Source organism: Bacillus rossius (genome assembly GCF_032445375.1).
Source record: "Bacillus rossius redtenbacheri isolate Brsri chromosome 9 unlocalized genomic scaffold, Brsri_v3 Brsri_v3_scf9_2, whole genome shotgun sequence".
NCBI classification, from domain to species: Eukaryota; Metazoa; Arthropoda; class Insecta; order Phasmatodea; family Bacillidae; genus Bacillus; species Bacillus rossius.
Window position 1 is genome coordinate 23656551 of NW_026962013.1, and position 112904 is coordinate 23769454.

The window sequence follows — 112904 nt, forward strand, 5'->3', positions numbered from 1 at the left end:
GCCCCCCGAGCTGTTATGGCCACTCGGGACGCCTGAAGAATAACACAAAGTTTAGTTGGTGAATTTAATACAGCACAGCCCTATACATGGTGCTGCCCGTTCTGGCCGTAACGGTTTGCCCGACGCGACTAGTCACACGCGTAGCTCACTTCCTCAGTGGCGGCTCACGATTTTATTGCGCGTGAGGGGCAGACTTGTACACGTGATGCGATAGTTACAAAATACACTCTGACATGGCACACAATATCTTGACGAACAATACACTACACTATTACCTAGCTCTTAATAAACTGGGCTAGCAGCACATAGGCCCGTGTCTCCGGCGACTCTACGTGATGTCTAGGTGTGTCCCAGGGACTGAATCGTTATTATGTTTGGCGGCGCAATGCCGTACGACGATGATACATAAACCCTGACGTGACAGATAACACTTGGACGAACAACTATTTCACTGATACATTACACTTAATAAACTGGGCTAGCGACACGTAGGCCCGTGTCTCCGGCGACTCTACGTGGTGTCTAGATGTGTCCCAGGGACTGAATCGTTATTATGTTCGATGGCACGCGTCGCCTGCTGGCTGCCCCGTGCGGGCCAAAACTAGGTAGCCGGTAGGCTAGGTTGGGGCGTGAAGCGCCGACGTAAATTCACAAACTCCCCACAGTACTTACGTATGACGTAGAACACTCATCTTGGAGCACTGATTTAATTAAGTTAAGTACCTCATGGTAAATTTAGGCCAACCGCGGAACTGTACGTAAAAAGGTTGAAAAGAAATTACACTATTGAAAACTACATGTCGGTGAAAGCAAAGGTTGAAGGTTCCGCGTTGCGCGCAGGCTGCCGGCCTGGTTGAGCTCTCGAAGGACACTGCCGGTGTCGCCGCGCGCGACCCCCCGCAGCCCTCCCGCAGAAACGTGTGAATTTCGCGGGAAACTGAAGCGGCCAGGTTCGGGACAAATCGCACAGTGAAATATGATTTTGCAAGGACTGAATTATTAATTAATGAAAAATAATGCTTAATAAAAACCTGTGGAAAACATAATTATAATAATTTGTTGTAGTGCGGCGGAAGGATATGCCACACCCGGCCGGATCCTTCCGCCGGCGCAGCACTCGTTGCATGGCGTTCGTCTCGTCGCACGCACTACCCTTTGCTGCGCGCACGGGCGCGTTCGGTGCACACGCTTTTGCGAGACGCGGATGAGGCATAGCGGTCTATGCGACAGAGGAGCATTGGCGGTCGGCGTCAGGGGGGTGTTAAGAAGCATGGCCTCCCCCGGAAAAATTTGGATTTTAAGGTGTAAAATAGTGCTATTTTAGCAGTTTTCGGTTCTTAAATTTAAATATTGTAATGGTAAAAATTGTATTAATTTTAATATGAAATTTGTTAAGTGATGAATAGGAAATTAATGAAATATTTGGTGCTATGGGTGGGGGGGGGGGGGATTAACCCCTAAACCCCCCCCCCCCCCTGGCATGGTCACTACATGACCCATTTCAAAGTCCCAAGTTGAATTAGTATATGTTGAGTGGTTCGCACATTCATTCAGCTTATTGCCAGCCCAGTGCAGGAAAAGTTCAAAGTCCTGCGGTTAATCCACGGTGACCGAGGAGGGGTCCACGAGGTGTGTCCCTTCAACAAGGTTATAATGTCCAGACTGCAAAAACGCCAAGAGACTTAGGTGAATTAAGTTACGTGGCTTAGGCTCTAACTCAAGCCGAATAGTGGCCGGCCGCGGAGCACAAAGCAAAAATGTTGATGATAAACTTACACTATTGTAGGTATTGTCGGTGGTGGCAAAGTGATTAGAGTTCCACTAACTTATGGGAAGCCTTTAAATTAATTAATGTCTCGTGGATGGAACAAAGGCGGGCCCGAAACTCAGTTGGTTTTAACTGAAAAAGCAAAATGTGCACATTTGGCCTAACCAGTGGCCCAGTGTTGAAGAAGCTGCAAAGTCCAGCGGACTAAAGTTCGTTACATGAGGTCTGTGTTGCCTTACTATTACAGAATACTTAAATTACTTCAACCATTTACATTTTTTTTGTTGCAAAAATAAAAACTGTATATCCAGCACACATTACTCTTTTTCCTTACACCAAAGCCCAGATTGGCTGAAGCTACTCATAGGAAAATGCATTGCTTTAGGCCTCCAAGAAAAGTATTCCTGGAATTTTGTTGTTACTCCTTGTAAGATCAAATAGTTTTTCTATCAGTAATTGGTACAGGAGCCTAATTTTACCATTCAATTAATTTTATATTCTACATTTTCCCCATAAATACTTATCATACTTGAAGCAAAAAAAAAAAACTTATGGGTGTGAACAGACGCAGAAAAATGTTACTTAAATTAGGTAAATGAAAATTAACCATATATTGAATGTATCAAAACATCTGACTAAAACACTATTGAAATTAATCTATCAACATTTGGTTCGAATATTTTTTTTTTCCTTTCACTCATTTATTGATCACTTCATATTTTTCTTGTACTATATAAATCACTTACCTGAGATACTTTGGTTTGTTTCAGGCATGTAAAGAAATTAACAGCCTCATATTAACTCCTTCGATGGCCCTTGTAAATTAGCAATGATTTAATGAATCCTTACTGTAACTACTTTTTTAATGCTGCGAGTCTTGTTTGATGTCTTGTAAAATCAGATACTAATTTTTTTTTAATATTTCAATGTCAATATTAACTTTCCTGATGCTTTCAGTGAGAAAACCTTATTACTACAAAAAGGCTTGAATGTTAGTTTAAAATTTTTATCATTGTGGTTTAGAATCAATACTTTTGCATTTTATTAAGATAGTTAACACATTATTAATTAATTAATGAACATGGAAACTAAACTAACAAGTGTAAAAATTGAGAGGCAGGAAGCAAAGCAACAAAGAAGATTTTGGGAGGGGAACATAAACTAAGAATGTGCATAAGGTATTTAACTATAACAGCATGTATTCAACTTTGAGTCAGATGAAACCAATTCTGAGTAGAACCTAAACACTTAACAGACAATGCTGGTAAAAAAAGAAATAATTTTTATCTTAGTGGATTTGGGTAATAAGGCTTAAATAAATAAATTATGAACATGATGCAAGATTTTTACTTCATCAGTTTTAGCATTATATATTTACTACTTTGTTCTAAAACAACATAATGGGTGAAAAATCATCATCACATAGTCATGAAAGTTGTAATTCTTTGATGCCAGGATTAAAATTTGGAATTTACTGTTGTAAATTCATATTGTCACAAAATGCCTGTTTTTACAATAAAAACATCTGTGCAAATTTTTTTCTCTCTTCTGAATGCAAGCTTAAATCCACATTCAAGCAATTTATATATTTCTCAGTTTGACAAAGTGTTAAATCTGTGACCTTTGCTTGATATATGGTTATATACTGATATCGTCCGGGCCTGCGGCCCCTTTCGAGTCCGATATGCCACCGCCCAAACACCACCCACCCTCCATTCAAATCTCCCGCTTGCGTGCGTGTGTGTTGGTCGCCCGGCAAGAGGGCGCTGTAGAGCCAGTGCGCCGCACCCCTAAATATAATTTAATTCATCATTGTAAATTGTTTCATTGTTTCCCGAGTGCGACATGACGGCAGATCGGCCGGGAGAGTTTTTATGTACTTTTATTTTGAATTGTGTAATTAATTATAAGGACATTTCCGGACATTCACGAAGCACACCGAAGTAAACTGAAGCCAGACAATATTTAAATATTTTCCTTAATAATTGTAATTTCTATTATCCTTTTTTTTTATATTCAGTAAATATCACGTAAATTTTTAAGAACCTTTTTCATGTTGCTTTAGTTCCCCGTGGCACGGAATCAAAAGTACCATTAACAGCAATTGTTTTGGCGGGAGGACGCCATGTTAGGCTAGCAGAGCCCTGAGTTCAGCCCAGTCTTCCGCCATCAACGACCGAGAGCAGACGCTTCAGCACTCCGGGGACCTCACCGCTTGTTCAGCACTGCTTAGTAATTCTGTTCATCTTTAATTCTTTTCAAATATTTTTTCGTTTAGTCCTCGGAGCTTCTCTCGGTCGGGGGACTGTTTTAATTATTACCATGTGACCATTATCAGTCTTTTCTCAAGTTCATACGTAAGTCGAGGTGTGACCACGTGGTTGGTCACTGCACTTAAACCAATTCGTGCCGCGAGCGTTTGTTACAGTTTAAATTGTGTGCGTGTGTAATCAAAGTTGGCCAAATAAATAAGGGTGTGTAAATTTAAATGAATTCTTTTATTTTTTAAATATGTGTGACCATGTTGAGTGTGACGGCGTGTGGGACGCCTAAGAGCCCACTGCGTAGGTGATAGCGTGCCCGACGCTGAGAGCGGGCAAGTATTTAGTACTAGGTTGGCTTCAGGGGGAAATTAAAATCACGTCTCACATGGGTGACGTCACGACCCTGGCAGAGTCTCTCATAGGTCCGTGCCCGTTGCAAGGTGGCGCCCTTAAAATCCGAGCATTCATCGAAAACCCCGCTTATTAAAGATCAGAGGCTACGGCCTCGTAACATTACATTGATTTTAAACTAGATTCTAACATATATTGAAATGCCTTCATTTTCTGTGAATAGTAGATTAAAAAGAAAAATTAAATGTTAGGTATCCTTTGAAAACAAATTTAACACGATACATTAATACTGAGTACTAAAATTAATGAACAAGTTTAATTTTTTACAATTGAGTATAGTGAATGCTTTACAACTAGATAATGAAATGATTTTGGAATAATACTTAGAGAAAAAATTCTTGTCAATAATTGCTCACAATTCCACCTGTTTCAACTGCCATATCAGAATAAATATTTTGTGGTTGGTGGCTTTCCTCGGAGGATTCCCCATTACCCCACCCATGCACTCCATCAATGCTTCAATTGATCTCATCGCCCATCATCTGATAGCCTAATGTTGACGAGTCGAACTCAATCCATTTCCATTAGCCACAGATACACACATGTCCAGTCAAGGAAATTGAGGAAGCAATCTGCCATGGAAAACAAAGCAGGATGAAGAGACCAGGATCCTTGATGCACGTTTTAACATTTTGCTTTTGCCCTGACATATCTTATAATTAGAGATGGTGATTTATAGCATTTAAAATAATGACATTTAGCATTTTGAATTTGAAATTTAGCATTTTGTAGCATTTAAAAAACACAATTTAGCCAATTCTCTCATTTTACATTACTGAAAAAAAGTATATTTTTAAAAAAGAAACTCTTGCCGTTTTACCGAGTTTTTTTCTTCAACCGACTTCTCTGTGAATCTTTTTTTTTTGCAGTCTGATGTCCCTCAGATTTAATGTGCTTTTCAAGTAAATCTTTTTTTTTTTCCATTCCAGATGGCGATTACATAAATTAAAATTGCGCATTAAAATATTCGTATCACTTTCCTATAACTGTTCACTTTTCTATTCATTTATGCGATTGCGAATGGAAATGACGTTTCGTCCCATTTTTACCACGAGAAATAACAGTATACAACACATTCACGAGTATGCACGTATTTGTAAACACGCAACATTCCACAGACTACACAAGAACGCGGCTTTCACGTGAAACACAGCCAGAAAATGGGACTTACAATTGTTAGCGCAACGAAGCAGAGATGTCGCAATATGGTGGCCTAAAAACATGTACTCTGCAAGATGACGAACAATCTTCCAGCTAGTTGTTCTTAGCTTTGTTTACAATCGCGAGGCACGGATGGCCATTCTACATTCAATATTTACGAACAATAGTAGTTGTGAATGACGTGACAATAAGATACTTGTGCTGAATACGCCATAAAATGATGGTTTCTTTTGATACTGAACTGAAACAAAATACAATTGGTAAATAAATTGTGTAGAGTGAAGACGAATCTACGTTTTTTACCTTGATTTCGCATTTATCTCGGAATAGTCAAGATTTAGCATTTTATAGCGGAAAAAATTTAATTTAGCATATTTTAGCATCTATTTAGCAAAAACTAAAAATCACCATCCCTAGGTAAGGAATAAAGAAAGCTAAATACCTACTAAATTCAAAGTTTTGCAATTTGTTAAACTCCACTTAATTTATCTACACATTTAACTTTTTTCCTATGCTGTTTTAATTGTAGTTTGAGTACACAAGCTTGATGAAACTAAGGGCCTAGGGGTATTTAATGTACAATTATTCAAATCCCACAATTTATAGTGCATAACTTGTTAGATTTAAAATGGATTTCTTTGCAATAATTGTATTTTTTGCCCTATAATTAGAGGCAAACAAAAAAAATTCTGAACTCAACCAGGCCTGGTGCCGGCTAGGTGCGGCAGAACATCTAATTCTAGGACATGAAAACTGCCTAATATAAAATCAAGCCTTTACTACACAGATATAATTAAAACAATCCTCTTCCTGATTTTTTTTATCACTAGCAAGGTTTATTCTCTTGCGTTTAACTTAAGATTCCTCATCTGTTATTTTGAAAATGTATTCTCGATTCCTACATATAAAAAGTTAGTTGTAGCTTCATTTTTATAACTGGAGATAAAAGACTTTTGCTCTTAAGCGATAAATTCTGAAATGGATCATGACTATGGGGTTATAAGCATACATTTATTAACAATTTCCTGCCTAGAAATGTAAAAAAATTGAATTTTGTAATTTTTATTTCATTTTTATATTTAAGTAGGCATAAAAGGAGACCATAATTTTTTCCATTTTTTTTTATTTATATTTAATATATTTTTTAATGATGGGACTTTAAGTCCTGACAGGCATTTATCATATGTCCAGCTCAACGAACAAAAAAAAGGGCGCTCCAGACTGGTGCAGCGCTGCCGTATTAGTGCTGCAACCTCTCGGCTGTCAATCGAACTTCTTCGACAACTGGCAGAGCGGAGCTATACAGGGACCCAGAGGTCCCGACAGGCAGCATGTGGTTTCAAACATGCACACACTATTTCTATGGGGCTTCAAACATTGTGGGACTCACAAGTACCGCCAGGCAGGAAAGGGTTAAAAAACAGTACTAAATAAGTGTTAAGATTATATCATTAATAGGGAAAAGATTTCATGGTTTGGTTGGTTGATTTTGTTTTTAGAAAAGGAGATTTCAGTGGTTTTGGTTTTAATTTTATACATTGTCTTTATTTCTGAAGATAGTGTATTATTTAACAACAATGAAAATCAACATTTCTCAATTCTTACTTCAACGTTTTTAATGCTACATGATGCACTTTTATAGTAAAATAATATGTAATAACAATAAGCATATCTGGGGCAAAAAAACTCAAAAAAATTATATAGGCAAATCTCTATGTATTTGAAAAATGTGCCAATGTCAATGTAAAAAGTGTTGCTAATAAGAAATGCAAGATCAAACAAAATAAATTGCATTAATTGAATTTACTATAGCAATAAATAATTATATTTTTGTAATTTGAGGCAATTTTTACAAATGTTTGGTTTTTTTGATGATTTGTCGCATTTTAGGGCCAAATGATGCATTAAAATGTTAAATCGACAATTTAAAAATAATCCACCATTTTCATAACGTTAGTCACAGGTTGTTCTTTTCTTGAGCAAAAAATAAATTGCTATTTCAATAAACTTTCATTTTATTTGTGAAAATTTCAGAGGCATGCAGCAAACAAGTTTATGAGACACTTGTATTCCCTCTATCCGACTTCAAAATACATATTAATATATGAGTTCTTACAAAAACAATAATAAAAAATCACAATAGTTTATTATGTAATATTTAGTAAGTTTGCTTCCACAATATACAGTAACAGAATATTAAATTTTACAATTATTTCCAAAAGTTTTCCTAGCTCCAATTTAATCTTAAGATAATAACTTTAAAAAACACACTTTGTTTTGTACAGTTATTTTATGAAATTCTTAAAACTAAACCAAACAAATACAACATATAAACAAGCCATAATAAACAGTAGACATTTGCTGAGCAACTACAACTTCAATTATGAAAGCCACCAAAGCCACCAGTAAACTTTTTTTTTTAAACATAACTATGCTGACCAAATACAAACTAGAAAACAAAATGGAAGGAATGTTTCATAGTGTTAATAGGCATCATATATGCTCATGTGCCTATCCATTAATTTGAGGGTAGCTCATTATTAAATACCAAATGTAATCTCATATGTCATAAAATGGCACTTTTATATTTCTATCGTGCTCAATACCACTCAGAGAGTTACGGGGCATTTTAAAGAACTTTTCTATTTGTATACCACAATAATTTAATTTTAAATACCATAAAGGATGCTGAAAATACATACTACACAGCCAACTTAAATTTTACACCAGAAAGTACATTTAAAGTATAAATGGAAGTAGGTATTTGCTTACAATTATTGTAACATTTTTAGACATTTTGTAGTGAGTTGAACTAAAATGAAACTAATCAGATAAATGCCATTGTCAGATTCAGCCAGGTGACTTTATAGTTTATTTTAGGTAAAACACAAAATTGTAATGAAAAACAATGTACAGCATTCCAAAACAAATAATGAAAAAACACAAATTTTACCAAACAAAAATTACTTTTGTCAATGCAACCAATGTTCTACAAACATAACTGTCTTACATTTTGTGTTTCTAATTTAGGCGAAAGGGACCTAACAACCAATTAGGGTTTTTGACTCATCTACAGACCGCAACAAGAACAAGAATTAAATTTGTTAATTTTAAAGAAAATGTTGTTTATAGTCTGAGTCAGTACGTAGTGAATGTGTTGTAAAAAAAAAAATGTTTCATGCAAAGGTAAAAACTAGGCTGGTGTGGTTTCTAGATTTTTGAACCAGCTTTACATTTTAACCCAAAATCAACTTTTGAAATCTTACATTCCAATTATAAAGACCAAAATGTATTAACAGTTAAAGTAAACATATATAAATGAGTGCTAAAAACCCTTCAATTATAAAATGAGACTGTATCAAAGTCTTCAGAATCTGGAAGTCAGCAGTGATTGATGAGGTTAGCATAAGCATAATCAAAAAAATACAAGTTTTAGGCTAGTGCAAAGGGTGTCATCATCTTTACTGTGTTTCACTAACCACTTAATAATCCAGCAAGAACGACTTCAACTCAACACTTAGAAACAGAGCTTATGTTGTATTTATAAGAAACAGAATTAGAACCGGGGTTCTTGACGTAAAACCAAACAGGAATCAAATTGACCATTAAAATCCAGTTCTAGTAAGAACTGGCAATAAAACTTAAAAGTGAACCAGTAGCAAAACTAGCTTAGACTTAAAACATAGTAGTAATAGTATAATTTGTTAACGATAAACAAAAAAGTTAGCAAATTTTGCAGACTGTAACATAAGAGTTTGTGAATCCTAATTTTATGTTTTTAATGAGAACGAATCAAGTGAGTGAGTGAGTGAGAATGTACACGCGTGCCTGCATGCACAAGCGTAACTCTGTTCAACTAAGTGGATTTATTAAGTTTTTTCATAATTTACCTGAGCAATCACAAATTTGGACAATCACAGGTCAAACAAAAAAAAAAGAAGACATAATTAATTCAATTCTGTAATGAGGCCAGAAAATGCAACAGATATTTGGCCCAAGTAAAAGTAATTAAGATAAGTATAAATTAAAATAATGCCAATGCCTTTGCTGTATTGATAATTAAGTGGGTTTCATAACAGAGTATTAGTATTGGTGCAAATGTTACAATAAGGTACATCTGGGCCTTATTAAAAATACGTAATTTAATACTTCTTTTTAAGCCAAAACAAAATCAAATTTATATAAAATGGGAAAAATCAAGTGTTTGAAGAGTGATTACATGTAGCAATTAACAGGAACATTTCATTGATTTGCTTTATTTTTGTGCTCGGTAATAAGTGTTTCAGTTGGTCCCCACCAACTCTATTTAATTGAAACTATTACTGTCTTAGTGCAAGTCCTTTCATTTATAAACAAGCATTTACTATTAAAAAATGCATTGCACTTGAGAAAGTTCTTGTAAACACATTTGAACAAGAAAACACTTATTACTATTAACAGAAAACTGAATACACAAACTTTGAAGAAAATGACTAACATTGATTCATAATGTAAACTATGTTTATGACCAAATCTAAAATAAGATATTTTCTCCACAAAATATGTTATACAGTAGCATTATATTAACATAATGGTATATAAGTTTAACATCCTTGATAGTTGGCTGAAATAAGAAATACTTTAAATGTTAAAAATATAAATATTTTTGGCTGATATCATTGCGCAGTGGAGTTATCACAATTTAGTACAAAAAAAATTTAAAGTATTTTTCATTACTCTAATGTCAGCAGTCATCCTTTTCATGCTTATAGGCTATTTAAAATTTTGTGCACACACTTGGGTAGCAAGATGTCTCTCAGTAGTTCTAAAACTGGCGAACAAACACTTCACTCAATGCCACCACATTTGTCCATCTTCACATAAGTTTTGCACACCATTTTTACTATAAAATCATTATTCAAACAACTAGAATGTCAGCAGGAAAACTACAAAATAGAAATTAAGTTCTTTGATATCTATATTTTTTAATTTACAATATATGTACAACTAATTCAGCACAACGTACATTAGGATGAAGTGTGTGAAAAATGCAATGATGAAAACAGAGCTAAGACCCTAGTCCAGCTAAATTTTACACGCACAAACTGATTGTGAAAAATTAAAAACTTTCTCTGCTGACTAAATGTCTTTACTATCTTCCATTTCATCAGAATAATACTGATTGTCATAGCTGGAAGCAACGGTGGCATGCTTCAACTTCATGTGCAGATTGAGCCTCTGTTTGAGCGTGAATGCCCTGGAGCAGAGACCACACTTGTAGGGTCGTTCGCCCGAGTGAAGGCGGATGTGGCCCAGGTAGTTGACGTGACCAGACAGGACCTTACCGCAGTGGGGGCAGGTGTACATGCCTCTGTGCACCATCTGGTGGGTGCGGAGGGACTCCACGGACGTGAACACTTTGAGGCACCGGTCACACTCCAGGACTTGCTCGTCGTTGTGCCGCAGCACGTGGACTATGAGGTGCTTCTCCGTCACAAACACTTTGCTGCACAGTTGGCACACGTGGGAGTTCACCTTCGTGTGGAGGCGGACGTGAGCGACCAGCGCCTGCTCGTTCACAAACACCTTGCCACAGTGCTCGCACCGACCAGACTGCTTCGCGGAGCCCAACAGCCTGATCATTTCCACGTACTTAGCCGGCAGATTGCTTTCATCTGGACCGTAATGACTCTTAGCATGTTTAACTATCCTGTCCAGCTCATCAATCTGCTTGTGACACACTTCGCAAGTGTGAAATTTCTCCGTGGTATTGGACTCTTTGAAACGTTTTGGACTCAAAACAGGTTCACTCTTAGAGTTGCACTTCCGGCATGTTTTTCTATGCAAATCGAGCATGTCATGGTCGTTGCGTTCTGAAGACAGACATTCCACGTAGTGACAGATAAATGTGTCTGCTCCGATCCGCTTCTTACAACCATCACAAGTGACCGCTTTGCAACTGGAGTGCATGGTGCTTACGTGGACTTCTAATTGATCCAGACTAGCATATGAGACTGAGCAATCAAAGCAGATGTATGCTTCTTTGGCAGTATTTTTGTTCACGTCCACAACGTGCTTGCAATCTGAGCCATTCTCGCACTGATTGCAGGCAACGTCATTTTCCTTCACGATGACTTCTTCCAAGTCATCGGGAGGAACGTGGTTTTGATTACTGGGATGAAGATTCCTGTGAGCAACAAACATGTCTTTGTCGCAAAACCTCATGTCGCACTCTGTGCACAGCAGGCTTGACGAGTCGTCTTGCAGGTTCGCGACATGCTGGTCCAACTCTTCACTAGTGGGAAACTGACCCCCACACAAGGAACACACAAAGTTGACGCACATTGCATTAGGCTGCGAATCGTCAACCACACTTGTGTCATGTGCCACGCTGTCAGCCGCTGAATTTGCAGGGAACATGTCATGCAGGGGGCCAGTATCTCCATCTTCACTGTATTTTCCTACTTCATTCCAAATATCTTTTGTGCTGCACATTACCTACGCAAAGTAACACAAATGTATCAATATTATGAACACACATGAAAATAAAATATCCCTTAACTAAAGAAAACTCCAAAGAGCTAAACATTTCTAACTTCCAAGAAAGAGCAGTTTCAATTGAAATATCTTATATTTGAAGTAGAAGTTAGCTTTGAACATTAGCTTGTTTTAAAATCAATATATGTATTTGACACAGTAATGTTAATCCTAATACACGTCTGCCGTTTTTAAGGATTGAATTCGTGTTCACGGATATTTGAAGAGTGAAACGGATTAGTGGAAAAACAGCAACATTCACGGATATTTACAATGGTTGGGCCAATATTTTCCCATGAAAATTGTATTCCTGTAAATGTTTACATTTTACTCCGCTATTAACACTCAGCACTCTGACAGTGAAAAACTACCATCACGTGTGGTGCCACAAAACTTCCAAGCTTTATATCAACAGACCAAAAACATTTACCAAAAGGTACTATTTTACAGAAATATATATTTTCGTGAGGTAAATGTTTTTGTTATGTTGACAGATTAGAAGAGTCATGGCAGTACTCTGTTCTTGAATAATTTGCAGTTTGAGTTTTTGACGTCATGTTGTTTAGATAAGTTAATATGGCTTTTAGATGTGTTATGATGGAGAAAAGACAGCCATCGCCAAATGAATCTTGTAGAAAATAAAGTAATCATAAAATTCTTAACAACCATTAAAATAGCAGATGCATGTAAAAAAAAAAGTTTAAACGTTTGTTTTCCTGAAATTCGAATATAATGTGACAGGGTGGGTTGAAAGATCTTCGGAAGCACGAAAGTATGTAAACATTGTTCATACGGCAATTGATAAGTTGTGTAGCAAAGTTAATCTTTGATATTTTTTGAGGCTTAAGACCAGACAGAAAAATGACTGATACATTAAACCTGTTACAGGATAACTTTTTGCATACATAAACAATAGAGGGACTTTCCAATACTGAATGCCCTTGAACATGTAGCAAATAATTTTAATAGTATATATTTATATTTAGTAAACAAGGAAAATACTGAGGTCACCTGGATTTGAAATAAAAATTTTATCTTGTATTTTATATTTGCACTTAAAGCATTTAACGAAACCTAATGGTTTATTAGGTGCAATTAGAGAATTTTTTTATGAAACTTTTTTTATAAAGTGCTATGTGTGTACCTTCTTGGGTAAATTTTGAAAGTTGCAGCTTATTGAAATTAAGTAAAAAATTAAGGAAATGTTTTGGCTTGTAAAAACAATACCAAGTTGTTTGCTGTACACTTAAACTATCACAAATGATTTTTACTTGTAAACGTTGTAGAGTTGCAGCTTCCAGGAAATAAGTCAAATAATTACTAGATAAAAGGTTAGCTAAGTTACATTTGCTACATTAATTTAAAGTCACTTTTGTTAAAATTGTAATTTACATATTATTATTGTAGCTTAACCTAACCAACCTTTCACTTTAGTTTCTATTCCCCTTCATTTCCATAAGTTGAAAATCAACAATCAAGAAAATTTAAAAAAATATTTTTAACACCAGTTTATCAAAAAATGTGGTATTACTTAAGCCTGAACATATGAACATTAGTTTATCTTAGTGTTTCAATAAGCCCTTACTTTCAACATGCACACCTATTATTTTACTTTGTACAATTAAATTACCACAAAACCTAAAGTGAATTTAGATTTTGAATATTACAAGATTTTTAAATGCTACATACAGGATTTCGAAACAGATCTCAGTGGCAGGCTTGCAGAATAAAGTTACTGATTTTTTTTTTTTTACTTAAACTTATTGGTGCTATATAAAGATTTGAATTTTTAAAGAACTGCTAATTGTATCGTTTCATACAACACTGCATTCTGTATTGATTGCAAGATTAACATTTAAACAATTAATTACTTTGATAAGTATTTACCACCTAATGGCTACATAAATTTGTCTATTTTATTTGGCTGACAGCATGCCACAAGCTAAGAAAAATAAATAAATAAAAACCAGTAGATTAAACACCTATTTCAAAACAACCACATTCTAAGCATGTGCTCCAAACTTCTTACTCAAGCAATTAATTTACAGTCTAAATGTTAAGATGATATAATAGAGAAATATTTGGGCAACAAAACAAACAATTAAGTTGCAAAGTACTCAGCATGATTTATTATCACTGATTACACAGTGTGCAAAAATTATGTGAAGATACATCAATACTACCAAAAATTTGTATGAGAATAATATGGTGTAACATGGATAAAACTATAATAAATCCTTTAAAAGATGTTCTTTATACAGAATTATTTTGGTAACTAAAGCTATAAATATGTACATAATCAACCAAAAGTTTTTCTGGTTAATATTCCAGATTTTTTTGTTCCTCCAAAAACTTAACAGCTTCAAGTTCTTACTACTCCAGACACCTTTTTTTTTTTTTTTTTTTAAATTTAAAGTATTACAAGATTTACTACAGTTTCAGAAGATGGTTCTCTTTCTTCTTCATAATCCTTAGGTCGCAAAACGACAACCTGTACATTAGTGTTTGATTCTTCATTGCCTATGACCGAAACATTTATACAACTCAGTTCATTGCAATGGACTGTCAGCTCTTGATCCGATTTGAAAACCGCATTACAATTGGGACAAGCAAGCAGATCATCTACAGTCAGTTTATGCACATCATCCACCAGACAGTCATCATTGAGCAGTAGATATTGATCGGGACCAACCAGCAAATCATCTCTCGGCAGCTGAAGACTGGTCAATTGCTCATCCATTGGCAGCTGATACTGGTCACCGGAAACAAGAACTTTATTTTTGGATCCTTTATGGAAAGAGTTAGATATTTGGCCCTTTTTACTAATTTTCTTGATTTTTGAAGTGTGTGCATTTGTAATGTGCCTCTTCCACGTCTGTTTATGAGAGAAAGATTTAGAGCAATGACTGCAGGAGAACGGCCGCTCTTTGGTATGAGAGCGGACGTGATATTTGAGGAAGTGCTTCCACGCAAACACTTTATTGCACTCCGAACAGGTGTAAGGCTTTACCTCGCTGTGAGAGCGTCTGTGTATGTAAAGGGCCGTAGGACCGGTATATGCCTTGCTGCAGAAAGGGCACTTGTACGGACGTTCACCAGAGTGACTGCGAATGTGGATTTCCAGCAAATTCTTAGTGTAGAATGCATTACTGCATAAACTGCATTTGAAAGGCCGTTGCCCTGTGTGACGCAGCACGTGCAACTTCAACAACGTACAGTTTTTGTAGAATTTGCCACAGTACTCACAAATCAAATCTTCTCGCTTCCGCCTACGATCTAGTCTGAATTTTTTTAGCCTTTGAAGGATCGGTTGGTAACTTTCTGGAAGAAGACCGTCCTCTTCGCCATAATGAGTCCTCGCATGTAAAATAATATTGCCAGTTTCACGAACAGTTTCGCCACATACCTCGCACGTGCGACTTTCTTTCGCGCTCGGATCGTGGAGACCACTATGCTTCCTTAAAGACCCTTTGCTGGCGAGAACCCTCAAACACACACCACACATAAGGGATTGGTGACGGTGGTCAGATATCTCACGTCTTCTCAAGCTACAGCAACCACAGTAATGACTCAAAAAAGTCCCAACAAGCACTTGCTTTCCACAAATATGACACAGTAAGAATGAGTTTGGGTCAGGGTGAAAGACTTTCAGGTGCTTTTGAAACATTTCTAGTTTGGCAAATGAGGCCAAACAGTTGATGCAATAGTAGTCTTTTACATAACGGTGATTTTTCTTGTGATTTGCCAAAACTTCTTTTTGATTAAAAGCCTTAATGCACCAGTTACACCGAAAGATTTTCTTGGTGCCACGTCTATGCTTTGTAATGCTGTCTGGGCCCGTCAGGACACCGTTGCTACCTTCACAAATACTAGCTTTAATTTGTCTGTGGTTGCCTTTGTGCCACAGCAAACTTGCAAACTTGTTTGAGCATTCATCACACTGCCTCAAGTGCGCCACATAATCAATCTTCTGAGTAAACTGCTCCAAACAAATTGGGCATGCAAAATATTCTTTTGATGATCCTCCCTCCATTTTTCTCGTCCTCCGACCAACCATCGCATCCTGCATGAAATAATATAACATGGTTGGTTCAAAAAAAGAAAACACAGAAGACAAACTGACCATGAAATTCATTAAAGAATATTAAGACAGCATCAATATGAAATAGGAGAAATCTCATCTCTTATTAAAAATTTAATATATAAAAAAAGCATTATTGTGCCCAAATTATTCAATTTTATAGCTATACTAAGCTAAACTCTACAACCAAATGAACTACCATACTCTCATTAAAATTATAACCTAAATAATTTTGGATGGGAACTAGGTATACTTGAAACATTAAGTAATTAGGAAACAAAAAAATTGCAAGAAAATTTCATTCCTCATTTAAAAAAAAAAATTTAACAACTGAAATCTAATGATACTTACATTGTTCAGTTTTTCTGAATCAAATAAATAAAGATACTAATGTTTTATCTTACTTATTCAGGTTTGCATATGGGCAGATTTAGCTACCTTCAGAAACTTTAACAAAACTTCACAGTAAAAACCTTTTTTTATCCCCTTTTAGAAATTTAGCCTCATTGTGTGGTACTTGATGTGACAATGAAATAAATGCTCTAGTTTTTATAATGCTAACACAATCTTACATCAAGCAATGCTAGGAAATGTCACCATTACTGGAAGTGTCACAAATACTACTTTACTATTAACCACAAATCTCAAAAAGGTTTTCAAAATATTGTTATGAGCATACTAGAGATGGGTTCACATGACAGACAGCCCATTGGGCCAGCAAGCCAACCAGCATTCCCATTAGCCCCCGGGTGGGGCGTGAACCATTAGCATGGCACATTCCCTGTCAGATTAGTGGCAGTCCTCAATACCCTCTCACTCCTGCTTACCCCTTCCTAAGCGCTTTGTCACTGAACCCTCAGTCCCTCAGGATGATTCTGAGGACTCCCGGACGAGTGAGTAGTTCAAGACAATGTGTCGGGACAGAATTGCTAGGTAAACAGTGTTGGGACAGAGATGCTAGGTAAACAGTGTGTTGCGACAAAGGTGCTAGGTAAACAGTGTGTTGGGACAGAGGTGCTAGGTAAACAGTGTGTTGGGACAGAGGTGTTAGGTTAAGAGGAACACAATAGGGAGAGTCACTGTTGAACCAAGTTCCAGAGAAGAGAGCAAAGGAGTGATTAGTTAGTGAACAGACATTTTAAATGTTGTAATTAAATTAATAGCATAAATAGTAGTTAATAATTAAAACTTTATTTAATGAATTGGGCTATCTATTTTTGAACCTGTTTTCACAATATTGTAACAATATGAATGTGTGTTAACCATCATCAGCATACAAGAAAACTGTTTTTGAAGTAAAGTACTTCATTAGGGTTCTTTAAATACTTAATATTAATCTGCAGATGTTGTAATAATCAATGTTGATCATTCTTAATGTACTTGCATAAGTCACATCTGCAAACAATGTAAAAAAAAAATACTGATAGTATAACTGAGGTTTGTCCTCACAATAGTGAACCATTAAAATTTAACCATTGCACTCACAAGAACTTTATTTTTTGATGCTACAATGCTATACTAGATATTAAATATTGGCACTGTCTTGACATTCTTAAACCATTTCATTTATTACTTGTCATGTGTTCATGTGTTTATGTATTGTCAAACACAAATTTCTAAACTGTGTTAAAAATTTATAGTGTATTTAACACTTTCTATTTAGTTGAATCAAGTAATATTTTCCTGAGAGCATACAGATAAGAAAATTATATCTTCCAGCAATTTTAAATATCTTCCAACTACATGCATGCATTGATAACCACACATCTCTGTTACCACGCTTTTTAATTTTTTTTAATTTTTAAGATTCCTTGTTTTGTAATGTGGGGATATACAAGTTCCAATTGTTTTGCTTGTTTGCTTGCTGTAATTTACACTGTTGTTGGCTATGCTATTACCTAAGGCTACAAAAGACAAGCATTTATTCACTTACCATTTTTTGAATTACACAGATGAAGATGCAAATGCACTATGTATAAAAAATACTTACATACCATGAAAACCCTTAGAATTCTTTTCAAAGGACACACAGAAAAAAGTATAAATTGGGAGAATATGTCTGTTACTGCTCCAAATCTTGCTGTGCATGCAACTTTAATTTTTTAATGCAAAAAATACACAATCCGACAACCGAACAGAAAAAAGTTGTAAAATTTGACACAAGTGTTTGAAAGAGAATTTACAAATGAGACAGCTTTGTATTTCTGTCAACTAAATAAGTAAATTGTATATACTAATGAATAAAAGATTTCAACTTTAGAAAAACCTCATTTTGTACGGCAAACAAATTTTTTTTTTAAATATCTTCTTACTCTAAAAAAAATAACGTATTTATGGAGAAAATTGTGGGACAGAAATATCTGACTATTAGAGGGGAAACGGTATTGTGTGGGAACGTCTTAAGTGAGTTTTACTGTATTTGCAATGTTTCATACCATTTAACGAACACATTAAAAAAAGCATGAAATTTATTTCCTACCATCATAAATAAAGACCTGAAAGTTACAACTTAATATTTTCCCCTTACATTAAAAAATTTAGACATCTGCATTTTTATTCATGCAAAACCATAAGAGAGACAAGATTTTTCATACCTCGAAAAATTATTTCCAGCCTTAAATTACAAAATTACTGTAATGCAAACAATTTGGTAGAAAGGTTGACTTAGTATTACAGTAGAACCTCGATGATACGTTCCCGTTTCATACATTTTCCCGTGTCATACGCCGATTAATTTTGGTCCCGCCGAAAGTACTGTATTTACAATGGTTTACTTTCCCGGAACATACACTTATATAATCATTAATTTCCAGTTTCATACATTTTTACGAAGCGGAAAAATCTTAAAATTAACTAATTTTTTTGTTATATTCCTCCTGATAAACTATGTTTTAATGCTTTTATTTTGAAAAACGTTCATTGTTTACCTTTGAACTTCTGTGCGTCTGTGCTGTTTGCGTGCTATTGCGAATGTAGCCCGGGCTTAAGGCCACTGTTTCTCATGTCGGCTTTACTTGATTATGGACTGTATTTTACATTTTTGGTGGTTTTATTATATGTATATACAATGATTAATTCATATCTTTCATTAATATAATGCAATTATTTAAACATTATGTATTTGAATTTAATCTGACATTGTGCTTGTATGCTAGATTGAAAAAAAAAAAAAAATTATTATTGCCATTCCCTTTTCATACACTTTCCCGCATCATACACCATTTTTGTGCCCTCCGTTGAAAAGTGTATGACAGGGGTTCTACTGTATTTGTCCAGTCATATCCATATTAAATAATTCAAAAGTTAAATGTTTAACATGGAGATGAATCCAGTCGCGGAACGCGACGGCAAAAAGCGTGCCAGGTCACAAACCTTGTCGGGCTGCTGCGACGCGTCGGCCAGCTGGTGGCTGACGGTGACCCTGTAGTGGCGGGACAGCTGCACCAGGGAGCTGAAGCCCTCGTCGCACTCCTCGCAGCCGACGGGGAAGCCCTTCACCCCGTAGTTGACCGGGGCGAGGTCAGGGTGGTGCGTCCGGCCGCTGCACTGGTCGCAGGACAGCACGCTGCCGCCGTGGCAGGCCTTGCGGTGGGCCACCAGGTTGCTCCACGACACGTACGAGTTGGAGCACAGCTGGCACGAGAACACCCGCTGCTCTCTGCGCAAGCGGCGTCCCATCACCGTCATCTCGCGCAGCACAGCTCAACTAGCATCATGTTGACAGTTGTGAATTAAATGTAACTAACTATCCAATGATAAAAAAAAAATTAATAAATAAGCACTTTCAAACGATGACTCATTATAACAGCTGTGGAGTAAGTGAATAATTAATTACAGCTGAGAGAGAGGGAGAGAGGGAGGGGGAGAGGGGGAAAGGGAGGGAGGTGGAGAGGGGGGAAGGGAGGGGGAGAGGGAGAGGGGGAAAGGGAGAGGGAGAGGGAAAGGGAGAGGGAGGGGGAAAGGGAGAGGGAGGGGAGAGAGTGTGGGAGGGGGAGAGAGGGGGAGAGAGAGGGGAGAGGGGGAGAGGGGGGGAGAGAGAGGGAATTAAGTACTGAGTAGATATGAAGAATTTTGCTTGTGAGAGAGCAAGTGTAAATATACACCCTGGATAAGTTCAAGTTAAACGATGCAGTAAGACCCGTACTTTCATATTTCAATAAATTTTGTCCTACTGTTTTCCAGCACTTTGAACACCAACTAATGGTCTAATAATTATTGATGCTACATCACAAAATATATAGGGTGGCACCACTGACTTAAATGGCTGAAGACCAACCTTACATATAAAGAATAATTTTTTTTAAAAGATGGACTGGAATATTTTTTGAGTCATGATAACTGTCTTAATGTGTTTTATCAACTGAAATGGAGAACCTCAACACATGCATGAAAATACACATAATTCATGGATAAACAAAAGTTTTAAGAACTACCATCAAAATGTAATAAATATGACAAGCCACAAACATTAACTGGACATAAAATTAATGCTTTGGATTAGGGTACAATACTAGCTCTACTATGACTACTTTATTCAAAATTTTAATAAATTAATATTGAGCAGAAACTTTGATGAACAAAAGTACATATTCATTTGCTTTCACTTAAGTTGTTTTAGAATGATTCTGTCTAATTACATTCTAAAAAAAATTGATTCAAGTTTTGACCTAACAAAGTAATTATCTAGCATGCTCAAAAAGCAACTACAGCAAGGGCATAACTGTACAGAAGAATGTTTATATAAAGAAAGAATCAAAAGTTCTGGCTATTAAAATTAATGGAAAAGTCAAGAAATTCCACTTGAGATCAACTAACAAGCCATCCCCAATAACTACAAAATTTTAGTAAAATTAGGAGACTGTACTTGTGGTTGGCAATGTGTGAATCAAACTCCTCCAGGTCGTCAAACATTTCTTCACAGAAGTCACATTGGATCGGAAGAGAGACACACATGCCATGCATTGCAAACAGCACATCTTCATCCAGAGTTGCAGGGTCGAACTCAGTATTGTTTGTACCTTGTTTGTCTGACATGTCACTGCCTTCAGGTTCATTTGAACTGTAAATTTAAAAAAAAAAAAAGTTGATAAATTTGGTTAGTTTCTGAAAAGTAAAAAGACTTAATTTTTCTAACACGTACCAAATGAAGTACTACTAAAATCTTAAGCGAAACTAGCTACTCAACCCAAACAACAAACTTTTTTTTTTAGTCACCAACCTGAAGAATCACAATCTACAAAAATTGCACATTGTTTAAGTTGTACATGCTGCGTCACACAAGGCAGCGGCCTTTCAAATGCGGTTTATGCAGAACTAGCATCTGCACGAAAGGGTCTATGCAACTACTACAAAACTCACAAACAATTGTTAATATTAAAACAGGGGTCTTCCTTGGCCACTGGCAGATTCGGGAGGGGGGGGGGGGAAGGCATAGCGGCATGGCCCCTCCCTGAACAATGTTCAGATTTTCTTCTAATTCCATATCAGTGATCATGTACAATATGATAAATCTGAAGAAAAATATGACATGCTATTAAAAAAAAAAAAAAAAAATTGCTAAAACTTCTAAAGGATGTTGCAAAGTTGGACTGACTAGCATTTTTCAGAAGGTCGCATCTAACAAGGTTACTTTCTGGAAGTGCCAAAGAGAATAAAGCACAAGTCAAGGAAGACTGTAATTACTAACTAAAGAGGTCTGCATAGTCCATGCTATTTTTTTTTATACTGGCTCTACTGGCAGCGACTAGGAACAAGGCAATGGAACCATATTTTCTTGGCACCTGTGCAGAGTGAATTCTACTGAGGCTACTCTGAAGAGGACAGGCAATCCCAGTAAATGCAAAAGATTATTTCAGTGACATTATTGTAGAACATAAAATATTGCTGGAGCTAACTTTGTGATTAGATGGGAAATATGTAAATTAATATAGTTTAATAAAATTATGGGCATAAGTTTAAAAAAATAAAATTTCCCTGTTAGTAATTCTAAATTTCTAAGCACTTGGAGAATATTTTGCAACAGTGATTAACTACAAGTTCTTAATTCCTTAAAATAAACTGTTACTCAACCAAGAAAGTGACACAAAGGAAAAATATTTTTTTGAGTTCTATATGAATCCGTAATTTTTTCCAGTTTCTCATTACAGTAGTACCCAATCCATTCATACACATTATCCTGAAAGCTTAAAACACTTACTCTTTGGACAACCTTAACTCAGATAGCTCTGCAAATTCCTTGGATAACCTTAATTCTGATGTTTTTGCCATTTCTGTGGACAGCCTTAATTCAGATTGTTTTGCAGGATCTATGGACAGCCTTGATTCAGGTGGTTCTTCAGTTGCTTTGTATATCCTCGATTTAGATGGTTCAAACGTCTGCGGTTTGACATCTGGTACTGTCCCTTCATCAGCAACACGTGCCTAAAACAAAACACTCTTAGTAACCACAAACTATTATTGAAACAATGTGGCTGTCCACTAAAACAAAGTTAATTGTCATGCAAATTATGCCCATACAATGTAAAAAAACCATCAACCCTATGATTAGGGCATTCTAGGTCTTGGGGAATACAGTACACAGACATCTAGACAACCATAACTTCTCAAACTGCAGATTTTGATTACCTATAGATTTTAACTTGTAAATTGTTCCTTTAACCAAGATACTGTTACGATCGCGCTTGGCTGCAGTGCTTGGCGTCGCCGCGCTCGTTCGGCCTGTCTGCGCCCCCTTCCACCCGCATCCTCTCCCTGGTATCTCGTGTCATACTATCTCGCGACATCCTGACCGCAGCGCGCACCTGCCTCAGATCGAGTTACTTAAAAGAGGCCGCACTGCGGCATAACAGGACTCAGACATGTTTATCGGCGCGTTTTGTGGGAACCCGATGCTTGTTGCGTTTATCGGCGTTCTTTGAGCAGCCGCCGCATCCTTCGACAGGACTCACGACGCGTTTCTGGACATTTCGACGGTGAAGGTCGCGCAATATCTCGGAGACATGCTCGACTGTTCTGGAATGGAACCCAAGGGCTATATAAGGAGGTTGGGCCGACCTTCGAGTCAGTCTGAGCAGAGAGTTCAGAGTGAAGTCGGGAGTTTTCCCGCGGCGGAATTTCCGGGCGATAGAGTGGCGAAGTCCCTGGACGAAGGTTCCAGGGCGAAGAGTTCAGTTCCGGGAAATAGTGTTGCGGGCGCGGCGAAGTTCCGAGCGAGGCGTCGAGTGGGATCTCGGCGAAGGGGAAGTGTGGCGGCGGCGGCGGAGTCCTGCGATGGAGGACCACGAGGGGTGCTGCGGTGAGAGTTGCGCCAGAGGTGCGGCCCAGCGAGGCGTGGTGAGTGTGAAAACGAGTGACTGGGGAATAGACATTTCTTTAAGTGTAGTTAATTATTTGCCATCTTAGAAGATTAATTGTAAGTGACATAAGTAGTGGAAATAAATAAAACTGTGTGTGATAAAAATCTTTAATTGGGCTATCCTTTACGAACCCACGGTAAATCGTAACAATACAAGCAATTATATTACCAACCGATTTATTTTAAAATTTATTTATTAAATGTTTGTTTCTTTTTCTGAAGTAAAAATTTATAATTGCTTTTAATAAACATTTTTACTTTCCAAACGCTGTTCAAGATAAGATGAAATTTTTTTTTACAAGTGACTACAAGGAACATTCAGACTTGTGAAGCAAGGAACAAAATAAACAAATTATTCATGTAGCACAAAACTAGCTCATAGAATTAAATAATTATTTTAAAAATTTTATACGCATATTAAGTAGTCAAGTCTCAAAAACTCCTATACAATACACATCAAAAAGTTCTTACCTTGAATAGTGTGAATTGACACATTTCCATGATACTTAAAAACTATGCACAACAAAGAAGCTACGAACAATTGTATTAGCATTAGCCACACAGAACAAATTTTTGTTATTGTGTAGAAGAAATCTTCACACAAGCATGTACATGTTATAATTGGAAAGGAATTACTGTAACTTAAGTCCACAGTTTGAAAAGTTAATTTTTTTTAAAACTAATTAATACACTGTACCTGTACACTTATATATTGTTAAGTATATTCATAATTATGTACGTATTATTTGAAGGAGAGCAAATATTTTTAACTAAACCTACATACCTCATCATCTTCTGACTCTGAATTGAGCACCTTCTCCAGAGAACTTTGGGTCTGTTTGAAAAATTCCATCATACTGTCACACATGTTGAGTTGCACCACACACTTGTCACAAACATGTTTGGGAAGTTTGTCATTTTTAGACACCTGCAAATATGAAATAGAAACTAATTCTCTACCAACACAAATCCCATTTAACAGTTTGCCTGCAAGTTACAGGAAATTAAAATATTCTGCAACCAACAAGTATAGGTAGAATTTGTACTAGTGAACTAACATTTAAGATATTATTTATTGGAAACTACTGCAAAGTTTTGTATACTTCAATGTGCTAAAGAACCTATTACATACTAAGGGGGCAGGCACCTAATCCAGTTATGGAATGATGTTCTAACTCAAAGAGTATAAACAGAATTCAAATTTTCCACAGTGTCTGGCTTGATCATTTGCCTAGTTATATTAGGTAACTGTTAAAATTGCTTTCAAAAAAGACCATGTTCTGTTTGTATTAATTTTATTATCAAATATGCATTTTGTGATTTAATTTAAAATAGGGCGAAACTTATCCATAAAAACACTCTGAAAAACAAGGTTCTGCTGTTAATTTTTAAAACTAAAGATTTCACCAAATTTCATTTTAATGAACTGAGCTAATTCAACTGTTTTATCAAGTAGATAAAGTAATTAATTGTAAATACATATTTCCAATCAATTAGAAAACTTCTATGCTAACCAAAACATTTATAATTGATAAAAGTCATGTTTCAAGGGGGGGAAAAAAACTTTATTGGCAACCAAACCATTTTTCAATTAAACAAAACTGTTTCTAATCAAACACAATTCTTACCAATCCAACAATATATTAAATTGGCTCAATAACCATAATCATTAACAATTTCTCGTGCAAATTCAGCTAATAGCTTCAATGTGCAGTCTCCACTGTCACAGGCCAAGTTGTAAATTCAAGAGTTGTCTAAATCTCGCTCATAACTTACACCTCTGCAGCTTGCGTGCAGAAAAAGTGTTAAAGTTAACACATTGAAGGAAACGTTTGCAAAGAAAAAATTGGAAGAGAGGTAAACGTGGCAGAACTGATCACCCAAAGCTCATTAATTGTGCAAAGGATGAAATTAGCAGTGCTTCAGTGCCCAAAGAGAAAAGCAACACCAGACACAAAATAAAATTCCTGGGATATTAAGGAATTTCAGTCCGACATTTCCTTAAAATCTTTCCTAATCGTGCCAAATTGCCACACACTATGTGGTTCTCACAATCTGCCGAAATACTGAAACTTCGTGAATTTTTTTAGGGCAAAGGAAAGGAAGGGGAACAACTTGGAACTTTCACATGAATTGTTTTTCTTCAAAAATTAGCTGCCAACAATTGGGTTCCTACAACATGAATGACAAGCAAGAGTAAAAGATGTACCTACCGTAATTCGCAGTAGATGTTCAAGTTTCTTGCAAAGTTGTAATCTGATTCCTTTAGCACTGAAAATGGGTGTTACATCATCCTTCAACTGCCCACACAATCGACACAGCTTTCCGACTGGCTGTTCACCCGCTTTTGCTTTCCCCATGTCTGCACTGAATACTTTATCCTCCGAGTCTGTAGTCAAACCTAAATCGTACGTTAACAAAAATCAAACAATTGAAGCATAATCACAAAAAAAATGTCCTAGTTTATGTACTTTGGCACACCCAACAAGTTCTTATGCAAGGCTAATTATTTATTTTCATTCAAAATAACTTTTAATGCAATATTTTCATTTATAGAGCTTCCTCTTTTAAGTATAAATAATTATCAGTAGGATCAGTAAACCCACATCAGTGATTTGGTTGCACTAAATGTAATCACAAAATTCTTGAGCAATAAAACATTTATATTGCAGCAATGTAAAATAATTCCTTTAGTAATACACTAGCACTCCTGAAAGAACAATGGCTACCTCAACAGATTGAGTATAGTCAATCTTATGTTACTGTATTTGTGTTGTTTATTTAAAGCTTTTTGTGATCAGAAATTTATAACATATGTCATGTGACATGAAAACTGTGTAATAAACACTGCAAATTCTCGACATTATCAGCAACCTTTTCAAACTAAAAAATATAAAAATAAAAAATTAACAAAACTTGCAAAAAATTCAACAAATTCAAAAACCACTTTTTATATATATAAATTCTATTAAATCTCTCAATATTCTCGATGATAAGTTAAATATGATACTAGAAACTAAACATCTAGTTTTTTTCTAACTTTTATGTTATTTTATTTTGGTTGAATGCAATGATAGCAAGTTGATGATAGAGAACGTGACTTGTGGCCATGATCTGGCCCATATCTCTCTCTTTCTGTTTTCCCTGTAATGGAAACATGACTATCTCTTTTCTTTTTTCCCCCCCACCCCATTTATAACCAATGAACAAAACCAGGATACTGAGAAATAAACACATGGTAACTGTCAAGAACACACTATGTTAAAAACAACAAAAAAAAAAGCAGGGGGGGGGAGGTAACTGAAAACACACATTTTTTGTACTTCCTGACAATTTTCCTAAACATACCGTATAGGGCATTGTGATATTCTAAGCAATTTATGAGTTTTTAGAGGTTACATTTTATCAGATAAGCTATATTTAAAATAATGGTTGGTTAGGTTAGGTCAGCAATACTTATTACATATCAAAAAAATTTAATTAATGTAGCTAACCTAACCCAGCTCACCTTTCACTTTTCAATAAATATTTAGCAATACATGTGGAAAAGTAACCTTTGGAAACATATATTCAAGAAATTAAACTTTTAACAATACACGGTTCGAAATACAGCAGATGTTCACAGCTCGACTTAAAAGCTTTTTTAAAGCAAGAAGAAACCATTTGCATTATATTAAAGTATAGAATACCATATGTTGATCATCTCATTTACATCACCAACCATTTATTGTAAATGTATAGCCCAATAATTATACATATTATTTAATGAACATTCTACTGGAAAATAATTCTGCCTCAGGTAATGAAATAATACAATACTTATTAGCCAAAATGTTAGGATATAAAAAATTCCTTTGCCTGGAGCGATTTTAGGAAAACATGGAAAACCAACATCAGGATGGCTGGACTAGGGGTTTGTAACAAGTCACAATCCTGCCCGGCAAAGACGACAATTGCTCCTTGCACATACAAACACACTTGACACCAGACATCATCTGAAGTTGCACGTAGTTAGGTGTAAAGTCAGTCTCTGAGTGTTAAATGACTCGAAACTTTTAACAATGATTATCAAATAAAAGAATCTGTAAATATGTAGTTTAGCGGTATTTGCGAAAAAAAATGTTAAAAATCCTAAAATACTTTTATTATATGCTCTTTAACTTTCTCTTTTCATTAAACCCGGCGGAGATAAGAAAATACAAATACTTTAGGATATAAAAAAAATTATTTTTCAATCACAATACCTGTGCAAACATGCGACTTTGACAATTGTTTCTTGTTTACGAGTATGAATTTTTTTTTTCCGCGACGTAGGTGAACGACTACATCATTTTCTACTAATGGCAAAGGAATTGTACCCGCCTCTAACTTAGGTGAGTTTTTAACGTTTCAAATTTTAATGTTTTATTTGTTATTTGGATATTGTTGCGCAAGTAATAAGTAAAAAAAAAAAAAAAAATTATGTGAGTTCCTACTGTTCATCCTTTGTCGCGGTTTGTTTGGTCAGGTCAGTTACATTATAAATACTTTAAACCTAAACAACCATTAAAATTAATTCACATTATTTTTAATGTCCACTTAGTATTTTGAAAATATTTATAATGTAACTGACCTGACCTAATAGACCATTTTAATTAATTAGGCATTCACGAACACACTGCAAAATAAAAAAATATAGTTTAAAAAACTAAAAAACATGCTTTTAAAGATTATCAAACTAAAAAGTAAAAAATAATTTTAAAATTAAATTTATGACAATAGTATATAAGCAATACTAGTATAAATGAGAAAAAAGCTTGAGGCGCTTTGTGCCATATTTTTTGAATATTAAGCGCCCCATGCTTTTTTCTCATTTATACTAGTATTGCTTATATACTATTGTCATAAATTTAATTTTAAAATTATTTTTTACTTTTTAGTTTGATAATCTTTAAAAGCATGTTTTTTAGTTTTTTAAACTATATTTATTTTTAACTTTTTAGTTTGATATTCTTTAAAAGCATGTTTTTTTAGTTTTTTAAACTATATTTATGTATAATTATCATAGGGAAATGAGTTACCGACACTACCTATTACCATCTGAGATAACTATTTGGAGTTGCAACGTCACAAAGAAATGGTAAAGTCTCTACGAATCATTTGCAGTTAGATGTATGGATATAATATTAGAATTTACCGGGGAAAAAAAAAAAAAATTTTTTTTCGGCGTGGCCGGGAGTAGAACCCACGATCGCTGAATCCGAAAGCTGACGTCACGGAAGTCGCGCGCCTTAGACCGCTCGGCTAACGAACGTAATGAAATGGGTGGGACATTTTACAGTGATGAGTCACTCACTCTTAGTCGAAAGAGTTACAGACGGACAGACAGAGTTACAGACGGACAGACAAACATACAGGTGAAGCTAATATAAAGCATGTAAAAATAGCGACGGTTGAATGATAGCACAAGTCTTGTATTGCAAAATAAGAACGGTGATATCTCCTTAAGTATTTGGAAATTCTTATCTCCGCCAGGTTTAATGAAAAGAGAAAGTGAAAGAGCATATAATAAAATTATTATCTGATTTTTAACATTTTTTTTCTCACAAATACTGCTAAACTACATATTTACCAAATAATCTAAATGAATTTAGATCTTTTATTCTTCTCAAAAATGAAAATACATATTGCTGACTTCTCCACCCAGCCCACAAACAACAACTAAACATAGAAAGCACAGCCTCTTTCACTTAAACAACTTTCCTACGTTCTAGAAATGTCATCGACACACTATGAAACACACATGTAAAATTATAATTATAAAAAGAACATTTAAATTAACAAAACTTTGAAAATCACACCCACATAAATAGTAACTTAGGCAACAAAGTGATAATCAGTAAACACACACTTAAGGGGTTTTATAAATAAACATAATAAAAATACCAAATTTGATTACAATACTCCAGAATGATAAAACATAAATACAAAACTAGGTCACTGGTTATAAAACCAGCTGATATACCTACTGAATGACAAAAACATAATATTTAGTCTATCAAAAAATACTCCGTACAGATGGGAACGGAAGGGGTCAGAAATGATACATGTTGAACCTGGAACCTTTGGAATAAGTGTGCAGTGTCTTACCACTGTGAAACCCGTCTACAAGAAGGGCCTTAAAGCCCGACTACAATTGCAATGACCTAAACTGTGTCCGACGGACACTGATCGCGCTGATTGGGCCACGTGACCCTCTGATGTCAAGCGTGGTGTGTGCGATAGTCCGAATCTCCCTGATCCAAATACTTTGGTCAACTTGAACTTTTGGTCCTCCTAATGTGTGTCCTTTGGTAGCATAGAACAACAAAACACTCACGATATTTGAGTTTCCGGTTCCCGTTTGAAAAGCATGCACGAGAACAACATACAAAAAAAATCCAATAACATTTACTGGGCTTTATTGACTACTTTAGAATTCGTGGAAGTTTCGGACACAGGACATCACAATTGTAGACAGAGCAGTTTTTCGTGCGACGATGTGACGTTCTTCACATTAGGATGAGGACACGGACCGCCCACATGTTCGGACTGTTGTGGACACTTTAGCCGCCACATGCAGACGACTTCGGCACTGACGAACCGAGTTTAACTTCAAAAACGACTCCGAGCAGTTAGCAACACCGTAACTGTTGCAACCAAACATTGCACAAACTTTTCCAGCCATAATAAATAAACAAAACCGCAGAAAACTTTGGAAAATACGTACATTTTAAATAGCCAAAATGCGTTAACGCCGCAGGATTAGGCGCTACAGCTAGAAAGCGCAGCAAACTTTTCTAACAACTTCCCTACGTTGTCCTACAACAATATATGATAAAATACTATCAGGTCACATACTTACGATTACAAACATACCCCCACCCAAAATATCAGGCTCATTTCAAAAGGTCAACATAACCAAAACACTTTCTTAAGGAACAAAATTACACACACATTTCTTAAACTACCACAATAAATTACCACTGTAAAACTACCACGTACTTACACGAGATCAACGGAAATACACTTTAATGAACAAGGAAAGCTTCACTTTAGAAAATAACACAATTAATAACTTAGACATGGCTGCGACGCCTAAGAAAAAAAATGGTGGGTAAATGTACCGAAATCAGAGAAACCAACTATAATGTTTGGTAAAGTTTGAAACATTAAAAAGCACATAATTATTAACAAAACTTTATCACACACGAATTGCAATCCATTTCAACACATAACATTCTCATTAAATAATTTGGAATATATGATTACACTCTTCGACTGTTTATAATTAATAAATCGAACACTTCTCGATACTGATATATCGATAGTACTTCTAAAACGGATACGATGCTGACGCCCAAGGTCATTAGATACCAGGTCGTCTCAACAGAAGAAAAACGAGTTTGGTCGTTCGGGTGTTTCCGTGATATGACGTATCCGCTAGACCTTCAAAGTAAACAAAACTGTAAAATTGCGTGCTTGTTTTGATTTTGTTTTCGTGCTGTGGTTTAGTAATGTAAAAATGCCTGCTGTTGAGAAGAAATTGGTTGCTTCATTTGTAAGAATATGGACTTTTTTAAGATTGAATGATTTCAATCGACAGCTAAGTAAAAAACGTGTTGGAAGAAGCAGCAATAAAGTGTGCAAGAAAAGGAAAAAAATTGTAACATAAATAGTAGGCTTGTAGATTTTTTGAAGGAAGTGTCATTTAATTTAGATTTAGCAAAAAAAATTGTGGGGTGTGTTTGGAGTGATAGTAATCTTTTGTATTTCATATGAAATAATTTACTTGTAAATTGCAGTCATGGATAATTTCAGAATGTGTGTTTGCTACAGAACTGTTTAACAAAAACTTATGACTTCGCAAGATAGAACTTCTAAAACTGTTGGACAGGACTAAATGTTATTGGATGTATTATGTTTGTAGGAAAACAATAAGGCTCCTGATATTTCTCATCGTTCATTGAATAAAAGCATGTTTGATGTGAACCACACCTAATGAACTTCATTTTCTGGTTTAATGAATTTGTCATTGCTTTGTTTATCTTTAAATAGCAAACATTCCATAGCTTGTCAGATCACTCATTCTTTCATTGTATTGTTTTCTTTCTCTAGTTTTTCACTAAATTGAAACCAAATAAATAACTCTGGACATATTGCAAAGAGTTGTCCCTTGTTACATTCACAAGTAATTGTCTATGTTCTTGTTATATTTACATATTTGTGCATTTTATAATTTTTAATATATTTTGTGGTCATAATTGGGCCACAGTGATTTAATGCAGTTTAACAAAATAAAAAACCTGAACCTAACCGCAGTTGTTTTCAACATGAATATAAAATATGTAGCATATCAAACTAAGGTAAATCTGTATTGTACGGATTAGCGCCAAAAAAAATCGTACAAATATGAAATAACTTTCATTATATGCTCTTTTATGTCCTCTTTTCAAAACCGCCTGCGGAGATTAAAAATTCCAATTACTTTTGGAGATATCGCCGTTCTTATTTTGCAATACAAGCCCTATGTAATCATTCAACAGGCGCCATTTTATATTTTGCCGTGTGTGCGTGAATGCATAAATAACAGAAATTTTCCATTAGGTAAGGTTAGTTACATGATAAATACTTCAAAATAAACGGAAATTAAAAATAATATCAATTAATTTTACTTGTATAGTTTTAAGTATTTATAATGTAACTGACCTGACCTAACTAAACGGGACAAAGGTAGATTAGGTCAGGTCAGCTACAGTATAAATACTTTGAAACTGAACGGACATTAAAAATAATAAAAATTAATTTTAATGGTTGTTTAGTTTTAAAGTATTTATAATGTAGCTGACCTGACCTAACAAACCGGGAAAAAGGATGAACAGTAGGAACTCACGTAATTTTCTTTTTACGTGATGTAGTCGTTCAACTACGTCGCGAAAAAAAAAAATATCATACTTGTAAACAAGCAACAATGGGAACGCGGGAAGCCTACGATTCACTCATCCTTCTGGACATACCCGAATACTCACGTTGGCAAGCCTTCTTTCAACAGACGAGAGGCGAACGCCCGATCGTGCATCTTCGTTTTTTTTTTTTGTTTATTGTAAATAAATATGCAACTCATGAAAACTAATGGTCAATTAGGTATTGTTAGCTATATTATAAATACTTGAAAACATTGTGGATGGTTGATTTGGTTAGGATAGCTACATTAAAAATACTGTGAAATCATGTTAACGGTTTCCTAGCGCTGGATAGCTACATATTAAAAAGTTATTTGCTAAGCAACCATAAAATGATTTTACAGTTATTTTAATGTAGCTATACTTACCTAATATAACCAACCATCCACAGTGTTTTAAAGTATTTTTAATTACTTCTTGCTAATTTTAAGAAAAGAAGTCTTGCCAACGTGAGTATTCGGGTATGTCCAGAAGGATGTGTGAATCGTAGGCTTCCCGCTGAACTCCGCATCAGTGCACATCACGAAAATTAAAAAATTCCATATCTCCTAAAGTATTTGGAATTTCTGATCTCCGCCGGGTTTAATGAAAAGAGGAAGTTAAAGAGCACAGAATAAAGGTATTTTCGGATTTTTTAAAAAATTTTTTAAAAAAATCGCCAAAAAATGAATATTAAAAAATTCGATATCTCCAAAAGTAATTGGAATTTTTAATCTCCGCAGGCGGTTCTGAAAAGAGGACGTAAGATAGCATACAATGAAAGTTATTTCATATTTTTACGATTTTTTTTGGCGCTAATCCGTACAATACAGATTTACCCAAACTAAGTAATTCAGATGCATGAAAAAGTTACAAATGTGTTTGTATACTTATGTAACAAGCAAGTGCACCCATGTGATATTTTGAAGGGGGGGGGGGGGGGAAGTGAGATCTGGAGGTATATGGTGTTTTAAATATTTTGGAAGACAAATGGTGATTTGTAAGTAGTAGGTACCTACATATATTTTAAATCTACGTGAAAATATTTCAGTGTTGGACGACTTACAAACTAACTTACTAACTACATTTTTGTCTTTCTCTGCCAAGGGGGGGGGGGGGGGTGCTTTGCCCCAGGTATGAGTGCCCATGGTAACAAGTAATAATCTAGTGATGTAAAATATGTCTTGTTAGCTCCAAATGAAGTATTTAGGGAGTCATGCTTAGTTTTACCTCAATTTATAACATGTATTTGTCTACCACACCAAAATTTATACTAAGCCTTATCATCATCATCATCATCATCATCATCATCATCATCCACTGTTTCCAGCCTGTGGCTGGGTCAGCCAAGTGGGTCTTGTGACTTTGTCCATTTAACAATCACATTAAAGTGTGATGACATTGAAAGCCTTGCAGTTTATATTTTATTCGTACAAATATATAGTTATGTATGTGTGTGTGTGTATGTGTATATATATATATATATATATATACATACATACACACACATACATACATACATACATGCATATGCCATATAAATTTTTAGAGATAAAGAAAATATGGTATTAATTTTCATGGCTAGCTGCCACACTAATTCTTTTTATCCAGGATTTTGTGCAAAATGACTTTTATAAAAAAAAAAACTAATGGCAACATATAATAAATAAATTTAACATTTAATAGAGGTGGTATTAACCAAAATGTAAATAATGTTATATCATTTACATAAATATCTTGGTAACAAAATTTATTTATGTACATATTTCATTAAGGAGACTTAACGCTAAACCATTTGAAACTTCGCAAATATGTAAAATTACAGAAAAAATATTAAATTACTTTTTATGTAAATGAATGTAATGAATGATCAGCTACAAGTTGGGAAAACAATTCCTACACATTTGCATTGGAAAAAGCAATTAAAGCAAAATAGTATTGAGATAATGCCTGTAGTAAAAAATAAAGTTTTGTGTATTTTTTGTCAGCTTTTTATTTATCTTTCAAATATGTGTTCATTATAAAACATACTTGAAGTGCCTATTTATGTTGATGAAATATTTAGAGAAAAAAATCATGTCAATTGATGTAGTTTGTATGACAGAACATAGTGACTAATTGTATTTGTTTTATAGCTTCTTACTCACCACAATTTATAATAGGCATAAGTAAATGTAGATTATTATGAATTACCTATATATATAGTTAAATAATGAATTTTGATGTAATGAATTATGTTCTGGGATCAGATTTGGAGTGTTGAAATATTTCTGATGAATTATTTGAGAAAAATTACCTTGTTACTGTTCCTAGCAGTAAAGAATTATGATGAGAGTATACAGACTGCATCTAATAAAATGAAAACATTTTAAGATATGGAGAAATGTGTTATGTGCATGAAAAATAATGAATATCTGATAAATTAATGGTGACTTCGAAATGCAAATCATCAATATAATCACGAGTACATTTAGTAATAAATTTAATAGTCACAAAAATAAATATTGCAAGTTTTAAAAGATGTTACACTCCTAGGATATAAACACTTACCTACAATGAAATATTTTTCACAGTAAATTATTATGTTTATTTGGCTCAGTGGTTTGTACGTAGTTATGGATTACAAGTTTCCAGGTTTAAATCCTGTCACTTAAGAATTATTATAAGTAGGTACATAAATTTTTACTACATTTTAACACACCAGAGTTATAGAGGATTATATTATTGATGGTTATTTGTTCACCTAATTGTTGTAATTACTATTATAGCTTGGTCATTTTTCACTAGGTGGTCTTACAACATTTATATATTTTTTACTAGTAACAAAAAAATAATCTTACAAACACAATCAAGGAGATTAATTACGAACATGTAAATAAACATTTATATTCACACAAATTAAGTGTAAGTTATATGTTTGTTTGCATGCTGGTTTTATATATATATATATATATATATATATATATATATATATATATACACATACACACACACACACACAAATGTACAATTTTATTCTACACAAATAAAGTTTTGCACATTTAACCTTTGAAACTAGAGGAATGTCACTGTCTACACATTTAAAAAACCTGCCTCTTTTTCTACCTCTTACAGCAGAAGTTTGGCATTTTGTGGTGAAATTTTTTGTAACTAACAGTTCAAAATATGATTACTACTGTGAACATCTGATTACAAAATAAAAAAAACTATTCTCATGCTCCATCTGCTACCAGTAGTTTAATTTTCTGGCAAATTAAAAAAATATATATTTTTTTATTCTAGTTACTCTCGTTCAAAAAAAAATTATGTTTGTCTAAACTGCAAATGATGTTTATGTGATACTGTTTCTCATTACCGGCTTAGTACAATTTTACGTTCCAATGTTAAGAGATGAAATAAAATTACCCAGCGATGTATCATGTAATAAAGACTTTGAACAATGGTCTGTGATATTTGTGTTTTAAGCCACATTACATATTTGCGGACCACTTGTTGGAAAGTATCACAAGGTAGGAATAAAGTGTTGCAGTGTTTTAGGCATGTTTTCTTCCATAAGAAGTGTTCAGGTAAATCAGAAACTGAGTATGCCTTACTGCCTGCACTATGGTGCGTAAGTAGTGGCCGTAGTGGAATACCAGCTTGGAAACATGTACCTGCCAAGAATGCCAAAATACCAAAATATTTTTATCATGGTAAATTATCTGGGAGTTTGTTTTGTAATTTTAATTTGAGATTTTATATCAAAATATAATAGTATATGTGGTAATTTTGGAGACTATTAGTTTTTGGTAAATAAGTTGGGTAAGGATTAAAATGAAAGATTAAATTAAAGAATTAATTACTTTAAAAAAATAATTGTGGTATTATTTTACACTAATAAATCTTTCACTTAGAGCTACCATTTTTCAGAATTACAGATCCTAGTTAACCTAGCAAACCTTTCACATAGTGATCATTTACCATGTTACTCAGGAGTTACCATTCTTAAGAATTACAGCTGATGGAAAGGGACATGGTTAATGGTAGGCCAGACAGCTTTAGAGTGCAGTTTAAATTTTTTACTTAAATTAATAATTATAAATGACAGGTCTGTAAGAAAATTTTCTATGCAAAATTACTAGCTCACTTAATATGAAATTAATGGTAGGAAGAGGGAGTGGTGACATGGAGTATGTACCACAGGGGAGTGCCATGGGGCCCTTGCTGTTCATAATGAAAGATGTCTGGGAAAGCATGATGAGTAGATTAAGATTGTTCGTAGGTGACTGTGATATACAAAACCTTGGGAGGAGTGGCACATCTATAAGATGAAATTAGAGTGTTGGTCAAGGAATAATGGAATGGGGATAAATGTAAACAAAAAATAGATGGTTAGAATCACAAGAAATAGAAACATAGACAAGCAAGTATATTACTGGAATATATTGCAGGAGATTCTGTAAGCAATAGATGATTACAAGTATCTGGGATTAACACTACAGAGAGACCTAGACTGGAAAGAAAAAAAAAAGCGGACGGTGAAGAAGGGAGTAGGGGTCTGGGGTTAACTGCTATGACACTAAAGGAGAGATATAAAAGTCAATGAAAAGGCATCTTCCATGCTGGTGATAACCAGATATGGAATACACCACAGGAATTTGGAACTCGTACCTAGCGATGGACATTTAAGAGTTGACGTTGTCTGGCCGACGACCACCCCAGAGCCCGACCTGCACCCGCCAGTATACGCTCCCGCTAACGGAACACACCCCTGGCCATGGCCCACCCGAGTCAGGCGACCCGAACAGCAATTAAAGACAAAGCCGCGGAAACCTGAGTAGACAAGAGAAGAACCGTACCCATTCCTCCTGAAACATTAAATGAGGATTTTAGCGACAATAAAATCTCTTCCAGAGACACCCGTTTGGAGTCTAGCGTAATGAGGTCACGCCTGGCGCGAGAGAGGCCGAGCCTCCCTCGGACGCCATGCCAGTTCGGCAGTTCAGCGCAGCTCATGGACCGGGGCGGACCTACGTCCCACGGAGAGGCAACATCCTTTGTCTACATTGAAAGTAACGTCCGGTAAATATAGTCACTAATTAACCAAACCCCTTTTATTACTTAACCTCTCCGTGAGTACCCGGTCCCTTTTTTCGGTCCAGGACCTAATCCGGCCGCATCAACTTAAGGACACCCCGCACCACACTTGATCAGCGGGGCTGCTCTTCAGCATACGGCACGGGCCGTCTCCCGCAACGTACAGAACTTTATTTAAGGTCACGCGCACGGCGCTGACCACAAACCCGCAAGGGAACTTGGACAAACTTAATTGCGGTGCGTGTTTCACCACAGTGGGCACAACACCCGCGCCGAGACATTTGCATACGGGATTGGCCGTCTCCAATCGCGCACCCCCTTCATTCAGTGTATTTTTGTATCCCGTGTTTTGTATTGCTAACTTACGTTACCCGAGTAACGAGTGCCACGGAACTTGTGCGCACCCCCTTAATTCAGTGTAATTTTGTATCCCGTATTGTGTATTGCTAACTTACGTTACCCGAGTAACGAGTGCCACGTAACCTGCACGCGCCCCTTAATTCAGTGTATTTTGTGTCCCGCCTTTGTGTTACGAAATTACGTTACCTGCGTACCCAGTGAGACGTCTGAGACATAACAGCATCCGAGGCCACGTAACGCGGAACACAAACAATACGGCGCCACGGAATAACAAGTAAAACCCCCCCGGGGACCTCTGTAGAGTGTTGTATTGTGTACGACTCGCTCCTCTGAATAAAAGGTACGACACCGCCACCTCAACTCCACGTCTCTTATTTAAAATCATCTCACGCAACACCGCCGCCGGCCCTAGTGGGCCACGCAGGGGCACATACATCCACGACCCCAAATTCATGACTAGAAACGAGCTAGTCTGGCGCCCACCCGGACAACACAGATCAAGAACTGCCTTTTCCCACTAGGAGCCACACCGGGACTCGAGCCCGAGACCCCGGACGACGGCAGAGTTATAAAGGTACAATGCAAGGTAGTGAGATAAGTGACAAATATCGTAGGAGAAACGATGACGGAAGAAGGAAGATGCATAGACCATCAGTGATGATGATGGAGCTTGTGTGGGACACACTGTAAAGGAGGAGAAAGAAAGAATGGTGAAATAGTTTAAGGTAATTAAAGGGAGGGGATTTTGGAAAGCTGAGAGTTAAAGGGCAGAGGGATCACATGTGGAAGATCCACAGGTTAGAATGCAATGGATTAGACAAAATCATATTACTGCACACAAATATGAAATTTGGTAGTTAAAGGGCCATTAAATATTCTTAAAATATTTTTTGGAGGATAGTCATTACCATAAAACTTGTTATATTGTATGATACTCTTAATACACTTACAAAGTTTGTTTACTAATGCAAATGAACATAACATGTTGACACTTAAACATCTAGCAAGGAAGCTAAATGTAATATTGAATATAATTACTTATCAATGGTAACAAGCATAAACAAATTAGCATTAAATAACACAATGTTGTGAATATTGCAAGAACAGCACGCATCACAATGTTTACCAACAACACCAGTTTAGATTTTAAAATACACATTTGAGTCTAATTTACAATTAAATAACTGACAACATAACAAAGATTAAATATATTACTAGCGGAAACACGTGATACATTTAACCTATACATAAATTACATCAGTCTATGTGAATCGGAAAATTTAAGAAAGTGCCATTTAGACACGTGATTAATTTGAATTCCCGCGGCAATATGGTCTAGCATGTACGTCAGACGCGATTGACCAATAACAGTAAAATAGCGGGATGAGATGACCTGGTATCTATTGACCTTGGCTGACGCCTTTAGATTTTCATTTACACACGTTTCAAAATCAAAATATAAAACCACAAACCTAAACACACACACGAATAGTTTCTAAAAACAAAAAACCAAAAAGACACGACAGATAATTCCTCTAATTTTTTAAACTATATTAAACACACCGTAACATCGATTTTTTGTAAGATTTTATAAAAAAAAAAATCAGAAATACCTAATGAATAAATTAAGAGGAGATAATACGATGAAAAAGGACTAACGAAGTTTCTTGATTTGATAGATAAAATATGTTGTCACGACACTAGTGAAATTAAGTACAACATTAATAAAAATAAAATATCAATGAAATCTTTGACAAAGAAAATGATCAAAATTTAAAACCATAAGAGCTTGACTATGAATAATTGACATTTTATGCCCCTTTGACATTGGTTGATAATATGATGTGTCGTTGAAAAGTATTGATGGGATAAAATGGGAAGGGGGAATGAAATAACATGAGAAAAGCCACTGACACACATTCTGCCACATTTCCCACTTACCTAAAATCCGAGTTGCAACCCTGCCGCCAATCAAATTCGGGATACCATAGTGGGATTAGTGATGCAACTATTCAACCACTATGCCCCCATGATATATTTGTAGAAATATTATATAATCAACAGAAATTAATACCTTTAACATGCTATTTATTTTTTTAACAAATTGATCCTACAAAACATTTGCTGGTGAGTGGTACCAGAAACTGTACTACTTCTCTGATGGGATCAGAAATGAGAAAAATATCTAACTAATAATTTTATTCATTAATTTTATTTTTTTAAGCAACTCACCATTGTACATACTCATGGTCCTCCTTGCAGTTTGTTGTGCAACTGTTGCTGCATGGTAGTTCTTCCCATTAACCCTGGTTTTGGAAACATTTTTTTTGGACTTTACCTGTAATGACAATAATAAGCAATGGGGTCTTACATGTTTTCATTATAACAAGTATTATATACTGCTAGCAGCCTATTATGCATGGCAGTCAGTAAGGAATCTACTTTTTGAGGGGACATAAAATCTCTCTTCTGAAACTTTTGTAACGTTAACATGGAAAGACAAATGGGTTGTTTAGCGTTTTACATTCCCTCCAGATGATAACATGTTGATTATCAGGTTCCAAATGGAACACGACTCAAGAGATCTCAACGAATCTCCATTCAACGTGCCCCAATCCGTGATGTTTCTCCCCCAGTTTGTATGAGCTGTACGGAGCTCTCTTTTTAATGGAACACACACCATGTGGCTACACGCATGGAGGCCACCTGCATGAAGACAATTACATACTGTTTGAGATGACACACTGGGTCCTGTTGCAGTAGATTTGTATCCGGATCCCTGTTCTGACGGGCTGTCAATTAAAGAGATATCAGTCCTCCCTCATGGTTGTTGCTTGTGGATGACCTTGACCTTACCTTCCTCAAACACTTCCTGTTGTTTGGCAACTAGTCCATAGTCTGTAAATCAAACTATGCAACACCCCAATGGCATGTGCTACCTCAGTTGTGTCTTCCCAGCTTCAATCCTTATAGCTCTCCAAGACAAAGATTGTGATTTCATGTTGTCGCAGCTTTGAGTTCTCCAACTTAACAAAATCACTACCCACAGACAACTACCCCCCCCCCCCCCTTCCACGTGCACATACATACGTACAGACACACACACACATGCAGGCACACACATAAGCATACAGACACCCACATTATATACTGCTTGTGACTCATACTGCTGCTGAAAACACATTTTGGTTGATCCCCTAAAAATTTTGATAAGTTTAGATAATATCAAGGGGTAGAGATAAGATCAAAAAAAATCTTGGTTTCATTTTTTTGCCATAAAAAATGTATATTATTTGATTTTAAATATTCAGTATATAATTTACTGGAATGCTCTAAAAGTTAATACTAACTAGCTCTACAAATAGTTAAGTTGTCAAGGCATTGGTGTTTTAATATTGAAATAATTTTTGGAAATGACTACAAGTGTAATAATATAATCAATAGACACTATGTTAAACTTTTGTAAAACTCTTAATGTGTGATCTCTGCTTAAATGAAAGAAAATCTTCAATGTAAACAATAAAAATATTATTGTGATGTAAGGGTACATAACTGTAATATACATGTACACCTTTGCATAAAAATAAAACTTTATTTACTGTACAGTCCCTGTCGCCGAGAGGCCATTTTGGAGCCCAAAGTTGCTTTGTTACTTCGTGAAAAATATTTTTTTTTGAAATGCTAATTTTGTCTTGAAAACATTACTAAATCTGTTTTTAAATATTTAAAAGCCATTTTCACATTTATATAACCTCGTGTTATGTAAAACTACGAACAGGCAACGGTATTGTTTGAAATTTTGAATTGCAGCATATGATTGGTCACCATCTAGGCAGACGGCGTTTCAAATATTTGTTCAAATATTTGGAGCGCCGCAGCCCGATGCATGCTGGGAATTTGGAACGTCAAAAAGGTTTCGTTTTTGATCCGTTGACACAATCAGCATCTCCCATATCAGGGAAGGTTTCATTTTGAACAAATAACATGTGAAAAGTGTTTTGTGATGCCAAAATACAATAAAATATTGCGAAATAAGTGAAATTTAACTGTGCAATTGAATGCAGGAAATTCCACGAGTTGGCAACGTTAATCTATATAAATATATCCTGCAGTAGCTAAGGTAGGCCCGATTGCATTTCAGTTAGGCCACTAACAATGCACATACTAAAGATGCTTTGCTGTTTTAACTAACTAATACACACTGATAATTGCTGGTGAACTGGCTAAGCACCAAATGAATGTAAAGTTAAAAACTTAGTTGACGTAACTGACGGAACACAAACATAAGAAGTCCCGATTTAGTTTTGACTGCTGCACCGAATTTGAACTAGTTCGGCAGACTATTTGAAAACCCTAAAATTTTTTGAAAATATTCAAATTTTATTGCAATTTGGATTCTAAACTCACCTAATTTTCATCTGACAGAACTTTTATGTAGTGTGCTCATCATACTGGCCACGCTAGATAGTATACTATGTCATTTGGTTTTTCTTTGTGATATTGGAGTAATCATTATCTTGGTTAAGTATCTTTAATACATGTTATACAATATTTTTTTAAGGAGTTGTTGATTGAGTCGACCAGAACAGCTCTCGCAGGAACAATCCAGTTATCAATAATTCTAAATATTTTCTAAAATATTATTTATATATTAAAGAGAAGTTTTCTTGATTTTTATATTCACATATTTTAAAGGAAGGGATGTTAAAATTTTGCTATAGCCATACTGAGTAAGAGTAAACATACAGTGAGTGGCATCACAAGTAGGGCCATTTCAATCTTAACTGTTTGTGCAGCTCAATAGTGGCAAAAAAATATTTAAAAAATTGAAACCTACATGGTATCTTGCTGTTCTATTCCCCCCCCCCACCCATTTCAAATATCTCATACATATTATGAAAACAATATTATTATATTAATTCAAATATGAAAGAAAAAAAAGCTACAATATTTATGGACTTTTGTAAATAATTTTTATACCTTTTCTGGATTTCGTGTAAAAATGGTAGGCATTGCTCCTTCACGGAGCCTTTCAGTTTGACCAGTACGATCAAAATATTTCTCCTCAAAGTGGTTTGAGCACAGAACAGATTGTTGGTCAGGATTCCATTGTGGTCCATGTGTAGCATCAGCCCAAGCTCTCCTCAGTATTTTATCTCTAGGAAACCTGCAAAGAGTAACATCACATCTGTTAATAATTACTTGTCATTTTTTTATTTGGTTGAACCCACAGATATGGTTAAAACTTAGATTCCTGCACGTATTTTAACTTTATAAGACATTTTCCATTAATTTAATGTCAACTTAGATGTATGTAATCATTACAAAAGTAAAGTTTGGATTCCCTAGGCTACACATATAAATCCTGCCTGCTGTGTGCCCCGCTATTGTAGTGCGCGTGCCGGCATTACCGCAGCTGTCAGTGTGTAATTCATCATTTAGAAACAGTACATTTAAAAAAAATGGGTAGCGTAGCATGTGCCGAGGGTATAATGTCTCCTTTTTCAGGTAATGCTGAGACAGACTTGTGATTTTTTTTAATGTAGTCATAATGTGTGATATCACTTCCAGCTGCGCGCATGGAAGTGGCGTATCTGGGGACCAGCTTCAGTCCAGGTCGAGCCACTGTCGGGGACGAATGCTATCTCGTGGAGCCCCACAACATTTTGCCGTATAAATATTTCAAAATCTTATAATTAACATTTCATTTCTTTTGGAACTCAACGCGTGCCCTAATGTTTTTGCATGGGTACCAAATCTCCCCTCCGTAATTACGAAACTTAACGCAGCGTAGCACATGACAAGCCACTACTTTTGGAACCGGCCGATTCTGGAAGCTCGTTTTTGTCAAACACATCTGCGCATTGGCTACTGCTTCTGGACTGGAGCTTTTAGGCCAAGTAATTCCATCAAAATTTCTAATGCTAATTGTTGGCATCTACATGTAGTAGAATTATCAGTGCAATCCAACATCAATCAAAAGACATGGACTACTGATCTGCGAGTATCTTTCCGACATAGATAGCTTTTCTGTATAAACAGGGAGACGGTCAGTGTTGATATGTCATCCAGAATAGGGGCGTGCTCGCGGGCCTGAACATGTGAGCCAGCTAGCTTTTTTTTCACTCTCCAGGAGACTACAAGGGCAAAACAGTTCACGTACCCACCTCCACACCCTATCCAACAGCAGACCTGCCAACATTCAAATTAAAAAAATCATGAGGTCCTCGATGAAAATGTTCAGGCCCATAAATACAGGTTAGATATAAAAAACAACAAATGAGAATCTTTAAATTTAAGTGACATACCTGTACATATGTTACATGGTCTGTGCTTCAAAATTTATTTCAACAAATTATAGGTTGCAGATTTAATTTAGTTGAACATAATTTAGCGCTGTCATGTAGTGATCATGCAGGGCTGCAACTAAAAAAGATGTAAAATAACATTCTGCTCGTGTAACACTATCACTGTTCACAGCAAAATTAATTTTTTTATTGGTAGCAATACACTTCACGTGTTTGTTGTGTTTGTTGTGTTTTTTTGTAGCGACATGTTTCACAATGTCTCCTCTTCCACTATGCGAGATAGAAAAATCAGCACGGCACACACTACAAAACGCAAAATTTCTTCCTTTACATGACGAGTATTGATGGAAACTTGTTACTGTAAGCTTTCGTAAAACTTGTTTTGTAACTTTTACAAACAAAATCTTGGGGCCCCGAAAAATCGTGAGGAAACACTATTTTGGCGTGAGGGCGTGAGATGGACCTTAAAATCGTGAGCCTCACACCAAAATCGTGAGAGTTGGCAGGTCTGCAACAGGATTTCACAGTATTTTTTAATGTAGCTGACTGAACCTAACTAAGTATTCTCATGATTTGAAACAATTTATATTTCTGAATTTAAGGACTTTTTAAGCCTAAAGGATTATTAAAAAGTGCGGCTTAAAGGATGTCAGCCATTCTTGTTGTCATTTTGAACAGTTGCAAGGCTCCTTACAGAATCACTGATCCAGCCTTTCTTGAAAGGCCGAGTTGTTAGTGTCCTTACATGCACTTTTGTGGCCTTTAGAGGTTTATGAAGCCATCTTTTGGTTAAAATTTAATGATAGTTTGTTCCTTAGGGGATGGATATTATACAAATACTTTTACTCTAGCACAGCCTGTTAAAAGTTGGTCGTACTAATGTGCATGTAGCCATTTTGAGTCATGATTTTTACAAATATTCAGCAAAACCAAATAATAACCCACTAAAGAAAATAATGTAGCATAAATGTTATTGGTCAAATTAAATTATTTTTGTTATCTAAAAATATTAAAAATACTTATAATGAGCATTAACTACCCCTCGGTTCACCTTTCAATAATTTTATTTAAGTTTCTATTTGTCTCTAGTTAAGTTATCATTTAGACTTATGATTTTTTTAAACAAATCTTTGCCAAAAATAAGAAGTAATATTTAAAAGAAATGATTCTGTAGCTAAAGAATGTAGGGGGCACACCAGTGGGTACGAGTGTCACATCTCTAGAAATCTCTATTTTAATGGGTGCAAATAGGGATACATCAGCTTCTCTTATGAGAATTTTGAAGCAATGCAAGATGGTCATGTCCACTACGATGCACATTTAACAGATCCCTTAGCTAAGAGATCCATTGGGTTGGTATTCTGGTGGAGCTAAAGAACATTCTACATCATCACTTGAGAACTTTATTTTGGTAATAAATAGGTAAGAAAATGTGTTGAATATATTATGCCAAAAATTAATTTAGTTTGATTATGTTTGCATGATGGAGTTAAGCTATAAACATCACTGTCCCAATTCTGGAGAAAAACATTTTTTTTTCTGCATTTAATTTTGGAATTTCTATGCTAACAAGGATTATATTCTGTTAATAGATCTTTTTAATTACACTAAATCAAATTTTTGAAGACTAAAACAATAAAAATAATCAAAGGAATGGGATTTATTAATTAGTAAATAAAAGAACATTAAATTTGCGAGGTCTAAAACCACCAACATATCCAAAGGAATGGGGTTAAGTTTATGTTCATCGTAGCCAGGCCGTTCTGATAGTTGTTTTGTGAAAGTACTTATTGCTGTTAACTAACAATTAGTTAATATTTGTTGATTATGGCCTGGGCCTTCAGGTGTGTGTGTATATATATATATATATATATATATATATATATATATATATATATGTGTGTGTGCTTCAGGTGTTGGTCTTTTACTACACTAATGCCAAAATAGTAAGCATTTAAAAGCGAACTCTTGCAGGAGCACTGATATGTAACATTTCTATACCATATTTCATATTATTTACACGACGTTAACACCACAATAATGGTACTGTTTTACGTAATTCGTAAAAATGAACCTGGTTAAAATTCATTGTTAAAAATTATACAACATGGTGGCATAGGAATTTCAAATAACTCTTATTTACTACAGCTATTTGTTCATCGCGAACTGCTGAAGACTCATTGTTAACGAGCCTCTTATTTTATTTCATAAGGCAACACAGTACTACAAACAACACCCAAGGCATAAACAATACTGAATGAGATTCGAATCTAACTTCACCTCAGTATAAACAATCCGTTTTTAGCGGCCAGCGAGCTAAGCAATCAAAAATTTAGTTTACTCTACATACCTACCTGTGTAAAGAAACATATTTTTCTAATGAACCACTGTTATTCCCGCAACTGGCAGCAGCACACCGAACCATACTTCAACCGCTCTTTACTGTACATCGACTATTTCAATATGTAATTCTACTCGACACGATGACATCGAAACGTGTATGGCGCACAAGGTTTAACCAAATAACATGATCAGTTATATGAATACCAAAAAGGGTGAAATTACTTATATAAAAGTAGAATTGCGTGACAATATTTATTTGCAGATAAAATGTAAAACTATTTTTTGTTATAATTATTCTATAAACCTGATAAGGAAGAAAAATAATTACTGCAATACTTATCTTACAAGCTAAATAAATTAATTTAGGCACTAGCGATGAACATTAAATATGATGACAAATAAAAACAACTAAATAAAAAACACATATCTGTTACTTTTGGTTAAATTTAATTTCTCATTTCACCTATAAAATGACAAGGGAGGGAGAGAAAATGTTGACGGCCATAGAAGAAAGAGGATATAGACGGGTATTACACGCTCAGTCTAGCGCTCGTTGGTCTGGCGTCAGTTTAGAAGCCCTATTCTTGACGCTGCCGGAATAATTCCGGTAGCGGAATGATCCGCAAGTTTCAACCCGCTAGACAGCTAAATGTCTATTCTTGAAACTGATACTGCTACTACCGGAATCAACATTGTCGGGTTTATGAAATGTCTTTATGGAAGTGTGGCAACGTTCAATATTGTGTTGACGTCACTGGTAGAAGGCCAATCACAACGAGGGAAGGACCATTTATTATTAAAAGTTAAATGTTTTCATTATACTCGTATCTTTTCTCTAGTTGATGGACGTGGAGGTTATGTAATATGTATAATAAATATAAAACTAATAATTAAAAATGAATGGTATGGCTTATATTAAAAAAAATCGGGGAAATATAACTGAGCTGAACTTAGCTCTATCCTGCGTCTCTATCCGGCCGCCCGGGACTGAGAGCTTGGAACAACAACAGCCTAAGTCATTCCACGCAAATACGGCAATTACCATCCAAGTTTTAATTTTTTTCCGAGAGAATGAGCAGTCATAACGTTGAAACACTTACAAGGTGACATAAATACATCTGTTTACTATAAATAAAAATTAAATTTACTGTGTAAACCAACGTACAGGTTGTCCCAAGTACTCTGAAAGCCACCAAAGTGTTGTTTTATGTTGCGTATTTCACAAATGAAGGTGACCCAAAATCCTCCAAGATATATACCTTTGAATATTCAAAGATATATACAGACCAAAATAATACATAGGGGTGTTCCTACAGGTGTCCTTAATAAATAAAAAATAAATTTGGATAGAATTACAATGTATCCGTTGCAACAGAGCCTCTTAGGGTGTCCAAAGTGTGCTTTTTAAGGTATTTAACAGAAAACTTTATTTTTTTTCGAAACTTTGGCCTAAACGTAACGCCACGGCAGGTACATAGGACCTTTCCTCTATGATCCTTCTAACAAAAAATATTAATTTTCAGAGGTAAGCCTCGTACGAGACTCTCCAGGGCCTCCTAGGGCCTCCAAAGTGTGGTTTTTAACGAACTTATCACAAACATTAATTTTTTACATCACTTTTTGCCGCTGGAAGTGACAGACATGGCATATAGGGGTGTTCCTACAGGTGTCCTTAAAAAATAAAAAATAAATTTGGAAAGAATTACAACGTATCCGTTGCACAAGGCCCTCTTAGGGTGTCCAAAGTGTGGTTTTTAAAATATTTAACAGAAAACTTTATTTTTTTTCGTAACTTTGGCCTACACGTAACGCCACGGCAGGTACATAGGACCTTTCCTCTATGATACTTCTTACAAAAAAATATTAATTTCCAGAGGTAAGCCCCGTACGAGACTCTCCAGGGCCTCCTAGGGCCTCCAAAGTGTGGTTTTTAACGAACTTATCACAAACATTATTTTTTAACATCAACTCGTAAAAAACCACACTTTGGAGGCCCTAGGAGAATCTCGTACGGGGGTTACCTCTGGAAATTAATATTTTTTTGTTAGAAGGATCATAGAGGAAAGGTCCTATGTACCTGCCGTGGCGTTACGTGTAGGCCAAAGTTTCGAAAAAAAATAAAGTTTTCTGTTAAATCCCTTAAAAACCACACTTTGGACACCCTAAGAGGGCCTTGTACAACGGATACGATGTAATTCTTTCCAAATTTATTTTTTATTTATTAAGAACACCTGCAGGAACACCCCGATATACTATTTCTATCACTTCCAGTGGAAGAAGTTGATGTAAAAAAATTATGTTTGTGATAAGTTCGTAAAAAACCACACTTTGGAGGCCCTAGGAGGCCCTGGAGAATCTCGTACGGGGGTTACCTCTGTAAATTAATATTTTTTTGTAAGAAGGATCATAGAGGAAAGGTCCTATGTACCTGCCGTTGCGTTACGTGTAGGCCAAAGTTTCGAAAAAAAATAAAGTTTTCTGTTAAATACCTTAAAAACAACACTTTGGACACCCTACGAGGGCCTTGTGCAACGGATACGTTGTAAATCCTTCCAAATTTATTTTTTATTTATTAAGGACACCTGTATGAACATCCCTATATATTATTTTGGTCTGTATATCTCTTGGAGGAGTTTGGGTCATCTTCATTTTTGAAATACGCAACATAAAACAACCTTTTGGTTGCGCTCAGAGTCCTTGGGACAACCTGTACGTTGGTTTACACAGTAAATTTAATTTTTATTAATAGTAAACAAATGTATTTATGTCATCTTGTAACTGCTTCAACGTTATGACTGCTCATTCTCTTGGAAAACAATTAAACCTTGGATGGTAATTGCCGTATTTGCGTGGAATGACTTAGGCTGTTGTTGTTCCAAGCTCTCAGTTCCGGGCGGCCGGATAGAGCCGCAGGATAGAGCTAAGTTCAGCTCAGTGAAATATATTGTGTTATGAAATGAACAACTTTATTTAATGTTAGAAAAAGTACTACAATCATACAAGTATTTGCGAAAATATTTACAAATTCATGTGGGTTTTTTTTTATTAAAATTTACAATTATTATCCCTTAAAAGTACTCGTTTTTTAGTTTATTGTTTCTGCTTATTTGATAGAATTTAAAATTCTTATCACTTAAAAGTAATCGTTTCTTAGTTTGTTTCTGCTTACTTTGCCGCAACTTTTTATGTTAGTGTAAAATTTGAGGTGAAAATAAATTTTATGCAGTGTTTCTTGATTCAGCAAACAATTGTGAATGTGCACATTAAGATTTTTATAACTGCAAGTCAATACAAAATTATAAAAATTTATGAACATCATCTGGCAATTATCTCATGGTGCGGGGGGAAATGGGTAAAAGTTCCGTATTGCGTATCCAAATTAACCTGTGATCCTGTTGGCATGATCCTGTACACCTGATCCTGTGGTACATGATGCTTATTTTTTTAGCAGTGGGCAGGCGCGTAGCACTGACGCATTTCGCGCGACAGCGCGAAATGTGAAGTTATTTATCATATATGTAATTTATTTTTTACATCAGGTTTCGCCTTGTCGCGCGAAACAAGTCGGGGCTACACGCCTTCCCACTGATAAAGATAAGCATCATATAACACAGGATCAGGTGTACAGGATTATGCCATTAGAATCAAAGGTATATCTGGATTCACCTGGATAAGCAATACAGAACTTTTACCAAAGTTTGTTATTTTTTGGTGTAGGGGCTTCTTGAAAACAATCTTGTGAATTTATCAACAAAATCTGTCAACTATATCTTCTTTCATCATTTATTTAATAATACTTGTGTGGGTTTTCATCGGTGTGTGTTGTTTTCAATAATATTATTTGCGGGGTAGGAATGTTGGCTCTGTTTGCAAGATAGGGAAGGGTGAATAGAATAACCTTTATTTTCACAATCACTTATCACTGTGGGAAATTCATATATAAATGGACTCATTTTGAGTCCTTTTCAATTCCGGGATGGATGTACTTTTAACGAATACATGTGCATAATCTAACTTCCACTATAGTTTTGTTCCATCAAAACATGACACACGATTGCAATTTTTGGTTTCAAAAACGAATTACGTGATATGGAAACTATGTTACCGGTATTGTATTTATCACAATATACGTCAAATAAGCCACAAATTCATACACGGCAAAAATTTCAATGTTATTACTTATTAACCTGCAATTGGGCTTTCACCCGGTGGCAAGAACTCCCACTCACTCCCCTCTCCCCCCCCCCCTCCATCAGCTTTCTCCTCAGCTCCCTCCCATCCCTGACCTCCACCATTTCCTCCCCCAGCCCATTCCACTCCCTCCCCGTCCTCACCAGGAAGGTGTTCCGCCCTCTCTCTGTCCGCCTCCACACCCTCTGGAGCTTACATCTGTGGTCTCTTCGTCCTCTGTACTCCCCTCTATGTACTTTGCTTCCCAATTGCCCCCATCCCCCTTCAGCACCTTGAACATCCTGACCAACCTTTCCACTCTTCTTCTCCTCTGTAACGTTTCCCACCCCAACTCCTTAATCATTTCCGTTGGGCTATGCAGTTTCCCATCCTGCCCCTCCCTCCTTCTCCACATTCCCATCACCCACCTAGCCGCTCTGCGCTGCACCCCTTCCAGCTCCTTCACCTCAGTCACCAGGTAGGGGTCCCAGACCGCCGCCGCATACTCCAACATTGGCCTGACCAATGTGGAGTATGCCTTCTCCTTTGTCCTCCTCCCAGCTCCCTGCAGGGTCCTACCAAGCAACCCCAGCGCCTGCCTTCCCCTCCTGACCACCCCCTCTATGTGCTCCGCCCATCCTAGGTCATTTTTCAGTGTCACCCCCAGGTACTTATATCCTGCTGCCTCTCTTATCTCCTGCCCCTTCCAGTAATATACATTTCGTGTGACTTTCCTCCTCTTTGTAAATCTGACAACTTTTGTCTTACCAACATTCAAGGACATTCCATTTTTCTCCGTCCATTGCTCCAACCTTATCAAGTCCTCTGCTAAACATCCCCCTTCCCCCACAACCTCATACACTACACAGTCATCTGCAAATAGCCTCCATCTGGCTTTCATGCCCTCCCCCAGATCGTTTATCATAATTGTGAACAACAGAGGCCCCAGCACACTCCCCTGTGGCACCCCCGACGTCACTTCCCCCTCCTCGGAGCTTTCCTCACCCACTCTCACTCTTTGTCTTCTATTCCTCAGGAAATCACCCACCCAGTTTACCACCCTTCCATCCCTCACCAGCAACTCAACCTTTTCCATTAACCTCCTATGGGGGACCTTATCAAACACCTTTTCAAAATCTATAAAGATTGCATCTATCTGCTTCCCCCCGTCCACCGCTTCCACCAGGTCTTCCAACAGCCCAGCCATCTGGGTCTCGCATGAAAACCCCATCCTGAATCCATGCTGCCTGTTATCCACCCACCCCAGATCTTCCATTTCCCCCTTTACGTACCTTCCTACCAACCTCTCCATCACTTTTCCTACACAGGACGTCAAACTGACCGGCCTGTAACTTCCTGGCTCCGCCTTATCATTTCCCCCCTTGTAGATGGGAACTACCACTGCCTCCTTCCATTCCATTGGTAGTTTCCCCTCCTCCAGAGACTGCTTGAAAACCTCCAACAGGTACTTCCCAATCTCCCTATCACCCAACTTCAAATGACTATTCCCTATACCATCTGGCCCAGCTGCCTTTCTCCCTTTCAACCTCCTGATCACCTTAATTACATCTGTCAGTCGCAGCTCAAAGGCCTTCCTGCCCATTAAACTGTCGTCCTCTTTACCCTCCCATGCCTCCCCCTTTGTAAATACTGCCAGATATTGCTCCTGCAGTAAGTCTGCCTTTTCCCTGTCCTCTGTATATTCCTGCCCCCCTCCTCCTCTGAGAACCCCTATTCCCTCCTCACCCTTCACTCTTCTTATGTATCTGTAGAGCTCCGTCCCATTTACCGTCCCCCCTTCCCCCATCAGCTGTTCCATGTAAGCATCCCTTGCTTCCCGCGATTTCCTCCCTAGTTCCTTCCCAAGCGCCTTCATTTCCGCCTCTATCTCCTCTCCCCCAAGCTTCCTTGCCCTCGCATGCAGCCTCCTACATTTCCTTTTCAACACTTTCAACTCCCTTCCATAGTAGGGAGGGTCACCTCCTTGGCCTACCCTCCTCTGAGGTACAAAACGTGTAGCCATCTGCAGCAGAATATTTCTTAAGGCAGCCCATCTACCTTCGAGGTCCTCTATATCTACCCATCTACTGTATTCCCCCTTCAGGAATGCCTCTGCCCCCACTCTATCAGCCTTACCCCAACAGTTTACCACGTTTCCCCTCCTTACCCTTTTCTCCCTCCAGCCCACGTCTAACTCCACTACTGGGATCCTGTGGTCACTGATGCCCTACATTACCACACTTCCCCTGACCGCCTCCATTGGTCTCACAAGTACCACATCCAACAGGTTCCCGTCATCCTGCTCTCCTCTCCTGGCACCTTTTCTGGTGCTTTCAGTCACCACCTGCTCCAGTCCTCTGTTTGCCAGTTGAGATGCCCATCTCTGTTCCCTTGACCCCATCCCCTCCGGCCCCTTTTCCCATGCCACCCCTGGCATGTTCAGATCCCCCGCCACTATCACCCACTTGCCTTCCCCTAGCATGTCCAACCTGTCCTGCACCTCCCGTATGGCTTCATCCCCTTGCCCTGGTGGCCGGTACACCGCAATCAGCCGTACATTTTTCTCTCCTACCTGGAACTGCATCTCCAATAACTCCGCTCTCCCCCCAACCCATACAACCCTACCACAGAGTCCCTATCGCATGCACACCATTACCCCTCCTCCATTCCTGTTTCTGTCCCTTCTAAATATTTCAAAGTGTGCTCTCTTCAGTTCCCCATCTCTAATTTCCTCGTCCAACCATGTCTCCACCGCTACAATGATATCCGCCCCATAGGCTTCCACCCTGCCCCAGAACTCCTCCACCTTCTTATATATACTTCTACAGTTTATAACTGCGACTTTTACATATTGGCATTTTCCCCCTTGCGCCTCTGTCCCTTCCGCCCTGATACGAGTGCCCCTTCCCCTTAGAACCCCGATTTCCAGCACTCTTGCAGCCCTATCCAACTCCACCCCCCTCTTTCCTCCTTCCTCGCTCCCCGTCCAACCAATCTGAGTTTTGTTGACTTTAGCTGTCACCTCCTCCCTAGCATTGCTATCAGCACTATATTCACAATCACCCCCCTTCTCTCCACCTTCCTCACTATCTAGTTGCTATCTTCTTCCCTGCTGCTCAAACCTTGCCCTTTCCAAATGGCCAGAAGTCTCCCTTCCTAGCAGGTCTCCTAGCATCCATTTTCCCCTCTCTGTTAGGTGAACCTGATCCCTGCCCACACAGTCCTGCCCCACCCATTTCCTGCTATCTACCAACATGGCTCCCAAGTCCCTACACACCCTCTCATACACCTCGCTGACCGCCGCAGCCTTGACATAGTTTATACCCCTCCTTACTAGTACCCCACTGACCACAACTCTGGCTACAGGGAACTTCTCCTTCACCTTGCCCACTAGCCCCCTCATATCCTCCTCTACTTCCCTCCCCACCACTCTACCAGCCACATCATTTCCCCCTACATGAACAACCACCACCTTAACTTTACTGCTTCCTTTCATGCAGCCTACCCTCTCCCCCAAGTTCCTAATCTTTGCACCCCCAAACGCAGCTTTATATATACTTCCTTTCCCCACCCCCTGCAATTCTACCCCCTTCACAATAGAGCTGCCCAGGAAAATCACTTCGGGCTCCTGTCTAACTATTGTACCCCTTTTCGTATCCCTGCCCTCTTCATGCCTGTTCACATCTACGTTGCTTGTACCCACAGCCTTACTGCCGGCCTCCTCCCGCACCCTCCTTGCTACCCCTTCATTCTGCAACCTGACACCTGTTTCCTGAACTTCCCCAGTACATGCCTCTGCATATGTGGCCTTAACAGCTTGAGTCCTTACTTTCTCCCTCCCTTCCAGCTCCTCCACCCTCCTGCGCAGCCTATCTACCTCCACATCTGCCTCCTTTCTCATCTGCCTTTCCTTCTCAACTTCCTCCTTTGTCCTCTTCAGCTCGCACTCCAGCCTTTCGACCCTTACTAACACACTTCTCAACCCATCCTCCCTTTTTACTTCTTCCTCTACCCTCTCTAATCTATGTTTTATTTCCATCTCCTTCCTGTACAACACCTCACCTAATCCTTCTTCCAAATCGACTTCCCTCCTTGTCCCACTCAGACCCTCAACAATCTTTCCTCCCAGAATATCACCAATGAAATTGAGTGCCCAGTCCTTACCCACATCTACATTCCCTCCTTCCCTCTGAGTTCCTGACACCCCACCTACCAGCTCCTGGCTACCACTGCTTCTTGCCATTGCCACTACACTTCCTGAACCCTTGTTATCCTTGTCACAATCCTTACACATCCACTCCTGCCCCAGACTACCCAGCTCCCCCTCCTCTAGTCCTGCACACTCCGTATGGACCCAGCCTTCACATTTGTCACACCGTACACCACTCTCTCCATCTTTCCACACCTTTTTACAACCCACACATTTAAGCTTCGACTTACATCTCACCCTACCCATTTTGTCACAATTCACTATTCTACACTAACCTATTACCCAAATAACTTAAATAATATATAATCCTGCTGTAATAACCAACAGATAATCCTACACCTTAGATCTTATTTCTACTCTAATTAAACGGCCACGTGGCGACCGCAAATCAACACAACACTACTACCTCCTTATGCAAAAGATTAAACACTAAAACCCTTAATTCTTATCTACATTGATACAAAATATATAATGTTACGCTGTTATCTTAGTATACTCCCTTCTCAACTCCTTTGTACTCCTATAATTCCACCATTTCCGCAGAGCTCAATTCCACATCACATTACTTGCCCGCCATCTTTTTAATACTAAGTAGGTACCATATTAAGTACTTAATGGAAGATGGTAAATATAACTTTCGTAACGTAATATTTAAATACCTGCCATTGCAAATCACACAAACAAATGTAATAATACTTAAAACATTAAATATTAGTTAAATTGTTACAAAAATTTTCTCGCCACGCACACAGGAATTTTAAGTTTGAAAGCATCACATGGCGTATTTTTATCTGAATAATCACATAACATAATGAGGTGAATAAGTTATTTCTGGTTTTAAATGAAGTAATCTAATATAAGTATATAAACACACGCATTATTAAACGAGATATGTAGGTAACCTAAACTAACCAAACATACAAACGATTTAAATATTTTTCAGAACCATAACAGAGACTCCATTTTGGACAAATCATGGTTTCAAAGAACAAAAAACGCTCAAATCTCTACCGGAATTGTGATTCCGCCAGCTCACGCGGTGGCGGAATTAATCCCGTAGATTGTGACGTAATTCCGATACAAAATTCCGCTAGCGAGTGTTCAAGAATAGGGTTTAGCAAATTTCTGGTGGAATCAAGTAATTCCGCTAGAGGAATTCTTCCAGCAGCGTCAAGAATAGGGCCCCAGCATGGAGGAGGGTACATTAACACAGCCGGCAGCGCCTGCTACTACGCAGATAGAACCAGAAAAAGAATTTATTCTTTCTTTTGAGTCATTGCCAATTCTGTGGGATAAAACTCATCCACATTACGTCAACAAATATAAAAGAAATGATGCTTTGCAAAAGCTACTAGTTATTTACAAACAACTGAAACCTCTGGCTTCAATAGAAGATGTGAAGAAAAAGATCAATACATGAAGATCGAATTATCGTAGAGAATTCAAAAAAATTGTACAATCTGGAAGAGCAGGAGGTGATGAAGTTTAATATACTATGAAGAGTTGGACTTTAGAATTGCTTAGTTTTTTTGGACAAATGTGAAAAGTCACAGGTAAGAATCATTTGTTACACACTCTTACAGTTCAAGTTTTTGATTTGATTGATTTTTTATTGCATTCAATAGACCATACTTCATAATGGTATAGAATATGTCAAAAAAAAATACAAATAAACATAAATACAAACACAAACAGGTACAAGAACAGTATTATAAGCATTACAAAATTAAAATAATATAATATAACAACTGCACTTCCATGAATAAGCACCTATTTAGATAATATTATATAAAAGAAAAGTAATGCATAGTTACAGTAAACAAAATTATCAACATTAGAACACAATCTAACCTATATCACATAGTTCAGTGTATTTATTATACCTATATTATTTACATTGAAAACCTATCAGTAATAACCTGTTGATACATTATTAGGTACATTGATTCTCGAAGGAACATAGTACATGTGTGCTAATTATTTATTTTGAGAAACGTACAATTTACCCTCATTGTTGTAATAGTAGCAAAATTTGTCTCTTACCATTTTCGCATCGACTTGTACATTTCGAGTGCTAGTGGGCTCCAAGTCAAACACTGTATCTCCATTCATTGTTCTGTTTGGTCTTACGATTCTTCAGTTTGAAGCCAAATGCGTTTGTGGTTGTGTTTTAACTTTAAGCAAATAGTTGTGTAAATAACAGCAGGTCGCTACAACAATTGCCGCTTTTTTGGGATTTAAACATATTGGTTTTCGGAAAACTCTAAACTTTGTTCTTAAAAGCCCAAATGCACCTTCAATTACTGATCTAGCTCGTGACAGGCGGTAGTTAAATGTCTGGCGATTAATATCACATTCACTTTGTGGGTATGGCTTCATTAGATTTATTTTTAGTGCAAACGCTTCGTCTGACACGAACACATACGGTAATGCTTCATCTGTGAATGGCAATGGAGTTGGTTCTGGTATATTTAATTTTCCTGTTTCATAAAGTTCCCAGAATTTAGTGTAGAATAAAACACCCGTCAGAAATACGTCCATTTGCACCAACATCTATCATTATGAATTCCTTGTTAGAATTTGCTAAAGCCATTAGAACGATGCTGTAATGACCTTTGTAATTATAGTACAATGCCCCTGAACGTGCAGGTTTTTGAATTGCACAATGTGTGCCATCTAGTGCTACTAAGCAATTCCAGAACTGATATCTTTCCCCAAATTCTGAGGCAATATTTCTCCATTCTTTGTTTGTTGATGGTATCTAAAAAAAAAATTAATATACACTGTAATTTTTCTTACAGGCTCTTGATTGCGATAATGACGAAGAAAGCAACTGTTCGACTGGAGGTATAGCAGACCAACAAGGAACAGAACAATTAGATCATCATGAAGGCACAAGAAGCGGTACATCTATTTCGTCTGCAAATCCAGTCCCACTACCGATGCCACGCCAATCTAAATTTAAGAAAGGTGTAATCGCCAAACAAAACGAGTTGTTAGATCGGGCGTGTGCATACTTATCCGAACCTAAGACAAGGAGCAACCCAATTGCTTTTGAGTGGGCCGAAACTCTTCATAGACTGGACCCTATGCAACAATTAGGTATATGCAAAGAAGGCAATTAACGACATATTGTTTGAACTGAGATTCATCACTAGTAAACGTACTTTTGATGCAGACCGTAACACTATTATCAGAGTTAATCCTTTTCCTATCTCCCCAGAGGTCTGAGAAAATAAAAAAAGATATCAAATCTACCCTGAGCTAAGCTAAATGAAAACAATTTAGGTTAATCAAAAATTTAACGTAAATTTCACATTTTCTGTACTATTTTTTTTTTCTTTTCAAGCTGATAGAACTGTCCCTCATGTGCATAAATAACATCACAAACTTTTTCAATCCATTATTTGTTGTGATAATCAGATACAGAACATTTGCAGTTAAATCTGCGCACGCCGTAAATTTCCGGCCGAGTATCAAGTTAAGGCTGAACACAGTTTTGCTGGATACAAATTTGTATTTTATTTTTAAATACAATTATTATTTTCTTCTTCTTCGATGTTTGTATTTTTAAATAGTATTAGTTATACTGTCAATCAATGCAGGTGTTATTAAATTCCACACGTTTAAGGTATGAAATCTGTGAGTTTGTTTAAAAAAAATTGATAATAGTAAACTGTATCTAAGATACCTGGCGCCCTGGCAATATTAGAGAGAGAGAGAGACTGTTAGGTTATGTATACAGGACACTATTAAACATACTACAAATCAGTCATGGAGTTAGTAATGTAAGCATATGTATAGTAGTATATAACAGTCGCGGCAACATGCAAAGTTAGGATCTCAGACTTGTGTCTCCCCCGGGTATCCTAGTTAAAAATCAAATATTTCAATTAAATTAGGTAAAAAAAAAGTATAAATTCCATAGAGGCAACTAAAACAACATAATAAAAATCTGTACAAAATTTTATTAACATCCCCAAAAATATTTTTAACTAGCCCTCACTCTTAAACAGCATTCCGGAGGCCCACAGCTGGAAAGTAATATGGTCTAACTGCTTCTCCTGAGCGCAGAACTGGCTTCCAACAATCACGCAGATTTTACACTGCCAAATTCAGTGACATCCTCGCATCCAAACTTGATAAAAATAAGTACTGATTCATAAGGCAAGTTTGTAGACTTTTGTCTTACCTTACAACACTAGTTTTCTGCTGTCTCTTGCAAGATGGCTTTCTTTTTTTTCTGTTTGAGAGTGATTGAATGGGAAGATTAAAAATGGTTGGTACTGCATCTGGCTTCAGTCTTCTTCCAAGGCCAAATGCTTCATCGTCAAAACAATCTGGATGAAAATGCTTAGAGCACAGAATTGTATTTTTAGTAGGTATGAAATTTTTTCTATGCATTGCCCATATCCATTTGTTTCTTTTTTCTCTATCAGTTGGTAAACTGAAAAAAAAAAAATATATTTTATTTGATTAAAAGCAATTAATTTAATTCAACAATAAAGTCTTATTGATTACTACTACTATTCCTACTATCACCACCAGCACAAGTACTTATCATTCCCTATGATATTAAAAACTGCTTTCTTTTATATGGACCATTCCACTTTTATTAACGTATGATGTTGCTTTCCAATGAAACTGCAAAGAAATATTATGGAAAATATTCAGTTTACATACAAGGTAGGATCAATTCCACACTCATAGGGTGGCATGGCAAATATGGAAATTAGGATGCCAGTGTGCCATATCAACAGCATAAAGAAAATAAGAAAAGACAGTTTAAAGACAGAATAGAACACAAATGTAATTGCAAGGCAACGGAATCATCGCATGTTGATGTTGAAAATTAAAAGTGAAAAAGTACTATCATCTTTCAGAAAAAGCTGAGTTCATGAATATTGACACACTTGAGATTTTTTACAGTGTCATTTATTGATAGCATTGAACGGCACTATAGAAGAAAAATGTTTTTAAAGTATTATGAAAACCTATGGAAGGTATAAGCCATACTGCCCTGATAAATTAATAAAATGCTCCAAGTCCAACTTATTTCAAAATAATTTTTTATACCATTCCCGAAACAGTCTAAAAAAATACATATTTTTATGACGTTATAAAGCCCTTAATCTATTACTGAGTGTTATTGATAATTATATTGGCCCTTAACACCAATTTGAGGTACCTAGTTTTCAATATTTTTTCCTTATTTCCTGTAAATTTTGTTCTTCGGAGATACTGCTTTCTATGTTATGAGGGCAGCATACTCAATATTTATAAAGACCATTGGTAAACTTTCTATAGAAACTTTTAACACAATTTATTTATAAATTTATTTGTAATATGCTTACCCACAGTTTGAGAACTTACCACATAAAATGTATGTGAGACCCAATTTTTTTGTTTTATCTCTCTGAGAAGAGTTAAGAGCTGAATAGTGTAAGTATTTGGGATAAAGTGATTACATATAAAAGAGACAGTGAACAGGTGAAGTGACGATAGGATCGTGTTAAGAGTAGTGAGTATGGACAGTAATCCTCACAAGTAAGCAAGCATTGAGGTACTTAGTACATCCGAGTACCTTGTGCAACATAAAAAAAACACCAATGAATATGAAGTTGAGGAATTATATTTCAGAAACATTTAGTTTATTTCAGCAGATTTTAGTTGAATAATTTGTGAGGTTTATCCGAAGTAATTTGCTGTAAAATTGTAATCTATCACAATAAAAGTCTGAATTCATTTTGTATTAGATACAACAGTTGTATAAATCAAACTAAGCAATTATTTTTTTTAACAATTGCAATTTGTTACATTATCATATCTATATTACAAATCTTCTTTTGGTGTAAATTTTCATCGTATAAATAAAATAGTATATAAAACTTAGGAAAATATATAAAAACATTAATACTTAATTATCGAGACATCAATTATGTACAATCTCTGTAAAACCTAAAAGCCTCAGCTTGAAATAAATAGTTTAGTGCAAAAACCCGTTAAAAGCCAAATTGGGCGAAATTGAGTTAAGACCATGTCTTTGTTATTAGTAAGTAAACAAATCGTGGTGCAGTAACCTGTCATGTTTCACTCTCACAATGCTACTATACTACAGGTTGAAATCTGTGTTTAGTGCGAAAACCCGTCATGTTCAGGTCTTAGCGGGTTTCTGCACTAAATAGTAGGGAATTTTTTTTCCTCTTCTGAAGATTGGCAGCAATGATGGTTGTTTACAACTGTTGATTGTTTCTACATGCTGTTGGTTGTGTATTTTGTGTCTAGTCACTCGGTGTGTGCTTTGTAAAGAACTGTCCGAACGTTGAATAAATATTGTGAGGTGGGTTTGTTTTACTTGTGATTGGTGTCTAGTTCTGAAGAAGATGAACCTGTGAGAAAAAGACACTGTGGTGTTATCAATGTGGACAACTGGAAACGTATTAAGACACGCAATGCAAGGGTCAAAGTTGAATCGTATATTGATTCAAAAGGCAGAGTTGTGCCTGAAAAAATTAAACCTGAAATAATCAACTGTAATGTAATAAAAAATGCTACAGAAATATTACTAAGGATGTTATTGATACAGTATGGAACAACTTTTATTCGTTAGAAAATAACATGCAGGATACATATTTACAGGCTATTATTGAGGCTAAGCAATGTGTTCGTAGACGAAAAAAAAAGAAACCAAGTACCGTTACAGAATGTAGATGAACAAATTGATTTTAGCTGAAAACCCAGACCTGATTGGTAAAGTAAAATACAATTTTTATTATTGTTATTACAGAGAGAACTTTAACTACTGCTTCGGCAGACCACAAGTTGACGTATGTGGCGAATGTGAAAGTCTTAAATCAAAACTGAAGGATAAACAGTTGAATGATTCCGCCAAGAGAGTTGTAGCGGCAGAGCTACTAGTACACAAAAGGAAAGCTAAAAAATTTTTATACCAGTATGAAAGAAGCATCTAACAATAAAGATAATGATACTGCTGTTCTGTGTTTTGATTATATGCAAAACTTGCCCTTGCCAAATATCCCAGTGCAAGAAATCTTTTATATGCGGCAACTGTGGGTTAATGTATTTAGCATACATAACATGAAAACAAGAAAATCAAAAATATAGCTATATCATGAAGGCATTGCCAAAAAATCACCAGACGAAGTGTGTACCTACCTTTTTATTAGACTACATAAACAATGAGCTGCCAGATACAATCAAACATTTAATCTTGTTCAGTGACGGCCTTCTGGCCAAAATAAAAATCATACCGTTGTATGATTTCTCCAGAACCTACAAGTTTTTAACAATAACTCACAACTTTCCCGTTGGTGGCCATTCATTCTCACCTTGCGACCGTGATTTTGGATCTATTAAACGTTTAGTGAGGAGGATTGATCGCATATACACCCCAGAGGAGTACATGGAACTAATCTTGAAAGCTAGTAACACTAACCGTTTTATAGTTTTCCTAGTGAGCACAGAAGACATTCTGAGTTTTAAGACTTGGTGGCAAGATTCATACAAAAAACAGCCTGTATCGGATGAGACCAGAGGAAGAATGGTTCGTAAAGAAGACAAGGTGCAGTTTCAAGTTTCAAAATACATGCAGTTTTGTTACCGACATGACGCAAACAGACTAGGAAAATTAACTGCAAAAAAAACAATCAATGGCCTACAACTATCAACATTCACCTTGCTTAGAGCTGACATCCCACCAGAGTTACCCACAAGGACGGCTTATCCAGCTGGGAAGGTATGTTTCCTTAATATTTTTTTATAATAAAGCGTGTGACAGGGATAGTGGGATTATGCTAACTAAGCACTAGTTAGAAAGTTAACTTTCTATTTTATTAAATAAAAGAAGATTCACTTTTAAATTTTCACATAGTGAATCTTCTTTTGTATGAAAAATATTATTTTTTGATACAACAATGTGTTCGATTTTAGGTACCGATCAACATCAAGAAGATGAATGACCTAATAAAACTTAGGCCATACTTGGTGGGCTATGAGGAATTCTACGATATGATATCATGGCCAACAACTGACAGGGAACTGGAAAACGAGCCCAGTAATGATGAGGATTAATCATCATTCATAATAATATTGACTGATTGTTTAATCATTGTTTTTAGAATACCGTTTGATTGTTTTATTAATAAATAACCACTTGTTTTAACCAGTATTTTCATTTGATTTTATAAATCCTTTATTTTATTTATTTACTGCCTTAATATAAGTGAATACTGATGGTTTAGTGCAAAAACCCATCATGTAAAAAAATTTCAAAAATTTCTTATTATAAAAATATTTATTTCGCTATAACAAACATTCATTTAATGGTTACCTAATTCCAGCAACCAAATTGTATAAAACATTGAAATAAATTTATAGTTACAACAATGTTTTTTTTTTATTATCTCAAAACTACATTTTTAGTTTTTAACTGGTGTTTGCACTAAACGATTCAAATATGTTCAACTGATTGACTGATTGATTTATTGATTGATATACTTGTGATTGGGCTTCAGGATCTTTAACATTCACCTTATATATGTATATGGGATACATTATAGCAATCAGGATCTACCCCTCCTAATATTTTAAACAATTTTATCACTGATTTATTATTTTTTTTATAATCAGACACAATATTTGATTACCTAGGTTTCTAGATGCCATGTATAGGCCTATAACAGTTGGATTTATGTTAACAGGTAGTATTTGTATGATTTTTTTTTAATGCTGATTTGACATTTCGGTTAGGTTTTTTTTAGTTTTTTTTTTTTAATAGTATTTCTGATACTGTGCTTCATGATTCAAAAAGCTATTTAGTAAAGGTTATATTTTAATGTTTTTTTTACTTAGTTATTTGTCATGTTTTTTCACAAATTTTTTAGGAATTGTTTTCTATATTTCTTTTATTAACTAATACCTGACTACAGATATTGCTAGAAACTTTAAAACATTTAGATGAAATCAAGAGTATGGAAACAGGAAATTTGTAATGGGGCTTGTAGATAAAGACAAAGGATCATGGTCCAGTTTCATATTTCTCAGTATTTTAAATGAATCAAACTTAACCACTTGTTAAAACATTAAACTACTTTAAACTATTTTTTTTACAGAAAAAATTATTTCTGTAACAAATATTCGATCTGTGATAATTGTCAATGAGAGAAACGTTCCGGATAAAAAAATAAAAGAAAACAAACAAATTATTTTTGCATATAATTTTTTTTAATATTATTTAAAGGGGCACTGAAATATTTTGAATAGTTTATAAAAGGTGACTTAAGTAACATGAACCTATCAAAAATACTGTAAAATCAAGTATATGGTTAGTTAGTTTAGGAAAGCTACATTTACAATAATGTAAAATAGTGTGGACAGTTGATAAATTTTTGTTAGAAGGATTTAAAACAGGCCTACCATAAAACAGTGTGGATGGTTGATTAGGTTAAGTAAGCTACATATAAAATAGTGCAACCATTTTGTTAAGAATTACCTATTTTAATTTTAATTAACCTAACATACCCAACCATCCTAGCCATTTCACAGTATTCAAAATTTATCTAACTAACCTAACCAACCTTTAACACAATTCTATAGTATTTTAAATCTAACCTCCCTTAATCAACCATTCTTACCATTTTACAATATTTTTAATGAAGCTTATCTAACCAACTGTTATAAGTGGTAAAGGTAAATATGTATAGTAGCGGTACTTGCAAAAAAAAAATGCTAAAAATCTGAAATTACTTTTATTAAATGCTCTTTCACTTCCTCTTTTAATTAAAACCAGTGGAGATAAGAAATTCCAAATACTTTAGGAGATATCGAATTTTTTAATTTTGCAGTACTATACCTGTGCAATCATACGACCGTTGAATTTTTTGTTATTTTGCAGTGTGTTTGTGAATGCGTAATTAATTAAAATGGTCGATTAGGTCAGGTCAGTTACATTATAAATACTTTCAAACTAAGCGGACATTAAAAATAATGTGAATTAATTTTAATGGCTGTTTAGTTTTAAAATATTTATAATGTAACTGACCTGACCTGACTAAACAAACCGGAACAAAGGATGAACATTACAAACTAAAATGGTTGATTAGGTCAGGTCAGTTACATTATAAATACTTTCAAACTAAGTGGACATTAAAAATAATGTGAATTAATTTAAATGGTTGTTTAGTTTTGAAGTATTTATAATGTAACTGACCTGACCAAACAAACCGGGACAAAGGAAGAACAGTAGGAACTCACGTAATTGTTTTTTTTACTTATTACTTGCGCTACAATAAATGAATAAATAATCACGTATTGGTTCATTTGAATACTGGCCAATCACGGAACTGTCAGGTGACAAAATTCTCCCAAAAAAAAAAATTAATAGATACTCGTAAACAAGAAACAATTGAAGGCGCCGCATGAATACACAGGTATTGTGATGAAAATTAAAATATTCAGTATCTCCTAAATTATTTGGTATTTCTTATCTCCGCCGGTTTTAATGAAAAAAGGAAGTGAAAGAGCATATAATAAAAGTAATTTAGAATGTTTAGCATTTTTTCGCAAATACCGCTACTCTACATAATTACCGAAAAAAATATTTTTCTCTAAATTTTACTGATATGCCCCTCTCAGTTAAAATTACATTTCTCAATAAACATGTTAATATGTACAATGAAAATTAGTTTACTAGTATTTCAGCTAGCATCTACTTGTGTGTTCAATCGAATATAACCTACAAATCGAGGTAATTGTACCGTATCACAAATCTAAGTTTATTGCTTGATCCTAATAGCATCATCCTGTATTACTTATCATGTGGTAAATAATGCTTGCTGTTTCAATTTAATACGTCAAAAGATAATAGACGTAACAAAAATATGACAATAGAAACAATATTAGGAAGTTTAAAAAAAATCATTTCCGGACTTTAATTTGATTTGAAAATGTTAACATGATTTATTGTTATATTCAGGATCATTTGATGGACTAAATTAAAACAGTAGGCATCATGTACCACAAGATCAATGTATTTGAAGATCATGGTATTATGATCAAAGGATTGGCTTCGATACGCGAGACAACAATTTCACCCAAGAGTACTCTTAAGTTAACAATGTTGAATCACAATCTTACTGGTGAAATGAAATACCGCTTCCTTTTTCAAATTTCACGGAACACCCATAAGCAGCACACGAATTCACCATTATTAACTGCAATAACACGAGACGGGTATTAACAGCATTTCAAACTAGTAAACATGCCCGTGATCAGCTGATCTACAACAAAATAATTAGCTGGAATTTTGAACCCTCAGGCATCAGAGCATTTTATAGTCTTTGGCATAGTATTTTCGTCCTCGTGACCCCTGTATGTTCTATGCTCGCGACAGCCGAAAGCGTGGGAAGCCTACAACTCACGTCGTTTCTGTTCCCTACCACGTTCGTGCAACTTCGGATTTCTCTCAAAAATTGAAATTTAAAAAATCGAAGGGTTAGGTTAAGTTAGGTCAGTCACAACATGCTTGTTTTCATTGTAAACTTATGATTTAGCGGCTGAAGTGGCGTTAATAACAAAACGCAAAACTTCGGTAATCTTCAGGAATTCTTGCAGGGAACCGAAACTACATGAGTTGTAGGCTTCCCCCGAAAGCGTACGCACCGCAGATTTTACTGATTTGAAGACCCGAAATTTCAAAAAGAACGATAAACACAGAAATAAGATAGACACTCAAAAAAATTTTAAAATACGGTAATTCAAAAAAAAAAAATCAAAAAAGTGGACACCACCCGTTGGTGCTCCTCTCATCGCACAGGCCGTTATGCATCAGCACATTCCCAAAGCATGTGCGACGAACACACAAACGCGCCCGTGCGCGCGGTGTTGTGCAGATGTGAGCAGTGCGCTAATGCTACAAAGATAGCGCCGCTATCGACCACGTTGACAATATCACCCCGCCGGGTGTGGCAAGATGCTTCCGCCATACTAGACAAAAGGCTTTATGTATTTGATAGGGAAGTTTAAGTATGTATTATTAAGTGGTGTAACGCCCCTCGTGCCTCAAAATTATGTTAGTTTAATTTAATAAAAAAAAAACCTTGGAAACTGCTGGGCAAAATATTAAGAAAATTTAAAGTTAATTACCAGAGGGGGCACGAGGCGGTGAACAAGACAAAATTTACACTCCCTGCACACTAGTAACTTGAGAGTTCGTGGATCGTTAAAATGAAGAAGGTATATGATAAATAAATACACTACATCGGTAGCTTGGTCTATAGGTTTTCCTGTGTTATTATGAAGAGGTTTTGTTTTCGCATTATTTCGACATGATAATAAAGATCTTAGTAAGTGACAAAGTTAAGGGGGCGCCCCGAAATTATTTAAAACAATACATATTACACCTTAACAAACAAATGATTACATAAACAAAAATTTGAAGTATTACACCAAAATTGTATTCGCCCAATGATTACATAGATTATTACTTTCCTTGATTCTACATGTTCTTAAGGCACTGCTCGCTGGTATATTTTTAATGTATTTAGTTCATTCTATGCAAGTGGAAAATATATTGCTCAAATCACCTGGGTCTTCCCAGGATGACGTCGGACCGGGAGCAAAACTCTTCTTAAGGGGAAAATCAGCTGGAGGTCCCGAAGATCATGCGGGGAGCAATTTGATTCCCCAGAAACTTGGACCCTGCCTAAAACACAAGTAAAATTCAAAACGAATTAGACCTGCGTCCAGACAGTCATACACAGTCGGCGCGAAAGGCCAACAAACGGGAATTTGGGGAGGAGAAAAAAAAGGCCGGATTACTCACCAAACAGGGTGTAGATTTCGGGGCTCATGAGATGTCTCGCACCGACATCAGGATGACGCGCACTGAGAAATCGCGGATGTGCGAAAGAAACCAAATTTTTAGGAAAATAAAAAAATAATAAAATTTAACTAAACATGACTTTTTCTAAATACTACATCTGACTGGCTACTGTACCACTGGGATCACATCCCTAAAGCAAGCTGACTACATTCTAGTGCACACGATTTCGTCGTTGCCGCGAAAAGCTTCTTAGCACAGAGGACGCCGAGAAGACGTGGTAAGTAGACGAGGTCAGAGAACTAAGTGCCGGCGATGGCGGTCAAAGCTTCTAATTAAATCGGGCGGTCAGCCCTAGGAAAAAGGAGGGGGAAGGTAGGGCTAAGGGCCGAAAACATGCGAAGGAATCCGAGGCGGTCGTGACAAGAACATGACATGCGCGCTCTCTACCGGTCAGAACAGAAGGCAACAAACAATCGTCTTCTACAGGCCGCGAGAAGAAAGCTTAGTGCCTTATGGCGCCGCGGCGCTGCCTTCTAGTGGCGTAAAGGGGAACTAACTGAGGCGGTGAGCTGACATGCCACCAGATGTCACGAGGGTGTGCTCTGCACGCTGGCGACCAGGCCAGCGGTTACTTTTGCTGCCGTTAGATGTCGTAAACGTCTCTGTAGGACCAGGGAGAATGTCCTTGAAGTAGGCCATCGTCTTGGCTAAGTTCACATCAGGTCACTGCTCCTGGCTTGATTTCTCAGAACTAAGAGGGGGGGGGGGAGAGGGGAAGGTGGACAGAAGAAGCCACTAAGCTGGGAACAGGTGTCCACTGGAGACCCGTTTGTGACGAGACTCGCTATTCTCAGCAGGCCTGTAAGAAGTAGCAGCTTGCAGCCCACAAGCTACTCTATGCAATTTTGGTCATGCAGGAAAATAATATTACAAACCCGGGACGTGACTGGAGGCGAGAGAAATTTCAACCGGGCTTCCCACGTCCACATTAGACTAGCAAAATATCAGATAGGCCCCTGAGAAAGGGGCTTCGGTCCACTGGCACAAAGTTTAAATACGTGGCGTACACAGGCCTAACAAAGAGTAAATCACCCCCTTAAAAACCAAATAAATTTAAAAAAATAAAATTTTCAAAATTAATTTAAAAGTATAGAAAAATTTTAAAAAGGTGTCGAAATGCCTAATTTACGTCACAGTGGAATAGTCTAAGCAAGTGACGAAATATCTTCCATTTTACTCTAGCAGCCATTATTATTCGTAACATAAATAATCATGTAAATCATGTTAATTAATGCAGTTTGTGTCGCGGGATAACGTTCAGTATTGCCACTTCGATCGAGTAGTTCAGTTTCGTGAGTAACTAAGCGAGAGCCTTGGTTGGCTCCCAACCATTTCACAGTAAGAGATCAACCTTTCCTGGTTACAGTTCAACCGACGAGTGACCCTCCCATGCGTGGTTCGCTTTCTTACGGCATTGGCCTACTTCCGTCCAAGATCTGCGGGTAATTGTGTCACGCACACACCTACCGATTACACTATCATTCTTAACAGCTATTGGTGTATATACCGTCAGCCGGGGTCTCGTGCTCGATTCCTGCGGCGAGTCTAAGGGGCTGGTTGTGGATTGACGTCGTCCAGCTGAAGGCCACCTAAAGCCCGACCTGCACCTGCCAGTTCCGGCCCTGCTAACGGAACGCACCCCTAGCCATGGCCCACCCGAGTCAGGCGAGCCTCCGATACCAAGGTAGAACCAAGGGCCGTGTCTAATTAATTAAACACCTCGACCACCGTTCATTAACAATCTAACGTAAATTTAGGGTAACTTCAATATTAATTAAAATCCCCGCCCAGGGAAAGTGCGATGCAGGAGTGCCCGAGTCACTCACGTGTGAACTTGCCATAATAAGTTTGTGAGTGTCTACTTTGCGGCCTTCAGCCTTAATTAATTATAGTGTGGTGTTAACGGAATTATTACCTCCCCGTTTTTTTATGTGTAACTAGCCACTGGAGCGGTCAGCAAGCGACGAACAGTCTCTGGTGTGACTCTGAACATTGTAACTTAATTTTTACAAATTAACTAACTGTAATTATTAAAGACAGTCTGCCAATCAGATTAACTAAGAATAATTAATATATGAATTTAGATCTGCTCTGAGCTTATTATTATTTTAAAAAAATTCCGAATAACGGAACTTTAGAAACTTTGGCCCGAGAGAATGCCGAGACCTTCCCCCGCGCCAAGGCCAAACACCAGTACCGAGCAACTCACGGACCGGGGCGGACGTGTGTTCCACAGGGAACCATCATCCTTTGTTCTACACTGAGCAGTATTTCTGGTAAACCTGTTTTATTCTTTTTACGTAAACTCCCTGTGCATCCCCGGTTCTTTTACGGTGTAGGGCCTAACCCAGCCGCTTAACTTTAAGTTCCCCGCATGAGCCATTATGCGGGGTAGTTCACCTTACGGCATGGGATGACTCCCGCTATCAACGAACTTTTACTAAATGTCGAGTGCACAGGCGCCGACGACAACTACGTGTAAAAAACTTTTCATCTAATTTAACTGCGGACCGCGACTCACACAAGTGAACACAGACACCGCCAAATTAGCAACTTTCGGGATTGGCCATGTACAATAACCCCCCCCCCCCCCCCCCCCCCCCCCGCGTAACCATGGCTGGCGTGAGGGCTTAGACTACAGACAGTGCGTCAGAGCACTATTTTTAACAAAGTGTATTTTTTTGTAGGGTAATTCCTTGTGTGCCGTGCAAGTGTAATGTAAGTGTAATTGTGACTGTAACTATATACCTGATTGAACGACCACTCCGCACACTCCGTGCGCGACGTGTCATCGCAAGAATAAATCTCGAGTTCGTGTTTGTTATTGTATGGAGTCTCACTATACCAGCTAGGAACCAGTGTATTATGCTGCATAGGGCCTGTGATGTGAAACCAACTAGGGACCCCTCCAGCCACGAACTTTGCCGACGGTCCTAGCGGGCCACACAGGGGCAATGCACCCACGAAACCCAAATTTTGTTAGACGCCGAGCTAGACTGGCTCCCTCCCGGAACACAATTTCAATAAGAGCCAGTTTCCCGCTAGGATACATGCCCGGTCTCGAACACGAGAACCCGGACGGTGGCAAGATTATGGTTTGATTTTCCGGGAGGGCGCCAGGCTAGCTCGTGCGTCTAACCATTTGTGTGGGTCGATCGGCCCCAGTGTGCTTCCCTAGACACGGTGGCTTGGATTTAATAGTGTAATCTAACTGCTAATGAAACATGATGGCACTCCCTATTCAGCATAGATGGCTGGTGCCTAACTACGCAACAGGAACACTCAATTGCACTCATGAACGTGGTTTACATGTATTTATTGACGAACATGGATTGTACACGGCACTAGACTTGATTAGTTCTTTGGACAGAAATGGATCCACGAAAATTACACGACACTATAGTCTTGATTGTGTTACGAATATCTCTCCCTAGGGTAGTTCGTCGTAGGGGAGGTTTAGTGGTCACTTGGAGTCGGCCACGTCTGTATATTAAAGATAACAGGCGGTAAGCCTAATTCGGGTGTGCGAATTATTCACATTAAATTAATCCCGAGGGGATGTGGTTGAGGCCGGCAGACGTTTGCTCGGCTGCGTTAACTAAAGCTCTGTCTCCTGGAGCCGGCCAGGTCCGGGTAATGGCTGTCCTTAAGGGGCCCGCCTACCTGGTCACACAGACGGTGCGCAGAGCTTCAGGAAAAACAACGCGATTTCAAAACTACTCAAGATATCCTAGTGGGGTATGTTTACGAAAAGCATTTAAGAGTTCGCTGAGGCCCGAAAAGTACTTTTAATTTTAGATCATGTTTTTAAACTGTATTTCTAGAAGAGTTAAAATGGCTAAAACGCGTGTTTTCAGAGTAATTTCTAGGCGTAAAACAACCAGTATAGATTATTAAAAGCACTTAAGGGACTTGCATTACACCTTTATCTTCATTTATCCGCCATATAATGTTACGGTCACCGCTCAAATTTCACAGTTATCCTGTGACGACGAGAAGACTGTGCGCCAATTCAGAGACTTGCGTGTAGAGGCGATACCGCGCTATAAATACCATCGAGCGTCGCGCTTATCATCCCGCCTCACTAACACACATACACCCCTGAAGAGGCGGGCCCCTTAAAGCGGCCCTGTGGCCCGTGGCCTTAAGGCTGAAATTTACGACGGCCGGGTTAATCCCTGCACTGTAAAAACCGACACGGAGTTGCGTGGGAAGTTGACGTTAAAGAAGGTTTGAGAAATGACTATACTTACCAGTGTGAAGAATCAGAGAATTGCAAGTTGAAGGCTCCCCATGGAACGAACACTTTGTCGTCGGCTGGTTGACTAGTCCCTGAAATGATACTATTTTTCCGGCTACTCAGGGTTCGGTAGAGGGGGGTTCGGGCCGCGTGGCCGAGGGACTTAGTCTCCAGAATTAAAATTAGCACAACTTGATTAAAGTTTCCTGGTTCTTTATGCACAGTAAGATGAACACTTTACATGGGGTGCCGCGTTTCCGCCTGTGATTATTTCTATAGGGCGAAGCCCGGTTCCGCGCACTTATATTGTACTGAAAATTACGGGACGTCCCGCCCGTGACGAGTATTACCCATGAAGCAAAGACTTGAATTCGCTATGACTCGCGTGCATTAAGATGGCTGTCTGACTGTACACCATAATGACTGGGAAGAAACGTAAAACACAGTACAAACTACGGCGAACGTCCAATTTACACAAATACTCTGCGACTCGCAAAATTTAAGAGAAGAACACATGTAAGAAAAAAGACAAGATGGAAAACGCGACTGAATGATAAGGTGACAAACTCGAATGAATGACAAGGCGACTGCAAAAACTGAAAACACTTCTGCTCAGCAAAGTCTGGAATACAGCAAATACCGCGCCCGTTCCAATCTCACCATCCCGGAGCGACGTCGCAAACACGTCCGTTGCCTCTCGTGCCGGGTCCACGACTCACTTCCCACGAGTGCGGAGCGGCCCGCTTCCGTGACCTCTGTCTCTCGCGTCTGGCTGACGACTGCCCTTCCCCGCCTGGCGCGCCCGAGCGCCCGCGTCTCTCCCCTCTCCACGAGCCCGCAGAACGAGCTGATTGGTCACAGGCGGAAGCCACGGCCTTGGCGCCCGGTGAACAAATAAAAGCATATAATACATAAAACTTAAAATTGAGAAATATTTAAAATAAAGTTAAAACAAAATACTTACAATAATTTTAAAAACAAAACATATATAATAAAATTAGATGTCAAATCCTGTCAAGAAACAAAACGTCGCACAGCACAATCAGCACACACGCAACACAGGGCAGGAGAAGGCGTTGGCGTAGCATAACGGGCTGTGAGAGCTGGATCGACGCTTGGGACGACGTCAACTTTCGCCCCGGGCCGCGACCTGATCAGTACTGTCGGAGGGGGCTGGCGTGCTTGGCCCTGGGGAGGGGGGAGGGGGTGGAACAGTTCCGGAGCGCGCAAAGTCAAGAAAGAGATTACCGTTATTCTGTTTAATATTTGATAACTTACTCACTAAATGTACATGACCCTCGTGTGATTAATTATTCAGGTGATAATTTCATTTCTAAACATTGACTAAAGTTGTAATTGCTAACATTGAAACTTTATTATTTGAAAAAATGAGTCAAAGGAAAGTCTTGCAATAAAATTTTAAAAACCACTGGTTCTGTTTATGTTTGTGGTTTGTTCTCTATGTCGCTTCAGCACTTTACCTTACACTTAATTTAAGCCCTTGGGCCGTGATGAAACTTAAGGGCGTTCGTTAATTTCTGTGCCCTGAGGGGGCTTGCACTTGTGTGCTACGACGCACTTTTCTAATTACGTGTTGATTAAATTGAATTTTTTACAAGTTTGTTCAACGATTAATTGACGGTTGTCCGTGCTAGGTAGAGTTCTGTGGCAAAATTGTAACACTGGGAGTACTTGCGTCACAGCTCCGCGCTTGACCTGGGTTGGGTTTGCTAGGGGTGCGTTCCACCAGTGGGAGGCAATACTGGATGACTGAGACCGGGCTCGGATGGCCTCCGGCGGTACGACGTCATATAGAACTCACTTCACAGGACTGGCCCGTTAATGGTATCTCGCGCAATGTCCGTGGGACGTGTGGTTAGAGAGACTGCTACAAAATCAGGTTACAAGTATTACAGGACATTGTTTTATAATGTGTGATGTGCCAATGTGGCTGTATAGCATACCGACAATGTGTGTGATTAAAGTTCATTGTCCAAACAGTTTTAATTATTTGTAGTGTTTACGCCTGTCCATGCTAGTAAGGCATTACATCTTAAGCTGAGCAGAGAAGTGTAGGAATAATGATTATAATAGGTCCCGAACTATCGCAGACTATCGGAGACTAGCCTGGCGCTCTTCACGGAAATTTGCATCCACCACACTGAGTTCACCCCAAGGTTTTGGACACAGGGCCGTGGGTGGTGGCAAAATGATTACTAAAAAATGCTAAGATCTTATCACGAGGGCATGGCCATGTCTGCATGATTAAATTATAATTTTGAATTTGTTTTTCTAAATTATATATTTTTTTGCGCCATGTTGGTTGGTCGCCCAAAACATTGACAATGTGTTTGCATTGTAGAAACATTTTTAAATTACGTTTTCAAAATGAAATTAACTATGTTTTTTTTTAAGTTGCAGATTCTAATTTATCCTTACTAAAGGCCGTGTCACATTTTCAAATTTTAGCTTCCAACACCTCTGAATTAGAATGTGTTGACATCGACCCAAGTGTCTCCCCGGCTCCTTCAGGCCGTTTTGCCTCGTCAGCATCCTCTATCGCATTAAGTGAAGTGTAGTGTGGTGGTTACGATCAGGGACACACCCGCGTGCGCCCTGGAACGTCCTTAAACGAATATGTGTACGTAAATAATTCCTTCTATCTTGTAATTATTGTGTCAGTGTATTTCCTGTTGTCAAATACGTTTTGTATTGACGTCGTCTGGCTGACGACCACCCCAGAGCCCGACCTGCAGCCGCCAGTATACGCTCCCGCTAACGGAACACACCCCTGGCCATGGCCCACCCGAGTCAGGCGACCCGAACAGCAATTAAAGACAAAGCTGCGGAAACCTGAGTAGACAAGAGAAGAACCGTACCCATTCCTCCTGAAACATTAAATTAGGATTTTAGCGACAATAAAATCTCTTCCAGACACACCCGTTTGGAGTCTAGCGTAATGAGGTCACGCCTGGCGCGAGAGAGGCCGAGCCTCCCTCGGAAGCCATGCCAGTTCGGCAGTTCAGCGCAGCTCATGGACCGGGGCGGACCTACGTCCCACGGAGAGGCAACATCCTTTGTCTACATTGAAAGTAACGTCCGGTAAATATAGTCACTAACTAACCAAACCCCTTTTATTACTTAACCTCTCCGTGACTACCCGGTCCCTTTTTTCGGTCCAGGACCTAATCCGGCCGCATCAACTTAAGGACATCCCGCACCACACTTGGTCAGCGGGGCTGCTCTTCAGCATACGGCACGGGCCGTCTCCCGCAACGTACAGAACTTTATTTAAGGTCACGCGCACGGCGCTGACCACAAACCCGCAAGGGAACTTGGACAAACTTAATTGCGGTGCGTGTTTCACCACAGTGGGCACAACACCCGCGCCGAGACATTTGCATACGGGATTGGCCGTCTCCAATCGCCCGCCCCCTAAATTCAGTGTATTTTTGTATCCCGTATTTTGTACTGCTAACTTACATTACCCAAGTAACGAGTGCCACGTAACTTGTGCGCGCCCCCTTAATCCAGTGTTTTTTTGTATCCCGTGTTTTGTATTGCTAACTTACGTTACCCGAGTAACGAGTGCCACGTAACTTGTGCGCACCCCCTTAATTCAGTGTAATTTTGTATCCCGTATTTTGTATTGCTAACTTACGTTACCCGAGTAACGAGTGCCACGTAACCTGTACGTGCCCCCTTAATTCAGTGTATTTTGTGTCCCGCCTTTGTGTTACGAAATTACGTTACCTGCGTACCCAGTGAGACGTCTGAGACATAACAGCATCCGAGGCCACGTAACGCGGAACACAAACAATACGGCGCCACGGAATAACAAGTAAAAACCCCCCGGGGACCTCTGTAGAGTGTTGTATTGTGTACGACTCGCTCCCCTGAATAAAAGGTACGACACCACCACCTCAACTCCACGTCTCTTATTTAAAATCATCTCACGCAACACCGCCGCCGGCCCTAGTGGGCCACGCAGGGGCACATACATCCACGACCCCAAATTCACGACTAGAAACGAGCTAGTCTGGCGCCCACCCGGACAACACAGATCAAGAACCGCCTTTTCCCACTAGGAGCCACACCGGGACTCGAGCCCGAGACCCCGGACGACGGCAGTATAATACTTTGTAATGTTGTCATAGTTATTTACTTGTGTTTACGTCTTTTAAAGTAATATATAATGTTTCGTAATTCTTAAATAATTTGCATTTAAATATTTTTGTATATATTTTTCAGTGCCTTTGTTATCATGTAGAACCGCAAGCCTGGCCCGCCGCGCGAGTCGTGTCTCTCCCACGCCGGCCCGCTTCCCCATCATCCCCTCCGCAGCCCGAGCGGGCGGGCAGCGGAGTGTCAGTTGCTATCAGGCTGCCGCACGGAGCATACCTGCTTCGCTCCGCTCCGCGAGAAGTAGCACGTTACGGAGTCCGGGTCGCAGCGTGGATGAACCGTCCGTCACCCGACGTTGTCGTCCAGGCTGTGACAGGCTTTCCAGTGATAATAATCGTCAACAAGATCGCGTCTTCTTCACTTTGCAATTCGCTCCGCTCGAGACGCACGATTTGCATGTCTGAACCTTCGTAACCAGTACATTTAGTCACGGGACTGCCTCCGCAGTCACGTCGAGTCGCGTTCCAGTTGTTACCAGTGTATTTCCGGGAGTCCGGGTCTCGGCGAGGGAGGACGCTCGTCCCGCAACGTGTCGGCCAGGCTGCGATAGGGCTTCGACGGAATAAAGTAACTCGTGAAAACGGACAGCAATGACTTCTCCTTGCAACCTTCTACATTTCCTTCTACCTATGCTAATTTCCCTCCCGGTCCTATGTTTCATGGTCCCGGCCACGTTGGCCTGAACTCCACCTTCTCTCCGACTGGAGCTACGCGGGCAAATCAGGGCGAGTCTCAGGACAATTCGCAACAGGGACTTAGGGACCGCAGGCCGAGGGACGTCAGTGTCAATTAAAGTTGGAGGGTTGTGACATAACCGAAAACCTTACTAGCACAGCAATTTTGTTTGACTTAAGTTTCCATTACACCGGGTGTGGCATATCCCTCTGCTGAACTACAACAAATGTTTATGTATTTTTCCACAGGAACATATTAGACTTTATTTTCATTGTTTAAAATTTTATTTATTTCAAAATTATGTTTCACCGTGCGCCTTGTCCCGAACCTGGCCGGTTCAGTTTCCCGCGAAAATCACATGTTTCCGCGGGAGGTCTGGTGGGGGAGGGGGGTCGCGCGCGGTGAGAGTGGGAGTATCCTTCCGGAGCTCACAGAGGCCGGCAGCCTCCGCGCAACACTGGACCAGCATTTCTTATTTTTCACTGATATGTAGTTTTCAAAAATTGTATAATTCCGTAAACCTTTTCTTCAGTTCCGTGGTCGGCCTCGACTTACCGAGTGGTATGTAACCTAATTATCCAGTGCTCCAAGACGAGCGTTCCTGTGATACGTAAGTAGTATGTGCGAACTGCGAGATGGTACGTCGGCGCTTCACGCGATATCCTAGCCAATCGGCTAATTAGTTTCAGCCCGCACAGGGCAGCCAGTAGGCAACACGTAACAAACAATCTTACTAACACGTCAATTTCTGGGACAGTCCTAAGATTCATGTAGCATCGCTGGAGTTACGGGCCTACGCGTTCTTAGCCCAGTGTACTACGTAATTATAATTGTGAAGTGCAATTTTGCTCAGGATTCTAGTGTATAGTGCTGTTCTATAATAAATAAATAAGAAATCAGCCGGTATTTCCTTGTTCTTTTCAGGTGTCCCGAGTGGCCTAAACAGCTCGGGGGGCCGTACTGTGTCGAACCACTGCCTTTAGCCACAAGGCCGAACCTACCCTGAGATTCCGAACAATACTAGGTCACTTAAATTTGCCATCACCCGACCTCTGTGAAAGGTCCGGGGGGTACCTGACGGGCGCTACGGGCGTCGCGATGCTCTTGTTGTCTGGAGGGGCGCCAGGCTAGCGGGCTGCTAGGCCGTTGATGTTGGGTCGTGGGTACTCTGCCCCCGCGTGCCCCGCCAGGTACACGGATTGAATGTAACCTGAATGGCTCTCCCTTGACTGTGAAGGCCGCTCGGCCGTGTGGAGGACGGGGGATTACGGAAAATGATATACGAGTTGGCGAGAATACATTTAATTTGGGAGTTTCACCGGGGGTCCATGTGGGTACACGGTACACTCTACAAGTCCGCTCCGCGGTTCAGTCCCGCTACAAAAATTTTCACCAACACTTAACAAAACACTACGTGACAATGGTTACCGCTGCAGTCTCGAGGAACGTGGGTCGATGCTCGCTGGAGACGGCCAGCGCCGAACGTTAACGGGTGCAGGGGGGGCTCTATGAGCGGTCTCCTAAATTCGGCGAAACACTTACGTGTGTGCAGCCTGCAGGCATATGCACGGCGTCCTTAAGTATAAACACTTCGCTGGAGTCGGCCAGTACCGTACGTTCTGTGATACGATACGTAGCGCGGTATCACACTGAAGACGGTCGGGATAGGCCCGGCTCTGTAAAATACGCGCCGAGTCGACGTGTGCAGCGGTGAATTAATAAAAGGTTTTAAATTTAAGGATTTAGTACAGAATAAAATAATCAAAGAAAGAAAACTTGGATGCTGCCCACGGACACACGTCTGTTCCCGGCGCGGGGTGGTTGGAGACTGCCGAACATGGCCGTCTCGCAAGGAAGAGAAACTTTCTCTTCTTTGTGAGTCGGCGTCAAAAAACTTATATTAATTGAATTTACTCTATTACCAGTTAAAACATGTTCCAGGTGCCCAATTAAAATGTAGCACCTGGTAATTGGGTGCTTAAGACTTAACAATGGTTTTAATGTATTTAATTATTTAAATTGTGACATCAAGTTGGCGACTGTAAATTTACTAATATATTGTCCCACTGTGAATTGTTTTAAAGGGATTTCTCCTATTCTGACTTGATCATAGTCACTGGCATTTTAATTAAGGCCAGTGGCTGCGGTGACTGTTAATGAGTTTTGTTGTCTGCTCCGTGCGTGGTGTACTCGCCTGGAGTGGCTACGACGCACTTATTACATGTCGGGTAATTAGTAATTTCGTACTAATGGCTTTTCCCTTAATTGAATTATGGGTTCGAACCTCCGGGGTTCCGTACCTTTAAATTTCATTATGTCTATTGGGGTCACGCCCGAGGCGCTCGCCTGACTCAATCTGGCTGGGCAAAGGGCGCGCTCCGAAAACGGGATACGGTACTGGCGGTGCGGAGCACGGGCTTAACGGCCATGGTCGGTAGGACGTCAAATTTACATAGAGGTAGCGGGGTTCGCATCATTCCTTATGTAAGGAATATCAGTGTCAATTAAATATTTTAAAACATTAAAAAATTAAAAATACACAAATAGCATAACTAATTAAAAAAAATCCATTAAGCTCTGTGATTTATTATTTAATTTCAAAATTGATATTAAAATTGAAAAGTTTGAGATAGCTGAAACAGAAATAAACCTTAATATTTTGATATATTTTAAAACATATTTGTGATTATCTGGTCATATTTATTTCATGGAAAAATATGAAAGCCATTCTCTAATAAATTGCAGGCAAATTTCTGATAGTGTAGCTGGGCAATAACAATCATTAGACGTTATCAACCACCATTTACGCAACTTTTTCGGCGAAAGAATATGACGATAGTGAGGTTAAAAAGTTACTTCAAATACATTACAGCATGCTATCTAATGAGAATTGGAGAATTCCTAACTCCATGCTGAGCACATAAAGTTTTGTTTTACTTGAAGTGTCTTTTTGACCTCAACTCTCGGGGTGCCCTTGCGCATTTTACTTGGCGGATAAAGGTATGATGGATAGCCATTTCACTAGAGGGCGTAAGATGCTATAAGGTGACTCCAATCATCTCGATGATCGTCCTCTCGAGAAAAAGATGTGAGGGAAAGTCATCTGCTGGTTATTTCGGTATATTCATTTACTTCTTTGTTGTTCGTAATGTTGATTATCTTATGTATAAACACGGACAACGTTTTTTTTTTCAAATAAGGACTTATTATTCGGGGGCAAAATATTATGTATTGCTTAAGCAGTTTCACCTTCAGAAGACTGTTACTTCACATTTGAATTTTCCAAGCGAACGCGTTTGTGCAATGTACCCCCCCCCCCCCCCTTTTTTTTTTAATTTTTCAAATACAGACGTTTTCTTCGCATGTTTGAGTTACCAACACATTTGACCTAAGTTGATTTCCTCCTAAGGTCCTAATTCTTACAACTCTTTGATAACAAAAGAGACTGCAAGTAAAACAGACCTATTTATTATGATTATATATCGGGCCACGAATAAATTTGCACTAGGGATGCGAAATACTGCTTGCTTATTCAAATTAAATTCATTTAGAATTTTTGTGCAGTTTACGAAGAAACATGATTAGATACACAAATAATATACAATACAGAGTGAATACATGTTTGATGGTTACTACAACAATTCCTAATTCCATGGTTACTACTTCCCACAAGTACTTCCCACCACTCACTGCTGACATGGACTTGTAATAACGTTTTTAATGCATTTTATTTAATAGTTAATAACTGATTAGGAAGTTTTGATAAACTCCGCGTAACATTCCATGAATACAGCATATATGCATCGAGGCAATAAACTGAAATGAACGACAATAAGGGCGCGGTTACATGGGAGTCTGAACTACTTCAGGTGAACATGTTCAGCTGTTGAGTGCGGTTACACACAGTCTGAACATGTTTCGTTCGAGGCAATTTCCCATTTAACTTAAACAGGTTGGCAAAGTAGTTCAGATCGACATATCTTCTACATTAGCCTCTGATTGGCTGTTTAGAATATAAACAGTCTTTTGCAGAAATTCAAGATGGAAAGTGTTTCTGGCACAAGTTCGAGTAATATTTTACCATATGCAACAAAAAAAAAATCAACATATAATTATATATATATATATATATATATATAATATATATATATATATATATATATATATATAATTGATCCTGACCTTAATTTTCTTAAAACTGAGATTCTCGCTCAAAAAATAATAAAAAAAAAAGTTTAAAAATTTTACTGTGCATGTTGTTTGAATTCCCGATTTGTAAAAAAAATATTGAGCAATATGTAAACACATTCCATTTCTGCTGATAATGTTGTATAAACAAGTGAGAAAATCCCGCGTTTTCTGGATACAATTACAAAATAGAGATCAACAATACAGTCATTCGTTGACAGTAGACAATCGGTTTTAGAGCTAAACACACTTTTCAGCAACTACCGTGCAACCGTACACTTTCGCGTTTGTAAACGTGTTTACTTAAACATGTTCACCTGAAGTAGTTCAGGGTCCCGTGTAACCGCGCCCTAATAGATATTATCTATATCTACATGCATAGAACTTAAAACAAAATAGTAGGTGTTGTGTTCATTGGTTCAGTACTTTATTTACTCTATGATTGGTTCATTGGTTGTCCGATGTTAAAAAACTTGTAAACATGGATGGTTAAATTTGCTTATATTAAATGCTGTATTGTAAATGAAAAAAAAAAAAAAAATTCTCGCAAAAGTATGTTTTGTTAATGTAAAAGTTGTAAGTATGCATAACAAATCAAGCAATTTTGTTTCTGGCATATATCGTTCGAAAGACTTGATTAAAAATTTGAAAATCAGGTGAGTATAATATACGTAGTTGTAATGCTTTATTTTGTTGTTGTCCCCCCCCCCCCCCCCGCCATGTTTTATAACTTTTATAGAATTCTTTAGACAGTAGACATGTGAACGAATTATGTTAAGATTTTCATTTGCAATTTGGCTTTCACCCAGCAGCACGGAGTCCTCCCCTTTCTCACTTCGGTAAATATTTACTTGGGCGGTATTTCCGAAAAAAAATGTTAAAAATCCGAAAATACCTTTATTTAATGCTCTTCAACTTCCTCTTTTCATTAAAAGCGGCGGAGATTAGAAATTCCAAATACTTTAGAGATATAGAATTTTTAAATTTCTTCATATGTAGTTGAGCGGTATTTGCGAAAAAAAAATTAAAAATCCGAAAATACCTTTATTATATGCTCTTCAACTTCCTCTTTTCATTAAAAGCGGCGGAGATTAGAAATTCCAAATACTTTAGGAGATATCGAATTTTTAAATTTCAGCACAAAACCAGCGCATTCCTGTGGCGTGCGTGCACCATTGTTTCTTGTTTACGTACAAGTATCTATTTTTTTATTGGATAATGATGTCACGTGATTGTTCGTGATAGGCCAGAATTCAAATGAACTAATACGTGATTATTTAGTTCAATTATTGTTTAAAACGGTGTTTAATTACCGCCTCCAACTTAGGTGAGTTTTTAACGTTTCTAATTTTAAAGTCTTATTTGTTATTTTGATATTGTTGCGCAAGTAATAAGTAACAAAAAAATTTATGTGAGTTGTTACTGTACATCCTTTGATACGGGTTTGTTAGGTAAGGTCAGTTACATTATAAATAATTTAAAACTAAAGAATAATTAAAATTAATTCACATTATTTTTAATATCACCTTAGTTTGAAAGTATTTATAATGTAACTGACCTGACCTAATCGACCATTTTAGTTTACTGTTCACCCTCTGTCCTGGTTTGTTTGGTCAGGTCAGTTACATTATAAATATTTTAAAACTAAACAGCCATTAAAATTAATTCACAAAATAATTTTTAATGTCGGCTTAGTTTGAAAGTATTAATAATGTAACTGACCTGACCTAATCAACCATTTTATTAATTACGCATTCACGATTCACGTATTCACGAACACACGGCAAAATAACAAAAATGGCGCCGCTCGAATGGTTCCACAGGTCTTGTATTGCAAAATTAAAAAATTCGATATCTCCTAAAGTATTTGGAATTTCTTATCTCCGCCGCTTCTAATGAAAAGAGGAAGTTGAAGAGCATATGATAAAGGTATTTTCGGATTTTTAACATTTTTTTTTGCAAATACTGCTCATCTACATATGATGAAATTTAAAAATTCGATATCTCCTAAAGTATTTGGAATTTCATACCTCCGTCACTTTTAATGAAAAGAGGAAGTTGAAGAGCATAAAATAAAGGTATTTTCGGATTTTTAACATTTTTTTTCGGAAATACCGCCCAAGTAAATATTTACCCTCACTTCTTCCCCACACCACCTTTTTAGTCTTTTTTTCAGGTCCCTTACATATCTCTCCTCTAGCATTCCTTTTTCTTATTCATTCCACTCCCTCCCTGTCCTCACTCGGAAAGAGTGCCTTTCTCTTTCCGTTCGCCCCCCATACCCTCCGGAGCTCTCACCTAATAATATTTGCACCCCCTTTACTTACATTTGTGCACTCTATTTTCCAGTTGCCCTTTATCACCTTAAACAACCTGACCAACCTTTTCACTCTACTTCTCCCCTATAATGCTTCCCACCACAACTTACTAATCATCTCAAGCAGACTATGCATTTCCTCCTCTTACCCTTCTCTTCTTCACCACATACTCCATCACCCACCTCGCTGCTCTATGCTGCACCTTATCCAGCACATTTACCTTAGTAACTATGTAAGGATTCCTGATCATAGCTGCATGCTGTTATCAGCCTGACCAACATGAATTCTGCTATGCCTTTTCCCTTACTCTCCTCTTCAAAGTTGTTGTGTTATACTAAATCATTGTCACCATAAATATTTTGAGGTGGGAACCCCAGTTAGTTGGCCTATATGAGGTATTTTAGGAATCTCTTGATGTATTTCTTCTATATGCAGGGATATCATATTTATAAAATGCTTGGGAAACTATACATATTATAATATTATAGTTTTGATAGAATGGCAAGCATCATTGGAATGATTTTATAAACAAGGCAAGAATCATTATTATAGAAGCTGGAGTTATTGTAGTTTTATGGAGTGGATTTTGAGGAAATATCGTTATTATAAAATAGTGCATTTAGGACTAATGTTTAAAATGCCAGGCCTAGAATGAAAGTTGTTAGTAAAGCTAATGTTTAGAGCTAAAGTTGCAGCACTTTTGTTGATTAGATAATCCTAACCAACTGTTCAAACAATTTTATAGTAATTTTTGGTAAATATTTACAATCGCGGTAGATGCCAAAAAAAATGCTAAAAATCTGAAAATACTTTTATTCTGTGCCCCTTCACTTCCTCTTTTCAAAACAACCGGCGGAGGTAAGAAATTTTAAATACTTTAGGAGATATCGAATTTTTTAATTTCATCATATGTAGAGTCGCGGTATATGCCAAAAAAAATGCTAAACATCTGAAAATACCTTTATTATATGCTCTTCAACTTCCTATTTTCATTAAAAGCGGCGGAGATTAGAAATTTCAAATACTTTAGGAGATATCGAATTTTTAAATTTCAGCACAAAACCAGCGCATTCCTGTGGCGTGCGTGCACCATTGTTTCTTGTTTACGTACGAGTATCTATTTTTTTTATTGGATAATGATGTCACGTGATTGTTCGTGATAGGCCAGAATTCAAATGAACTAATACGTGATTATTTAGTTCAATTATTGTTTAAAACGGTGTTTAAATTACCGCCTCCAACTTACGTGAGTTTTTAACGTTTCTAATTTTAAAGCCTTATTTGTTATTTTGATATTGTTGCGCAAGTAATAAGTAACAAAAAAATTTACGTGAGTTGTTACTGTACATCCTTTGTTACGGGTTTTGTTAGGTAAGGTCAGTTACATTATAAATAATTTAAAACTAAAGAATAATTAAAATTAATTCACATTATTTTTAATATCACCTTAGTTTGAAAGTATTTGTAATGTAACTGACCTGACCTAATCGACCATTTTAGTTTACTGTTCACCCTCTGTCCAAGTTTGTTTGGTCAGGTCAGTTACATTATAAATATTTTAAAACTAAACATCCATTAAAATTAATTCACAAAATAATTTTTAATGTCGGCTTAGTTTGAAAGTATTAATAATGTAACTGACCTGACCTAATCAACCATTTTATTAATTACGCATTCACGATTCACGTATTCACGAACACACGGCAAAATAACAAAAATGGCGCCGCTCAAATGGTTCCACAGGTCTTGTATTGCAAAATTAAAAAAATTCGATATCTCCTAAAGTATTTGGAATTTCTTATCTCCGCCGCTTTTAATGAAAAGAGGAAGTTGAAGAGCATATGATAAAGGTATTTTAGGATTTTTTAAATTTTTTTTGGCATCTACCGCGACTCTACATATCATGAAATTAAAAAATTCGATATCTCCTAAAATATTTGGAATTTCTTATCTCCGCCGGTTGATTTGAAAAGAGGAAGTGAAAGAGAATAGAATAAAAGTATTTTCGGATTTTTAGCATTTTTTTTTGGCATCTACCGCGATTGTAAATATTTACCGTAATTTTAATGTATGTAACCTAACCGACTGTCCACACTATTTTAAAGAACCTTAAATGCAGCTAACCAAATTTTATTCATTTGACCACACCATTTTTAAATGTTGTTAATGTGGGAATTACAGGTCTAGAAAGAATAGCTGAATTATTAAACTACAGTTTTTATTGACAAACATCTGCACTATTAGTTTTTTTTTTATTCAATTCCTGTTTTCCTCATGAGAAATAGGAAATTAACAAGCATCTCCTTTTGGTCCTGTTTACAGCCTTTATATCTCCCGGTTCGACCCATGGAAAGGTCTTGTAGTTTTCCAAAGTGTCCGATCATCAAAGTCTGACTTAACATTCAAAGCTACAAGAACAAGGGCATCCTAGTTATGCCATGACAGCAAGGCACCCCAGTCTCTGCGGGACAGAAAGAGGTCCGCTAATGGAGGGTAGTGGTAGGGAGAGGGACAGGCACTACCTGTGTGGTGCTTGCTCAGGGAGGAGGCAGGGTTTTCCCCTAGGAATTGCACCGGGCTTTACGCCTGCCTGGTTAGCAAGCTCTTGGCTCTAGCAGCCTCGTAACAGTATTATTAATGTTAAAAAATATAACCCAGCTGACTATTCTCACAATATCACTATTTGTAGAGTAGGTAACCCAACCAACTATGCTATATTAAATTATTTTATTTGTGCTTAATTTAATCTTACCCACCGTTTACACTTATTTAAAGTATAGTATTTTATGTACAATTAACCTAACCACTCATTAATAAGGTAAACTATTGTTAAACTACTTGTAAGATCACCATGTCATTTTAGAAAAGAAGTGGGTAAACCCATTTTGGATTTTTTTTTTTGGGGGGGGGGGGGTTGAGGAGGGTAAAGTATGCTCTCCTCAAAAATTATCATAAAAAGAGAATCATGGTAATTGTTAATAGTTTTTCTTGGAAAATAATTTCTAGAGTAGTTCCCCTTCAGCCATCTGAAGAAAATAAAATGAAAATTCTGAAAAGGTTATTTATTGAGTTCCTCTAATACTATTTGATGATTCTGTTAAACATCGTTGTGATATTTACATGTATTTTACTGTTTTTAACAGTTTGTTAGATTATTTTAGCTACATTAAAAATACTGTAAATTGGTGTAAACATTTGGTTACGTCAAGTGAGCAACTTTAAAAATACTTAATTTGCACTTTTTGGACAAGTTTTACTCAAATATAGAGATTTTTTTTTAATTTGTGAAAATAAAAAAAAATTTCACTAAGAAAATACGAAGAATTATTTTATTTAAGTTTATAAATAATTAAATATATTTACAGGCATTGATATAGGTGATTGGTTTCTTCCTCAACCTGCAATTAATCTTCCACCCAGTAGTAAAGGTGTCCTTTCCATTACTTACTATCCCACATGTTTCCTTAGCTCCCTCGCTCCTTTCACTTCCAATACCCTTCCCTCAATGACATTTCACTCCCACACTGTCCTCATAAAAAACAAGTTCTTCTCTTTTCTTTTCTCCTCCACACCTTTCATATCTTCCACTCATGGTCTATCTTTATCTTTGACTCCCGTCATATAACATTTTTCCCAGCCTCCCTCTCCCTTGACCACTTTGAACAGCCTAGCCATCTTTTCTACCCACCTCCTTCACTTGAAAGTTACCAACTCCACATCCCTGACCATTACGTTACATTCCCCTTCCCTTCTTCATTACATACCCAGGACCCAACTCTTTGTCCCACACTGTACCTTCTCTAACTCTCGTACCACCATCATCAGTTATGGGTTCCATACTGCCACTGCGTACTTCATCATCGTTCTGACCAACAAGGGGTAAGCCTCCTTCCGGTTCCCGTCATTGTTTTGCCAAGTAGGCCCAGCTACCTCGTCTCCTCCTTCTGCCCCTTCTAACGATAAACTTACTTTAAGGGCCGCACTTATCCGGGCACATATGGTGTGTAGAACTTCAGAAAAAAACTATGCAATGTAAAATCTAATCAAGCTATCATAGTCTTGTCTGTTTACGTAAAGCTTTTAATTATACGCTAAGGGCAAATGAGTAGTTCTGTTTCTGTATTTATTTTTAGACGAGTGAAAATAACTAAAATGCGTGTTTTATGAGTAATTATTAGGCATTAAACATGTGGTGCAAATTCTTGAAAGCACTAAACGGACTTGCATTACACCTTTATCTTCATTTCTATGCCTAATGATGTTATTTTTACCACTCAAATCTCATGGTAGCCTTACGTACTGCAAGAAGTCTGTGTATCAGTCTACATTCTTGCGCTTAGAGGCAATACCGTGCTAGAAGCACCAGCGAGCGTCACATTTATCGTTCTGCCTCAATAACACAACTACACCCTTGACTAGGCGAGCCCCTCAATGGCTTCTATTGCCGCATGAAACCTAACCACTTTTCCATCTTGTTTAAATTTAGCTCCATACCATTTGTCAAATGTGTCCATGTATGGTAGTCTTATATTTTGTGTTCTAATCTGGGTTGTGATTTTGGATGTTCACATATGTTACACTGTATTTTGCAGTCAGCATTGTCAAGGCAATAATTAAAAATTATGACTCATATTGTTACCCTGATGATGTTGACTTTGAGGTTCAGTGAAAAGACCTGAAAGATGCTTGTTAATGAAAGTGACTTTACTGAAAAAAAATAAATTCCAAAAGTGGTAATTTTTAGTTTCAATAATGTTGCTTGATCATTCCTCAAAAGTGTCCTCTGCACTCACTCTGGTCACACATCAGGGAGATAAACGGTGCAGATGGTTGAAAACAGACAAAAACTACTCCATTAGAAGATAATGAAATAATAGCTATTATGCAGTACAGCATTACTAATATAAACTATGTATATTATAGTAAATGGAACTAAGCAACACCATTAAAAAAAATTAATAAAATACTTTGAGTAATACTAATGTTTTTTTGATTGTCCTGTAAAGATGTGTTTTTTAATCCTGACAGGAATCAAAGAAATTCAGTAGTGAGTAAGACTAGGGAAATTGTGGAATGAAAAGCATTCAAAACAAGAGAGAAAACTAAAAAGTGCTTAAAATTATTATGGAAACGAGAACAGTGCACAAATTGTTTCATAATTTCATGAATATTTTCTTTATCATTGAATTAATTACAAGCAGGACTGTATTTTCCAGGTTAGCATTAGCAGTTAGTTAGCATGATCCTTGATATTTATTTATTTATTTATTTAATACCTTCCTTACTTATGATGTTGAATTCCTGATAGACAAGTTAGAAGTTTTGTTTTGTAAATATGCTGTTAATTGAGCTACCTACATACTAATTTAATTTTCACAATGCCTGTCTCCCAAAATGCTTCAATTAGGATCTTATTATAAAATTCACTAAAAAGTAATTTGAGGAAAACATACATTTAAAATTGTAGTTGCAATATTATAGTGTGAATATATCAGGCAATATGCTTACATAAAAATATTTTTATATGTTTTTTTAGTAGTTCTATCTGTGTGCATCATTCAGTCATCGGCTTCTTGCCGATGGAATCACCGCCTGTTTCCGTGCAGGGTACGGCTGGAGAAGGAGAAACTGTCACTGGTGGCCGTTCATCGCGAGGCGTCTGACGAAGATGGACGCGTCGGGGTCGAGGAGAGGGAGTTCTCTTGGCAGGAAAAGGTTTTCAGCCCGTCCGAGGTGTCGTACTACAAGTTTGCCGGGAACTGCCACTCCCCGTTGGAGGAGAAGTACCACGAGGACGTGGCCCGCCTGTGGGAGGCTGGGATGCCCACGAACAGGCTGTTCACCTACACGGATGTGGACAAGTACACGGGCGATGAGGAGGTGTGTGTCTCTGGGTGGTTGCTTGTTTGTTGCGACACCTTACGCACCTGGGCCACTTTGATATACCCACTTGGTGCTCATAAATTTGTTCTTTGAATGATTCCTGGAACGTGTAAGAGTATGTAATTTGCTATTTGGCACTGTATTGTCATAAAGAAAACTCACAGAACAGGCAAAGAAAGATGAAACAGAAAATAAGCCAAAATCAGCCTGTGTAAAATGTTAAAATTAAAGACTGCCCAGATTTCCATTGAAGGAATTGGTCAGAACAGTATCACAGCAGATAAACACTGTGAGTTGACAACAAGACAGTTGCAACAAAAAAAGTAAATAAGACAGATAACAGAGGAACAAAACCATTTTTGTCTTGTTAAGCGTACTGTATTTGTCTGTTCTGTTGTCGACATGGTGTTAGAGTACCTGTTTAATTTCATCGCTGGGTTCTCATATGCATCGCTGTATTGTTAATGTGTTATCCGGATTATCTGTTTAGTATCATTGTTGGGTTCCTCTGACTGTCACTGTGTTGTCCAAATTTCTTGTATATAATTTAAATTTACATCCCATAGTTATAGATGTTTTATATTTAATACATATAAAATTAAAATATGTACTTAATTTTCTCTTCTTTTACAGTACCTTGTGACTTTGTTTTTTTCCACCTTTTTTGGCAGAGTTCTTATTTGTGTTGACACTTAAACACTGAGCTATGTGCAAAATATTAAGTTACCCTGAAAGTAATACTAATACAATGATTACACGTTCAGTAAAATCTCGATCAATTTTGTTCTTAGTTTTATAAGGTATAAAATTTAAAGTTATATATTTTGCCACTATCCAAAAAGTTCCATTTTTTTCACTTCCAATTTCATTACTAGTTATTTCTAGAATCATTGCTAACAAACAAAGTAAGGCAAATAACTTTGCAAATTGGTTGACTGAATATAAGTAAGTCAAACATGCTGGAGGAACATAAGGTGTTAATGTTTAGCATTGCAGAGTCCTCACCCTATTCTTGCGGTTAGGCCCAGGGCACTTTTGGTGTGTTGCCGTTTGTTGTTAAGACGTCTAGCTTTATTAGATATGTGCATAATTTTTTTTTGCAAAGTCGTTGTACAAATGTAAGTCTGGTCGATTCAGATGCATGGTCGAGTGGTGGCGCATGCACGACCATCGTCCTCCCCGGACGATGCCCTGAAGCAGTCCGCCGTGCGGGGTCGCAGGCGGCAGGGGCGAGAGCTGCACCAGAGGCACAACATACTCGACTACTTCCCGAGCGACGACGCGCTGAGGAGGAACCACACGCTGCAGAACGCTTGCCAGACGTTCCGCATCTTGGCAGACTTGAGCTCTGCCGACATGTGAGGTGCTTTCAGACTCGTTCACTTCTGTCAGCTCCTAACCCCGAGTCGTGTGATGAATAACTGGAGCACGTGAAACAAGTGCGTTAATTGGTTCCCTACTACAGAATGCAGCTGCAACATGTGCTTGTACGGTTATAATTAATTTAGTCCGATGACTTCTACTGTAAATGGTAAATAGGGCTGTGAGTGGCGAGTGGTGAATACAATATGTGCATGGTAGAATGAGAGCAGGGGCATAGCCAGGGGGGGGGGGGGGGTTAGGGGTTCAAACCCCCCTCCTAGCACCAAAGCTTTAATTAATTTCTTATTCATCACTCAAATTTCATATTAAAATTAATAACATTTTTACCATTACAATATTTAAATTTAAGTACCGAAAACTGCTAAAATAGCACTATTTTACACCTTAAAATACAAATTTTCCTGGACCCCCCCCCCCCTGCCGCATTAATACGGGGGGGGGGGGGGGGCATGCTTCTTAACACCCCCCATACACAAATCCTGGCTACGCCACTGAATGAGAGAGTTGGTTACTCAGATGTTGAATGGTGCCCAAGTATATTAAAATATATTAGGAAAATTATTTTTAATGAAAAAAAAAAAAAACTTTTTAATTAATGTTTTTTTTTGTTTTGTTTGTTATAAGTAATATTATTAACTTTTTGTAATAATTATAAAAAGTAATTTAAGCACTAAGTTTTGTAATATTTAGAAACTATGCCATCAAAATTAATATAAAAAGTATAATTTATAGCATTAAAATGTTTCTGGAACATACTTCTAAGCAGAAAAATGTTTATTTATGACACTCTTAAAATGAAACTGATGTATTATGTTTTTTTGCAATACGTCTGACCCCTGTTAGTTGCTGGACTTATGTATCGCCGGCAAGCATAGCTGATGTTGTATGACGTTATTGCAGCACAGAAGAAGTGGACTGGGTGGGGAGGTCGGAGTACGTTTTGTGCACGATACGTTGGGACAGCGTAAACGGTGTCCTTCAGGTCACACCGGACTTCTCCCCGGATCCTTACCTTGTGGAAGTGGACGAAGACTGCAGGAGTTTGTACAGCTACTGGGTCACCCATGCATCCAGTGACATCTCGCAGGAAGAGCGCGACTGTGAAAGAGAGCTTATGGACAAGGTGTGATACTGTCAAGGTTATGATTACTGTCTCAGCGTGGAACTGTCTTGAGGCTTTGTCCCACATGTCAATTTGGTTGTTAAGTTTTTTTGCTATTACCATTAATCAAGAGAATTTCCTGTTTATTTATTCAGTTTATTCAGATAGCTTTCTTGCATTCGTTGATGGACTACAAATATTCTCAGTAGATATTTTCTAAACGGTGTTTTCAAACTGTAAAAGGTCACACAAATTATAATACACCTACCCCACGAAGTAATGCCGTAATTCATTCCAAGAACACTTGTGCACTAGTTGAATCAGGTTTTTATCCCCCATAATTAGGGCCTGGAAAATTTCGGTGTTTTCAGTATGCAAAAAGCGGTACTTTCAAATTAGAAAAGCGGTGGTTTAATGTCGGTATTTTCGTTATGCGATGGAAATTTTACCGGTATTTTAAATGTTGACTAAATTGTGCAGTTATTGAATTAAATAGTTTACATATTGAATAAACAATCCATGTATACTAGGAATAGACTAATATGCATAATAACAGCCAATTAAATCCAAAACAGTTACACAAAACAGACACATTGCTATAATGTTTGCAACTACAAATTTTCTTTTTTTTTTGGCTGCGGATGCCACATGCTTAGCCGAATTTAGGTGTTTGTCAATGGAATTTTTTGGGTTAAATAATACTTTAACCTTACGTGAGTATTAGTGATCTGCAAATACGTAGAATCCCGCGAGAATTCGGGCCAATTCCCTCCCCCCTCCCCCCCTCCCAAATATATCCAAATACATAAAAAATCGCCTTTGTTCGCATAGATTTCATTATCAAATAGTCTATGGAGTAAAAAAGACAACTTTTTAAAATTCATATTACACCTCGGACTCGCATACCCTGAACAATGGGTTCCGATAAATACTCGCGCTAAGTGAATTCGCGTCACCTGAGTTTGGCTATGCTAGCCGGCTGGTGGTTATTTTCGTTCAAAACATGGCGAAGGAACTTGTGTGGATCAGGTAGAAAACATTCGGCTATAAACGAAATATATAAGAACAATGCTATCCTGAAATGCTGTGACATGTTTTTGGAGTAGATAATCACAGCGACAGACTGACAGGATGCGCGCCCGCCCTTGCCGTCAGCGATGCTTATTTTGACAGCTCAAGCAATTATCTTGTCCACCTCCCTTCACAGCGTAAAAAAAAAAGAAAAAAAAACACGTTGGAATGCAGACGGAAAAGTAACTACAGTATGCAGTAAAATAAATACATTTACGGCCCTGCTAAATTTTTCTATTCAATAAAATTCGAGGTATTAGTGATTTTTCAGCAGAAACTGCTGTGTGACTAATAAACAAATTGTTTCATAATAACTTAAACTTATAAAGTATTTTTTAACGGCGAAGGACAGTCATATAAGCCCATAAAAATATTTATTTTACCGAGAATGGACAACCTGGCTTTTGGCGCACGCGGTGTGGGAGGGGAGGAGGATGCTGACAGTTTTTCGCAGAAGGTTGAAATAAGGGAGGGAATGTGTTGAAATGTTAGATGGAAAAAAAAAGGGGGGGGGGGGTGTTTTTACATGGTTTGTGGCTCTGGGAGGGATGAGCCTTGAGGAATTAGCAGGGGATGGGAGAGGTAAGCGTCGCGTCGCGTCGCGTCACGTGACGTCAAGCCGCCGCTACCGCCAGCCTGGCCGGACGAGTTTCTTACGCTCTCGCAGAAGCTACCACAGTGGCTTTTCGTGCGGGCGGGTAAGATAACATGACAGCTGAGACGGCTTTTCGTGCGATAGTGGATGCGCTGAGCTCGGCTAGACACTGCCGCGTGGACAGTCTAGAGGGGTGGTATCTATTTTGAGCTGTCTTTTGTATGCCTGCCTGCTTACAGTACAGCTCTCACCAGTATAAACGTGAACACATAGTGCCCAACAAAGTGTAACAGACTTGTTTTTCAGCCGATTTTACTAAAATTTTCGACTTTCTCTGCTCAAATTTTTCACGGTTTCTCAAAAAACGGTCGTATAAACGGAATGGACGCATCAGAGGGGGGGTCGCATCAGCGGGATTCTACTGTAATGGTACTTTTCGGGGATATATTCGCAGTGTAATATATAAATGTTGTGGTTTTCGCGAATGTACTTACTTTTCGCGTTTTCATGCGAAATTCGCGCAAATTTTCGCAAAATTCGTGATCGCGAATAATTCCAGGCCCTACCCATAATGAGTGTATTTTAATAAAAATAAATTATATTTCAACGACGGTAGAGTGTTAAATAAAGGTTTGAATTGCATTTTGAGAATAAACATCCTGAAGTTAAATTAAACTGTAAAACAAATCAGGTCTTGGACATAACCTTTCCGTACTATGTAAGTGCTAACAACATTTCTTAGTTACAAAATAATGATATTAGTATGATATGTTTCAATACTAATAAGATTTAAGTAGTAATAACTTAATGGTTTATATAAATAAGAATACTATTTAACCTGTTACTGTATCTAATTCCGAACTCGTTTGTTTTATAAATGTGTGTCTCATGAACAGCTGAGTACGTTACTTTCCACTAATGCTTCCTGGAGGGTGTGAAGTAATCTAGCCCAAAAAACTTGTAGCCTTTCTCACCAGAGCTGCTGCTGACTTGTGGAATGGTCGTGAGTTCAGTAGCGGTCATGAGTCTGTGGTTGGCGAACATGTGCGAGTGCATTTCTCGTAACTTTATGTCATGCGTGTATAAGTCCCATGTTCATTCTATGTGTACTAGACGTCAGTCATCGATAATTCATTGATAGAGATAAGATATTATAGTGTTATAAAGTTGCAGATTTCGTGATTAAATATAGTGGATTTTGTTTTTATCATCATTAAAAATTAAAACATGTGGCGCAATTACATTGATCAACTGCAATTCAACAATTCGTGGTAAGACACTTATAATGTGTAATACTGCTGTTACCACTACCCTTGCTCTGGGTCAGTAAAAAAAAGTCACAATTGCACAACCCCGGTTAAAAGTATTCTCACAGAACGCTGCGGTGGCTCTCTCTGCTCCTGCGCTGGCCCATAGCTAACTGTCACTCTCACACACCTCCCCACCCCTGCCACCTTCGTGCGGAAGCACACTTAACCATATTCCGGTCAAAACACACGCAAAAAATAGTTAAACACATTTTTATAGTTACCTGCCTATTACGAATAAAGCCATACTGCTATAAAAATATCTAGCTAAAAATTAATATAAAAAAAAACTTTAAAAATACTTTCAACATACTAAATAAATATAAATTACACTAAACAAGAATGTTCTCCGACTTTCTAGAACATTTTAGGTCTTATAAATTTAACAGTCATTTCGTTTAGGCATGTTTCCCAAAAATTTGCTGTTTACTAAAAACTAAATTAAGAACTAAACATAAAAAGTAACTTAACTAAACAGGCCAAAAAATAATTAAAACACAAGTGCAAAAAATACTAACTTAACTAGACAAAAATAACTACTTTTGAAACCAGTACGAAATCAGGGGTTTCACTGCATATATTGATAACAGTAAGTTAAACAAACATCTGCAACTAAAACATTCAGTAGATGATATCCTTAAGGTGAGGCCACACAGATACCTAGGCTATATTCTCGATGTATGCTATGTTGATGCGCTAGGTGGCCAGACAGATCTATCTAGTTTGCAATGTTGGAGAGATGCATGCCTGGCCATTCGAGTGATGATTCCGATGAGGATTATATTCTGCTGGCTCTCACAGTATGTAAACAGAAAAAGAAAAGGATTCATGAAGTTAATTTTAAAAAAGAACTTGAATAGTTTCATCATTTGATGGATTATTTCAGAATAAATACAACTCAGTTTGGTAGCCTTTCCTTGAAATCAAATCCCATGCATTTTCCCACCTATATTCTTTCATTGATTCGTTCCATAAACATGGATATTTTCATACTTCTTCAGTGAACTTTTCCATCGACATGACTTATTTAAAACATAATGTTGAGAGAAACAAAACTTAATGAAAAGCAAATACAGAATGAAAGCCCAATTCTGCACGAAAACAGACTGATTTTATTATGCACATATGCAAAGTCAGCAAGCGACATTTACAAAAATAGCCAAGAACCAAAGACCGGGCAATGTTGCTAGGATCGCCAACATAGCAAACACTGTGAACACAGCTTGGAATGGCCAGCGAGACCTGAGATGCAGCTGGCTGTATTTTACTTGTGTAGTGAAAAATGCAACTATAGCAGGATAGTGCTCTATGTGGCTGAAGCTTTACTGTCTGCTATGTTCATGTCTATGTTCCCTGCAGTGTTTTTGTTGTGCATGTTCTTCCCCAATGACCCAATACTTACAGCCAGCAGACGTTCAAATGAATAATTAAAAAAACACCAACATTCAGGTAAACATTTGCATGGCTACATGATAGCACCATCTTAACAGTGGCCGTAGTGAGTACTTGCCTTGCTACCTCTTGACAAGAACATGGAGGAGACAGTTGCTTGTTTTTTCATGGCAGATATTACCACCTCTGGTTAGCACTTGTGATCTGAATACTCCGTATTTATACTTTTTTTTTTAGAAGCATTTTGTGTATTTCTCCAGTTTCATGAACAGCCACCTGTGTGGATGTGTAATCCTTGTTCCTCTTGAAGTTTTATAGTTCCATTTAGAGGCGTTTAGCTTTCAGGTTGTTAGCTGTTTGAGTGCTTATCCCCACCACCTTTCTGCTTGACCAAGAATTGCTGGTATTATATTAGCACTGTTCAATGTCAAAATAAATCCATGGATCTCATGACTGTTTCCACAGTTCACTTTGAGTCATGGCAAAAAAAAAAAAGTCTTACTGATAAGAAATTAATAATTTATCATTATATTGAACCAATCTCTAGTGCAACTTTATTGTATATATTTATTGACCCAATGTGTGTAATATATTTTTTGAATGTATTGAACCGATCTGTATGATTTTTATGTATTTATTGAATACTTTGTAATTATTTTTATTGTAGCTTACTGAGCATCATTTGAGTATTCGTCAGCTCCAGATTGGCTCAGATTTTGACGTACCGGATGATGGGGTTCTGACTGTATTTGTCATGGGGGAAATAATGTGTGCTGAGAATTTTGAAGCTGATCAGTTATTCATTCACTTCCTTGTGGAACTTCCAAAAGGTATTTAAATGGTAAATTTAATTTGGTAATTAATTGGTAAAATATTCATTGTTTATGATCCAAACTGTTTATGTTTATATATATATATATATATATAATTATAAATTATATATGTATATAAAATTAAAAAGTTAAGGAAAAAAAGCTATACTGCAAAATATATTTTAGTACTTATTTTTAACTTCATACCTTCTTGAACAAGATTTGAGACTGCAAAGTTTTATGAAATACAAATTTTAGCAAAACATTATGAAGTTCCCTAAAAGGGTTCTCTTTTGCATTTTCTTTATTAAATTTGTTTCAATTCACAATAAATTATTGTTTACTATTGTGTTAAAAATTATTGTTGATCTTTTTTTTTTAAAAAAGGGAATAATTTTGCAGAAAAAATCATTATTCTTGTTTAACATATTAGCAGAATGATTCTGAGAACCTACTTCTAGAATTATTTTATGTTATTTGCACTTATCCACTGCGAATTCATTAGATGGATATATTCAAAATCATAATTCAAGGAAACTTAGAATGGAATTGGCCTGCAGTAAGAGGTACAGAAACATCTCGGCACTTGCCTGGAGTGATTTTTGGGAAATTTGGGAATTCGGAATCAGAATGGCTGGCCTAGGATTCGAACTTGGGTTCTCTGTATTGCGAGTCCAGGTTACCACCAGTTGCACCAACTTGCTTCATACTTATTTTGGAACTACACAGATTATTTTGTGAACTAGATGGTCTTACGTATTGTCTGTGTTGTGTTAAGGAAAGTGAGTGGGATAATATGTAGTTTGAAGTAGAGGAAGGAAATTAGTATCAGTGGGAGCAGCACACTCCCTTTGTGTTCTGCACCGGCTCAGAAAGTGTTGAACTCTAGTGTGTGACAGCAGTGGAGCATATTACAAGATTATTGTTTTACAGGTTTGGTACTACTATAGAGTAGGATACAGTGAAACCTCATTAATAAAAACCCTGTTAATACAAAACTCTCATTAATACAGTTTTTTTCACGGTCCTAAGATGTTTAATACAATAGTATTGTTATTATGTAATACAACATTTTTTTGTTCCAAGGGTAGACAATCACATGTTACAAAGGATGGTTAATACAAATATCCCAGAATAATGTAAAGAAACAATGTAAAATTTCAACTAAAATAATACTGATGCCATTTCTTTACTTCATTGTAGGTTGGGAAAAAAAACTTGCAAATTTTATTCTTCCAAAATGATGGTATGTAGTATCAGAGAAATATTAATTTGCCTAACTTCAATGTGTAGTAGATAGCATCGTGTGTTATGCCAAACTTGCCACCTCCATCAAATTTAGTGATGGACAGTGCACCAACTTATACCAAGCGACATGCTAACCAGTAACCACCTTAAAAATATGACGCACAAAGAAAAAAATAGTGATAGCCGGAAACGGAGGGGAATTGCATATAATTAAATTACGCATAAAGTTGGTTGTGTGACTAGAACTCATTTAAAATCAGTGATAATTGTATTTAAGGTACCTATTTTAGCAGTGTTGTGAAAGGAATCTCTTGTGGCACATAGAAAGTAGTGATTTGTGGAAATCGGTAAAAATCAAAATCAGGAATCAAAAACAGGAACTCTAACCCAGGTCTTCCTTGATGGGAGTCCGTTGTGTTTTAATTGCTTCATCTTGCTGTATTAAATTTTCAGACCAAAGGAGAATATTTATCTTGACAAATTTTTAAAAGCTTCTGAATATTGTGTTATTCACTTGTCAACCTATATGTGTGTGTTTAATGCAGTTGAATTTGCATGGGCAAATAAATATTGTATCCCAGAAATGTAATTCCATATAAGGATTTTCGTCATGAGTATTGCAAATGCAAACACTGGCTTACATCAACTCATTTACAAAGTACATTTTGGGAAAGCTGCTGCAGCCATGTTGTGTGCAGCAATAAAAACACTTGGTTAAAACATATTTTTCATATACCTAGCTAAATACAGTAAGTTATTTATCCATGCTTTGGATTGGTTTAATTTTATTTTTACAGCAGCCTAAATATGGATATAACAATTATGTGAGGAAAATGTACCAGTATTATTAATCACATAATATTAAAGACTTAATAATAGCAGTAAAGTTTTTTTTTGTCTAACTTCAAGGTTGGAGCTGTGATGACCCGGAACATCTCTCGGGCATAACCCAGGCGTGCCAAACTGACAGAGCAGATGTGGCCAATTTTGGACACACATTTCAGATGAAACTGAACCACAGTCTTGACCGTCTTCAAATTGAACCAGGTTAAACATTGTTGTTCGATTTATTATTGAATGTAACAGTAAATATAACATTCTGTAGATGCAGGAAAAAAATTAACAGAGGTGCAATAGATATCTTGGTATCTTTGCTTTGGAGTTTAGAAGAGTTGACGTTTTGTAACAAAACTCTGGAAAGTACATCTGTATGACTTCTGACAGTTTATGTTTGTATTTTGTTATTATTTACTTTGCATGTTTATTTTGTGGAACTTATTATTTTAATTAATAGCTGAAAGTGTGCACAGTAAAACTTCTTATATGTTGTGTCAGTAATACCAAAATCTTTTGTCTGAATAAGTTTTTGATACGACCAACCATTACTGCAAGGGGTAGAATGACAAATAAAATCCTAACTCCTTTAATAGGTTCATTATCAAAACCGTTCAAATTGTTTGTAAATATTATAATTTTTATCTAAAACTTTTGTCTGAAACAATTTTTGATTAGACAAATTATTGTGCAAGGGGTTGAAAAATTAGGGGTAGAATTAAATAAAATCAAACTCCCTTACTAGGTACACTATCAAATCTGTTCAAAATTATAAGATTTACAATTTGATCTCAAAACTTTTGTTGGAAATAATTTTTGCTAATATGAACCATTGTTGCAGAGGTTGAAAAAACCTGGCATTGAAATAAGAGAATAAATAAAACTTACATAACATGTACCCTATCAAATTAATTTTCAATTTTTTTTAATTTTTTAAATATTTTTGATAACTTTAGCCAAAGTAAATTATATCTCACAAATTATTACTTCAAAAGGTGGAAATAACAATGGTAGGAAGACAAAATGTCATTACCTTTTTAATAGATAAATTATGAAATCCATTATAATTATTGTAATACTCCTAAACTTTATCTAAAACCTTTAGCTGAAAAAACTTTTGATGAAATGAAATATTACCATACAAACATAGGTTGAAAATAAAAAAAAGTAAAACTTTCTTAGTATAAAATTCGTCAGAATTTATTAATAACCATCTTTAGTAATAACCATCTTCAACCTTTGTTTAAAATATTTTTATATGATCACATTTTAGTGCAAGAGATGAAAAATAGTGTTTGTAGGTAAAAAATAATGATATAATTACCCAAGTAGTCATAATATAAAATTTGTTAGATATTCAATGCTGGATGCATTAAGTTAAAAATCAGTCAAAATATTTTCACTGTCATGGAATATGAGAAAATGTTTAATAATCTTTTGTGAATATTGGCGAACATATTGGATGTTATGTACATTAAGTTCTTAAAAAATTCCTGGAGTTTATAGAACCTTCCAAAACATTTCCTGAAGATAAATGTACTTCGAAATCTACCTGTGCCTGTAGACTGTGCTGAATGGAATTTTTTAAAATTTTACATATTTAGTTTTTAAAATTAAACCAACACTACTTGGATATCTTGCAGTTTCAAATCATGTAGTTTTTCTTAAGCTCTGCACACCCTAAGATGCACTTAAGTCACATGCAAGAAATGAATTTTCAGGTCATTTCAAGGTGAATATGTTGTAATTATTCCCTTGGCAGAAGAACGCGCATGAATATCATGATTTTAAGGTATATTTTTGGACGTACACAATTGATGGTATGTACACTGATGACATTATAAACTTAATGGACAAAAAAATGAATAGGCAAACACAAAGAACATGAGCCTAAAAATCAGCTTATGTCAAAAGTGTTTGAATATTTATCTTTTTTGTCCATTATTTTATTTACTTAAGTCATACATAGGGCCAATGAAAAATGGTAAATAAAAAAGGCCCATTTCTGTGAATAAAAAGAGTTATTTCGGTGCAAAATTTCTGTGAAAAATAATTGTTTAGTTAGAAAAAATAACTATTTCGTCATTATAATTTTATACACATATACATATATGTTTGATGGAATTATTGTTTTATTTGGTCAAAACTTATCAAAAACAATGTTTTAAAGTACAACATGTACATCTAAAATTTAGCACGCTGCATTTGTAATTAAAATTCTCAAGATTACATACAAAAAAAAAATCGGAAACTGATCAGAAATGTTAGTGGCTCAAGTCCATTTCGACTATCTCTGAAAATCAGCTATTATATATTTCCTGCAAACTAGTCCCCACCAAAACAACTGTACTTATTCAACAGTACAGAGTATTGTTTTTTTTTAAATTTGTTTATGTTTTCCACCGCCTCAACTGCGTGTGCAGTAAGTATTACCAGCAATGTTGTATGTCTAAAAAAAAACCTTAAATCCATTTTCCCCGTTGCAAGAACCTTTGAAAGAAGGTGTGGATATCGTGCTGCAGACGCGCTGCCGGGGGGACCGCAGGTGTTCCTGGAGGTGGTGTCCCGCGACGGCTGGGGGCGCTGCAGGAGCGAGGGTTACGGCAGCGCGAGGCTCCCTGCCGCCCCGGGGCGCCACGAGCTGTCCACGCCCACGTGGAGGCCTCGGCCCGCCGGCGTCGGGCCCCGGCTCCGGCGGTTCTTCCTGGGCGGCGCGCCCGAGCTGCTGAGCCTCGCGCACAGCGGCGTGCCGTGCGACCCCCAGGTCCGTGTGTGCGTGCCAGGATCAGGGGACCAGCACATATACCAGGGCTGGCGCGTCCGTGCAGGCGAACCAGGCGACCGCCCAGGGCGCCAAGTAGCTGGGGGGCGGCGCAGCACGACACATAACAGCTGATATGATATGTTTAACGATTATTGAAAATAGATGAAAATGGATTTTTGTTAACAGTTTGGAATGTTTATATTGATATAAGTAATTATTTAAAGTTCACGGTGACCTGTTTATGATTTGTAATAAGTAAAAAAGTAAAAAAAAAAAACACTAGCCTGCTTTCATTTGATTGTTGACAAAATCTTAGGCTTACGTGATGTATTTTGAAGCAAGGAAAATTTTTTTGGGGTGTGTGTGGGGGGGTTTCTTAAGGTTTTTCGCCTAGGGCGCCAATTTACCTTGCACCGGCCCTGACGATCGGAGATCTCCGAAACAACAGGCGTGCTGGACCGGCAGTTCTCCCTGATTATCGAACATCAATAACATATTTCAAACTACTTTAACAAAAAATATTCAAACAAGTTTTTAATACACTGTTCCATTGTAAGAAAAAATACAGATCAGTGATCTGGTTTAAAAAAAGTAACCGATACCACTTTTCAGAGGGGACGCACCACAACGCCGAAATACCACAATGCCGAAATGCCAAATTGACCACAACGCCGACAGCTAGAAAACTGCTGTGTACCACAACGCCGAATTACTACACGCCGAAAAATGTCATTGCAGGACTGCCACAAAGGTTAGGTTAGGTTAGACTAGACTAGGTTAGGTTAGACTAGGTTAGGTTAGACTAGGTTAGGTTAGGTTAGGTTAGGTTAGGCTAGGTTAGGCTAGGTTAAGTTAGGTTAGGTTATGTTAGGCTAGGTTAGGTAAGGTTAGGTTTGATTGTGGTATTTCGGCGTTAAGGTACATTTAAGAAACACACACAAATTCATTTAGTTGTTATTTCGGCGTTGTGGTACACAGCAGTTTTCTAGCTGTCTGCGTTGTGGTCAATTTTGACATTCGGCGTTATGGTATTTCGGCAACGACCCCTTTTCAGACATGATTCAGCTCGTTTCATCAAAATTTCATTACAGTAATGTAACATGCTGGAAAACAAATAACACTAATTAAATGGAAACATATCAACAATAAACTAAGCTAACTTTAAACTCCGGCAGCGCGTTTATGTGACTTGCCATCTGGGAATCCTGAAAAATCTCAGAATGCAAGCGGTTCGATTGTTGCTGGTTTACAGAAGGTGCTGAACCATAGAATGTTCATTATAAAGATCTTTCACTGTAACTAGTGTGTTTCAAACCCTCGTGGCCTGTGTGTGACCACTGTACTGTCATTTTACAGTGTGTTTTTTTTCTCTCTCACCGTGCTATCTTTAACAATGCAGCGCAATTCCATGTCAAGTTTGAAAGTCCCCTTAAAATGTGTCGGGCAGTAACACACTGACCTGAATAAGTGTTACGAATTTGTAGTTCCGGCATTGAACAGCTTATTGACTGACCAATATAACTGTTGAGAACATGTAGAATAGTGGACATTGGCACATTGTTGAGGTTATAAAATCTGATTTAGGGTTTCACGAATGGTATTTCATTATTAGTTCATTTAAAACCCTTTCAGTCTATCCGTCCACTGCAGTGGACAATGTATATCTCAATGAAACATGGATTTAAACCATGAATGTGTGGGGTCAGGTGTACCTACATTCTAGAGGACGTCATTCTTTGTTGCTATGAAATAACTAAATTTTATTTACACATAAATTAATTATAATAAATAATTATACATTAATATTGTAATTATAGGGTAGGATTATTACAAAATACAAAAAAAAAAAATTAGATAAGTTACAATCAAAAAATTAAAATTAGGACTTGACAAAGTGTGACTGAAAGGGTAGAAATGTTCTGTTCATGATATCTACAAAATAACGTACCAGATGTTCGGACAGCTAAATACGGCGGGTCTGTCGGCATTGGCAAGCCTGTGTCGGGCCTGGTTAGGCGAACGTCCAACTATGCTGCTGGTTCCGACAGGGTCCTGTGGTGAGCAAGTATGGCCTGCCGACCGTCACCAGCGGCAGCGTGCTGCTACGCCTGGACATTGTTCACCAGTCTCGTGCGCTGGCCGGCGAGGGGGCGGGCCCCCGGGAGAAGGACGTCGTGGCCCTCGCGGAGAGGCCGAGCGCGGCGACGCTGGTCGGAAGCGTCAACGGCGCGCTGCTGGCATTCCGCCGGGCGCGCGAGCGCATGCTGCAAGCCAGGGACGCAGCTCAGGCCACCTGAGAACTCTGTCAGTGGGTGGCTGGCCTTGTATCATGCCTCCCTGAATCTACCAGTTACAAACGAGGGGGGTTGGAACGAAAGAGAAGTCAAGTCATGTTTTTTTTACTTAACTGAGACGAATGCTGATTCATCCGTTTAAATATTAATTTTATTTTATTATTTTGAAACTGATATATATATATATATATATATATATATATATATATATATATATATATATATATATATACACACACACACACACACACACACACACACACACAGATACACACACATACACACTTTTATACATACACTTTTATCCTCAAAAATACCAATAAAATCATACATTGAAATTTTTATGGTGATAATTAAAAAAAAAAAAGACACGTATTTTACTTACTTCACGTTAATTCTAACATTATCTGTAGATTGCATCAAAACTAAGAGTATGCGCAGGTTCAGAAAATCAAAGATGAGTCCAAAACTAAGTTTATTTGACTTGCAAAAACTTACAAGATTTTTAAAGTTTGTTTAGAGGAAAATACAGCAAACCCAGAATTTAACTAGGATGTTTGGAGCTATAAAGAACCTAAACACTATAAGCTAACTGCATTTGCACTTGGAAAAAAATTTACATAATTAAAAATATATATTAGAAACATCAGTATACTGATAAAGCTTAATAGGTGTCTGTAAAACAACCTACAACGTGAATTGGACTGTTGAATTATTTCAGGCCTACTCAGTCCAGTTTTTTTTATGAAATAAAGATTTTATAAGAGATGTTTTTATCATCATGTTATTAATTATTATATTTAATATCCTCTCTTGTCATCTTTGATTTGGCTGACAAAAAATAAGGGCAGCCTCTCATCGCAAGAAAGAAAAAAGAAAACATTGCTGCTTTTTGCTCGTGCATACATATGCATTAGTAAAAAAAAGAAAGGAATGAGCTAAGTTTCTTCTGTTTTTTTTTATCACATACAGAAATTTTTTATGTTTCTTCAACTCAGAATAGAAACAGACCTCTTAGATCTAGAGCACTATTAACAAAGTGGAATACTTGCAAAGCAATTACAACTATTTTAGTTATCTTTTAAGATTTGCTTGAAAAAAAAAATTAAAAAAAAGTTTTAATTCAGAATATACATAATGTTATGACACGGCTAGCTGCGAGGCTAGCCAGCCAGCTCACGCGTGATTGGCTAGCCATGGCAGTGATTGGCTGACTTATTCTAGACTAAAACTGGGTACAGGTAAAAACTGCAGACACACAGGATAAACCCTGGGCACTTACATGCGGGATGCAAAATTTCATGCATTAGTATCAAGCAGGTTGGTTATGGGAAACAGAAGGATGGTTCTGGAAGAAGAGTTGGACAGAGTAGAAAAGAGTCTTACCATGCGGGTGGTTAGGGGCTTGGACATTACTGTCCACATTGATTTTGGGTGACACTGGTTGTTTCGGGGGTGATGTTTTGTCGTTTCCCGCCAGGCTGCCAGCCAGCCCAAGGGTATGTGTATATGAATTAATAAATTAATCAAAAAATATATGATGTGTATTTATTTCTTAGTGCACCCATTTTTTCTTGTAACAAATGTTAGTGATTTTGATGTATGTATTTTAACTTGGGCTCTACAAGTCATGTGTGGGCACAAGCTACTTGGGTGTGATCTAGTCATTAGCAGTAGCAAAAGTGCAGGCACTGGCCGCCTGGAGCATAGTTGCGATCGTAAACACTTTCACTTTCAACTGGGAGAGAGAGGCGGGAAATTTGTTGCCTCTGTTTAGTTTCAGGATGCCTGGAAGGACTGATTGTAATTTGAAAATGGTGACCCTACTTCAACCGAGTCAGTACTACCCTAAAGCATACATGGGAAGTATTTTTCAAAATGGGGGAGTGGGGTGCTAGATAGTGATGGCCCTAACAGTATAATGCAACGTTCAGAAGTGCTTAATTAATTGACTGTGAGGGGTCAGGGTAAAATGTCATTGGACTGCTAACAGTACCATACTTCTCTCTCCCATTTTTCTAATGCCATATTGCCTCCACACTGCAGTTCCGGTGTCAGATCGGCATATTTATACTACTAACATTCCCTTGCGTTACTCTTCTGGTGCCACACTTGCCTGGTGCCAATTCCGGGTAAAATCGTGGAGGAAGAAGTGAAGCTGGTTGTGATATTTTGGAAAGTTTGTGTAATTTAAACTCACATTAACTTTACTTCAGTCATTCAAATTTAATGATTGTTCATCCAAATTTTATGATGGTTCATCGTGATGGATATTTCTTACACACTCTCCTGCTATTTTGTTTTATTTTACTGTTTATTCACACAAAACTCACTTGTCTCATACTCTCTGTAGTGCTCTGAGCTTTGGATGAGCACTTAACTTAGTGGTTCATTTAATTTTTGTGATGCCCTGTTTAACAGGACATCAGTGTAAATAATGGCAAGTCAAACAGCTGATTTTGATGTACAATTTTTTCTGTATTTTCGTTGCAGAGTGAAATGGCTTTCTTTCCCCATGGCAAACAATTCTGTATTTGTTAAATTTAAATGTAAAAAGTAAATTTGCTGAATAGGATGTATTTTTGTAAAAAAAAAAAAAAAAAAAAAAAAGTTCGACATCTCACAGTTATGCAAAGGTAAGCTCAAGGTAGCGGCAACTTTACGGGATGTGGACTGATTCACTGCTGGTTAACAGACTTGTCTCTCAATCGGGGGGGGGGATAGGATAAAACCATGACCTTTTCTTAAGAGCGACACACATTTTGTTACCAACGGCCAATGAGAACTTCAATCACATGGTAACAATAGCCATGAGACAATCATTGTTACTAAGTTTTTTTTTTTGCTAATCTCAAAATCTCATTAGCTTACAGTCATACTATGTTTATAAAAAATAAATTATATATTTAAGGGCTTCTTTAATTGCTATGACTTTTAAAGGAATCTTGTTTTGGTAATTTTTATCAATATGAAATGGTTTTACTGTGATTGTTTATATATTGTATTAAATTTTACTTTACTCTGAAAAGTTTACAAGGTAATAAGGGTGATTCCCCGTTTTTTTTTACCTGAGTTACCAGTGCGCACTGGATTTGAACGCTTATAGACTTTGAAATAAATTTTATTCATTTTATTTTAATTTCAGTAAATATGTTTTAGGTGTAATTTTAGTTTATTAAATTTTCACCTCTTAAGTTTATAAGATTGTAGTTTTCACAAGTTGGTAAGTAGATTGAAGCCTTTTATTAGTAATTGTATTGTTAAGAATTAATTTTTATGTAAATTTAAAGATTGTTATTAAAATGAAAAAAAAAAATGTTACTTCTACACGAAATTAGGTAGGAAATAAACATAGTTTATTGCGTTTATATTTTCGCAGAAAGTAATTCTGCTTAGTGTCGATTGAGGCCCTAATAAAGACCGAGCGTGACGTCACAACGCGTCAGCTGTGAACTGTACTGCGCGAGCGAGCGAGACGTCTTGGGGCTTCTGATTGGTGCGATCGCGTGAAAGAAGTTCGCGCACGAAACGACAGTGCGGGAGTTATGGTGTAACGGGTTTTGAATGTGTGTTACTGCATGAATCAATTGCCTGCTTTTGGTGGTATGCGGGAGGCAAGCTTTTTGGTATGTTTGTGCCGGGATGTCACGCAATTTGGACAGAGCCAGCTACAACACTGAAAGTAAGTTATGTCAATTTTTTTTTCTGTAGCACCACTGAAGAATTGAGGCACCCAGCGTTTGGTTTGTCTAATTTGCACGTCGTCAGTCTGTAAGAAAATATCCTCCCTTTAAGTTATAATTTAAAAAAAAAAGAGTGGCTAACGTACTTTCCCGTTGTGTAACTTTTCAATGGAATTTGTCACTTGCTGTGAGGAGTAACACATTTTTATGAAGCATAATACGCGGGGGAAAAAAAAAGTTTGGCCGTTAAGAAAAATAATTTCATGCTTTTCTTATATATGCTTATATTTTACGTAGCATTTGTTTTAGAGACGTATCGGTTTTATTAGCTTTTTAAAGTAATTTTTTACGTATCAATTGTTATTGTTGTTATTTACTAAGTGTGCACACTTCAAGTTTATTTGTAAGGTTACCTACTTAAGTCGTTTAGATAGTTTTAAACACTTTTATTAGAACGCCATCTTGTTTGCCAGTTTTTGCTAAATTTAATTTGTTTATATATTATTTTGGAATTAAAATAAATTCGTGAAGTTTAATTCTAGATAACTTTATTTTCCGATAGTTAAAATCGACTTTAGTACATCCCTTTGGTGGGAGAGCGCGGTATTGGTTACGAACGGTGTTATGAATTATTTAATTAACTTCAAAAATTTGTTTAGACGCGTAGGCGCTACTTCCAGCGGGGTGTCTTGAGTTGTGGATACAGGCTCGGAAAGCGAGTAGATACAATACGATAGTAAGTTAAATTTTTTTTAAATGGTTACGTCTTTATCAGTTTATTATTTATACCAGTCCAAATGTATCATTTTCTGAGGTGTTTTTAAATTATATCAAGTTACTGTAGACATTCTCTGCCATTAAACTAAGCGAGTTTCAAACATATGGTATCTAAAATTTACAAAAAATAAATTAAATTTTAGAAAAATTAAATGTTTTTTCCTAGATTTTTAAAACAAAACTTCCCCCCCCCCCCCCCCCCCCCCAAATCACTTATAAAGCTATAGTTATATTTAGTGAAGTTATACATGGGACATGGAATTTGTCATAAAGTAAGTTACATTCTTAATAATTTTTTTAAGTTAAAAAATAAAACGGCTAAATATAATAATTCCCAACACTAATGAGTGAATGCCAAATGTTTGGGTAAGCGATGTCATGCGCAAAGCGTCTGTGATAGTAAATAAAATATGTCAAAATGTATATTTATAATAATTCTTTCAGTTATAAAAATGCAAACAAAATTCAAATTTGAGCATGAACCATTTTATATTTCTAATAAATGTTTTTTCCATTACATGTGCCTTTTGGGGGTTAAATACATCTGTTTTAAGTGTTCATCCTTGATAAAAGAGTAGGTACCTATTTATTTATAGAAACATGATATAACTGCTTGAGATGGTGAAATTTTTACATGGTGTACAGTAATAAATATTTATTTACTTAAATTCAGTAATAACGTGCTAATATTTTTTATTTGTATTCTTTAATCCAGCATTCTTTAGTACTTAGTGTAAAATGATCATTAATTCTTTATTAATTTTTTTATTTACATATTTTTAGTTTCCTGGTATAGGCTACATATTTTATAATGTTTCTTATGTAATACACACTTCGTTTTTATGTTTTTGGTTCAATTAGAACGAAATATTGAAAACATTAGCTACAAATGAAATTTCTCACTACTAAGTATTTTAACATAAGTGATAAACTTCAATTAAGTAAGTTGATCAAGATGTCAAAAATAGGGTTGTTATTTTTTAAAATCAATATTAATATTTAATTGGATCATGTATGTATTAAACAGAAACTAATTATGTATTGAATTAAAAACTTTAAAACTCTCATTAAATATTTAATTTATAAAATTACCTAATAAAATAACTTATGAGATTTTAAGAGGAAAGTGGAGGAGGAATATTTGCTTAGTAGTTTTCAAGCACGAGAGTTACTAAGGCATTAGTTGCTTGTATAATACTATGTGTAAAAATTAAAAATATAACCCTACATATCAGAAGAAAAACAACTCTAGTGAATCCTTTACTGTAATCTTATTGAATCCATCGCACCCAGAAGAAACAAAACTCTGCAAAGAGTCTAAAAATAATTTTTTTGTGTAGAGAAATCATAGTTATTTTTAATCTTTTGAGGAGTCTCCACGGTTATTAGTTTGTTTGTTTTCGGCGCGTGCGGCCCGATTAACGGACGATTTACTCGACGCCCGTGTCCGTTCGGCGTCTCTACACAGCCGGTGGCGCGTGCCCCATTACACGGTAAGAGGTAGAGAGCCTTCATCCACGTAGTTCCTCAAACCGCCGCGAGAACGCACGCGCGGACTCGATCACACCACATCCCGCAATCTCTTTATACCCGCTGTCTTTATACCGCTTCAGGGTTTACTTGGAGCTTTGAATATATATACTGTATAGAAGTCGCGAGTGGATAGGATTTACTCTACGTTTTTCAGAAGCATATGATGAGCAGCTTGGGAACTTCACCGCTGCAGTGCGCTGCCGTAACGTCCTGTATCGTCTTAGTTGTTATTTACCCGTTAGGGCGCAGCACTGTCGCCCGCTGTCATTCTCCGCACCCCCCACCAATCATTCACTGCAGCTCAAGGTCGTTCAACGGGAGGGGGAAGGGGTGTTTGAAGAGTTCGACACTTGTCCGCTAGGGACCACCACGAGTCGATGCCCCTAGAGATGGTGGCGATTGCGGCGGTGAATTAACCAACTACCTCAAAACCGTATTAGAAATTTTAACCTGGGCTGGCGACTTCTATACAGTATATATATTCAAAGCTTGGAGGGAGGGCGCGCAGTGATGCGTCATCTCGGTGTGACCACACAGAGTAAAGACATTGAATATATATAACTTATAGAAGTCGCGAGGGGATAGGATTTATTATTCCAATTTTCGGATCCAAAACTGAGGTAGTTGTTAGCTCCGCCGCTAGACAGCTCTTCTTTCCACAAGAGGGTACTCGTAGTTACCAGCTTCCACGCTAGAGCGCTGTAGCGTCGCTTTTTTCAAGGTCGTGCGCGTAATTCTCTGTTTCACTCTATCGAGAGGCGGTGCCTTTTGTTGAAATCCGAGCGCTTAGATACCGGCGGGCGCAACTGAATTGGAGGAGTACGGCCACCGAAAAAAAAAAACAAAAAAAAAAAACAGTGCGGTTAAAAGATGCCAACATAAAAAATTAAGTTATAATAATAAGAAAACTACAGAAATTTCTTAAAGCGTATCAGATTGGAATGTACAGTATAGTGTACATTTTCACTGACATTCGTAGTTCAGAATTTATAAAATGTTGTGTTAACGGAGTGGCGCATTGAGTAAAATGGCAAAACATAATTTGGAATAATTCTTGAGAACGTTGAATGATTTTGGTAGCTATGAAACAACTATGGCTGCGATGACTGTTCAAACGCGTGCACGTGTTGTTATTAGTAACTGAAACTAATGGTATGTCATACTTTGTGGCTATGCAGTTTATAATTTTTTTAACATAAGATGAAGCATTTTTACATAATGTTTTGGTTGTTACGTAATTCAAAATAAATAATCTTAAACGTTATATGGTGAATATTCCCAGTAGCGAATGACCACAAAAAAAAATCAATTTTGCCAACATAGATCTGAAAAGTTAACGATTTACTATGTTAAGTTGCTTATAAATAACGCACATTTCCCGGATTTCTCCAAAGAAAATAAGAGTGTCTGTTATAGCATTGAGTTCCCACTCTTTATATTCCTTGCTTTGAGGTTAGATACACAAGTTATGCTCGTAAAAACGATGCGCAAGTATTTTGAATACAAATATATTTTCTTTTAATAACCGAAAGGTAAATATTATTTCCATGAAATATAATACAATTCTTTAAACACAGACAACATATAAGAGCTATTTTTTGTTTGTTTATTCCATCTGGCGTGATAAATATTATATTTTAAAAACTGTTTGTGGATTTTTAATATAAAATAAATATTTATTTATGACATCAATTTAAGTTGTTCAAAAAATTCACTTTGGTATGAATTAAACCAAATTCATGTTATCCAGGGCACAAAGTTAGAAACTACCAAAAAAGATTATTTACATTGCTGTTTTGTGTAAATCTGTGCACGGACTTAGTAAGTGACATATTTATAATTCCTCATTTTAGCAACCCATTTTAACACAAGAGAAAAATTATTTTATACTAAAAAATTATTATTTTAAACTATTAATTAGCAGTAAACATGTATGAATAATCTATTTAAATTTGCATTTGAACAGGAAATATTATTTTGCAATAATAAATATTTTTATCATCGTATATTACTGATGAAAAGTTTGTATTTCCATCTAATCAGAAGTATTATGACACAGTTAATTAAATTGCTTTACAAGTTTTTATTCACATGAAAATCATTAAAAATTGGTTGGGAAGTTATATAAATATACAAAAACAAATCATTATACATACAATTTTATTATCTTAGTGGATTTAAATTAATGGTGTCCCAGTGACTACTGCGAAGAAAAAAGTCTTGCGAAAGGTTTCCTCGTAATTGAAATTCGTAAAAAAAAACTCTCTCATTTTTGGTGACATTTCTGACAAGTGGTACGATGAAATTTGAGACTGGCAAATGAATGTTGTGAAGCAATAAACAAAATATCACATTCGTGAACTACAAATGCATAATTGTTTTTATTTTATAATAAAAGTGTATCTAATAACCCGTGGCTTTGCTCACGTAATTTGCGGGTATTGCTGATATTCTACCATTTTAAGAAAATATGTATTAAATTTCAAAGATTTTTGAAGAATTATACACAAAGAACTGTCAAGTATAGAACATATTTAATAAATAAAAATATTTTTACGACTTATTTTTAATTGGTTTAGCGTAAGTCTATTTTAACTTTTATTTAAAATTAAGTACCTACCTTATTTTCTATCTCCCGGTTTAGTGACTTTGAGAATATATTTTTCCTTGATGAAATCTTAACTCTTTTCCATCTGGCGAAGAAGCCAATTAAAAAATAAACTAAGACTCGCGCACT

General features: G+C 37.1%; 2 protein-coding genes across 11 annotated transcripts; one reads left to right on the top strand and one right to left on the bottom strand.

The window, feature by feature from the left end:
• Positions 1-7601: 7601 nt before the first annotated feature.
• Positions 7602-66310, bottom strand: LOC134543136 (zinc finger protein 569-like). Of its 9 annotated transcripts, none has more exons than XM_063387985.1 (10): positions 66137-66307; positions 59175-59429; positions 42932-43118; positions 40184-40289; positions 25769-25956; positions 24340-24483; positions 22398-22621; positions 21066-21260; positions 19574-19859; positions 7602-12081 (listed from the first exon to the last, which is right to left on the bottom strand). In XM_063387985.1, exons 1-10 carry the CDS (start codon positions 66205-66207, stop codon positions 10723-10725), a joined length of 3015 nt encoding a protein of 1004 aa, XP_063244055.1. In that variant the 5' UTR covers positions 66208-66307; the 3' UTR covers positions 7602-10722. The 9 variants fall into 9 exon arrangements, with proteins under 9 accessions (XP_063244055.1, XP_063244052.1, XP_063244047.1 ...); XM_063387977.1 differs by lacking the exon at positions 7602-12081 and adding an exon at positions 12088-16183 and having other exon boundaries at positions 66137-66310; XM_063387978.1 differs by lacking the exons at positions 7602-12081; positions 66137-66307 and adding exons at positions 12088-16183; positions 65255-65708.
• Positions 66311-81363: 15053 nt separating this feature from the next.
• LOC134543138 (tectonic-like complex member MKS1) lies at positions 81364-105710 on the top strand. 2 transcript variants are annotated; one of them, XR_010076893.1, is made up of 8 exons: positions 81364-81827; positions 89096-89369; positions 90510-90730; positions 91656-91878; positions 96890-97052; positions 99192-99329; positions 101639-102631; positions 103929-104005. XR_010076893.1 is itself a non-coding variant. In XM_063387986.1 (8 exons), exons 1-8 carry the CDS (start codon positions 81694-81696, stop codon positions 104175-104177), a joined length of 1644 nt encoding a protein of 547 aa, XP_063244056.1. In that variant the 5' UTR covers positions 81366-81693; the 3' UTR covers positions 104178-105710. The 2 variants fall into 2 exon arrangements, 1 of the variants encoding a protein (XP_063244056.1); XM_063387986.1 differs by having other exon boundaries at positions 81366-81827; positions 101639-101880; positions 103929-105710.
• Positions 105711-112904: the final 7194 nt, after the last annotated feature.

Excerpts from the sequence above, each read along its gene's own strand:
- LOC134543136 (XM_063387977.1), bottom strand. The coding sequence starts at position 66,207 with ATGGTGAATTCGTGTGCTGCTTATGGGTGTTCCGTGAAATTTGAAAAA. Across the intron at positions 24,484-25,768 it reads AACATCTACTGCGAATTACG|GTGTCTAAAAATGACAAACT; the intron begins GTAGGTACATCT and ends TCATATTTGCAG. Across the intron at positions 16,184-19,573 it reads CGTCGCAGCAGCCCGACAAG|GATGCGATGGTTGGTCGGAG; the intron begins GTTTGTGACCTG and ends TATTTCATGCAG.
- LOC134543138 (XM_063387986.1), top strand. The coding sequence starts at position 81,694 with ATGAAAAAAAAAAAAAAAATTCTCGCAAAAGTATGTTTTGTTAATGTA. Across the intron at positions 81,828-89,095 it reads ATTAAAAATTTGAAAATCAG|GGTACGGCTGGAGAAGGAGA; the intron begins GTGAGTATAATA and ends GTTTCCGTGCAG. Across the intron at positions 89,370-90,509 it reads AGTACACGGGCGATGAGGAG|ATGCATGGTCGAGTGGTGGC; the intron begins GTGTGTGTCTCT and ends TGGTCGATTCAG.